The sequence below is a fragment of the Aquarana catesbeiana genome, linkage group LG03 (assembly GCF_042186555.1).
Source record: "Aquarana catesbeiana isolate 2022-GZ linkage group LG03, ASM4218655v1, whole genome shotgun sequence".
NCBI classification, from domain to species: domain Eukaryota; kingdom Metazoa; phylum Chordata; class Amphibia; order Anura; family Ranidae; genus Aquarana; species Aquarana catesbeiana.
The window spans coordinates 618650887-618772782 of NC_133326.1; the positions used below are offsets into that span (position 1 = coordinate 618650887).

The 121896-nt window shown below is 42.3% G+C and overlaps 2 protein-coding genes across 4 annotated transcripts; one reads left to right on the forward strand and one right to left on the reverse strand.

The window, feature by feature from the left end:
* The first annotated feature begins 13549 nt into the window (after positions 1 to 13549).
* On the forward strand, positions 13550 to 98307 carry LOC141133142 (inositol polyphosphate-5-phosphatase A-like). Of its 3 annotated transcripts, XM_073622313.1 has the most exons (17): positions 13550 to 14144; positions 14862 to 14933; positions 26850 to 26891; positions 27876 to 27976; positions 32547 to 32634; positions 67652 to 67715; positions 70600 to 70703; positions 77271 to 77323; positions 77890 to 78009; positions 81064 to 81142; positions 81232 to 81303; positions 84095 to 84169; positions 84276 to 84349; positions 84466 to 84577; positions 84658 to 84726; positions 84819 to 84875; positions 98129 to 98307. In XM_073622313.1, exons 2-16 carry the CDS (start codon positions 14877 to 14879, stop codon positions 84870 to 84872), a joined length of 1164 nt encoding a protein of 387 aa, XP_073478414.1. In that variant the 5' UTR covers positions 13550 to 14144; positions 14862 to 14876; the 3' UTR covers positions 84873 to 84875; positions 98129 to 98307. The 3 variants fall into 3 exon arrangements, with proteins under 3 accessions (XP_073478414.1, XP_073478413.1, XP_073478415.1); XM_073622312.1 differs by having other exon boundaries at positions 13551 to 14933; XM_073622314.1 differs by lacking the exon at positions 14862 to 14933 and having other exon boundaries at positions 13552 to 14144.
* A 14457-nt stretch (positions 98308 to 112764) lies between these two features.
* Positions 112765 to 119008, reverse strand: NKX6-3 (NK6 homeobox 3). Its single transcript, XM_073622315.1, has 3 exons — positions 117338 to 119008; positions 116172 to 116341; positions 112765 to 115349 (listed from the first exon to the last, which is right to left on the reverse strand). The coding sequence occupies exons 1-3, from the start codon at positions 117705 to 117707 to the stop codon at positions 115119 to 115121; spliced, it is 771 nt and encodes a 256-aa protein (XP_073478416.1). The 5' UTR covers positions 117708 to 119008; the 3' UTR covers positions 112765 to 115118.
* Between the last annotated feature and the right edge of the window lie 2888 nt (positions 119009 to 121896).

Genomic DNA, 121896 nt, shown 5'->3' on the forward strand with positions numbered 1-121896 from the left:
AAACTGCAAATAAAGAGCATAATGTGCTAATATGCATCACATACAGTGGGGAAAATAGTTATTTGATCCCATGCAGATTTTGGAAGTTTGACCACTTACAAAGAAATGAAGGGTCTATATCATGGGTGTATTTTAAATGATAGACATCAGTAGATAAAGTGCTGCGCAATTCATAAGAGTCCATACATTGATAAAACACACAAATAGTGTTGGTGTAGATAAACGAACAAATTGAAGTTCAGGTGACACACACAGGAAACTGATCTCAAAACGGGTGTCATTGATCCCTCCACTACACACAAATGGCCTCTCACCTCCCAAATTCGACCTGAAACAGGTCACATAGCGAGAGTCAGTGTAACTCATCCAGGCAAACACTCCAAACTTAGCCGCTCCAGGATGCGTCTTAGTCCGCATAATATGGCATGTGGAAAGAGATAACAAAGCGATCTAATGCTCTCTGTATGTTCAATCTTTTATTTAGGTAAAGAAAAAGATAAGTTGCACTTACATATAACGGCACTCAGATCCGAGTGCCGGCAGACAAACGAAAGTGATAGTAGACGAGATGGCCGCGGGTGACGTCATGCGAACACCTGACCCCTGTACGCGTTACGTCCGTAGGCGGGACTTCATCAGCGTGGGGCAGAGTGCACACAGACAGCCCGCTTGTTATTTATTACCATTGTAACCAACGGTGAGCCAATCAAGGAGCTGGGCACAATGATCCAATGGCTAACTCTATTCAAAATGTTAGATCGGGCTACAACCGAAGGTAAAAACCCAGTACAAAGTGCTGCTGTGCTTATAAGTACAAATACTAATTTATTTAAAATTCATATAGGGATAACTCATACCTCATATATATGATATAAATATCAAAAAAAAAGGAAAAAGGAAAAAAACGAAGAAAACGCCTTCATTTGCATAAATATAAGACAGGAAAAAAATCCTGTGCAGCCCATTAAAAAATAAATGTGATTAAAAATCTATATAAAGATCTTATATAGAGACATGAACGTCATCCACAGCCATCTTGTTAAAAAACCATATACATAGAAATTAAATATTGAATCAAAATTCATAAACAGAATTATATAAAAAATATATAAAAAATGTGAGATAAAAATTATATAAATAAAATATGCAAATAATATGAACAGGAGCAGGGTACAAAACTAAAATACAAACTATCGATTTGAGATAAAGCAGTTTAGATCAAAATCCACATTCATTCCTGCAGGTGACATAACCTTGGTTTCGTAGATCCAGAATGATTCTCTATGACTTAGTTTTCTTAAATAATGACCACCTCTCCAGTGACGGGGGAACTTTTTCTATACCCCAAAATTTGAGACATTTGGGATCCCTTTGGTGACAAGATCTAAAATGTCTTGAAACACTATGCGTCTTCACACCCTTTTTGATATTGCTGATATGTTCGCCCACCCGTACATGTAGTGCTCTTGAGGTGTGACCCACATATTGTAGGCCGCAATCACACTCAAGCATATAGACAGCACCTACAGATGTACATGTGATAAGGCTTTCAATCTGATAACTTTTTTGGGTAACGCTTGAGACAAACTCTTTACGCTTCTTAATGTTTCTACTGGCATGCTTACAAGTAGCACATCTGCCACACGCGTAGAAACCAGACAACAATTTGAAAAGCCTATTATCCGCCATTTTTGGTGGGTCCACTACCGGTGCTAAACGGTCACAGAGTGAGGGTGCCTTACGATAGATAAACTTAGGGTATGGAGGGAGAGTAGGTCCCAAAGTCCGATCACATTTAAGTATAGGCCAGTGTTTAGCAATGATTCTCTCTAATCTTTTATATTGAATATTGTAATCCAATAGAATTCTGTAGTCAGCCGTATTATCTTGAACATCATTGGTCTTGATCTTATCTGTCACGATGGTACTCCTATCTGTCAGTCTGACTTTCTCAATTTCTGAGTCAATCATAGGCTGTGTATATCCTTTTTCTTTAAACCTAGCTGCCAAAATCTGCAATTGGGATAAAAACTCCTCCTCCGAAGTGCAGTTACGTCTTAGCCGGATGAATTGGCCTCTGGGGATATTACACAGCCAAGACCTATGGTGGCAACTGGTAAGTGGGATATAGGCATTCCGGTCAGTGGCCTTAAAGTGGTTTCTGGTCTGGAAATTATTCCCATTCTTGAAAATTTCAAGATCTAAAAAAGTGATCTGTTGATGTTCTATGGTCCAAGTAAGCTGGATGTTTTTATTATTGCTGTTAAGTTTGTCAATAAATACCTGGACACTCATCATATCACCCTCTCAAACCATAATTATAATAATTATCGTCAATGTAACTTTTTCAAATTGCGGATAGGGGCAAATTTGGGACCCTTATCAAAGACCCTTGTCTCATCATCTGTCAATGGAATACCACTCAGATTAAATATCCCAGTGCCTAATGGGGTCTTTGCCTTTTGGGCTCGTCTCCCCCCTGCATCCTCTCTGCTTTTTCTTTTTAGACTGGCTGGTCCATTTCTTTGCTCTTAAGGGATCCTATGTTCTTTGGTTTCTCTCATCCATGATGGGGTTTGAGGAGGAGGTCCTCTCCTGACCTAAAAAATGGTCATAGCTAGAATTTTGATTTTCTCTTTGATTTTGTAGAGGGGCATAGCTATTATGTGTAGATACTGGGGTACCTCTAGAGGGATAATTACCTCTACCTTGCGGATGTCCTCTTCCTCTATAGGGCACAGTTTTCCACGCATAATTCCCAGGATATGATGGGTGATGGTAGAGGTAATTATCCCTCTAGAGAAATAGGTAGTGTTTGTATTTTAGTTTTGTACCCTGCTCCTGTTCATTTTATCTTATATTTGCATATTTTATTTAATTTTTATCCCACATTTTTTATATATTTTTTATATAATTCTGTTTATGAATTTTGATTCAATATTTAATTTTATGTATATGGTTTTTTAACAAGATGGCTGTGGATGACGTTCATGTCTCTATATAAGATCTTTATATATATTTTTAATCACATTTATTTTTTAATGGGCTGCACAGGATTTTTTTCCTGTCTTATATTTATGCAAATGAAAGCGTTTTCTTCGTTTTTTTTCTTTTTCCTTTTTTTTTTTTTTTCTTTTTGATATTTATAGCATATATATGAGATATGAGTTATCCCTATATGAATTTTAAATAAATTAGCGCCAGTATTTGTACTTATAAGCACAGCAGCACTTTGTATGGGTTTTTACCTTCGGTTGTAGCCCGATCTAACATTTTAAATAGAGTTAGCCATTGGATCATTGTGCCCAGCTCCTTGATTGGCTCACCGTTGGTTACCATGGTAATAAATAACAAGTGGGCCGTCTGTGTGCACTCTGCCCCACGCTGATGAAGTCCCGCCTACGGACGTAACGCGTACGGGGGGTCAGGTGTTCGCATGATGTCACCCGCGGCCATCTCGTCTACTATCACTTTCGTTTGTCTGCCGGTGTCTTGCCGAATAAGTTCCTTCGGCGGATAAGTTCCCCCCCCTGTACTGCGCAGGCGCAGCGCCTGCGCAGTACCAACTAGTAACAGCCGCCGGAGATAGCCGAAGCTCAAACTCGACAATCAGCTGTACACGGCGCCTGCGCTCTGGGTCCAGGTTCCTTCCCTACCATCCAAGTGGACCTAGAGGGGGAACCTAAAAGAGCCGAGTGCAGCGAGGCCGTGCCCGAAGCGAGGGGCCCTCTTACAGGCGCCGTCTACAGCTGATTTGGACCTATTCCCCTTCGGCTATTTCCGCCGGATCCTACTGCGCAGGGGTCCTTATCCGCTGAGTGGAACTTTCTCGGCAGAACACCGGCACTCGGATCTGAGTGCCGTTATATGTAAGTGCAACTTATCTTTTTCTTTACCTAAATAAAAGATTGAACATACAGAGAGCATTAGATCGCTTTGTTATCTCTTTCCACATGCCATATTATGCGGACTGAGACGCATCCTGGAGCGGCTATGTTTGGAGTGTTTGCCTGGATTGCTGTGTCAGTTACACTGACTCTCGCTATGTGACCTGTTTCAGGTCGAATTTGGGAGGTGAGAGGCCATCTGTGTGCGGTGGAGGGATCACTGACACCCGTTTTGAGATCCGTTTCCTGTATGTGTCACCTGCACTTCAATTTGTTCGTTTATCTACACCAACACTATTTGTGTGTTTTATCAATGTATGGACTCTTATGAATTGCGCAGCACTTTATCTACTGATGTTTACTTGAGGTTTTTATTGAATTAGCCTTTAGCGTCTGCTAGCAGTTTATTATTGTCTGGGTCCTCCTGGATCAGCGCTGGATACCCTTTTTTGTGTTTTCTTTTTAAATGATAGAGACAGAATATCAACAAAAAATTCTGAAAAAACATGATACAAATGTTATAAATTGAGTTGCAGTTCAGCGAGTAAAATAAGTATTTGATCCCCAAGCAAAAAAACATGACTTAATACTTGGTGGAGAAACTCTTGTTGGCAGAGGTGAGATGTTTCTTGTAGTTGGTTACCAGGTTTGCACACATCTCAGGAGGGATTTTGGTCCACTCTTCTTTACAGATCTTCTCTAAATCCTTAAGGTTTCTAGGTCACAGGCTAGAAGTTTCAGCACCCTCCATAATTTTTTTTATAGGATTAAGGTTTGGAGACTGGTTTGAATGAAAGAAAGAGATTCTGTGGACAGGTGTCTTTTATACACAAAACCAGTTGTCGTTAAATTAAATTGACGGGACTAATCTGTGTACCACATGAGCACATACTGTAGTCTGTGGGAGCCAGAATTATTGTTGGTTGGTAGGGGATCAAATACTTATTTTACTCACTGAACTGCAACTCAATTTATAACATTTGTATCATGTTTTTTTCTGGATTTTTGGTTGATTTTCTGTGTGCCCTCCAGCGGCACGTTGTCACTGCTGACAGTGCTTCTATCTTCATCCGGTGTTCCTTCAGTGATAATGTCACTCCCGCACATGTGCGCAGGAGTCACGGTCACGGCACAGCTCTCTCAATGTCCATTGAGGGCAGAGTGCGCATGTGAAGGTGACGCCAGCGTCTGCTACTAAAGTAAATATTTCCTAAACGGTGCAAGTTTAGGAAATATTTACTGTACCTACAGGTAAGCCCAAGGACAGTAGAGCTTGAATCGGTCATGCATACCTTAGGGCAGGGGTCGGCAACCTATGGCCCATGGGCTGCACCTGGCCCGCCGCCACTATATGTCTGGCCCGTCGGTGCATGTGATGAATTCACGTGCACCCAGCCCATGGACATTTTAACCCCGGTCGGCTATCTTGGGATAACAACCGATGCGGCTAAGAAGCCGCTCGGCTGTTATCCCCCCCCCCTTCTGCGGCTCGCCCCCGACCTGAATGAAACCGGAATTGGCTTTGATCGGGTCTTGGATCTAGTAACCCGGAAGCGATGTCATGACGTCACGTCTGGTTTATAGAAGACTTAAAGGCGCCAGACTTTAAAAAAATGTCAGTATTCAAAACTGCCAAACTTGGGGTTTTTGATGCTTTTAGGTGCAAAGAAGGGATCTGGGGTCTTATAGAGACCCTAGATCCATCCATAAAAAGTACCTGTCACTGCCTATTACTGTCACAATTTCATTCCTTCTGACAGCAATAAATATGATTTAGGGACAGTGTAAAAATATAAAAAATGAAATAAGGAAAAAAAAAATTTAAAGCACCCCATCCCCTCATGCTCGCATGCAGAAGCGAACGCATGCGTAAGTCGCAAATGTAAACCGTGTGCAAACCTCACACGTGAGGTATCACCGCGATAATTAGAGCAAGAGCAGTCATTGTAGCAAAAGACCTCCTCTAAAAAGCTAAACAGGTAGCCTGCAGACATTTTTAAAACACGACGGACTTTCGAACGAACGGACTTGCCTACACACGATCACACCAAAGTCAGATGGATTCGTACGTGATGACGTACGACCCGACAAAAATGAGGAAGTTCATAGCCAGTAGCCAATAGCTGCCCTAGCGTCGGTTTTCGTCCGTCGGACTAGCATACAGACGAGCGGATTTCTCGATAGGAACTGGTTCCGGCGGAAAGGTTTGAAGCCCACACACGGTGGGATTGTCCGACGGAATCGTTCCGTCGGACCAGTCTGGTCGAAAAGTCCGCCCGTGTGTACACGGCATTAGGGTATCTAGTGTTAGTAAACCAAACACACACAGACATTAAAGTGTATTTAAACCTAAAACACCTTTTGTTTTGGATACATTAGGGAATGTTTAAATGCCCTGTTCAGGCTTTGTTTTTGCTGTCTGTGTCATCTTCTGTCCCAGATACACAGCGGGAAGTGAAGGGAAATTTCCCCAAAGTGAAAGGGAAGATTTTCCCTCTATTTCTGTTCTGGTAACAAATGTAAACTTTTTTTTTTTTTTTTTATTCAATTTCTGTCCCAGTGATTAAAAAAAGAGAGTAAATCTCCCCAGCAGGGAGACAATCATTAAAAGAGATATTCCACATTCTTTCCAAAAAATAAAAAAAAGTTTTAGCTTTAGTTTTACTTTAACTAGCAAGTCCAGATGTGTTTACCGATCATTTATAAATGTAAACTTGCCAGAAATTGCTGTTTTTTTTAGGTATTTCTATCACTGCATTCCTTAGATCTTTAAACGGCAGCTGGCACTCTCGGGTTAACTCCTTCCTGCTATTAAATGGACAGGAAATGCAGTCATGCTCTTACAAATAACACTTCCCAGACCCCATACCTTTGTACATAGAAAATTTCAGCAGATGGAAAAAAATCATTTAAAAGGCGGGAAGTTGTAGACCATGGTGTCCTACAGAAGATGAAGGTATGTTTGGTCTCTTTAAATGTTAGCCTTACCTTCTCAATCATGTTGGAGTTGTGTGTAAGACTTAGGAAGCAGGACATACAGTAGTTCTAGCACAATACACATGTAGAATAGAGCTCTCTTAAGCTAGCCATCGACAGATCAGTATTCAACTGCTTCAGTAGGTACTGGCCAAATTTTGTTCCATGTGTGATCATCCCCGCTTAACAGAAGACAATCATTTCACCGATTTCTCTTGAAAGGACTTGTTGCAAAAATTTGTTGATCAGCAGCTGCAGTCTCAGATCAGTGTAATCTGAGAGCAGCGAGTCTCGCTGTCAGAATACATCTTCCTGGGTGGGGAGGGATGGATGGAGGAATACAGTTCTTTTTTTTTTTGGTCAGCCAGTGGGCTGAGATTTAAAAAAAAAAACTACTAGTGTATGGCCAGCTTTAGACGGAGAGCCAAGCCCTTACCTAACTGGCTTTTTCATGTCATGGGACTTTAGTCCGAAAATTAAGTTCCACAAGATCACTTCAGGCCCCTTTTGGCGGTATAGCTATGTAAAACATTAAAAATAAGTGCTGATGCTGTTACAAATCCACTATTACACTGTCTCACCCCTCTCTGCACATGCAGCATTGTGCTGAAAATCAGAGCCACTAGAGGCCGATCTGCTGAAAGCCTTTTAAAGATTTACTGCTGCTCAGGGGCTCTGGGCTTCAGCAAAATGGCAGCCTCCGGAAAGAAAAAACAGGAGCGGTTCTAGAGGCAATTTACAGCACCCACTAATTTTGGTAGCATAACTATTCAAGTGGAATGTATGTTCCTAATGTTGCTGAAGAACAATATTTTTTTTCCAGTTGTTATGGGTAAAGTTCCCCTTTAATTTTCAAATGATTTTGTTACTTCTTTTTGCTAAAAATGCAAAGTTATATGTATTTAACGTTCTGTCATTTTATTATATATTTGTATAAAATTAAAGCTGGCCATACACTATACAATCTGTACAATTTTTATGTAATCTCCTTTAAAATGTAATATATATTATATGGGGACAAACCTAAACAATGTTCCATTTTTAGGACCATGTTACATGTTCCACCTGTATTTAGGGTAAAACATGTAACATGTTCCAGCTCCTGCACCCTCTCAATGTGAAAGCTGCGGGTAATCTTCTCCCTGCACCTGCTGTCACAATTTAAAAACCGTGTGGCTGTGTGAGACTCCGCCCACATGGCCATGTCATTCATTCACAGTTTCCTGTGATTGAATACACTACAACTACTATCAACCACCGCAGCTGATGGCTTGTAGTTCTGATTGGACTGCGAGGGCACTGATGAGTGCTTTCATAATTCATTCACAAGCCTTGCAGCTTGTAAACAGTCAGCCTGTATCAGAGATGGGGGCTGCAAGCTGCAGGGCTTGTCTGCAGAAGCCTGTCATTGCACTCCTGATCCACTGATAAGGGGTGCAATGCTTTCCAGGCTCCTGCAGGAAAAAAATAATGAATGCACATTTTCTTTCTGCAAACATATGTGCATTTATTATTTTTTCTTAAAAGGTGTGAACTTATCCTTTAGTTTGCATCCAATCAGGCAGACTCCTATATCACATAGTTTAGGGTAGATTTAAAGATAAATGTGCAGGGGTTAATACAACTAACAGGCTCTCACTAAAAGAGCCTGACTATGCCCACCCAGCATTGCCATTCATAGAAGACATGCTATAGCTTCTATGAATAGAGGGGGCGGAACTATCATCGGCCTGTCGTCCATAATTACATTTTCAAAAACTCTGGATAAATGCCACATTTTGATGCAAGTGTAAAAAGGTTCTTGCTATGCAGGCAAACTGGGACTGGAAGTTCAGTCTCCTCTACTTAACAGAGGAGCGTGTGAGACAACAATGGAAACTCATGCAGTACCAGCACCACCCTGTGGCTGACTGTGATAATCAGGGACTGCTACAATATTTTGTGGGATGTTATATTTTTTAAGTAACTTATTTTACTTTGCCAGGAGAAGTCAAATTGCAGATATATATATATATATATATATATATATATATACCATATACAGCTATGTCATAGAGTGAACCAACATCCACTTAAAAGTTATCCCTAACTCAGTGTCAGTTCTACCAGCCTTCTGTCATTTACCTGGGACATGTTGTCTCAGCTGAGAGAGTGACCAGTGACCCCATGAAACTGGAAACTTTCACCTCCTGGCCAAGACCTACCAATATGACCGAGCTTAGGTCATTCGTGGGGTTCTTCTCATACTGTCAAAGATTCTTCAAGGGATTCGTTAAGATAGCTTGGCCCCTCAATGAGCTGTTGAAGAAAGAGGGTGAGGACGATGACCCAAACAAGCTAGAGGGCTCAAAGTCTCGAGAGTCAATCCAAGACCTGTGGACTGATCAGTGTGAGCAAGCCTTCTGTCAGCTGAAGAGCTTAAGAAATGCCCCTGTTCTAACCAAACCTTACAAACAACATGTCGATGACAGTCGAGATGGGCTGGGCAGGGTGTTGTACCAATCAGATGATGGATCCCTGTTGCCTATGTCAGCAGAAGACTTGACCCTGCTGAGAAGAACTATTCCACTCACAAGCTGGAGTTCTTTCCCCTGAAGTGGGCAGTGGTGGATAAACTGCAAAATTACTTGTATGGTGTAGACTGTGATCAACATTTACAATAACCCGCTCACAAATATACTTACCACAGCCAAGCTGGATGCCACCAGGCATATGTGGTTGGCGGCCCTATTGGGGTTCCACTTTAATCTAAAGTACCTTCCAGGGGTCTGGAACAGAAATGCTGATGCCCTGTCAAGGAGACCCTATGACTCGGGGACTTCCACTGGAGAATGGACACGAAAGGGATACAAGCCTTGTGTCATCAGGCTAGAGAAGCGACATGGGCATAAGCCATTGGAATCTCAGTTGCAGGTGTCCCCAAATAGTACTGTGACCTTTCCTAAGTAAGGGATGAAGGCCTACCCAAGCTTTCAAAGAAAGACTCAAGAAAGTAATAGATCTGTGATATAACATTAAAAGGCCCTGGAGAGTAGATGTCCAGATCTGCTGCTGACACGCTCCAAAAGAAGCAGGCCTAGTTAACAAAGAATTGGATCAGCTGCAATTTACGAGACAGGTTGGTCTACCGAAAGGGCCTTTTAGATGATCCTGAAAATAGGTGGCAACTGTTCTTGCTAAGAAAGCATACAGAGCCTGTGTTGATTGCCCTGCGTGATAATCATGGTTACTTAAGGCCCAAATGATCTTTAAAAACAAATTAGAGAATGCTTCTATTGTCCCTGCATGCAGGCTGAAATTAAAGGAAACTATCACTCTTGCATGTGATGTATACAGAGGAAGATTTTATCCATCAGAGCCCAATGGGCAATGTTCAAAGTCAAGGATCAATAACATTGGTGTGCATTGGCTTTTTGTGTCTGGAATCTGATTTGATTGGACAGGGAAATTTCTGGTGGTGACTGACCACTTCACCCGGTATGCCCAGGTGCTTGCCTCAATGTAATCACTCTGACCAAGGGAGAGACTTTCAGAGTAGACTCATTAAGAGACTGTTAGACCTTTTAGTCATTCAGAAGTCCAGAACGACTCCTTACCACCTGGATGGAGACTCACAGCCTGAATGATTTAATCACACTGTGTTAGATAAACTCAGGATGCTCCCTGAGGAGAAGAAGCAGCAGCATTGGAGCTGGAATATTTCAGCAGTCGTACATTCCTGTAATAGTACAGAGAACAATGTCACAGAGTACTCCCCCTACAGTGAGGGGAAAAAAGTATTTGATCCCCTGCTGATTTTGTACATTTGTCCACTGACAAAGAAATGATCAGTCTATAATTTTAATGGTAGGTTTATTTTAACAGTGAGAGACAGAACAACAACAAAAATATCCAGAAAAAAAATGCTTTTCAAAAAAGTTATCAATTGATTTGCATTTTAATGAGTGAAATAAGTATTTGATCCCCTATAAATCAGCCACATTTCTGGCTCCCAGTTGTCTTCTATACAGGAGACAAGCTGAGATTAGGACACTCTCTTAAAGGGAGTGCTCCTAATCTCAGTTTATTACCTGTATAAAAGACACTTGTCCACAATAGCAGTCAATCAGATTCCAATCTCTCCACCAAGACCAAAGAGCTGTTCAAGGATGTCAGGGACAAGATTGTAGACCTAAACTAGGCTGGAATGGGCTACAAGACCATCACCAAGCAGCTTGGTGAGAGGGTGACAACAGTTGGTGTGATTATTCGCAAATGGAAGAAACACAAAATAACTGTCAATCTCCCTAGGTCTGGGACTCCATGTAAGATCTCACCTCGTGGAGTTCCAATGATCATTAGCACTAGGGGTGCAACGGATCAAAAATCTCACGGATCGGATCGATCCTCGGATCAGAGTCACGGATCGGATCGATCCTCGGATCAGCATAAAAAAACAAAACAAAAAAAAAAACAAAAAAAAAAAAAACACACAAATCTTGTTACACCCACCGGAGTTTTAGATTTAAAAGCCATTTTCAACACAAAACCGAGCTTATATGCATAAATACAGTATTTGTGCATATAAGCTCAGTTTTGTGTTGAAAATGGCTTTTAAATTTAAAACTCCGGTGGGTGTAACAAGATGTCCGCTTGCCCCCTTCTCACTCTATCATTATTGTACTGTGCAGGAGTGTGGGGTGTAGCAAGATGGCGGCGACGAAATGTCACTTCCTGTCCAGACAGCGGCCACTTCCGGGTGTACCAAGATGGCCGCCGCTCCGGAGCTAGGCCGAAGCCGGGGCCTTTCCTATGGCTGCCCCAAGAACACCATCCCCACCGTCAAACATGGAGGTGGAAACATTATGCTTTGGAGGTGTTTTTCTGCAAAAGGGACAGGACAACTTCACAGCATCAAAGGGGCGATGGACGGGGCCATGTATCATCAAATCTTGCCCCTCAGCCAGGGCATTTAAAATCGGTTGTGGATGGGTATTCCAGCATGACAATGACCCAAAACAAACAGCCAAGGCAACAAAGGAGTGTCTCAAGAAGAAGCACATTAGGTCATGGAGTGGTCTAGTCAGTCTCCAGACCTTAATCCCATAGAAAATACGTGGAGGGAGCTGAAGGCTCAAGTTACCAAACATCAGCCTCAAAACTTTAATGACTTGGAGAGGATCTGCAAAGAGGAGTGGGACAAAATCCCTTCTGAGATGTGTGCAAACCTGGTGGCCAACTGCAAGAAACATTTGACCTCTGTGATTGCCAACAAGGGTTTTGCCACCAAGTACTAAGTCATGTTTTGCTTATGGGTCAAATACTTATTTCACTCATTAAAATGCAAATCTCTCTATAACTTTCCTTTAAAATTATAGACTGATCATTTCTTTGTCAGCGGGCAAACGTACAAAATCAGCAGGGGATTAAATACTTTTTTCACCATTTGACCATTCTTCCAGAAGCACATTTGTGAGGTCAGGCACTGATGTTGGACAAGAAGTTTTGGCTCGCAGTCTCCACTCTAATTCATCCCAAAGGTGTTCTATTGGGTTGAGGTCAGGACTCTGTGCAGGCCAATCAAGTTCCTCCACCCCAAACTCGCTTATCCATGTCTTTATGAACCTTGCTGGTTGGGCTTGGCCCCTTAGTTCCAGTCAAGGGAACTCTTAAGGTGTCAGTATACCAAGACATTTTGGACAATTTCATGCTCCCAACTTTGTGGGAACAGTTTGGGGATAGCCCCTTCCTGTTCCAACATGACTGCGTACCAGTGCTTAAAGCATGGTCCATAAAGACATGGATAAGCGAGTTTGTGGTGGAGGAACTGGCCTGCACAGAGTCCTGACCTCAACCCGATAGAACACCTATGGGATGAATTAGAGCGGAGACTGCGAGCCAGGCCTTTTTGTCCGCATCAGTGCCTGATACTATATTACCAAAGTATTGGGACGCCTGCATTTACACGCACATAAACTTTAATGGCATCCTAGTCTTGGTCCCTAGGGTTCAGTATTGAGTTGGCCCACCCTTTGCAGCTATAACAGCTTCAAACTCGCTCATCCATGTCTTTATGGACCTTGTTTGTGCACTGGTGCGCAATCATGTTGGAACAGAAAGGGGCCATCCCCAAACTGTTCCCACAAAGTTATCCAATGATTTGTACCAGTGCACAAAGCAAGCATCTCCCCTGAAGAACACCTTTGGGAGGAATCAGAGTGGAGACTGCGAGTCAGGCCTTCTCGTCCACATCAGTGCCTAACCTCACAAATGCGCTTCTGGAAGAATGGTCAAACATTCCCATAGAAACACTACTAAACCTTGTGGACAACCTTCCCAGGAAGAGTTGAAGCCGTTATAGCTGCAAAGGATGTGTGTGTAAAAGCAGGTGTCCCAATACATTTGGTAATCTTGTGTATATTCCAAAATCGGCTCCACCGCAACCATTCTCTTCTGTATCCAAAACCAAAAAAAAGGTTTCGACTTGAGATATACTGGAAACCAAAATTTATATTTATTTTGTTTTTTATAGTACTTTAAAGTTTTTGGGGTTTTTTTTGTTTTTTTTTGCTGCTGTCTGTAAGTGCATCAGAATGTGTCTTTTGTGCATGAACACTTCACTGGTTTGAATGATGGAAACTATGAACAGGGTTATGGAAAATGTATTTTACATAAATAGCTTTGCCACTTTAACGTGTCCCGTGCTATTTGAGAATGCTAGGCGGTATGGCGGTATGTAGGAGAGTTTCCTGATGTTTTTCTATTTGCTCGGTTTTTGATCTTCTGAAGATTGTAGTGTGGAGTTGATGCACACTGGTTGTCTGTTTCCTACTCAGTACAGATAAGGACAGTAAGAAGTGTCAGCTGTACCTGTAATACCAGAAAGGAAGTACATGACAGTGCGAGGTGCAGGGGCTGCTGGGTGATGTGGCAGAGCCGAAATGTCTGCTCAAGGAGAAATCGCAATGTAATTTACTAGTGTTGGTTAGGTAAAGGCAACAGAAGAGTATTGATAAGGTGACTGGAAGAAAGAAGAACTGGAGGGATCAGTCTGGCAGATTTTTTTATTGGCTGAGCCCCGAACATTTGTCTTTTTTTCAACCTAACTATGCAAGTGTCAAACCTGCCGAGTAGGAATTCACTCTCCTCCATGTTGTAACTTGACACTGAGTAACAGAAGAACTGTACAAGGTAACAAGGAGACACAGAACAGAGGAGCGAGAAGAGCGGAGAGGTTGAGGAGGACACAAAGGAGGGGACAACACCTGAGCTGCATGAAATGTGTGTGACTGGGAGGGACAGGTATGTGACAGGAGAGGTATGCACCTGGATGGGCTGAGGGCAGAGCCTGCAAGACACTCCTTGGCCAGGAAGGTGGAAGATTAAAGGAATGGCAGGAGGCGGAAAGAGATAATGAAAAAGAGTTCAATCCTGGGATTTCTACCCGTCTGTCAATTAAGTTGTTACCTAAATCGGAATTACTGGGACATCCTGCCTTGGATACAAAAAACCTAATGCCTCCTGAAGCCTGTGATGTGCATCATGTGTGACACTTTGCATACTATTTACCTGTGTCCTATGGTTATAAATCTTCCAGTCTCTCACATGTCTCTGCACTTCTGTCCTTAGTTTTCTCAGTCCCTGCTGCTTCAGTTGGGTCATTTTTAATCTTGGTCTACATAGTTCTGGGGGCCCTGGCAATCTTAGCTGCAAAATTTGGTGTCACTATTTCTTATTATCTTGGTGACGTTATATCTGTGTGCACCGAGCCTCTAAGTCCTTGTGTCATATTGTATAGTCTGTATTTCGCACTCTTTGTCATTCATTCTGTGTTTTAAATCTCTCCTATTATTTATTCTTTGCTTTTCTCTATAACTCATTCTTTGTCACCTGTGCCTTGTGGTCCTTGTGCCATTCAGTGTAGCCTGAGCCATTCATTCCGTGTCACCTCTTCCTTGTGGTCTTCCTGCCATTCTGTGTAGTCCGACTCATTCATTCCGTGTCACCTGCACCTCACAGTGACTGATCTGAATTATGGAGAGCCTGGGAATCCTGCTCATCACTGCCAACATTGGTTCTATGTCTGATGAGGTGAGTTTTGATCCATCTTATTGTCCTTGCTAGCTGTTGCTTGTTTTTGTCTCATTATTCAATCCTATGGCTTTTACACTCCATTCACACTTGTGTGACTTGTCATACGATTTTGGATATCAAAGTTGCATGACAAGTCGTACCCCAAAGTTTTCCAATTATATCTATTCATATAAAAACTTCAAAGTAGTTCATGCACTGCTTTGATCCGACTTTCATGCAACTTGAGGGCCATAGACTTCAAAGGTAGTCCTCAAAAGTTGCAGAAAAGTCGTACCCAAATGGTTTCCATGCAACAGTGGGTCCGACCTTGCAGAAAGACAACAAGTCACATCCAAGTCGCACACATTCAAAGTTACATCAGAGTTGCGTCAATGTTGTACCAAAGACTTTGGAGTCCTACAAGTGTGAATGGAGCCTTAAAGGGTCAGTCCATTCAGCACTGATATTTTATTTCTGTGAGGCTGCTCATTGCTCAAATCACCTATACACTCACCTATTTTTTTTTTTTTTAATTTGTGAATATTGGCTGGGAAATCTCTGAACCAGCCTTCCCAAGCCTGAAACAAAATGTTTAGAGTCAGATTTCACTGTGTTTTTTGACAGTGAAAATACAAGCCTGATAGCATATTGGGATGATAACAGAATAGGCTTATGCCCCGTACACACGATCGGACTTTCCGACAACAAAACCGTGGATTTTTGTTCGAAGTTGGCTCCAACTTGTCTTGCATACACATGGTCACACAAATGTTGGCCAACAATTACGAACGTGGGAACGTGGTGATGTACAAGACATACGACGAGCCGAGAAAAAGGAAGTTCAATAGCCAGTGTGGCTCCTTCTGCTTGATTCCGAGCATGCGTGAACTTTTGTGCATCGGACTTGTGTATACACGATCGGAAATTCCAACAACAAATTTTGTTGGCGGAAAATTTGAGAACCGGGTATCAAACATTTGTTGGCGGAAAGTCTGACACCATACACACAGTTGGACTTTCAGCCAACAAGCTCACATCCAACATTTGTTGTCGGAAAATCCGATTGTGTGTACGGGGCTTTAGTTTATGGTTATGGGGTTAGGTCCAGAGTACATGTTAGGTGGAGCTCACACTCTTTCTCTGTGTGACAGCACTGTATGCCTATCAATAGGTACCAACACTGTCATGTGGGAGGAAGAGGACCGGGTTTCTCACATTTGAAAATACAGGGTAGGGTAGGTTTATTTTTTGTGAATTTATTTTTTGGGGGTGTGATAAGTTTTATGCCATCAAAATATTTTTGCCAAAAATCTACTATGACTATTTCATTAGGACAACAACTAATGTACTGACGAGGTCTACCTGCCACCAGTCACAAGAATTGTGAAGTCTGTCTATCCTTGATGGATTTATATTTTTGTTACTTTATGGAGAATGCAGCAGGATGAGTGAAACATATGTGGACAGCATAAGTCCACCTTAATGGGAACCAGTCACGCTTGGGTTTATGCAAAAATCTGAAAATTATTACAATTGTCCCGAGAGATGTGTATTTGCCCTCTGATTTAAGAAGTCTCTAGACTTCTTAAACTTTCATTGAACCATTTAGGGGACCAACTGCATGTAGCACTTGGTCCCATTAGAATCCATCTCTCCATTTCTAAGCATTGTTGTTCAGTCCCCTATTCAACAATACTGCTTGATAAGTGACATATTTATGGGTAAAAACTCCAGTATCTGACATCGGGAGACACTTGGAAGACCAGTGCTGGCATTTACAAAAAATACACAGTCTGTGGCTCTGTGTGATTATCTGCAGTTGCATCCAAACCTACATACCCCCATTCAATGGACTATGCAGGCCTGCAGTCAGTGTTGAGTGCTCTTTCACTTTTATGAATGATCAGTGCTCATACATGGCATTGGTCCTGACAGCACTGATTGTTCACTCATAAAATTGAAAGATCACACTGTGCTGCAGGGCTATGTGATCCATGGGTTGGGCTCTGTATGTGTATAAGAAGTTACAGATAGGCACACAGAGCTGCAGAACTGAGTGATCTTTTACTATTATGAATGAACGATGGCTACTGCCCTTAGATAATAGTAAAGAACAGTCATCTTAGAGAGGGGGCATGGCTCAGTGTTGGCTGTACCTCCTCTGACAGAAACACCCATAATTTGGGCTTAGCATGGGGTGAAGCTACAGCTAGAAAAGGAGGCGCTTTTAATCCTCAGCAGGACCACAGTTCTGAATGGGACCACATACTATATGCATATGGTTCCCTTTCAGATCAAAAAATTATTTAACATTACTTACTTTGTCCAGCCTGAGTTGTGGCTTTGATGCTGTTGCCTCTAAGAGTAAGACCTGGCAACTACCACTCTGCCAACTGCTTGAATCCATGCTAAAAACGGTGTGTTATCAGATCAGATGACCTCTGACCCTTGATTCTTAAACCAAATAAATTTAAAAAGGTTCTAAACATCTTTCATAGGTAATTCTGCACATTCCTAGTCATTTAAAGAAGAACTCCAGGATAAAAAATAAATTAGTCAGCAGCTACAAATAATGTAGCTGAAGACTTTATAAAAGGACAGACCCCTGTCCAAGGATCCTGTGCCATCGTCACCTAGGCTGGTCGTCACGCAGCCTGCTGGTACCTGTGACGTGTTCCAGAAAGCTGTGGGCAGGAATGGGGGTGCCGCATTTCCAGTGGAATAGGCTAGGTGATCTGACTAGAAGTGGGAGCAGGTACCTACCAAAACTAGGTCCCCCCCCATAAAAGTTCCAAGAGAAAAAGAGGATTGGGTGAGGAGGACATAAAGCAGAACTTCCAGTTAAGACCTCTTTCACACAGAGGCAGTTTTCAGGCGCTTTAACGCTAAAAATAGCGCCTGAAAAGCTCCTTTAAAGCTGCCTCCCATTCATTTGAATGGGTGCTTTTACACTGGGGCGGTGCGCTTGCGGGACGGTTGAAAAAGTCCTGCAAGCAGCCTCTTTGGGGCATGTTTGGAGCGCTATAAATAGTCCATTGAAATTAATGGGCCTCGCTTCCAAAGCGCCTTAATAGCACTTTAAATGCACCGCAAAACGGGTCTTTTTTTTTAAAGTCATGTTGTCACGTGACCTTAAGAAAATCGCAGCTAAAACGCAGCAAAAGCGACCGGCACTTTACAGGCTGTTTTAGAAGTGTATCAGTGTGAAAGGGGTCTTAGGGTGAAGTTCCACTTTAAGTGCAAGTAGGCGTATGCCACCTCCTGTATCACTTTCTTTTGTTTATAATTTACTGTTTCACTGAGCTCTGATGGTATAGCTTTCGCTATACTCCGGTGCTCTTAGGGGAGATATACGATTCTGCTACACAGCAGCGGCTCTGCCCACCTCTCCCCTGTCCATTCACAGAATGCATTGGATTTTTTTAATGGGTTTACATAATGCAAAGTGTTTTGTGATTGGTAAAGGAGAGAGAAAGCACAGGCAGGACAACTACAAACGACTCTATGGATGCTGTGTAGGACACTGGTAGTTGGGGTCCTGGAGCACGGGAAGTATAGCAATAGCTATAGCAACAGTATACTATTGCCACTCAGTGAAACAGTAAACTGGAAGGAGTTAGCATATACCTTGTTGTGTGCACAGCAGATTTATAACATTTATTTTTTTCCCTGAAGTTCTTCTTTAACCGCTTGCCGCCTGTTCATTTACGTCGGCAGAATGGCACGGCTGCGCAAATGGGCGTACCTGTACGTCCCTTTGAATTTGCCGGCGTGCCATCGCGTGCCCGCCGTGAGCTCCGTGTGTAGGATCACAGGTCCCGCAGACAGGAGAGGAAGAACGGGGAGATGCTGATGTAAACAAGCATCTCTCCGTTCTGCCTAGTGACAGGACACTGATCACAGCTCCCTATGATCGGGTGCGGTGATCAATGATGTGTCACTCGTAGCCACGCCCCCTAACAGTTAGAATCACTCCCTAGGACACACCTAACCCTTCCCTAGCCAGCTAGTGGTTAACCCCTTCACTGCCAGTGTCATTTTTACAGTAATCAGTGCAATTTTATAGCACTGATCGCTGTAAAAATGACAATGGTCCCAAAAATGTGTCAAAATTGTCCGATGTGTCCGCCATAATGTCGCAGTCACGATAAAAATCGCAGATCGCCGCCATCACTAGTAAAAAAAAAAAAAAGATATTAATAAAAATGACATAAAACTATCTCCTATTTTGTAGACTCTATAACTTTTGCGCAAACCATTCAATAAACATTATTGCGATTTTTTTTACCAAAAATATGTAGAAGAATACGTATCGGCCTAAACTGAGGAAAACATTTTTTTTAAATTTTTTGGGGGGATATTTATTATAGCAAAAAGTAAAAAATAATGTGTTTTTTTTTAAATTGTCACTCTATTTTTGTTTATAGCGCAAAAAGGTGATCAAATACCACCAAAAGAAAGCTCTATTTATGGGAAAAAAAGGATGTCAATTTTGTTTGGGAGCCACGTCGCACGACCGCGCAATTGTCAGTTAAAGCGACGCAGTGCTGAATCGCAAAAAGTGCTCTGGTCTTTGGCCAGCCAAATGGTCCGGGGCTGAAGTGGTTAAGAGTATTCAGATTCATGCAACACAAAACCTGTCGATCTAGGGTTGCATGGCAGGCAGTTACACTAAGGCCTTGTTCACATGGGGCATAATACAGCGTTGTTTTCTGTGTGTCATTGCGGTGATGACGTTTTACAATGCAGTTTGCACATAGTGTGAATACAGCCTTAAAGTGGTTCTAAAGCCTTAAGGTTTTTCACCTTCATGCATTTTATTTCATCCCCTATTATTTATTTAATTACAGGTTACCTTAAGGGCACTTTCACACTGCTAGCGCCCAGGCATCGGCGGTAAAGTGCTGCTATTTTTAGCAGCGCTTTACCGTAGTTTTTGCAGCGTTTTTCGTCCACTAACGGGGCGCTTTTAACCCTCGCTAGCGGCCGAAAAAGAGGTAGCCTCCCTGACAGTATTCCCTAGTGTAGCTCGGGGTTAAATTACAGTCCCATTAGCGGTAACCCCGAGCCACACTCGGGATTACATCTCAGGATCCTGGTGCGGTATACTTACCTTGTCCCCAGGATCCTGCGATGTCCCCCGGCTGTGTCTGCGGGCTCTGTCTCCTCCGAAGCCTCTCCGTGCCAGGCTCCGTTCCATGCGAGCGTCACGACGCACGGGGGCGGAGCCTGGTGGCAAATTTAAAAAAAATGTACAAACCATAACACTTTACTGTATGAAATTATTTCACATCCCTTTTGTCCCCAGTGCTTTGGCCCATGCCCTGCATGCAGTTTTATATTATATATACACTCTTCTTTCTGCCTGGAAACTGGAGATTGTCCATAGCAACCAAAAAGTGTCCCTTTACGTCAAAAATGGCTTTAGACCAGCTAGAAAACAGCGATAGTAAATTAGAACATTTGCAGAATTGAGCGATAGTTAATCGTGGGGAAATTTATTTTATTATTATTATATTATTATTATTTTTAATTATTTATATTTATTTATTATATTATATTATAATTTATGTTTTTGTGTTTCAAATTTCATCATACCCGGGATATCTACTAGACTCTTGTTTGGACAGATTTAAGTGCGTTATTGTTAAGAATTACAGGCCTACAATATAAAACGCCAAATTTCCATGCAAAATAATTGTACCGCTTTCAGCACCTAAAATCCGAAATAATCATACCGCCAGGGAGGTTAAAACCGCCCGCGTTATAGCCGTGCGTTATAGCTGCGCTGCCCCATTGATTTCAGTAGGCAGGAGCGGTGTATACACCGCTCCAAAGATGCTGCTTGCAGGAGTTTTTTTAACGTCCTGCAAGTGCACCACTCCAGTGTGAAAGCCCAAGTGCTCAGGAGAGGCGATATGCAGACACTATTTTTAGCGCTGTAGCACCTGCAAAATGCCCCAGTGTGAAAGGGGTCTAAACTAACTTTCCCTCCTCCTCCCACTCTCACAATTGGATACACTATATAAACATTTTTTAAATGTAATAAATTTTTTCTGCATTTCAGGTCTAGGCATGAATGACATTTGTGTTGCCCCATCTCCTCTCCTGGATTCTGCGAGTTATGCAGATGTGTCGCAGAGCTTCAAGTCTCGCAGAGCCCTGTGGCACATGCACACGTACAAGTTTCCACGCACATGTATGCGTGCAAATGTGCCAAAGAGCTCTGCCTGAACCCAAAGGCCAGGCAGAGTCCTTCGGCCCTGCAAGGCCATATGCATACTGGACATTTTTCCAACTCTCCTAGACTTCTTTCCTCCTGGAAGCAAAGTTTGGGCAGAAAAAAATGCTTGACAACTCATGTGACACGTTTAGGCGCGTCAACCGCTTGGGCGTTAATTAATTTCATTGGCCAGAATAATAATTTATTCTGGACATTGAAATGAATTAACACACCTAGCACTTAGGTGCGGTTTTCAATCTTTAACCACTTCAGCCCCGGAAGAATTTACCCCCTTCCTGACCAGAGCGATTCGGCACTGCATCGCTTTAACTGACAATTGCGCAGTCGTGCGACGTTGTAACCAAACAAAATTGACGTCCTTTTTTTCCCACAAATAGAGCTTTCTTTTGGTGGTATTTGATCGCCTCTGCGGTTTTTATTTTTTGCGCTATAAACAAAATTTTGAACAAAAACGCATTATTTTTTACTTTTTGCTATAATAAATATCCCCCAAAAATATATATTTTTTCCTCAGTTTAGGCCGATATGTAATCTTCTACATATTTTTGGTAAAAAAAATCGCAATAAGCATATATTGATTGGTTTGCGCAAAAGTTATAGCATCTACAAAATAAGGGATAGATTTATAGCATTATTATTATTATTATTTTTTTTTTCTTTTTACTAGTAATGGCGGCGATGTGCGATTTTTATCATGACTGCGACATTATGGTGGACACATCGAACAATTTTGACACATTTTTGGACCATTGGCATTAATACAGTGGTCAGTGCGATTAAAAATGCATTGATTACTGTAAAAATGTCACTGGCAGTGAAGGGGTTAACTGTGTTCCCTGGGAGGTGATTCTAACTGAAGGGGGAGGGACTAACTTCCTATTAGCTAGGAACCACGATCTGTCACTCCTGTCAGAACAGAACAGGGAAGGGCGTGTTTACACACACTCGTCCCTGTTCTGTGTCTCCAGCTCACGATCGCTCAAGGTCATCGCTTCCGTCCATCTCGAGCATCGGCACCCCCGCGCGCCTGCTATCCGGACCCCGCGAGCCCATGTACAGTTACGTGGTTTGCGCAGGGGAGCCAACCTGCCGCAGTAAAACTGCGGCGGCTGGTCCGGACGCGGTTAAACCATTGAAGTCTATGGAACTAAAAACCAGGAAAAAAAAAACCCTGGCTCTTTCCATAAAATGCACAGATGTGAACTACATCCATAGGAAACCAAGTTATATGGACTGTAGTGTGTTTTTGCAAAACTAAAAATGCACTAAAAAATGCATAGGTGTGAACCAGGCCTAAAAGAGAACCTGAATTATAATAACTAGTTAACTACACTACTGACCCCTCCTGTAAGTGCTGTCTGCCTGGCTGTCATAGTGATTCAATGGATGTAATTATTTTCAAGTCTCTGTCCAGAAATCAGTATATTGATCAGTAGTTCTAGCTGCATACTTCCATGGTTCCTGGGTCGAAATTACTGAAGCCAAGGCCAAAGTCAGGCTATTTGCCATTTTTGAGAGAGAGGTTAGCATTGGCATTTGCCATATTTTTTCAGTACAGATTTCCTAAAATAAATCTAAAGGCTCCACGTTTTCTTGTAAATTAGCTGGAAGGAGAGCTCTAGCTATAAAAAAAAAAAAAGTCAAGTAAAGTATGCTTGCTGGGATTTGTAGATCCTCTGCAGGTGTTTGGACCTAGCTTGGCTATGCATGTGCTTGCTCCCACCTGCCATCGCTCCTGCTCACCCTCCCTCCACTTCCCATGTATATCCCTGCGCTATTGCACTCATTTGCATCCCCCCAGCTGCCTTGGAAATAGTCAAATGTTGATCCTGATTTGCAGTTTTTTAACCACAAAACATAAACACCTTGTTAACCTTTCCTGTCCGACATTTGCATGGTGCTTCTCTAACATACAAACTAAGCTTCATGTTTATCTTAAGGCACAACTCCACCCAACCTAGATTATTGTATTGCAAACCAGTGAATTTGTGTTTACCAATTTAAAGCTTAACTCCAACCAGTTAGATTATAATCTTAATATCGAAGTACAGGTGCATCTAAAAAAAATTTGAATATCATCAAAAAGTTAATTTATTTCAGTAATTCAATTCAGTGAAACTAATATATTATATAGATTCATTACACACAGAGTGATATATTTCAAGCATTTCTTTCTTTTAATTTTGATTATGGCTTACAGCTAGTGAAAACCCAAAATTCGGTATCTCAGAAAATTTGAATATTGTGTAAATGTTCAATATTGTAGACTCATTGTGTCACACTCTAATTAGCTAATTAACTCAAAACACCTGTAAAGGTTTCCTGAGCCTTTAACTGTCTCTCAGTCTGGTTCAGTAGGTTACACAATCATGGGGAAGACTGCTGACTGGACAGTTGTTCAGAAGACAGTCATTGACACCATCCACAAGGAGGGTAAGTCACAAAAGGTCCTTGCTGAAGAAGGGGGCTGTTCACAGAGTGCTGTATACAAGCATATTATTGGAAAGTTGAGTAGAAGGAAAAAGTGTGGTAGAAAAAAGGTGCACAAGCAACAGGGATAACCGCAGCCTTGAGAGCATTGTGATGCAATGGCCATTCAAGAATTTGGGGGAGATCACAAGAAGTGGACTACGGCTGGTGTCAGTGCTTCAAGAGCCACCACACACAGATGTATCCAGGACATGGGCTACAACTGTCACATTCCTTGTGTCAAGCCACTCCTGAACTAGAGACAATGTCAGAAGCGTCTTACCTGGGCTAAGGAGAAAAGGACTAGACTGTTGTCATTTTATTCAGAAATCAAGGTCCTAGAGTCTGGAGGAAAATAGGAGAGGCACAGAATACAAGTTCTATGAGGTCCAGTGTGAAGTTTCCACAGTCAGTGATGATTTGGGGAGTCATGTCATCTGCTGGTGTTGGTCCATTGTGTTTTATCAAGTCCAAAGTCAGCACAGCCCTCTACCAGGAAAGTCTAGAGCACTTCATGCTTCCCTCTGCTGACCAGCTTTAGGGAGATGCTGATTTCATTTTCCAGCAGGACTTGGTACCTGCCCACACTGCAAAAAGTACCAATAGCTGGTTTAATGATCATGGTATCACTGTGCTTGATATGCCAGCAAACTCGCCTGACCTAAACCCCATAGAGAATATGTGGGGTATTTTCAAAAGGAAGATGAGTGACACCTGACCCAATGATGCAGATGAGCTGAAGGCTGCTATCAAAGCAACCTGGGCTTCCATAACACCTCAACGGTGCCACAGGCTGATCGCCTCCATGCCACACCGCATTGATGTATTAATTCATGGAAAAGGAGCCCTGACCAAGTATTGAGTGCATACTATGTACATGGACATACTTTTCAGTAAGTATTAAAAATCCTTTTTTTACTGGTCTTACTGTATGTAATATTTAAATTTTCTAAGATACTGAATTTTGTAAGCCATAATATTTTTGTAAGCCATAATCATTAAAATTAAAAAGTAAGGACTGCTTGAAATATATCTCTCTGCGTGTAATGAATCTATATAATATACAGGTTTCGCTTTTTTAATTAAATTACTAAAATAAATTAACTTTTTGATAATATTTACATTTTTTAGATGCACCTCATACTTCATGCCAAATTGCTCTTCCTTTCTTCCTCTCTGCAGTCTATACCCCTTGTTTCTTCTTCCTTATGGTTTTTGTGACTGAACACCTCGGTTTTCTCAATAAGCTTCCAGTTGCGTCCCACCTGTAACCAGTAAACTGACCTAAGCCAGGTCCACATGCATGCACAGCATGTAAGTGAATTCCCATAAAATCATGGGAATTGTAGTTCAGAATTCATCCTCGGGAACATGGTGGCTGTGATGTGGGCTGCTGGCTTAGACCTCCCCATGGAACCAGGACACAGGAAATGAATGCAGAGGAAGGTGATGATGTCACATGTGAGAAAAAACATTCATTAATCTTTAAGTAAGGCATTGTTTGTTGTCACTCAAAAGCATTTTTATTGTCCAGGGACATAGGGAGCTAAGGGTAAAAAGTGGACATAATCCTGAAGTTCAGCTTTAAGCAATCATCATTTTTTTCACCCATCTGCAAACTTCTCTTCCTTCTAAAAAAAAAAAAAAGGAACCAAACAGACCATTGGAAGTTGTTTCCATGGTGCATTAAACAGAACATTGGTATGTGATTGTCTTGGTTACCTATCAGGTATCCAACTTTAAATACAGTATATCAATTGATTGTGGCGTTGTGAAATCATTTGTTAGGGTTTAGACCTATTTCAAGAGGCAAATTATTTGGAAACTAACAACCAACCCTAAAACAAAAAAATAATATGTTGCTGTTTTGCTGTTTACCAGGGGGGTTTACAGTGGGGTTCTGAAGTCCAAAGAGAGAACTGGGAAAATGTTAACTGATGATAGTCAAAAGAACAGTGCAAATTTAATCAGCGCAGTCAGTCCACTGTGATAATAAACATGGTTACAAGCTCAAACCCTGATGAAGTGATTTCACTACAATCCCAAATGTAACATAAAACCGAAATTCTATTGTGGTGCAACCTATATAAAATTCAAACAAATAATGTCCATAGCACATATATAGTCCATTAGAAGTATACACAGTGGTGATTGAAGATACTTCTAATGGACTTCTAATGGACTATATATGTGCTATGGACATTTATTTAATTTTTTTTATAGGTTGCATTACACTAGAACTTTGGTTTTATGATACAACTGATGATCAGCATAGAGAAAATATCAACTCACAGGTTTTCTGGGAGGATCAATGGTTATTTTTTGCAATTATTGAAAAAACACTTTTAATGGTATATTTAAAAGAGAAGTTCGGGAAATAAAAAAATAAAAAAACATTTATACTTGCCTCGGTGGATGCAGCATCAGTCTGATGCTACATCTGTTCCCTGCTGCCTCTAAGAGAACCGAGCAATCAGAGACTGCTGATCATTTAGTTCTTGGTCTTCAGTGAACAGGGAGATTATGACTGTTAGTCTCCGGCTCTCTGCTCTGCCCCTCCAGCGCTTACTGGAGCGCTGGGCTGTGTAGGGGGTGGGAGCAGTTGGCTGAGAGGCTGAACCAGATGCTAGTCCAAGCATCTGGGTGGATCCCACGGCATTAAAGTTGAGGTCTCTCCAGAGCCTAGACCACCTGAGTGACCTCAGCCGACAGCAGACTTTAGCCCACTGTCGGCTGAATACGGAGAAGTAGGGCCAAAAGAGCTTTGGCCCTTCTTCTCCATTCACAGAGCAAAAGGGAGAAAACGAGAGAAGTTCATTGTTAGGGTTTTTATATATTTTAATCACTCTGGTAAGGAACCCCTTCCTATGATGTTTGAGATTCCATACGGACCACTAAGATCCAGATTTGTTCTGAAAAATCAGAGCTTGGGAAGGAATGCTTGAATCTGGTTGGGTGCTTTTGGCCTATACAGACAGCTTTCACTATTAATGCCCTTTGTTGTCAGCTGAACCTTTCTCCTTCTCAAAATGTAAAAACATACACAAGTATTCAAATGTGAATATATAGGCAAATAAAATTCTTCACTTTCCAATAGGAATCAGTAACAGATTGTGACATGATGTATCTTGTTGACTCTTGTGATAGCGTTGTTTGCCAATGCAGAACATTGCTTATATATTTCATACTATTAATCAAAATCATAAATTATATTTCAACAGCCAGGGGAGATTGAAAAAAATTGGCTTCAGGAATTCTATAAGGTAATATTCAAACTGTACTGTGGACACCAACTGTATTCTTCATTAATGTAATAAAATGTACAACCATTTGAATTTTGGTAATCTTTTAGAAATATGTGTAAACAAATAAATTGTTAATGTAAATTACTGTATATCATTGTGTGTAAATGCTTTAAAACATTGATCTGAAAATATTAATGCAAATCAAAAGTAAAGAATCAACGATGCTTCTGGTGACTATTATTATTGGGGACTAGTGTTAAAGCCATTGCACCAGTATGAGGGTCAGGCAACCAGCAGGTGAAGTTAACAGCGATAGTCAAGGTTAAAGCTGGTCCTACACTGATTGAAAGACCCTGCTTTACCGGCCAAATTTCGATCAACAGAAGTCAAGCAATTTACAGAAGTCGACTTCTGAAGAAGGGACATGCTAAAAGATTTCCATTGCTGCAGCCATTGATTAGTGTATTCTGACAGTGTATTACTCCATCCACCAAAGAAAAAAACTATGTACGGCCAGCTTTAATGTTACCCTAAAAAGAGGTCATTGCTGCACAAGGAATGCCGAGGTTAGGGGACAAAAACAAGCCTGTTCATCTAACCCACCCCAGAAGAGAAGAGTAAACTGTCCCATCTAGCAGTTGTGGATGTATAGAAGTGCACATGGTGACCAGTAAGTACTCCAATGAGAATGTACATGCTTTATAGGGGCAGCAACATCGAGAACCCAGTTGGGGGGGTACTGGTAAGCGAGAAGGCGGTCTGGAATCTGGATTGATTTAATAAACATGAGGATATGATAATGACTCCTGGTAGCCCAATATGTCCTGGTTGTCCTGCCACGCTATTCCAGGGCATATGTAGCTTACACACAATTCTTGTTCTGTTTGTTGCCCCTTTGCTTCATTTTTAATCCTGTAGAAATATATGTAATTCTGATCTGTATTTGCAGTTTTACTTATAGGTAACTTTTTTTCTCCTTGAACATCTGTGTTCCCCTTTTAGACAGTACAGGAGCACCAGCCGGCTTTCATAGCTCTTCATCTGCAGGAGTTTGGGGGAAAGAATTACCAAGGGAATATGGGGTCTGCTGAAACCTTCATCAGGTAAAATCCTCCTCCGTCTCTGTCAATAGATCAGGGGTAGGCAATCTTAAAGAGGTGGAGATCTACCTAAACAACATGAGAGAAGTCAAAGATCACCAGGCACAGTGTCGTCCAGTGTTGCCTGCTCACATCTGCTGAGGCAGCAGGAATTAAGCCCCCTGTTGCTTTTGGTGGGTGCTACCGCCTTTCAAACGTAACCCATTCAAGTAAATGGGTCCACTTTAGAAGTGCCCCGCAACTGCATGCTTCTGCAGGGTCCAAGGGGTTAAAGCAGGTGGTCAGAAAGCAACACAACACTGAGTGCTTTAACATTTGTTTGCACTACTGCACAAGGTTGCTGGGCATTTGCAGAGTAGCCTCATTCACTTGAATGGGTCTTGCTTGGCAGGTGCTACACCCACCAACCATGGCAGGGCGTATAACTCTTGCTGTGAAATGTGTACACCCCCTGGGCACTGCAGCTAAAGGGGGTGCAGTTGGGGCAGGAGTGGTAAAAACACGTCTTAAATATGGAGTTTTACCACCCCTCAAATTACACATGCAAATAAACCATTACTGTTCTGAACCCCCTATAAGGCTGCTTTCACACTGATGTGCTGTGGTTTACCTGTACTAGCGCAGTGCATCTGAGACCTTCCTGGGTTAGCTGCGCTTTGCCATAGACTTCTATTATATCTGGCAGATGTAGCGGACTTTCAGAAAGTTTACCAAGACTCCTGCATTTAGAGAGTGCACCAAACCCACAGGATATAATTGAGGTCTATGGCTAATCGCAGCAAACCAACAGATAAGCTGCAGGTACACTGCATTGCACCTGGGGTGTGGGCAAACCACAGCACATCAGTGTGAAAGCAGCCCTATATTATTATTGCTTCACACTGACCTGAAGGTCTCTTCTTTCCTTCTGCTGGCACCACTCTGGAGATCACTAGCCGGGATAAGAGGTGGAGTGCAGTTGGTATCACTCTGCATGGTACATGAGCCAGCACTACAGAGGAGGCATCAGCTTATGCACCTCTTGCTCCCTACTACAGCTCCAACTACAAGTAGTCCCGTTGCATTGCACTCTGTTTGATAACACGAACAGTAAAAGTACCTAAATTTGATCTGGTATCAGCATCTTGCAGTCTATTGTACTGCAGAGCTTAAAGAGGAAGAAGGAGTAGGAGCAAAAGGAGACAGGTCTATTGAAGTGCAAGGTGCATCTAATAGAAGGAGACAACAGAGAGATGAGCTCATCAGCATCGTACTTCTCCTTTCATTGACCAAAAAACAGGATAGGGATGGGGAAGAGAACTGTAAATGAAAGTGAACCTGCAACAGAGAAAGATCAGATCTCCTTCCTTTCCAGAAAGGGCTGTGCTATGTAGTACTGGATTGGGTGGACAGAAGTAAAAATCTTTTGGACGATACTTCAGCCATCTCATAAGTGTTTCAGTAGCCCTAATAAATGTAGTTCATCTGTGTATTTAGCTGTTTTCCTGCAGTTTAGCTTTAGTCTACTAAATTTTCAAGTTTTAAGAATAAAGTATATACATTGTGTGAGGGGGCTGCATAGGAAAAAAAGTAAGAGGCCCTCTACCTCTCTAACCTCTATCTTAAGTGATTATGGAATATTAACTGCTTTAGTAGAAATCATATCCAGGTTCCTGACTTATTTACGTTCGCTTTATCCAGATGTATTTGCCAAATGTTAAAGCTACAGATACAGTGGGGCAAAAAAGTATTTAGTCAGCCACCAATTGTGCAAGTTCTCCCACTTAAAAAGATGAGAGAGGCCTGTAATTGTCATCATAGGTATACCTCAACTATGAGAGACAAAATGTGGAAACAAATCCAGACAATCACATTGTCTGATTTTTGAAAGAATTTATTTGCAAACTGTGGTGGAAAATAAGTTCATCTCAATACTTTGTTATATATCCTTTGTTGGCAATGACAGAGATCAAACGTTTTCTGTAATGCCCCGTACACACGGTCGGACTTTGTTCGGACATTCCGACAACAAAATCCTAGGATTTTTTCTGACGGATGTTGGCTCAAACTTGTCTTGCATACACACGGTCACACAAAGTTATCGGAAAATCCGATCGTTCTGAACGCGGTGACGTAAAACACGTACGTCGGAACTATAAACAGGGCAGTGGCAATAGCTTTCATCTCTTTATTTATTCTGAGCATGCGTGGCACTTTGTCCGTCGGATTTGTGTACAGACGGTCGGAATTTCCGACAACGGATTTTGTTGTCGGAAAATTTTATCTCCTGCTCTCCAACTTTGTGTGTCGGAAAATCCGATGGAAAATGTCCGATGGAGCCCACACACGGTCGGAATTTTCGACAACACGCTCCGATCGGACATTTTCCATCGGAAAATCCGACCGTGTGTACAGGGCATAAGTCTTCACAAGGTTGTCACACACTGTTGCTGGTATGTTGGCCCATTCCTCCATGCAGATCTCCTCTAGAGCAGTGATGTTTTGGAGCTGTCGCTGGGCAACACAGACTTTCAACTCCCTCCAAAGGTTTTCTATGGGGTTGAGATCTGGAGACTGGCTAGGCCACTCCAGGACCTCGAAATGCTTCTTATGAAGCCACTCCTTCGTTGCCCGGGCGGTGTGTTTGGGATCATTGTCATACTGAAAGACCAAGCCACGTTTCATCTTCAATGCCCTTGCTGATGGGAGGAGGTTTGCACTCAAAATCTCACGATACATGGCCCCATTCATTCGTTCATATACACGGATCAATCGTCCTGTTCCCTTTGCAGAGAAACAGCCCCAAAGCATTATGTTGCCACCCCCATGCTTCACAGTAGGTATGGTGTTCTTTGGTTGCAACTCAGCATTCTCTCTCCTCCAAACACGACAAGTTGTGTTTCTACCAAACAGTTCTACTTTGGTTTCATCTGACCATATGACATTCTTCCAATCCTCTCCTGGATCATTCAAATACTCTCTAGCAAACCTCAGACAGGCCCGGACATGTGCTGGCTTAAGCAGGTGGACACGTCTGGCACTGCAGGATCTGAGTCCCTGGTGGCGTAGTGTGTTACTGACGGTAGCCTTTGTTACGTTGGTCCCAGCTCTCTGTAGGTCATTCACTAGGTCCCCCCTGTGTGGTTCTGGGATTTTTGCTCACCGTTCTTGTGATCATTTTGACCCCACGGGGTGAGATCTTGCATGGAGCCCCAGATCAAGGGAGATTATCAGTGGTCTTGTATGTCTTCCATTTTCTAATTATTGCTCCCACAGTTGATTTCTTCACACCAAGCTGCTTGCCTATTGCAGATTCAGTCTTCCCAGCCTGGTGCAGGTCTACAATTTTGTTTCTGGTGTCCTTCGACAGCTCTTTGGTCTTCACCATAGTGGAGTTTGGAGTGTGACTGTTTGAGGTTGTGGACAGGTGTCTTTTATACTGATAACAAGTTCAAACATGTGCCATTATCACAGGTAAAGGACAGAGGAGCCTCTTAAAGAAGAAGATACAGGTCTGTGAGAGCCAGAAATCTTGCTTGTTTGTAGGTGACCAAATACTTATTTTCCACCATAATTTGCAAATAAATTCTGTCAAAAATCAGACAATGTGATTGTCTGGATCTATTTCCACATTTTGTCTCTCATAGTTGAGGTATACCTATGATGACAATTACAGGCCTCTCTCATCTTTTTAAGTGGGAGAACTTTCAAATTGGTGGCTGACTAAATACTTTTTTGCCCCACTGTATAAAAAAAAATGTATACTGTAGCCAGACAACCCTGGACCCTGTTGTGCTTTTGGGCCCCATAGCAGTGGCATGGCTTGCTATAGCTATAGTTACTCCCTTTGACAGTGCCATATTGGCCCTAAGGCATTTAGGAACCTGTGCCCAAGGCAGCTTAAACTACAATTCATGAGTGACTCATTGACATGGGTGCCGTGGCCCACACACTGGTAACATTTTGGGGCCATGCACTGCCCCTTCATGCCTTTCAAATTAGAATGGGTGGCTGTGTCCATACAGCTGCTTTGTACACAGACTGCCTGCACGCAGCTCCAGCTACATGAACAAATAGCCCATTCATGCTGTACAGGCCACAGCAGCCATGTGGATAGACCTTTGTGTTTCCTGTTTGGCTTAATTTGTACATTGTCTGGCCACCTCTTAAATATGAGAACAAAACTGAAGAGTGAGAAGCGTATTAATTTCTGTCTCATGACTCTCTACAGTCTCGTGATTGGACTGTAGAGCCAAGTTGTAGCTCTTTTATCAAGCAGACCATGTGGGGCCTACAGTAGTAATCCTGGTTTTATTTTTATGATAATCATTTTATTGCTCCTGTTATGGTGGGACAGACAAAGACAGATGGGGCGTATCCTAAGAGGTGAACTTAGGCCAACCCTAACTCCTAAAAAACCCTGGATATCATTCAGAATATGTTACAGTGACTCATTCAGTATTTACTGCAGACATTATCCAGATGATATTACAGAGTAATAGTATCCAGCATTTGCTCCATTGACTGATACAATTTAGTATATGTTACAATGAGTTGGAACAGTCTGAACTGATAACCATGTGTGATTTTATAGGACTCTAATACAGAGTGAAGAGATGTCACCGTATGACTGGGTTCGAGCTTTCATAGACAATGACTTTATGCAACCAGACAGCTTTACAGTGAGTAAAACATGTTCATTCAAGACTATATTAACCTTATCAGCAATCTGTAATAATGCCTAAATTGGACAGCTTTCTTTGTGGTATTAGTTATACTACAGCAGAGAGCGAGATCTTTTACCTTTATTCTGAATGCTCTCCACTAGCACACCATGACAGCACCAGCAGATGATCCAGGACCAGACAGCGCATCCTGTGGTCATCATAGATTTATCAGCACTCCACTGGGGCCTCTCCAGTTGCAGACAGCAAACAACCACCCTACTTTAGAGGAAGTCACCAGATCTGGTCGACTTCTGTAAATTCTCTTTCCCTTGCTCCATTTTCCTAGACTTCATCTGGCTGCACCATCAATCTCTGTTTAGCCACTGCTTTACCTTTCCGCTGATGTTCCCTGCATTTATTCGTTATATCTGTAATTGCCAAGGATAAGAAAATCGTATGAAAAATATCGCTTTTAAAGCGATCGTACGATAATCTGATCAGTAGTAGACAGCTTTCGAGAGCTGTTCTTCCAATATTATCTGATGGGTCAATCACACAAAAAATTCTCGTACGATACCAGATCATACGATTTTCATTTAATCAGTACAGTTGTCGTTCGAAAATGCAATACAGCACATTACATCACTATTCTGTCGTACGAGAATTTTCGTAATTTTAGTTAACACTTCATTTTCGATATGAGACTAGCATGCAAAAAAAAAAAATGGACGATCATTCATCCGATAATCTCATTATGTGTACCAGGCATTAGGATTATTTGAAGTCCACACAAATGCCATTCATTGAACAAAATTAACTCTTTTTTTTTTTAACTGGAATGTTCACAGTACCGCAAACATTGGGTACATTTAATAACTTCATCATTTAGATGCATTTAGATGACAGTCTTATATAATCAGCAGTAACAACAACAGGAACACTTTGTTTAGGCTGCACGCTCTACACAGAGTGCCAGATACGCTCCTTCCTCACCTCAACTCAACTCTATACAGGATGAACAGCCAAAGAAAACCCTGGGAGGTAGTACTGCTAACAGTGCCATACTCCCCTTGAATGGGCAACCCCAAACACATGGCAACTTTCTTTACTGCAGTATCATCCAAGAGGTCAAAGAGACATCCTGTTATTCTTCTGGTTACCACTAACAAACTTCAGGGACAACACTTCCTGTATACAGTCTCTATATACAGCTCCTCTTTTTCCTAGAGCACTCACTTGCTTACGGAACCCAGCTGGAACACTGCGAATTATCCAACAGTCATTCAGATGAAGAAATAGTTCATTACAGGCAGGAACCTGAGGCCCCTTGGTTGTGTAGCAAAATTTCAGTATCCAACTTGCATCTCTCCAGTTCCACCTGGCTGCAGCCACCCCTTTCACTAGCCTTCCTGGCTAACTTCTCCCGACAGTCCTCCAGACTAACACTCACCAGCCAACCTTGCTGACTTCTTGGAGATCTCCTAGACGTGCTGACCTGCTCCCGCTGTCCTCTCTCCTTGCTCCCATGCCTCCAGGAAGGGTTTCCTCTGTGTTTTTTAGGGGGGAATATTCCAGCACCCGAGCCCCAGGTCCAAGATCATCTCCCCCAGTTTAGGAGGCACCCTTAAGGGCCACTGACAGCCTTCTCCTCACTCCCATCACCATCTTTCACTCTGCTGGCATGGCTCATGTCAATTTTATGAGGTAGGCTCTGCCCCCTGCTGGCCCATTGCTGGGGATTGGCCGAGGCCTCATCAGCATGCATGGCAGCCCCTCCTGACTTCCACCCTCCAGCTCTGTTAGCTTCTACCAACTTCCAGACCAGGGCGAAGTGTCAGAGAGAGCTGCCAGATAAGTCATCCAGCCCCTGAGTCTCTAAACCCTGACCCAGATTCACAGCCCAGGCCTGGCCCTCAGCCAAGCCAAAATTGTCCTACACTAACAACTACTTCTAGCACACACTAGAGGGTGCAACATTATTATAAAATAAATTCAGTTCCAATATGTTAGCATTCAAAACAGAACTAGTATGTTTCATCAGCTAAAATATATCTTCTAAAAAAATTGTGACAGGGTCCACCAGAATGATGTCTTATCTGCACAATTAATAATACACTACATTATAACTGACCAAAAACTCTGACTCTAAATCTGGTTATGGTGGTCATGTAATCTGCACTGGGGTGACCTAATACACATAATACTTGTAACACCTCAGCAGGGTCTTAATAGAGTAACTTCAAATAGACAGAAGAAAGCTTACATCAGAGGCCTCATGCCCAATTCTCTACTTGAGTACTTAATTGGTCTTTTTCCAGATACATAAAAACATATTTAATGCAAACATTTCAGCATATAATCTTTATTTAATATATAACTGTACAGCATATTTTTCCAATTGGTTTTTATTTCATGACAGCCTTTGTGAAGCCCCAGCTGTAAATATAAAAAAAGCCACAAGAGGGCGGCATCTGCTTATCTTTTAGCGCATACATACAAGTACATTGATATCAGGTCTGTACCAGCACTGGATTTATCAGCTCAGTCACCTTGTTGTTATTATAATAGAAATATATTTAAACAGTATTTAGTTGCTGTAAACATCACATTACAATGAACTATAGCATACGTTGCCAGTGTAGTATTTATAGTCTTCAGCGAAGATAAAAAAAACCTTGCAAATGCCAAGCCTTGGGCTACATTTCCACCTTTGTTTTTTACGCAGTGCACTTTCATTGCAGTTCATTTCGGAGACACATTTTTTCATGCTTTACCATTCATATCCACGGAAGGTATCATTTGTTATAAACCACACTAAAATGCATCCAGTAGGTGGCAAATGCCCCACTCCCCCTGGCCCAGTCCTTCCTGCTGTAAATTCAGACATTGGGCTTGTGTTAACCAGCTTTTGTTAGTTTTAAATGGGTTTTGCATACCCTTATGCATGTATGAAAAAAATGAAGCTCCCTTAAAGCTGAACTCCAGGAAAAACAGAAATGTCCTCTTGCAGTAGGGCTACTCCTGCAATGCATGGATGTAATGCTTGTTTAAGTCTAAGGAGCTGCAAAAAGCACAGAAGCTTACCTGATCCTCCTGTCCCACAGGCGCCTCCAGATTGTAAGACCAGTCCCTACAGCCATTTTCCCTATGGATGCAGAATGGAAAGGCCATAGCCTTGTGCTGGAAACAGGCATGTAGTGGACAGTCCACTGCCAGAGCATAGAGGAGAATAGGAGAGTGCTGGCTACTTTTTGCGGCTGCATTTGGGGTAGGACAAATCCAAAGATCAGGTAGCGTTTCGAGCAGCAGTGGGAGCGGGTACCTATCAAAACTAGGTACCCACTCCCCAAAAAAAAAAAAACTTCACCTAAAAAGACAGGATCTAGGATCCTCAATATTTTTAGGAAGTGTCACAGATTGATGTGGACACAAGATGTATGGGCAGACTTTCCAGAGACACAATACAATTTGCTTCACTAGGGCCCCCAAAAGGCAGTTCATCTACGATCTAACTGTGAGACATTTCCAAGTTATAGGCTTTGGGTTTGCCCCACTGTCACTAGCTGATGAGCCAGTAAAAATTCAGTACCAGGGAAGTTCATAAATCGGCAGGCACCATTCACACAGAATTATATCTCAAGCAGCAGGTCGAGGTATACAGCTACAGAAACCTGAGAACAAGCAGGAACCTACTGCTACGGCAATGTCCCAGTGCACTGAGCTGACTTTCAAACTTGCTGGTAATATCAAAGCATGTCTGATTCACAGTGCCTATTTAAAGTGTTTGTAAAGTCTTATTTTTTATTTTTGTAAATAACAAACATGCTATACAGTACTTATGTGTTGTGTGCAATGGTCTTGCACAGAGCAGCCCAGAACCTCCACTTCTCAGGTCCCCAGGCGGGGCTCCTTTTTCTACCTCCCTTCCCTTCTAATTGCTATGGAGGTACCCATGCGGGCTTGCTCCTGAGCCGTGCTACCTGCATCCACAGACAGGGCAGCTTGGCCCCGCCCTCCCTTCCCTTGTCACAGGATTTAACTGACAGCAGCAGGAGCCAATGGGAAAATGGGAAGCCTGTGGGAATGAGGAGAGAGGACAGAGATGCAGCAGACGGGCACAGTGCTGGATCAAGTGAGGACTCAAGTAAGTATAAGTGGGGTTAAGGGGGCGATACCGCTACCTAAACATTTTTTACCTTAATGCAGGGAATGTATTAAAGTAAAAAATGTTTAGAATCACTTTAAGCCAGTAGTTAGCAAAGGGATATGTCAAGTAACAGTGGGATTTTGTTGAGGTAGAGGACTCTGATATAAGTGCTGGACATAAAAACAGAGGGCAGTTGGGTTTCCACCGAAGGAGAGTGGGTGCCAGCAGTTTTTAAGAGGAAATCAGCAGCAGGCTGAATCCTGATAATTGAGATTACCTATCAAATATGGCAGAAAGTGAGGAGTTTAACCACTTACAGACAGGAAGATTTTCCCCCTTAACGACCAGGCCATTTTTTGAGATACGGCACTGGGTCGCTTTAACTGACAATTGTGTGGTCGTGCGACATTGTACCCAAACAAAATTGACATTCTTTTTTTCCCCACAAATAGAGCTTTCTTCTGGTGGTATTTGATCACCTCTGCGGTTTTTATTTATTGCGCTATAAACAAAAAAAAAATTATAATTTTGAAAAAAAATATATTTAAATATTTTTTACTTTTTGCTATATTAAATATCCCAAAACAAAAAATAGAAAAAAACTAATTTCTTCATCAGTTTAGGCCAATATGTATTCTTGGACATATTTTTGGTAAATAAAAAATCACAATAAGTGTATATTGATTGGTTTGCGCAAAGGTTATAGCGTCTACAAAATAGGGGATAGATTTATGACATTTTTATTGTTTTTTTTTTTACTAGTAATGGTGGTGATCTGCGATTTTTTTGCGGGACTGCGACATTGCGGCGGACAGATCGGACACTTTTGATACTTTTTTGGGATCGTTGACATTTATACAGCGATCAGAGCTAAAAATAGCCACTGATTACTGTCAATAAATTTAATAAAAAACCTGGACAGGCGTACTCAAAAAAAAAATGTGTTGCCTTTTATTGAGTAAAAAATAAAAAAAACATGCCACAGCAGAACGGACAGAAATACTGACGCGTTTCACACTACAAACAGTGCTTAATCATAGCTATGATTAAGCACTGTTTGTAGTGTGAAATGCGTCAGATTTTCTGTCCGTTCTGCTGTGGCATGTATTTTTGATTTTTTACTCAATAAAGGCAACACATTTTTTTGGGTGCGGCTGTCCAGGATTTTTCTCAAATTTATTGCTATATGCATTGCCAGCACCTGTGTCTTCCAGTCTAGAGGAGAGGTTCATTTCTAACTGACCTGCCTGGAGCGATGATATTTCTTTCACTGATTAATGTCACTGGCATGGAAGGGGTTAACACTAGGGGGCGAAATGTGTTCCCTGGGAGTGTTTCTAACTGTATGGAGGCTGGGCTGACTGGAGGAGGAGAAAGATCGCTGTTCCTAGTCATTAGGAACAGCAGATCTCTCTCTAACTCCCCTGTCAGAATGGGAATCTGTCTGTTTACATTGACAGATCCCTGTTCTGGCTCTCATTCCCGCGATCACGGGTGGCTGGTGGACATTGCGGCCGCCAGACACGCGAATCGAGTCCCCTGCCTTACAGTGGGCACATACCTGCTACGGCTCCTTACAGGAGCCAACGTACACCTACGCCGATTTGGGGGAACATGCCAACCTGCCGCCATATAACGATGGCGGCTGGTCGGCAAGTGGTTAAAGTGGAACTAAACCCATCGATGTTTTCTCAAAACAGTTACATTCAAGGCATGTTTGAATCATGACTGTCACATTTGTGCTCCCAACCAAACTTTAAGGGCTCATGCACACTGCAGCTCAAAGGAGCTCAAAGAAGCTGTTCCTACAGGCTTTTGAGCTCTTATTTTTTCTGCCTGGAAACTCCCCTCCATGTTATTAGCCAATGTGTCCATGCACACTATTGCTTTTTCAGGCATATGCTCCTACAGGCAGAAAAAAAACCCAACAAACTCGTGTTTTTTGAGAAGAACTAGTGCCCCAGAGAGCTCAAAAAAGCTCAAAAAGGCTTGAAGAAGCTTGAAAACGTGTGAAAACTTTTTTTCCAGCTTTTTGTTTTGTTTATACAGTGGTTAAGAAAAGACTATCTAGGAGGGTTTGTGGAAAAAAAAACGCGTATGCTCAAAGAGGCTCAAAGGAGCTTGAAAAAGCTTGAAGTAGCTCAATAAAAACGTGCACAAGAGCACAAAAAAGCTTCTTCCAGCTGAAATAAAAGCTCAAATGCCTGCAGTGTGCATAAGCCCTAAAACCATCAAATGGCTGGTGTCGTACCTGATCACATGTGCAACACCATGTCAAACTGAGGCTAGGTTGGCAGCTTCCTTGGCTGTATAGGGAAGGAGGGATTGGTTCCACTTTAGGCGATACCCTTTATTGGCTAACTTACTGCAGTAATAAGCCCACCAATTTAAAGTGGAACTAAACCCTCCTAGTAGGAGGGTTTAGTTCCACTTTAGATAGCTGTCTAGTAAATGTGACAGTTATCACTAATGGCATGCCTCAAATGTAACTGTTTCAGGAAACCATTAAATTATTTTCCTTTAGTACTAATTAAAGTACTTAAAGTGGAACTTTAGTCAGAAAATTAAGTCCTGCTAGATCACTTCAGGCTGGCCCCTTTGCAGGTATACAGTTGTGCTCATAAGTTTACATACCCTGGCAGAATTTATGATTTCTTGGCCATTTTTCAGAGACTATGAATGATAACACCCCAGCTACATCTCTAACCTAGTCACAAAATACCATCCTAATCGTTCTCTTCGCTCCTCCCAAGACCTCCTGCTCTCAAACTCCCTTGTCACCTCATCCCATGCTCGCCTTCAGAACTCCTCCAGAGCCTCCCCCATCCTCTGGAATGCTCTACCCCAATCCATCCGATTTTCTCCTACTTTATCCACTTTCAGACAATCTCTGAAAACTCATCTCTTCAGAGAAGCCTATCTGGCCCCCACCTAACAACTGTACATTTATCTTCTCAATCAGCACATCACCCACAGTTATTACCTTTTGTATCTCTTACCTTCCCTCTTAGATTGTAAGCTCTAAGGAGCAGGGCCCTCTGATTCCTACTGTATCAAATTGTATTGTATTTGTACTGTTTACCCTCAAGTTGTAAAGCGCTACGTAAACTGTTGGCGCTATATAAATACTGTATAATAATAAATAATAATAATAATAACACAAAAACTTTTCTTTCACTCATGGTTAGTGTTTTGCTGAAGCCATTTATTATCAATCAACTGTATTTACTCTTTTTAAATCATAATGACAACAAAAAACTACCCAAATCCCCGTTCCTAATACCGTGTATTGCCCCTTATAACGTCAATGACAGCTTGAAGTGTTTTGTGGTATTTGTGGATGAGGCTCTTTATCGTCTCAGATGGTAAAGCTGCCCATTCCTCTTGGCAAAAAGCCTCCAGTTCCTGTAAATTCTTGAGCTGTCTTGCATGAACTGCACGTTTGAGATCTCCCCAAAGTGGTTCAATGATACTGAGGTCAGGAGACTGAGATGGCCACTCCAGAATCTTCACTTTATTCTGCTGTAGATAATGACAGGTCGGATTGGCCTTTTTTGGATCATTGTCATGTTGGAATGTCCACGTACGTCCCACGCGCAGCTTCCTGGTTGATGAATGCAAATGTTCCTCCAGTATTTTTTGATAACCTACTGCATTCATCTTGCCATCAATTTTGACCACATTTCCTGTGCCTTTGTAGCTCACACATCCCCAAAACATCAGTGATCCACCTCAGTGTTTCACAGTAGGAATGGTGTATCTTTCATCATAGGCCTTAATGACTCTTCTCCAAATGTAGCGTTTATGATTGTGGCCAAAAAGCTCAATTTTGGTCTCATCACTCCAAATGACTTTGTGCCAGAAGGTTTGAGGCTTGTCTCTGTGCTGTTTGATGTATTGTAAATGGGATACTTTGTGGCAGTAATGGCTTTCTTCTGACAACTCGACCATGCAGCCCATCTTTCTTCAAGTGCCTCCTTATTGTGCATCTTGAAACAGCCACACCACATGTTTTCAGAGAATCCTGTATTTCACCTGAAGTTATTTTTGGGTTTTTCTCGAAAATTTTTCCTGGCAGTTGTGGCTGAAATTTTAGTCGGTCTACCTGACTGTGGTTTGGTTTCAACAGAACCCCTCATTTTCAACTTCTTGATTAGAACTGGAACACTGCTGATTGTCATTCTCAATTCCTTGGACATCTTTGTATATCCCTTTCCTGTGTAATACAGTTCAAATACCTTTTCTTGCAGATCCTTTGACAATTCTTTTGCTTTCCCCATGACTCAGAATCCAGAAACATCAGTGCAGCACTGGATGAAAGATGCAAGGGTGTGTCAGGAGTCCAGAAACTCATTGACCTTTTATACACACACACTAATTACAAGCAAACAGCTCACAGGTGAGGATGGTTACCTTTTAATAGCCATTCAAACCCCTTTGTGTCAACTTGTGTGCATGTTATCGGGCCAAAATCACCTGGGTATGTAAACTTTTGATCAGGGTCATTTGGGTAGTTTCTGTTGTCATTATGATTTAAAAAGAGTAAACACAGTTGATTGATAATAAATGGCTTCAGCTAAACACTAACCATGAGTGAAAGAAAAGCTTTTGTGTTATCATTCATATTCTCTGAAAAATGGCCAAGAAATCATAAATTCTGCCAGGGTATGTAAACTTATGAGCACAACTGCAGCTATGTAAAACATTAAAAATAAGCTGTTTGAAATCCACATGCTCAATTGCTCTCTATTCCCGGCACCACTGTGCCTAATATCAGAGCCACTAGAGGCTTATCAGCTGACAGCTTTAAGATTTACTTTTACTGAAAGGGGAAGAAAACAACAGGAATGGCACAGACTGCGTAGAAGGGAACACAGATTAGTGAGAGAGAAAAGAAAAGCAGGAGAGGTGACTGGACAAACTCTGCTAGAAATATACACATTTCAATTGAAGAAAGTGCCATATAGTCTTTGAGCCCAATAAGAGGGATATAGTTTCCAATAAGGAAGTGACTGCTCTGGGCTTCAACAAAATGGCAGCCTCCAGCAAGAAGAAACAGGAGCAATGCTGGAGGCAATTTACAGCACACACTCATTTTGGTAGAATAATTATTAATGTGGAATGTAAGTTATTTCTTTTAAAAAACAATTGTTATCAAACTGTTATGGGTAAAGTTCCACTTTAAAGTGGAAAACAACTTCCAGAAATACTCACATCCTCATTTCCGTGATGCGACAGTTAATCCCTTACTGACCGCTGTTAACTTCTTCCTGACTACTTCCGGGTGGCAGGTTTTCTGCCTTTGCTAAAAAAAAATAAAACAATTTTTGCTGATGAAATTAGCATCTCTTAAAAATTATTTTCCAACAATCATTCAACCGATGGCTTTTATTTTATTGGTTTTCAATGGTCGTCCTTTATTTTCATGAAATAATCCAAGGAATAGTCATTGAATCTTCCCCAAAGTGCCCCAATATATGGTCACCCTATGAAAGTGAATTGGTGTCATGACAATTGTGGTCCAGAATTCTTATGACTTCTAGTGGCCATAATGTGGTATTTTACAATTGCTTATAATAAAAAGCATTCATTCAACTAACGCACATGTAGATTCACTGGACAAATGGCTATGCAAATATTTTATAACTGGACCGTAAAGTGTACGTAAATTCAAATTGTATTTAGTATGCTTGGCATCATGCATCATTTTATACAGTTTTCTTAAGCAAATAATGTTTTGTTAAATCTATTCCAAGTACATTTTTTGTAAGTTTCTTACACAAATATCCTGCCAGTTACAGCATTTCCTGTTACTGGCAGAAAACACTAAGCTGCTGCCTTGCAATTAGCAGTAGTTTTGTCAGCTTGCTGGGCTGTCTTTCAGGTCTATTAGATAGACAGTTTAGTGACTAAAGTTGGCCATATGTGGCTTGAGTTTTGAAATCCAAGCCGTGGGTGACTCTGTTGGCACCACTCGGCTCAACAAAAGTTGATTTAAAAATCAAAGAAGCCAGGAAGAAAATTATTGGCTGAGCAGAAACTATATCCAATCAGGTGCAGTCACCCTTTGGGTATTCAAACAGGTGCTGGGCAATATCCAGAAGTCTAGATTCCTCTATGTCTGCTGTTTAGCGTGGATTGATTAGTGATTTCCTCTCGTTCAGCTTACGGCAGGGCTCAAAATGTCAAGTCCTGAGCTACTAGCCAGGCCTTAAGAGTTACTTACCACCAGTTGCCCCACCCAACCCCTGCACTGCCCACCCCTAAACACGCCCTTGTAAATTATCTCATGAAATTACACTGTTAAATGTTTTATGCAGAATTAAGTTACAAAAATAATTATTAACAACAACTTTATCAGTGCCCATCACTGCAGCATATTAGTGCAGCCCGATCAGTGCCCATCAGTGCAGCCTCATCAGTGCCCATCAATGCAGCCTATCAGTGCCCATCAGCGCAGCCTCATCAGTGCCCATCAGCGCAGCCACATCAGTGCCCATCAGCGCAGCCACATCAGTGCCCATCAGCGCAGCCTCATCGGTGCCCATCAGCGCAGCCTCATCGGTGCCCATCAGCGCATCCTATCAGTGCCCATCAGCGCATCCTATCAGTGCCCATCAGCGCAGCCTCATCAGTGCCCATCAATGCAGCCTATCAGTGCCCATCAGTGCAGCCTCATCAATGCCCATCAGCGCAGCCACATCAGTGCCCATCAACGCAGCCTCATCAGTGCCCATCAGCGCAGCCTATCATTGCGCATCAATGCAGCCTATCAGTGCCCATCAGCACATCCTCATCAGTGCCCATCAGTGCAGCCTCATCAGTGCCCATCAGTGCAGCCTCATCAGTGCCCATCAGTGCAGCCTCATCAGTGCCCATCAGTGCAGCCTATCAGTGCCCATCAATGCAGCCTATCAGTGCCCATCAATGCAGCCTATCAGTGCCCATCAATGCAGCCTATCAGTGCCCATCAATGCAGCCTATCAGTGCCCATCAATGCAGCCTATCAGTGCCCATCAATGCAGCCTATCATTGCCTATCAGTGCCCATCAACGCAGCCTATCAGTGCCCATCAACGCAGCCTCTTCAGTGCCCATCAGCGCAGCCTCATCAGTGCCCATCAGTGGAGTCTCATCAGTCTCCATTAGTGCAGCCTCATCAGTGCCCATTAGTGCAGCCTCATCTGTGCCCATCAATGCAGCCTCATCTGTGCCCATCAATGCAGCCTCATCTGTGCCCATCAATGCAGCCTCATCAGTGCACATCAATGCAACCTTATCAGTGCCCATCAGCACAGACTATCAGTGCCCATCAGCACAGCCTCATCAGTTGCCATCATTGCAGCCTATCAGTGACCATTAGCCTTATTAGTGCCCTTCAATGCAGCCTCATCAATGCCCATCAATGAAGCACAGGGATCACAGGGAGGAGAGCTGGCCGGATCACACAGAGACACAGCTTGGATCTGAAATGCCGGCCGCTGTCAATGTCCCGCCTCCTGGACCAGCTCCTATAATAGACATCACACTACTTCAATTTCCTGGCATTGGACCAGTGTGCTGTCTATCATATCCTCCGATGCAGCTCCACGCTCGCCCTCACCAAATTTCCACTCGCCAAATGCAAGCAGGCGAGTGGAAATTTTGAGGGCTAATCTACGGTGTTGCCGAGTATTTTTGCCACAAACCTCCCTTTGTATTACAATATCTTCAGTACATTAACATTCAGTGCTACTGCTATTTTTTGTAAAATAATGCTTACATTTCCCGCTGCTCATTCCTCTCTCTGTCCTGCAGATGTGGAGGACAATAAAATGGGTAGCTGAAAAAGTAAACATTAATTTACAAAAAGTTGCACTGCCTGTTAATGTATTGAGAACACTGTAATGCATAGGAGGTTTGTAGCAAAAGATGAACTAACCCTAGAGCACTACTAGATGAACACTACTGATGATTAGGAGGCTGTATTTTAAAGCGGAACTACACTGCATCTGAGCACCAAAAACACTATTCATTTTTAATATTCAAAGCTAACTCCCCCATCCATCCATGTCTCCATGCTTTTATTCTGTTGCAAAATCACTTTCAAAAACAACCCCTAGCATTTCGGGCCATGGCCATCTTGAGTGAGGGCAAATAATTCATGTAGCATTTACTTCTTGGAATCCATCTTCCCTTAGCTCAAGCATGCATTCAAGAGAGTGTGCTTAGCTGAGAAAACCCCTCCTCCTCTCCGTCCCTCCTTCTGAAGACTCCTGGGGTGTATGACATTATTTGCCTAGACAAGAAACCAGGAAGTAACTGCAGAAATGTAAAAATAAAAAAAGGTTAAAACGAGTAAACATGATATATTTTCCTATTTACTAATGCTAGCAGCATGAGGATTAAAAATAATCAATGTTGGTTGGGAGAGTGAAGTTCCACTGACAGGGCCGGTGGGAGGCCCTGTCAGTACCACCTGGCTTAACAAAAGACGACTGAGCCGAGTATAAAACTATCGGCAGAACAGTATGTGCGTCCTACTAGAGGCAGTCACTGTTCAGGTATTGACAGCCACGGGTGCAGCAGCTGTCTCAATACACTGCAGATGGAGAAATCTAATAATGTTTGGACTGAACAAGAGAATTCTAAGTGTTTATGTCTATCCTTAAGCTAGACATACATGGTTAAGTTTTTCTTGTTCAGTGGGCTGAACTAAATATAACTGAACTGATTCCCCCATCCACACATTCGGGAATGCTCCCTGCTGTATCATTGTATTCTGACAGTGGGGCTCCCTCTCAGAATACACTGATCAGTGCTGCGGTTGGCTGCAGGCGCTGATTGGAGCAACATTTTCCAACAAGCTGGTTCATGGTTCAAAATCTCTATGCATGTATGGCCAGCTTTCATGTTCTCAGCCTGTAATAGGAAGTGCTGTTCTCGGCAGGATCTTTGGATAAGAAAAGAATTATACAGAAACACGTACAGGGAGGCATGATGCTAAAGATACTGTAAAATAGATTTAAGTCGGCCATAGACAGTTCAAATCTAGGCTGGTTTAGCAGGAGCCAGCCGAGATTCGAACCATGTATGGGCAGCAGTGGCGGCTGGTGAAGTTTTAGGAATGGGGGCGCCAGACCCCGCCCTTCCTTTTTGCCCCCCCCACATCTCATAAGCCACACCCCTTATATAGGTCAGCATTACAGATGGGGTATATAGGTCAGCATTAAAGATAGGGTATATAGATCAGCATTACAGATAGGGTGTATAGGTCAGCATTGGGTATAAAGATCAGCATTACAGATCAGGGTATATAGGTCAGCATTGGGTATAAAGATCAGGGTATATAGGTCAGCATTGGGTATATAGATCAGCATTACAGATCAGGGTATATAGGTCAGCATTGGGTATATAGATCAGCATTACAGATCAGGGTATATAGGTCAGCATTGGGTATATATATCAGCATTACAGATCGGGGTATATAGGTCAGCATTGGGTATATAGATCAGCATTACAGATCGGGGTATATAGGTCAGCATTGGGTATATAGATCAGCATTACAGATCAGGGTATATAGGTCAGCATTGGGTATATAGATCAGAATTACAGATCGGGGTATATAGGTCAGCATTGGGTATATAGATCAGCATTACAGATCGGGGTATATAGGTCAGCATTGGGTATATAGATCAGCATTACAGATCGGGGTATATAGGTCAGCATTGGGTATATAGATCAGCGTTACAGATCGGGGTATATAGGTCAGCATTGGGTATATAGATCAGCATTACAGATCGGGGTATATAGGTCAGCATTGGGTATATAGATCAGCATTACAGATCGGGGTATATAGATCAGCATTGGGTATATATATCAGCATTACAGATCGGGGTATATAGGTCAGCATTGGGTATATAGATCAGCATTACAGATCGGGGTATATAGGTCAGCATTGGGTATATAGATCAGCATTACAGATCGGGGTATATAGGTCAGCATTGGGTATATAGATCAGCATTACAGATCGGGGTATATAGGTCAACATTGGGTATATAGCACTGATAGCGCCCCCCGCACTCGTGGCTCGCAGGACTGACAGCACTGCTCTGAGCATCCCCCCCACCCGCTTGCAGGACTGACAGGGGGAACTCGTGGCTTGTGGGACTGACAGCACCAGCCCCCCGAACCGCGGGAGGATGGCACTTACCGGGCTGTGTCCTCTCCTGCTGCTGTGTCTCCTCCAGTGCGGGCAGCAGTGGCGGTGGAGGAGACTTCACCTCATGCTTCCTCCACTCTGTGTCTTCTCAACCCACCAAAGCGCTGGGCATCTAATAGGATTGCCCGGCGCATTGGCCAATTGGGAAACAGGTCTCACTGACCTGCCTCCTGATTGACGGGGAGGCACTGTAGTGTTAAAATAGCGAAAATTCATTCACTATGGTCACACAATTGGTTGGGATCGGGGCCCACGAGACCACCCTTTTTTGAAGCCTATTAGAGCCTCAGGCTCTAATCATGTGCTCCAAAAAAAACACCCCCTCCCACCCCCACCAAAGGAGTTTATGCGTCCGGCGTCCTGACAGGGGCCGGGCGCATGGATAGGTAGGAGGCGGCGGCAGGGATGGGGGGGCAGCGCCCGTGCACCCACAATGCACGGGTCGCCACTGATGGGCAGGCTGAATGTACCCAAGCTGATTGATTGATCAACTTGGGTACAAACAGCCTGCCTGATTTTACATGTGATTATTGCAAGCGGTTGTTATAGCTATGGAGGCTATTGAATCCAGAGCTAAACAGTCTGTGGTTATAGAAATGCCTTGCAGAAAGGATCTTGGTCAGATCCAAACCTATGGTCTGCATGGTGTATAACTGCAGTCCCAAAGGTTGACTAGCTTGCTCTTTATTTGCAATAGATAGGAACAGAACAATTGTCACCTAACTGTACGAACATTGGAATGGCAGCTCATTAATAAAGCAAGGTTTTTTTCCCCCTATCTCTATAGGAATCCTCCCCATTCCATTTGCTTCTTAAAAAAAAAAAATCTCTGATATTCTGAAATGGAATGTGTCCATGAATTACAATATACAATGCGATTTGGACCGGAGCTGTTCTCTTAGTGTGGTTATCTGCTCCATGTTTTATCATTTCATGTCTGATAAGAGACTGTGGTCCTATGACTACTTATCTACACCGTAATGAGAAAATTGTACATAATACAGATTACACGATTTACAAGCCATAAAATTAGAACTGTTACAAATGTCAGGTGGAAAAGCATGGTGTATCAGTTATGAAGGATGAACGTATGTGGCGATATTCACCTAAATGTTTGTAACCATGGCCACACAATGTGGGATGTAATCTAGCTATAGTAGTCACTTATATTAAGCCTGTCATAAAAATAAAAACCCAAACCCAATCCCCCCCCCACCACACTGTGCTGTACATTCTGCCAGGTGATGTAACTTCAGATCACGGGGTCATAAAGCAGAATTTTACGAATGCCCCCCAGAACCTGGCAGTGATAAAGCTCTCATTGATCTCAAAGTTTTACTAAATCCAGGACCCTGCATTCACTATATCTGGTCTCCCACAGTATGCAGAACATGGAAATGCAATTATTTTAATAAATATAAATGGCTAAATACCTTTTCTCATCAGCGATATATAGCAGTCTTGTGACTTCTATGAGTGTCTGGTTAAAGCTTGTAGGAGGAGTTTTCATTCTCCTCTGACTGTCCTATGAAGCTGCGCGACCCCTCTGTCTGGACAGTGCTGATTGGCTCTGTGCTGATTACATGCACCCGCCCAAGAAAAAAAAAACTCCAGCAATACCTACCAAACTGAGCATGTGCATAGTGCCCCCCAAGGCTCTGTACTATCAGGAGATGGATTGGGGACAGTGGAAGAAGGGGAGGATCAGAGAAGACAGGATGAAATGGCCTTTTTACACAATGCACAGGATTAACCCTTTAGGTTCCACAGTGAGTATAACAAACGTGCTTTACTGCATATACGCACTGATTTTAGTGTTGTGGGTTTAGTAACAATTTAAGGCCTTGTTCGTATGGGCTTAATACAGAATACATTCTGAGTTTACGTGCTCAGGGATGCACAGGTGTCCCTGCATCCCCATGCAGGCAGTCCCATTCATGTCAAGTGGAACGCAGCGCCTGCACACACACACACAGCAGCTGTTTCCAATCTGCCATCCGTGCGGGTGCACACAGTACAGACAATGTGCAGTTTGAAGAATTCTGTGCTAGGCTCCATAGGCCTACACAGCACAAACTTTACACAAATCCTCCCCAAGCCGCAGCCTGGGGGAGAGAGAGCTCACCAGTCCACTCCCCAAGCTTGTATATCCTCCCCCCAGCATGCACCACTGGCAGGAAACTGGTAGCCAGAGAGACCATAAAGACCCAATAGCACAAGATTTACTACAATCTCATAATTATTGCCCTAAATGCCAGTGACACCTAGTGGCAGCAGTGGGGTACTGCAGCAATCTCAAACATAGGGGAGAAACCAAAAGAGAAAAACTACAAATGATCCCAGACAAACTACTACCAAGGAAAGGTAAATTAAATAGACACCCCTGAAATACAGGGTGGCTAAAGACACAATTTAAATTCACTCCATATTCATTTATGCATTATGAAATGTATTTAAAAAAAACAATAAAAATATATCTGAATTTGACTTGGTATCAGCCTCTTGAAGATCAGAGCTCAGTTCGAGATAAAAAGAAGCAGAACAAGGAGCCGGTCAGTTGTGCTGCAATGCTTATATGTGCTAAGGGTTGTGTTGGTAGGAGGGGAAATCAGAGTGACAGAGAGGCGTGCTCATCAGCCTGCTGCTTCTCCTTTCACTGTCCAGTCAAAGTCAGGCGGAGGGACTAGACCTGTAAGTATTACTTAGCGACCATAGAACAATCAGTTTCCCTGTCCTACCAGATTGAGATATTCTGTGTGGCAGAGCTGTTTAAACTTCAAAACTGGATGGACAGAAAATAGAATTCTTTTGGCAAGGTAAAACAGTTCTCATATACAGTATGTATTTCATCTGTGTGTTTAGTGGTTTGCCTGGAGTTCAACTTTAAGAAAGCTATGCAGTGCTTTTGTTTTTTTTTAATGGGTGGATATTAGTTTATGGTCAACCTCACTTAAAAATGGCTCATCCTGTAATCAAAAAGCAATGCCGTTTTTAAATGAAACTGTATAGTATGGCATTGGTGTAAGCTAGGGGGATTTGCCCGCTATTTCCCGCACCAGCGTATACTGATATCATATGACGTGATAATTGAGATATTGAAAAATGCATTGACCCATTTGATTATAAATGCAAATCAATAGATTTTTTTTGTTGTTCAGGCTCAGTGTAATGGATCATGAATAAACAAAAAATCATTCTAATGAGTAAGCTGGGTATTGTGGAGAAGAGGAAATAATCAGAGAAATAAATGGGTTCATTGTTTAAGTTATAAGAAAAATCAATGTATTGCAGCGGAAAGACACAGAGCAGCTCATAAATAAACGAAACTGGTGGTGCGAGAACTGACTCCTGTCCGCAGCATTCCTTCTCCTTTCTTATCTTATATGTATATGTGTGTGTGCATGTGTCTATTCAAAGAGGTTTACTGTGATTTGGCCGCAGCATGTTGATCAGCAGAATTCAATTGCATCATCTGTCACTTTGTTTTAATCCGGTTATTTGCCACCCCTCATTATAACACCCGTGGCTCTGGCACTCCTATTATTCACCCCTACATTCTTGTGTTCTATGCAGAATCCTTGCTCCTTCTCTTCCCTGAGTGCCCCCATAGCAAGCCGCTAGCTATGGGCGCACTCATGCAGGTGGACTCCCGAACTGGGCTGTCTGTGTCCATAGACACAGACAGCCCAGTTTGGCCCTACCCTCCCACACTCTCCTCACTGGTTTTCACTGACAGCAGTGGGAGCCAATGGCCATCAGAGCCTTCAGTAAGACCAGGAAGAGGAGACAAGAGCTGCAGCAGACAGGCACAGCACTGGATGGAGAAAGTGTTTAATAGGGGGCCTGTACTTTACTGTAATGCAGAGAATGTATTAGGTAAAAAATAAGACTTTTGGTGTTAGAACCACTTTAAGTATGACCTTTTAAATGACCATTGTACAATGATTGCCATTGTAGCACACACCTCTGCAGAGTTAGGGTTCCCCACTGCTGCACGGCCAGTTAGTTAGTTTCCTTCATTCACTCCATCACAGAAAATCAGTCCTTGGCTTGTTTTGATGTTTTTATTAGGGGATGATAACTTGGATGGGGTAGGGGAATTATAGGATCCCCAACTTGAAAAGGTTCAAACACAGAACAAAGGGACAACTTCCTCCCTATTTACACAGATCTTCTTCTTCCTACCTCCTGCACAAACTTGGTTTCCAATGTACAGCACCTGCTGCTCACTGCTGGTGGAACTAGCAGTATGTTGCTGGTTCAGCAAAGGCCCATAACAGGGAGGAAGTCAGTCCCTTGAAAGTAACACAAATGGAGTGAACAGCATAACATCTCTCCTTCTGCTTCCATGTGGCCACTGATCCCAGTTGCATTTGCTTGTAGAATACTAACCCACCTGGCTGCCACCAGCCATGTCTGGCTGCTTTTCCTCCCAGTCCTCCTGACTGGCATTCACTGCACCAGTCCTGCCCGGCCGGCAAACACACGAGGAGACTTCCCAGGGCATGGTTAGATGAAGACTTAGCACATCACGCTCTTCAAGAGAGCACTCTTACAGCCGAGGCCCAAGTTCTGCGGGAACGCATGGGAACGGTGTTCCTGTACTTTTTGCACAGCAGGAACGCCGTTCCCGTTAGCAGCAGGGTCCGATAGGCTGCCTGCCCTGGGGCCTCTTTGTGCTGTGGCTGCAGCGGTGCCCAGGGCCAATCCTGGGAGGCTCAGGTGCAGAGTCCTCCCCTCCCTCCTTCCTCCTCCTCCTGAGTATCTCACTGAAATGTTTGGCGGCCAGCCACTGTAACAAAGTCCCGCCTCCTAGACCGATTTCTGTGATAGGTGGAACACTGATTTAGTTTCCCGGCATTGAATCAGTGTTCTGCCTATCACAGTAGCCGCCTCCGATCTAGGAGGCGGGACTTTGTTACAGTGGCCGGCTGCCGAACGTTGCAGACCCAAGCCCTGTGATACAGTGGGAGATGCCAGCTGTGTATAATCCAGGCATAGGTGAGTCTGCGTTTATGGGCACAGCAAGGCTGCGTTTATGGGCACAGTGAGGCTGCATTGATGGGCACAGTGAGACTGCGTTTATGGGCACAGTGAGGGTGCACTGATGGGCACAGTGAGGCTGCACTGATGGGCACAGTGAGGCTTCATTGATGGGCACAGTGAGGCTGTAATGATGGGCACAGTGAGGCTGTAATGATGGGCACAGTGAAGCTGCATTGTTGGGCACAGTGAAGCTGCATTGTTGGGCACAGTGAAGCTGCGTTTTTGGGCACAGTTAGGCTGCGTTGTTGGGCACAGTGAGACTGCGTTGTTGGGCACAGTGAGGCTGTGTTGTTGGGCACAATGAGGCTGCAATGATGGGCACAGTGAGGCTGCGTTGATGGGCACAATAACTCTACGTTGATGGGCACAGTCAGTCAGCAAAGATGGGTACATTGAGTCTGCAAAGATTGACACAGTGAGGCTGCATTGATGGGCACAGTAACTCTGCGTTGATAGGCACAGTGAGGCTGCGTTGATGGGCACAGTGAGGCTGCGTTGATGGGCACAGTGAGGCTGCGTTGATGGGCACAGTGAGGCTGCGTTGATGGGCACAGTGAGGCTGCATTGATGGGCACGGCTAGTTTGCAATGATGGGCACAGTAAGGCTGCATTGATGGACACAGTAAGGCTGCGTTGATGGGCACAGTGAGGCTGCGTTGATGAGCACAGTGAGGCTGCGTTGATGGGCACAGTGTGTCTGCAATGATGGGCACAGTGTGTCTGCAATGATGGGCACAGTGAGTCTGCATTGAACCATTATCACACATTGTGGTGTTTTTTTTGTTAGCATAGCATACAGGTTAAATTATTTTGTTGTTACATCTGTTCTATACTTATTTGTTTACTGCATGTGAATTTTGGAGGTGTCCTCGTAAACTGACACTTTACAATAAATGTTGCACTTTATTTGTTAAAAAAGGAGTACGTATCATATATATATACATACACACACTTTCTTATTTCTGGGGGGGGGGGGATCTTGGGTGACTTCCCACACTTTTTGTTCCCAGGACTTGACCTCTGGTTACAGCTGGCAGTCTCTTGTCTCGTCTTGTCTCTGCATCATGCTGACTTACTTAAATTCCGGCTGTCTCTCCGGCATGGATCCCTCCAACTGCTTTCTGTGGTGTGGTGGGATCCTTCCAGGCCAGCTTTCATGTGCTCCCAGTCCAAGGTCGCCCCCCCCCCCGGTAAAGGGTTCCTTAAGGGCCACCGACAGCCTCCCTCAGTACTGCTCCTCCATCTTCCACCCGACTTCCCTGCCGGCATGGCCCATGTCTATTTATGGGTTTTCCCAGTCCCCTGCCAGGCCCACTCCCGAGGATTGGCTGAGGGCCCATAAATATTCATGGCAGCCCCTCCTAGCCTCCACCCACTAATTCTAGAACATTCTCCAATGTCCCAGAAATGGGAAGGCACCAGAGAGCTGCCAGGATGAGTCTTCCATCCCTAGCCTCTAATAACCCTGACCCAGATTCAGTGACTCAGGTTTATCCCTGGGCCAGAAAAATGTTTTTTTCCTACACTCACTTCTAGTAGCACACACTAGAGGGTGCTACACCATATTAACGATTATATAAGCTTTACAGCAGTAGAAAACCCAAAAGCAAACATTTATTATATTGCAACTTACCAATTCTTAGATATGATGGCTGCATTGGTTTTCTTTTCTTTATTTTCACCTGGTGATAAGGCCAGTAAGTCAATTTTTTCAACAGAATAAGCTGTCCTGCAGATGTAGCAGTTAAAAGGGTTGAGACAAACCATTTGCCAGTGACATAGGTGCTCAACCTCTTCCCGCCGGTCTGTACGCAAATATGCAGCCTCTCGGCGGGTGGGCTTTAACGTATATATGCGGCCTAAATTGAAACATTTCTGTGCTGAGAGCCTGTGCCCTGCGTGCTCCCATCACAGTTGTCAGAGCGGATTGGAGAGCTCTTGATACATACTTGCAATCGGGAGCTTTCCAATCATGTGACCGCTGTGACAGCCAATCACAACCGCAGACTCGATGTCCGCCAGCACCTGATCATCGAGCAGAGAGGCAAAACAGCGGTCTGCCTATGTAAACGCTGTTCTGACAGGAGGGAAGAGATGAGAATTGTGTCCCTGCAAAGCAGGGAATAAATTCCATCTCTTCCCCTAGTAAAAGCAACCCCCCCACAATAGTAAAACACTGGTTAGGTACACAGGTAACCTTTTGATCGCCCCTGATGTTAACCCCTTCCCAGCCAGTGTCATTAGTACAGTGACAGTACATATTTTTAGCACCGATCACTGTATTGGTGTCACTGGTCTACAAAAAGGGTCAGAATGTCCGTTCAATATCGCAGTCCCACTATAAGTCCCTGATAACCGCCATTACTAGTAAAAAAAAAAAAGAAAAAATATACCATAGTTTGTAGACACTATAACTTTTGCGCAAACCGGTCAATATACGCTTATTGGGATTTTTTTTACCAAAAATATGTGGCAGAATACATGTTTGCCTAAATTTATGAAGAAATTCAATTTTTTACATTTTTTATTGGATGTGGTTTATAGCAGAAAGTAAAATATATTGTGCTTTTTTTTTTTTTCAACATTGTCGGCCATTTTTTGTTTATAGTGCAAAAAATAAAAACAACCCCCAACAAACCGCAGAGGTGATCAAATACCACCAAAAGAAAGCTCTATTTGTAGGGAAAAAAGGACATACATTTATTTTGGGTACAGCATTGCATGACCACGCAATTCTCAGTTAACCGCTTGCCGACCAGCCGCCGTCATTATACTGCAGCAGGTCGGCTAGTTCCCGCAAATCGCCGCAGGTGTACGTTGGCTCTTATAAGAGCTCTAGCAGGCACGCCCGCTGCGCGTGGGGGAGCCAATGCGCGTGGCTGGCGGCCTCAATGTCCATCTGCCACCTGCGATTGCTCCACAGAGAGCCAGAAGTGTAACCAAACAGATCCCCGTTCTCACAGGGGGAGTAGAGCGAGAGATCGTCTGTTCCTAGTGATCAGGAACAGCGATCTCTCTCTACTCATAATCAGTCCCATCCCCCCACAGTTAGAAACACCTCCCTAGGGAACCCCTTTAACCGCTTGATCACCCCTTAATGTTAACTCCTTCCCTGCCAGTCCCAAAAAAAGTGTCAAAAGTGTCTGATCTGTCCGCCGCAATGTCGCAGTCCCGCTAAAAATCGATGATCACCGCCATTACTAGTAAAGAAAAAATAATAAAAATGGCGTAAATATATCCCCTATTTTGCGCAAACCAATCAATATACACTTATTGCAATTTTTTTTTTACTAAAAATATGTAGAAGAATACATATTGGCCTAAACTGATGAAGACATTTTTCTTTTTAATTATTTTTTGGATTGGATTTTTACATAATTTGTTTTTGGTTTATAGCGCAAAAAAAAAGAAAAAACGCAGAGGTGATCAAATACCACCAAAAGAAAGCTCTATTTGTGGGGAAAAAAAAGGACGTCAATTTTGTTTGGGTGTAACGTCGCACGACCGCGCAATTGTCAGTTAAAGCGGCGCAGTGCCGTATCGCAAAAAATGGCCTTCATTAAGGGGGAAAATCTTCCGGGGCTGAAGTGGTTAAAGTAAGGCAGTGCGGTATCGCAAAAAAAAGGCCTGGTCATGAAGGGGGGTAAATCTTGCGGATTTTCCGACGGAAAAAGTGCGATCAGATTGTGTTGTCGGAAATTCCGACCGTGTGTAGGCTCCATCGGACCTTTTCCGTCGGAATTTCCGACACACAAAGTTTGAGAGCAGGATATAAAATTTTCTGACAAAATCCGATCGTTTAAATTCCGATCGTGTGTACACAAATCTGACACACAAAGTGCCACGCATGAGCAGAATAAATTAAGAGACGAAAGCTATTGGCTATTGCCCCGTTTATAGGCCTGACGTACGTGTTTTACGTCACTGCGCTCAGAACGATTGGATTTTCCGACAAGTTTGTGCGACCGTGTGTATGCAAGACAAGTTTGAGCCAACGTCCGTCGGAAAAAATCCATGGATTTTGTTGTCGGAATGTCTGATCAATGTCCGACCGTGTGTACAGGGCATTAGCGGGAGTTCAGCTTTGATTTGTCGGTGTATCTAAATCTACTAGTGCATTTAACCCTTCCCTCCCCCCAGATTAACAATACTGCTGTCCACAGGAGTCTCTGTTGCTCCTTCACCCGGAGTGGAGACATCATAAGGCAGGAAGTGTGTTACTGGACAGATCACTGGGTGAAAACAGAGGGGAAAAAATGCCTAAAAAGAAAACTAATGCAGCCACTACATTTAAGAATAGGTAAGCTGCAGTTTTAGATTTTCGGCTTTGGGTTAAATACCACTTTAGGTGAGTGAGTTTAGATCTACTTTAAGGATCTGGGGAAACAGTATACATGTGACAGTACTCTCTCTATTAGAAGGGTTCTTCTTTATAAATCCTCCATGAGCCTACTGTCTTCTCACTCTGTACAGAAACTTGTGAACCCCTGAAGTTAGTAAAGTCATGTAGTGTGCTGTGTGCGAGGCGGGGGTCACATTTATCTCCCCTCCTGTCTACCATAGTTAATAAATTTAGCTCTAGATTAAAAGTATTGATTGTGTCAGCGGCGTGATAAATACGCAGAGGGAGGGAAAGCGAGCGAGGTGTGCGGAGTATGAGGTGTGTGTGTGTAAATACTGTATGCACGATATAGATGAACTCATATACTGAACTGAATGATTTTGTAGCGCTGGTGCAAAAGTCTACTTACAAATCCAGACATTTTATGGTGGGGATGTAATGGGTTTACATGTTCATAAACAACAACATAAATCTGCACGCTATCATCCAGGGGAGCTTTGTATGAATATCATACTGAGGACCCAAACAGGGGAAATATGGAGGCTGCTATTGCTTAGCTCCCTTTTTAAAGATGCTAGTAGCCTGACTGTCATATTGATCCAATGGCTTCAGCATTTTCTAAGTCGGTGGCTCTTACAGCAACTCTGTCAGCACAGGGTCACTTTATATGTAAAAACATACCTATAAAAGAAAGGAAAATATACTTAACTTTGCAGCAGCCTGTTTGTTTAAACTCTGCCTCTTGTTTGTTCCCCAGCTCCTTCCTTCTAAGCTGAAGTCACATACTGCCAGGCAACTAGCATTTTCAGTAGTTCAGCAATGGTAGCTTCAATATTTCGTTCAGTATAGCTTTTACTTTAATAAACTGCTACTCAGGGCTTTTTTTTCTCAGAGAGTGGGTTCAGGAACTTTTCAAGTCACCCCTTGTCTTCGCCCCCTATCCACCTCTGAGCACCGCCCCTTGGTTCCATCCTCTACCCACCTTCCAGTATGGACCTTTTTAGAGAATACAGAACCAAGTATCATTTTGTGGTGCTAAGTAATTTGTATAGATTATATTAATAAGCATAAGATATACTCCCTTCTGTCAACAATAGACCCCCCGCAACAAAATGACCCTCCAGTAACAATAGACCCCTGTCAGCAACAACAGATCTCCCAGAAACCAGCATCAATAGACCCTCCAGCAGTCAGCAACAATAAACCCTCTCATCTGTAGATCCCTCCCAGCAACAATTGGCCCCCAGCAACGATAGATCCCCCATCAGCCAGCATCAATGGACCCTCCAGTAGCCAACAACAATAGACCCTTCCCATCAACAATAGATCTCCCAGCCTCCAGCATACCCCAGCACACCCCAGCACCCTGTGCCATGACATAAATTCAGTGCAGGAGGTGCCAGAACTGCGTTCCCCCACGTTCCCGCTGAAAAAAAGCCCTGCTGCTACTCCATACAGTCATTTTAACCAAAAATAAGAATTTTTTTATATCAGATTAACATCAAAATGAAGGCTTAGTCAATAAGGCAAATAGCAAAGTACAGCAATTTATAATGTGTAGTCAGAATTCCTGTTTTAGTTTTATCAGTAGACAGAAATGTAATTGTTTACTATAGGTAAGCAGGTGTTAAATGTGAATGGTTTCTTTGCGTGAGCACTTTGCGGTCTTGCTGTGCTCCCTCTGCCTTAGGGAATAAATTCATATAGTGTGTGTGTATCTATGTATATAAATATGTAAGCAGGTACAGTCTGCTTCCTCCATTGTAGGTGGCACCCAACTGGAGCAGCATCACAGCTTGGAAAGGAAGTCAGGGGAAACTTGGTTTCTCTATGGTTTCCTAGTTCCTGGAGTCAGTGTTCCGGTTGGCCACATTTGGTGGCCATTTTGGGTCAGCAGAGTCTTTTAAGTCCCTGCTCCCCAAGTTTTGGCACGCATTCATGTGGGAGTAGTGTAGGGGCAGGTCTCCCATCTGTCAGGGATAGTATTAGTGGCAGAGAAATATTCCAGACAAGAAGGGAAAGCTTATGGCTTGCACGTTCCTTGGACATCTTCCTGTTTGGGTGTGCGAGACAGCCAGGCCGCATTCTGCCACTGCAGACAGATGTTTTCAGTCCAGCTGATACCTGCTCCACTACACGCTGTTGGCATTTGTGAGTGCCCCAGGTTGGGTCCTCTCCCAGCGGGTTTGTTGTGAATGTTTTGCTGTTACTACAATACAAGTTCTACTGATAGCACCCAGACTGTGAGTGAGTTATTGTCGCTGCACCTTTACCACAAATACATACTGTATATATAGAGTGACATTTTTGTGCACAAAAGTGGCTTTCCTTGGGCTGGTGAGGCCTTTACTTATTCCACTGTTCACCTGCTCTGAGTAGCTGAGGGTTGCCAACCATTCAAAAAGTCAATATTTTTATGCTCACATCACTGTAGCAGTGCCAAACTGGCCACAATCGATGTCTGAATGGAGTGGGAGGTAGCGGTGCAAATTTATTTGGGTTGTTCCGAAGAAATCTTTGATTGCTTCCAGGATACTGTAAGTTGACTTGGAGGATTCTCTTGTAGCTTCTCAACTCTTGAGATTGGCTGTCAACAGAACTGATCCATTACAGGTAGTTCTGGGGCGTCAGGCATGAGGATTGTTGCAAAAATAGATGCTTACAAGTTGCTTACAAGTTGAAATGATTAATTTACTTATTTGAAAGACTGAACAAAGGTGCAGCCAATAGGATTCGGGGTGGGGTTTGGGCACACCAACTGTCCACAGCAATATTAGGACCTTATTGTTTCTTTCCTTTAATATGTGCTAAGGCCTCATTGAGTGGTTTTCTTTGGGCAGGAGGGGTGGGGATGGGATTGCAATTTTTAGCTTTTCAGCTTTCAGTAGCGTACCTGGACTTTGTCTTGGGCCTGGGGTGACTTGATGTCATCATGGGGTGTTGTGTGATGATGTCGTGTTCATGCATCATGAAGGACTTCCGTATTCACAGGAAAAATGTATTGAGGCCCCAATTCTCCTCAAACACAGGAGATACAGCTACATGGACCCCATCCATAATCACTAACTTGGAGGTGTTTGCACTTGAAAAAATTCCCTTTTAGCCATAATATTAATTATTGCATGGAGCATAAAGGTGCTATATATGAAAAAAAACAACTGTTCTTTGCTTGTGGTAACTTTTGAGGATGCATTTTTCTCATTGCCTTTGTTATCTGTCCTTTTATTAACAGCCTTAAGGTAATGAGTGAGATTGTGTAATGTACAAGAGCATGCATGCAACATTACTCTGGCCTGTTGACAGGTCACTGAGGCCCCAAGTCATGTATTTTAGGCTATGGAGGAGGTGTACTTACTTACTTAGCCTGTAAGCCTGGTTGTTTTAGGTTTTTTGAGGAGTGCTGTGAAGTTTTTTTGTGCAACTATGCCCTTGAATACAGTATTTACATAGTATTAGTATATAATAGTTAATATAATATACTCATTTTTAGTTTAACCCTTTTATCACAGCAATAAGCATAAATGCATCAGCATGGCGAGTAGGCCTAAACTCCCAGCCACCATGTATATGTGCTGCTGAGGTCTGTCCCATTGGCTCCCCTCAGAACTGTGACCGAGCTGTCGTGGACAGCTCACAGGCAACTATCAACTATTGGAAGTCAGTAGGACAGGCTCCTGACGATGTCAGCACTTTGACAATCACAATGCTGCATGATCAGCAGCCCCTCTTACTGGTCTTGAGAGTCACGGTCCATTGAAAGCAGCAGCTCCCAGTAGAAAGGAGTTACTTTTTTTTTTTTGTGTATAGGTTTGTTTTTTGTTTACTGTAGACATTAGAGGTAGGTAGCAGTTAGATGTGCAGGCATAATCTGACCACCCAAATTTATTTCCCACAAATCCCTTTATAAGTGCTGGGATTGCTGAAACATGCATATTTATGTCTATGTAGGCGAGAACACAGCCAGACACCTTTTTCATCAGTTTATTAAAATAATAGCAAATTATCCAACATGGACAATCAGTCTTCTGGGATGTCTGATGGGTTTGCTGGTTATCACATATGTCTTACAAAATTGTTTTTTTATTTGTTTTGATAGAAAGTAGTTTACAGGTTCAGATAGTACAAATGCATCCATAAACAAATCTCTTTTACAAAATATAAAAGAAAGTACAATAGCCCAACGGGGGCCAACTGGTATAGTTATACATCATATTTACCAAATTCCTCAACGGAGGAATGAAGTATACCACTGGTCACATAAGGGTAATGAGTGTGGACCTCGTAGGGCACCACAACCTAAAATCACAATGCTATATACAGCAGGGATATTTCCATGAACACAACATCCACACCATACATGCACCCATCTATACTCATTCACACAAAAAGGCAAACCTTGTCCCACCCCGCCTCCACCACACCGTCCCTCCAGGTACACAAACGACCCACCATCCAAAGGTTACAGCCTCCCCTAGATGTCAAAAAAAAAAAAAAAAAAAAAGAAAACCCATCAAGGGGAGGCCGGATATAGTTATTGTTGTGAGAGCGGAGTGTCCTTCCAAAAGGAGTCTGCTATATCAAGCCAGGGCTGCCAGATCTTAGCAATTTTTTTTGGGCAGGCCCTACCCTTATAAACCAGTTTAAAAATTGGTATAACTTTATTCATCATACGATACAAAACTTGAATATCTGGGGCAGTTGCATTCTTCCATTGCATCAAAATTAATTTTCTGGCATAAAACAGTATTATACGGACAAGAGTTCGAGTATGAGTCCTGTGTATGAAATCATTCAGCACACCCAATAGTCCAACCTCCGGGGTGCAGGGCACCTTTATTTGTAGTGTGTTTTCAAAAAAGGAAAATAAGTCCCTCCAAAAGGTGGACATAACAGGGCAGGACCAAAACATATGCATGTATCCAGCTTCTGAGAAGCCACACCTAACACAGGAGGCTGCAGAGTAATATCCCATACGGGCCAGCCTAGCAGGAGTGTAATGCATCTGATGTATAAATTTATATTGTACATATTGGTCATTTGATCCAATAAGGTCCAGAAAGCACACCTCTGAGGCCTCCTCCCACCCCTCCTCTGACAACCCAGGAATTTCCTTTTCCCATTTCCGCTGGGCAATCTGAAAGGGTTTAACGCCCGCCACCTGAAGGCGAGAATATATAGTAGTAACAATTTTCCCAATATCGGGATATGACAATAGCACCTCTAGAGGTGATTCAGTGAGCTCCAGGGACAAACCAGAAAATTGTGCCCTGATGGCATGGCGCAGTGAAAGATACCTAAAATAAAACCTGTTTGTTACACCACACTTAGCCTTCAGATCCGCAAATGAGAAAAAAGAGTCGTTTGAGTAGATCTGAGAGACGTGGGTAATACCAAGTCTTATCCACCACTGAGAATCTGGATGACCCAGGAGCTCTGGAAAGTTAGGATTATGCCATAGAGGAGCATTGGGGGACACCCCTATCTGGTTAATGATTACTTTATTACCCTCATGCCAGGCCAGCCAGCCCACCTCAATCGGCGAGCCCCTAGAACAACGTTGAGGCATGGACCTGTGTAATGTGTCCACTAGTGAGGCCCTGGGGCCGTTAAGAGCGTTCAATAGAGCGGTGGAGCAGGAAGAGGAGGCCTCCAGAAACCAGTCATAGACATAAGCCAGCTGTGATGCTATAAAATAGTGCCTTAAATTAGGGCAGGCCAAACCTCCATCCAGTTTAGCAGCCTGGAGTGAGGCCCTAGCGATTCTCGGGTTCAAGCCCTGCCAAAGGAAGGAGGATACGAGTGAGTTAATTTTGATAAAAAGTTTCTTAAATAAAAATATTGGGGAAGCCCGAAAAACATAGAGAAATTTAGGTAAAAATATCATTTTGAAAATATTCACGCGTCCAATCAAATTTAGTGGCAATGAGGCCCAGGAGCGTAACCTGGTCTCCATTTGAGTTATGATCAGGGTGATGTTAAGGGTCTGGAAACTAGATAGATTATTATGAATATGTATTCCTAGATATTTAAATGTATGATGTATAGTCAGCTTGGACTGGGCTAGGTAAGCATAATCCCTGTCAGGGCCTATGGGGAATGCCACAGACTTTTACCAGCCAACTCTCAGTCCGGAAGCCCTCCCAAACTCTTCCACAACCTCCATCAAAGAGACAAAGGCCTGTTATGAGCCGTCTAAGTATATCACATATGTCTAAATCAGACTGGTTATTGATCATCTTACATCACTGGCTTCTTTATTTTTAAAATCGGTTATCTCATCTCAGAAAAGGTTCTGTTATACCTTTCTACTTTCTAATCAGTGGTCCCTTTTCTCTTCCTCACTAGTTTGCCCTTGTACAATCAGTTTTCTCTGTATTACTAGTTTGTCTTTCTATTCCCTCCAGTCATTGCTCTCTTACTCACTAATTAGTCCTTTTATTCCCTCCAAACATTGCTGTCCTTCTCACTAGTTAGTCCTCCTATTCCCTCCAGTCTTTGCTCTCTTCTTCACTAATTAATCCTTCTATTCCCTTCAATCTTTGTTCTCTTCCTCACTAGTTAGTACTCCTATTTCCTCCAGTCTTTGCTCTCTTCCTCACTAGTTGGTCCTCCTATTCCCTCCAGTCTTTGTTCTCTTCTTCACTAATTAATCCTTCTATTCCCTCCAGTCTTTGCTCTCTTCCTCACTAGTTGGTCCTCCTATTTCCTCCAGGCTTTGCTCTCTTCCTCACTAGTTGGTCCTTCTATTCCCTTCAGTCTTTGTTATCTTTCTCTCTAGTTAGTACTACTATTCCCTCCAGTCTTTGCTCTCTTCCTCACTAGTTAGTCCTCCTATTTCCTCCAGTCTTTGCTCTCTTCCTCACTAGTTAGTCCTCCTATTTCCTCCAGTCTTTGCTCTCTTCCTCACTAGTTGGTCCTCCTATTCCCTCCAGTCTTTGCTCTGTTTCTCACTAGTTAATCCTCCTATTCCTTTCAGTCTTTGCTCTCTGCCTCACGAGTTAATCCTCCTATTCTCTACAGTCTTTGCTCTCTTCCTCACTAGTTAATCCTACTATTCCCTCCAGTCTTTGCTCTCAGAGGCGGCTCTCTAATTAGGCGAAATAGGCGGTGGCCTCAGGCCTCGCAGTCATAGGGGCCTCGCACAGCTGGCTAGTTTACCTAATTAGAGAGCCACCCCTTCCAGCAGCAGAGATCTCTGCCATCACACAGTCCCGTAGCCCCTCGCTCTGCTACAGGGAGAGATACAGGCTGCGAGTGAGATGTGTGATCGGAGCTCCGGATCACAGACAGGGAGAGAGAGCCGCTCAGTAGAGCTCTGACAGATCTCCCCCCTCCCCCTGCTGCCCGCACAGCCAGACAGAAGAGGAGAGAGAGCTTCTGCTCCTCCTCCTCCCGCCCTCTCCTCCTGTGTCTGCCCCGCACACTCTCCTCGGCAGTGTTCTCTGCTCTGCCTCAGAGAAGGGGATGTGTGGGCGGGAAGATTCAAGCTGGAGCCCAGGAAAAGGGGAGTCTGATCCATCCATCCATCCATCCATCCAGTCCCTCCTGCCTCCCAGTGAGTACACTGATGTAGGGGATGTTCTTCCTTCCCTTCTGTCTCCACCCTCTTCTCTATCTTTCTTTCTTTCCTTCTATCTATCTATCTATCTATCTATCTATCTATCTATCTTTTTTCCTTCCATCTATCTTTTTTTCCTTCCATCTATCTTTCTTTCCTTCCATCTTTCTTTCTCTTTCTTCCGTTCTTTCTTTCTTTCTTTCTTTCTTTCTTTCTTTCTTTCTTTCTTTCTTTCTTTCTTTCTTTCTTTCTTTCTTTCTTTCTTTCTTTCTTTCTTTCTTTCTTTCTTTCTTTCTTTCTTTCTTTCTTTCTTTCTTTCTTTCTTTCTTCCTTCCTTCCTTTCTTCCTTCCTTCCTTCCTTCCTTCCTTCCTTCCTTCCTTCCTTCCTTCCTTCCTTCCTTCCTTCCTTCCTTCCTTCCTTCCTTCCTTCCTTCTCCACCCATCCCCCTTTGACAGCCTACCAGAATAGGTAGGATCTGTGAGAGCAGCTTCCCTGTGCAGCTCTGCTTGAGGAAAATATATCTTTATTATGCCCACTCACCTATACTGTACCCTCCTAATACAGTTCATTTTCATCCCTTGAATTTTTTTTCCCATTATGGGAGTGAGTGGGGCCTCATGTCTAAGTTTTGCCTAAGGCCTCACAAAGTCTAGAGCCGCCTCTGTTTGCTCTCTTCCTCACTAGTTAATCCTCCTATTTCCTCCAATTTTAGCGCTCTTCCTCTCTAGTTAGTCCTCCTATTCCTTCCAGTCTTTGCTCTCTTCCTCACTAGTTGGTCCTCCTATTCCCTCCAGTCTTTGCTCTGTTTCTCACTAGTTAATCCTCCTATTCCTTTCAGTCTTTGCTCTCTTCCTCACTAGTTAATTCTCCTATTTCCTCCAATCTTAGCGCTCTTCCTCTCTAGTTAGTTTTCCTATTCCCTCCAGTCTTTGCTCTCTTCTTTACTAGTTTGTCATTCTATTTCCTCCAGTCTTTGCTCTCTTCCTCACTAGTTAGTCCTCCTATTCCCTCCAGTGTTTGCTCTCTTCCTCACTAGTTAGTCCTCCTATTCCCTCCAGTGTTTGCTCTCTTCCTCACTAGTTAGTCCTCTTATTTCCTCCAGTCTTTGCTCTCTTCCTCACTAGTTTGTCATTCTATTCCCTCCAGTCTTTGCTCTCTTCCGCACTAGTTAGTCATTCTATTCCCTCCAGTCTTTGCTCTCTTCTTCACTAGTTAGTCATTCTATTCCCTACAGTCTTTGCTCTCTTCTTCACTAGTTTGTCATTCTATTCCCTCCAGTCTTTGCTCTCTTCTTCACTAGTTAGTCATTCTATTCCCTACAGTCTTTGCTCTCTTCTTCACTAGTTTGTCATTCTATTTCCTCCAGTCTTTGCTCTCTTCCTCACTAGTTAATCCTCCTATTCCCTCCAGTCTTTGCTCTCTTCCGCACTAGTTAGTCATTCTATTCCCTACAGTCTTTGCTCTCTTCTTCACTAGTTTGTCATTCTATTCCCTTCAGTCTTTGCTCTCTTCCTCACTAGTTAGGCCTCTTATTCCCTACAGTCTTTGCTCTCTTCCTCACTAGTTAGTCTTATCTATACCTTCCAGTCATTGCTATCTTTCTCAATAGTTAGTCCTTCTATTCCATCTGCTCATTGCTCTCTTCCTGACTAGTTAGTCCTTCTATTACCTCCAATCTTTGCTCTCTTCCTCACTAGTTAGTTCTTCTATTCCTTCTAGTCAGCTGTCTTTTCCTCACTAGTTAATCCTTCTTTTCTCTCCAGTCAGCTGTTTCTTCCTTTTTAGTTAGTCCTTTTATTCTCTCTGGTCAGTTTGTCTCTTCTTCACTAGTTATTTCTTTTATTCTGTCCAAGCATCTGTCTCTCCCTGTTTTATATATTTCATTCCCAGCACTCTGCTGTCTCTTTGTTACTGGTTAGTCCTTCTCCAGTCAGATGTCTCTTTCACTTCTATTCTCTCCAGAAGTCTCATCCTCAGAATTCCATTCATTTTTTTCTTTGGTCAGTATTCTCTCCTCTCTCCCCACCTGTCTGTCTATCTATGTGTCTCTCTCCAGACTCTCTCTCATGAGTTGTGGCTTTCTCTCCTCTGTCAGCGGTCTCTCCCTCTCTGGCGTGCACCGTTCCACTCCCCAGGCAGCGCTGTCTCTTTCTCTTCTCACTCCTGGTTATTAACGCTCTTTTGATAGGCAATTATTTGGTGCTCTATATTTTTGCGACTCTCTCGTGCGAGACTCTGATTTATGAACATGTCTGAGAGTCTCTGCACCCCCTTCCACTCGCACAGCATCACTCTGTTAACCCTTCCTCTGCCAGACGCTCCCATCAAGTCTCTCAGTGCCTGTCTGAGCCCTGGTAGGAAGCTTCATGGACATTTAGGGCAATGAGGTTTTATATGGACCCTGAAGTATCTAACTGCCCATGTTTGCCATTTTAGTAGGCTGATTATTAAAAGGCAGGATAGACAAAACAGAGTCATATGGCAATTGTCCTTATTTAGGTTTTCTTTCTGTATACTAATTAATAAATCAGCAATAACTCCATACATTTCTTTTTTTTTTTTTTTCCTTTTTTATTTCCTCTCAGTATCTCTGACCCCTGTTATTATTGATGCAAAGACCACTAATCTGTAGTAACCACAAACAGCCAATCGGACAACCACTTTCTTTATCCTGACTGCACAGAGTTTCTAAAGCTGATTTCTGATTGGATGCGATGGGTTGCAACACGTCACCGGTCATTTTGTAGCATGCTAAAAATAAAGCAGAATGACCTTCGTATAAAAACAATCAGTCAGCAAAGTGAGTAATCTAATACCAACCAATTAGAAGTCACCTTTCCTTGTTTAGATTATCTTGAGCGTTTCAAAGTTGATTGGCTGCCAATTTTAACTGCAGATTACTGCTGTTTGCTCTATTCTAAACATCCTTTAGACTTTATGTATTAGGGCAAATAACCAATAATGCAATGCAATAAGCTTCAGTGAAAAAAAAAAACAGTAGTCATCTATCCATGGTTCATGAGCTCTGAACTGGTAAAAGATGTAATGTTACTGGTTGCCAACGTTTATTGTACTTCATTGTCACTGCCCCCTTTATTTTTTATAGAAGTTTTGTTCAATATCTATAAGGAATGCAAGAAGCCTCTACATTGTGTGATGCATTATGCCTCTTTTTTATGAATGAATATATATAGTGAACGGTTCCCAGCAAAAAAGGTACAAAACATACCATACCATAGCATAGACACAATGCCTGGTGCAGGATTTGATAGGGTTATAAGAAACGGATTGGTTGGGTTGTAGTCCCATATACACCTTCCTTACACCTTCTCTAAATTCACAATCTGTATACTTCTCCCTCCCCCCCTCTCCCTCCTCCTCCGCTTTCTTTCCTCCCCTCCCTGTCTCTGTGGTATCCCTCTCTGACATAGCTCCAGACAGCTGTTAAACGACTTAATCTCTTAAAAATAGTTTTAATTTTCTGCCTCCTATTGATCGCCGGCTCCCAATTAATCAACCAAGTGGAGCAGTGAAGATGGGAGGTCCCAGTGTGCCCCCTAGGGCTTGTTGGGGGGCTGACGGGTTCACCTATACACTTGTCTAAAGTATAGACTATGAGTAACCTATGGAAGGTTACTTCATTAACCCCTGCCCTGCCAGAGACCCCAGTATCACATTAACCCTTTGCTGCTCATTGTAGATAGTGTTCTAACATATCTTACAATGTTTGTTTTTCAGGCTCTCGGCTCTGTCTATTTTATACACAGCTCTCTACGTACAGTTCAGATCTATGACTTTAAAGGTAAGGGATAGAGGCCGGCATTGCAAGTGTGCTGCACCATATGTTTCCATTATTGTATGTAATGGGCACACAGATTATAAATGAGGAAACTGGTATAACTACTGTGTAGTAGGTAGATAGGCATAGTCACTGTGTATACGTATAGTTTATGAAAGTTTGTAATGAACTGGAAAACAGACTACAAGCAAGAACTTATCATCCAGTATAGTACCTGACCTTTCAAATCCCCACAGACACACTTCAAAATCTTGTGACTGAAGACTAGAGGCTATTAGTCATAAAGGGAGGACAACGCCATATCAATAACCATGGCTTTGGAATGGGATGTCCAACAAGCTCTTATAGGTCAGGTGTCCACAAACGTTTGCCCATATATTTTACTAACTGCTCCTTGTATATACAGTGGGGAAAATAATTATTTGATCCCCTGCAGATTTTGTAAGTTTGCTCACTTACAAATAAATAAAGGGTCTATATTTTTTATCATGGGTGTATTTTAAATGATAGAGACAGAATATCAACCAAAAATCCAGAAAAAACACATAAAACAAATGCTATAGATTAAGTTTCAGTTCAGTGAGTAAAATAAATATTTGATCCCCACATAAAACATGACTTAGTGGTGACCAGGTTTGCAGACATCTTAGGAGGGATTTTGGTCCACTCTTCTTTACAGATCTTCTCTAAATCCTTAAGGTTTCTTGGCTATCTCTTGGCAACTCAAAGTTTCCGCTCCCTCCATACATTTTCTATAGGATTAATGTCACTCCATGACCTTAATGTGCTTCTTCTAAAGTCACTCCTTTGTTGCCTTGGTGGTATGTTTTGGGTCATTGTCATGCTGGAAGACCCATACACGACTCATCTTCAGTGTTCTGACTGAGGGAAGAAGGTTCCCTTTCAAGATTTTACAATACATGGCCCCGTCCATTGGCCCCTCAATGCGGCAAAGTCGGCCTGTACCCTTAGCAGAGAAACCCCTGTGCTTGACTGTAGAGATTGTGTTCTTAGGGTCATAGGCAGCATTTTTCTTCCTCCAAACACGTTGAGTTAATGCCAAAGAGCTCCATTTTGGTCTCATCTGACCACAGCACTTTCTCTCAATCCTTCTCTAAATCATTTAGATGTTCTTTGGCATGACTGTACATGTGCCTTATTGAGGAGGGGGACTTGCCGCATTTGGAGGAAGAAAAATGTTGACTATGACCCTAAGAACACCATCCCTACAGTCAAGCATGGAGGTGGAAACATTATGGTTTGGGGCTGTTTCTCTGCTAAAGGTACAGACCGATTTTGTCACATTGAGGGGCCAATGGACAGGGCCATGTATTGCATCTCTATGTAAAATCTTGGATAAGAACCTTCTTCCCTTAGCCAGAACACTGAAGATGGGTCATGGATGGGTCTTTCAGCATGACAATGACCCAAAACATACCGCCAAGGCAACAAAGGAGTGTCTCAAGAAGCACATTAAGGTAATGGAATGGCCTAGCCAGTCTCCAGGCCTTAATCCTATAGCATATATATTTATGGAGAGAGCTGAAACCTCGAGTTGCCAAGCGACAGCCAAGAAACCTTAAGGATTTAGAGAAGATCTGTAAAGAAGAGTGGACCAAAATCCCTCCTGAGATGTGTGCAAAACCTGGTTACTAACTACAAGAAATTTCTTACCTTTGTGCTTGGCAACAAGGCTTTCTCCACCAAGTACTAAGTAATGTTTTGCTTGGGGATCAAACAATCATTTCCCTCGCTGAACTGCAACTCAATTTATAACATTTGTATCATGTGTTTTTTCTGTATTTTTGGTTGATATTCTGTCTCCATCATTTAAAATACACCTATGATAAAAATTATAGACCCTTCATTTCTTTGTAAGTGGGCAAACTTACAAAATATGCAGGGGTTCAAATAATAATTTTCTCCACTGTATGTGAAAAGTGGCATTATGGTCTCTATGTATCGATGGGGCCGACTCCCCTATCCTAATTAATATAGCAAGACTGGCTTTGCTACTGTTTACTTTGGAATGCTTTCAAAACGAATATCTCCTATGTGCAAGTCTTAAAGAAAGGGAGCAGAGCTTTATCTTTTACCTGCTGCGCAAACTTTTAGTGTGGCATCTCATCATCCATAGAAAAAGATTTTTGCTTGCTCCGCTTTTTTTGACATAGGCTTACATCTATGCTTTGTAAAAGGTCTCTCACCACCTTCAGAGCTTGCCATCATTGGGGAGACTGAGCACATATCTTTGTGAAACCTTCCTCCCCACCTGCAGGGAAAAGCAATTTTTTTCAGAGCTCTGCAGTACGGTGTCTTTGTTGAACCCCAGCAAAGAAAAAAAAGTGAAAAGTGGATGAATACGCTCAAATATATAGAAGATCGCAAGAGTTTATTAGGAACAATCCATCAAAACAGACACATACACAACACTTTCAGGAAAGGAATAGCGCTAGCATTGACATGTTTTGCTCTAAAAACGCTTAGCTGTAGATACGACTAAGGCGAATGTAGCATGAAACGCGTCAACGTCAAAGCTGTTCCTTTCCTAAAGGTGCTGTGTATGTGTCTATTTTGATGGATTGCTAAAACCAAGTAATAATTCTCACATCTGATAGTTTCTTTAGCATCATATCTGCTGTAACTCCATAACCTAACATACTAGCCCCTGCATATAGGAATACAACACTTTCAAAGTACACAAAAAAAAAACTTCATGTTGGAACAATGTTCAGCATTTTCCTCCCCTATCCTTTCCATTTATAACATCTGATTTACTACTGAGGAAGTCAGAAATAAAAGTTTTCTGAAAAAAAAGCAACTAATTGGCTGTCACTGTGGGCTACTACATAAAATGTCTTCACCTTTCTCCTTCTTTCCCTTCCAGACAGGAACTTCATCTCTCTGTCTGGACAGACCATTTGTATGGGTTCTCTTGAAGACTGCCACATTGTACATAAGGAGAGATTCCCACAGGACTTCTGGCCCGAGGTAATGAACTGCCTACAAATGTCAAGACAAATATGTTGAGGCTCAAAGGGAATGTGTGCTTTATCCATGGCAAAGTAACTGGTTCACTATAATTGAAACCTCCCCTACTTTCCTTTCACTTCCTCTCCCTGAACTTGTGGCTCACACAAGGTTGTCATATGGGTTAGTCCTATGCTCCCCCATACTCAGAAGTAATGGGTATGTCCTTTGCCTCCTGGTGCTGAACAGAGCAGATGGGGAATGAAAGAAAAATACTAAAGTCTATTTTTTTAAAAGATATAAAGTTAAAAAGAGGTAATACTTACCTGCTTTGTGCATAAATATTTCACAGAACACACCCTGCTTTGCTTTTCTGGCAGTCCCCCACCAGCGCTATTAGTTTCTCACTGCTCCAGGTGCTTCCTTAGAAAGCCATGTGCTGAGAAGACACCTGTGTGTGCATGTTCCCGAGCCAGGCTGTGTGCGTCCATAGACAAAGACAGCGCCAGTAAAGCACGCCCATGCTTCATCCTCAAAGGAGTTTGATTGACAGCAGCATGAGCTGGAGCCAGTGACTATGATGGAGCATGAAACAGGAGTAGGGTAATTGTTAAGGGACAGGGGGGCTAGGACAGATAGTGGGGTGTTTTTTACCTTAATGCAGAGAATGCAGTTTTAGATGTATGCATCCAGGGCAGATCATTTGCAGGTAATCGCCAAATAGCAATTTCATGCTAGTGGCTGCAATTAGCTGCGGGAGCCTCCCATTGTTTTCAATAAGGGTACCTCCTGCAGTTAATCACCGGGACACACCACTGGGTTTCTCACAGGTACACACTGTCACGTCAAAAACAAAATGCAGGTGTGAATGTAGCCTCAAACATCATGCAATGCACCACAACCAAAGGTGTGCGCACAGGGTGTGCCCGGTGTGCCTGGGCACACCCTAATCACCTAGTGCACATTAGCATTATCATTCTGTGTGGTGGCGGGGAGATGAGAAAGATCTTCTTCTTACCTGCTCTTCCATAAGAGAAGTGGTCACGCACTTCTCTTTCACTGTGCCAGCAGCGAGATTAATCTACCAGGGCCATATACATGTAGACTCAAATGCATGCATGTGTGTTTGAGCTTTGGGGTGCACACACTAATGCTATAGGCTGCGCACACCTATGACCACAACACCTAATGTCAATGCACATCAAAGTATGTGCATTGATCTGTGCTCAACACACTCATAATTTCATGCAAATAGCTGCAATTAGCTGTGGGAGCCTCCCATTGTTTTCAATAAGGGTACCTTCTGCAGCTAATCGGCGGGACACACCACTGATTTTCTCACAGGTACACACTGTTACGCCAAAACGCAGGTGTAAATGTACCCTAAAACATCATGCAGTGCACCACAACACTTCATGCCAATGCACATCAACGCATGTGCGTTGATCTGTGCTCAACACACACTTTGCGGTGTGAATGGACCCTTAAATTATTTTGATATCAAATAAAAGTTATGTTTCTTTATTGTACATCACGGGACACAGAGCAGGCTATAAATCATGACTACCTGGGTTATGCACCACCTATAAGTGAATGGGCACTGGCAGAAAGAACACATAGAATATCCCCCTATATAACCCTTCCTACTCAAGAAGTTCCTCAGTTTTATCGCCAGTGTCTGTAAGGTGATGGTCACTGAAGTGCAGTGCCAGCTTCTTACCTGATTTCAGCAGAGTTAAAGAGATTGGTAAGCCGGATCGATTCCTACAGCTGGGATCCTAAGATGGATAATACCCAGGCCCTGCTACAATAGACTGTACATTTAAGTGGCTATTGCATGTAATGCAGCTGGTTGGTGCTGAACCCTGCGGACTCAGGACCCTGTGCACATGGAACCCCGTGCAGTTTTGTACTGACTAAGGTACATTGGCATTTACCTGTGCATGCGCGTCCGACATATTTCTAGAGCATGGAATTTTCTAATTCATTAAACCAAATGCATTTTTATTGCTGGGTTATTAAAGATCTTCAGTGAACCTTAATTTATTTTATGTAATAGAAATCTTGGCGACAGCTTTATATTATATACAGACTGTTACCACAATGTACACTGTAACTCACACACAGGTATATTGTCTCTGTCATTTTCCCACCATTACACAGTAACTGGTGAACTTAAAGCGAAACTCCAGGTAGATACTAAAAAGGCCACGATTTATTCCAATGATGTACCTAAAAATGTCACGTGTAAAACTATAAGTAGCATAAATACTTGAATCTTTCTTTATATTTGCTCCCTATGATATTCTATAAAACAAGACTCAGACTGGAATAGTCAAACTCTACTATCTAACACAGTGCTGTCAGTTTAACTCTGGGAGCCCGCTGCCAGGAAGCAAGGTCAGAATGATGGCCTCATCAGTGTGGTTTTGCCACTACACTTTACAGACTAAGTTGCTATGCTTAACTGCAGCAGAGAAATTGGAGGTCACTGACCTGGCTGTGCCTTCTGGCATTGGGTTCTTGCATAGTGGGACTGACTAAGCAGAATTGCAAATGTTTTTTCAGGTAAAATAGTTTATATATACGCATTGTAACTGTTAAAGTGGAACTTTACCCATAGCAACTTGATAAAAAAATAATGTTCTTTAGCCAGGAACATATATTCCACATTAATAATTATGCTACCAAAATTAGTATATTCTGTAAATTGCCTCCAGCATTGCTCCTGTTTCTGCTTGCTGGAAGCTGCCATTTTGCTGAAGCCCAGAGCCCCTGAACAGCAGTGAATCTTTAGGTTGTCAACAGGTCGGCCTTTACAAATTAGGCAGTGCTTAAAAATGGAGAGTAACTGAGTATGTGCAGAGCAGGGTGAGATAGCGTATTACCGGATATTAAACAGTATAGACACTTATTTTTAATGTTTTACATAGTTACAGTGCCTTGAAAGGGTATTCATACCCCTTGAAAGTTTCCACATTGTCATGTTACAACCAAAAACATAAATGTATTTGATTGGGATTTTATGTGATAGACCAACACAAAGTGGAACATAATTGTGAAGTGGAAGGAAAATGATAAATGGTTTTCAAAACTTTTGACAAACATGTGAAAAGTGTGGCGTGCATTTGTATTCAGCCCCCCTGAGTCAATACTTTGTAGAACCACCTTTCACTGCAATTACAGCTGCAAGTCTTTTTGGGGATGTCTCTACCAGCTTTGTACATCTAGAGAGTGAAATGTTTGTCCATTCTTCTTTGCAAAATAGCTCAAGCTCTGTCAGATTGGATGGAGAGTGTCTGTGAACCGCAATTTTCAAGTCTTGCCACAGATTTTCAATTGGATTTAGGTCTGGACTTTGACTGGGCCATTCTAACACAGAAAATATGCTTTGATGTAAACCATTCCATTGTAACAGGTTTTCTTTTAAGATTGCCCTGTATTTGGCTTCATCCATCTTCCCATCACTCTGACCAGCTTTCCTGTCCCTGCTGAAGAAAAGCATCCCCACAACATGATGCCGCCACCACCATGTTTCACGGTGGGAATGGTGTGTTCAGGGTAATGTGCAGTGTTTGTTTTTCACCACACACTTCACTGCACTTCAGTACCTAGCAGGACTGAATTTTCTGACTAAAGTTCCACTTTAACCACTTGCCGACCTTGCTATAGCCGAATGACGGCTACAGCATGGCCAGCTAGTTCTGGGGGGCTGCCATATAACGGCCTCCCGTGATCTCACCCGCTGTGGGCGCGGGCGACGTGCTCTGTGATCACAGTGTCTGGAGGACACTGCTGATCACAGATAGAGGTAAAGAGCTAATCAGCAGCTCTTTACCACGTGATCAGCTGTGTCTTATCACAGCTGATCACGAATGTAAAACAGAAGCCGGTTATCGGTACTCCTTTTCTCATGCTTACAGCACGAGGAAAGGAGAAGAGAGCCAATAACCGGCTTGTGTAAAAGGGATATGTACACTCGTATCAGGGCAGTCCCACCATTGCTACCAATAAGTGCCCATCAGTGCTGCCAATCAGTGCCCATCAGTGCCTCTTCATTAGTGTCACCTATCAGTGCCCATCAGTTCTGACTATCAGTGCTGCCTATAAGTACCCATCAGTTCCGCCTATCAGTGCAGCCTATCAGTGCCCATCAATGCCCATCAGTGCAGCATATCAGTGTATCCTCACCAGTGCACATCAGTAAAGGAGAAAAACTAACTGTTTGCAAAAGTTTATAACAAACTATGAAAAAGTAATTTTTTTTTTCAAAATTTTCGGTCTTAATTTGTGTATTTATCAAAAAATAAACAACCCAGTGTCGATTAAATACCACCAAAAAAAATCTCTATTTGTGGGAAGAAAATGATAAAAATTTAGTTTGGGTACAGTGTTGCATGTGCGCGCAATTGTTATTCAAATGTGACAATGCTAAAAGCTGAAAATTGGCCTGGGCAGGAAGGGGTTAAAAGTGCCCAGTAGGCAAGTGGTTAATTAAGTAGTGCTCAGCTTTGGAAAACTTTTACCTAAAGTCCATCTAAGGCTAGGTTCTCACATGTGCATCTGAGATTTGCAGTCCGGAGTCCGGTGTGGTTTTGTTCACTGGTTTAGGTGCGGTTTTAGGTGGGAATTTTTACTTGAATTTGCACCCAAACTGGACCCAAAATCGCACAGGACCCTTTTTTAGATATGGACCACGGCTGCCCTGGACATGTGTGAACTGGCTCAATTGAAAGCCAGTCCAATTCACATGTTATGTGAATCGGATGCGGTTAAAAACGCATCTGATTTGCATATATGTGAACCGAGCCTAATACTATTTTTGGATGATGCAATAATTTACTCTTATTTACATCTTGTGCAAGATCAGAGCATCATGTAGCTTGACTAAGACATACCAGAAGTAGTGCATAATTGCCACCATAGACCACTACGGCCCACATCAACCCCACCTGCCACTTACCACTAAAATGATAAGACCGACACGCTTTTTGGAGTAAAAATTGGCCATAGCGGCCTTTTATTAACAATAAACAACATATCAACATTCCTTTGAACAGAAATATAATAACAGTAATGTTAATGACCAGGGTTGCCGATCCTTGGAGGCACTAACAAACCAACAACAAATTTGTGTCAGCGGAACCCCTTAAAGGTCCTCTGCTGCATAACACTGGCTCGAGGACAATACCAAATTTCCGCTGACACCTCCATTTTTGCCAATTCCCATTAACCCACCATTAACTGGGATTACACAGAGGACGCCATACCATAGATGGGTCCTTACTCTGATGTTACACAGTAAAATGTGGACGCCTCCAAGGACCCCAACCTCCATGCCAGGACAATCCCCAACAAGTCCACCATCCACAGGGTAGGGGTATGGGAAGTTTGCCTCAGAGTGCTCACAGACCCCCGCCTCAACATATTTGCTGCCCCTCCCTATCCATTCTACCACCAATCCAGGTATGTGCCCCTTCTCCTGAACTCTTCACCATGCTTTTTATTTTAACCCTCTGACTCCGGTACTCCCCTGCTAGCCCAGTCATGCCAGCGCTTCACCTATTTTTGTTTTATTTTTTTTCTTTGGGCCTATCTCTCTCATGGTTCTGAGCCCCCAGCCTTGACATACCTCAGAAGGGAATGGCCACATACAAGGACATATTTATGCACATACACCTGATAGGAGCGTTGATACTATGGAAATAACAATGATAAAATATAGGGCTGTGGAAATTAAAGATTAATTCCTCGATTAATTGTTCATTTTTTTGAAAGATCCAAATTTTTTTGATCAGTAGGCTGCCTGCCCTGGGACCGCTTTGGGCCAAGCTGTGGCCGCAGCGCTCCGCTCCCTCCTCCTAGATCAGCTCGTGTGATAGACGTAGTGTTTTGTCTATCACACGAGCTGATCTAGGAGGAGGACGGGACTTTTCTCACAGCGCGGCCAAAGTTTTCACACTCAGCTCCGAGACACGCAGCGGGAGATGCCCGCAGACTGTGTAATCCAGGCACAGGCACTGACTACAGTGAGGCTGCGATTATAGGCACGGCGAGGCTGCGATTATGGGCATGGTGAGACAGCATTATGGGCACGGCGAGGCTGTGATTATAGGCATGGCGAGGCTGCGATTAAGGGCACAGTGAGGTTGCGATTATGGGCACGGTGAGACTGCATTATGGGACTGGTGAGGCTGCGATTATGGGCACGGTAAGTCTGAGATTATAGGCACGGTAAGGCTGAGATTATGGGCACGGTAAGTCTGAGATTATAGGCACGGTAAGGCTGCGATTATGGGCACGGTGAGGCTGAGTTTATGACATGTGACATCCTAGCCATGCCCCGCTATGTCCGGCTTCGGCCATTGCCATAACAACGGTGCTAAATCAGCTAAAAGTAGTTGGATCTGTATGTGCGTTATAATTAATCGAAATTAGTCGATTCATTGATTTAAAAAAAAATCGATTAATCAAACACAAAAATTTTAATCAGTAACAGCCATAATAAAATAGTAGGTTATATTGTATGGCCATCTTAGATACATGGTGCTTGGGGGATTTATATAATTGTCCTTATTTTTCCTGCAGTTTCCCTGGACTCGCAAGGGATTCATGAGGACACGTTGGCTAGTCCACAACCGGTATGTATGGCACAGTCCCCTGGTAATGGCTTTGTCACATGCTTTTCTAACACATGCAGCTAATAACAGCCAAGTGTTCCATATCACAAGGCAATGTGATTCTGTTGTGTGATGGCAATTGCTGTGATAAATGTGTTTGTATTTGACTCATATCTCCAGTAATGAGCAACCCTTGATCCCAGCACTTCCCTGAGGCTTGATCCACTACAGACATGTCGCCCTGCTGCTAAATATGAGTCAATGTTTTCCCTGTAAGTGATACCATGCAGTCTTATATAAGGTCTGGGTTACAGTGGTGGGCAAAATGCTAGATTTCACTTGCCTCCCACTAGGACCCAGCACATTAAACAGAACACATTTATTTAAAAAATTCCAATGTAATCTAATTTGGTCTTTAAAATTCTATGGTCTTCCTCAGCAGTATCGTGAAAGACAAATTTAGTTACATTTGCTCAGAATCAGTCTCTGGAAATAATCTGACCATGTTGACAATTGCCCCATTATTGTTAGGATATATCCCTATCTATTCAGGTTCAGCTGCATTATTGTCTTTTCTTATGTTTTAGGATGTTTGATCTTGTGAACCTCCACCTGTTCCATGATGCTTCAAATCTTGTCTCATCTGACTGCTCTCCCTCTGTATATAGCTCCAACCGTAGGAGAGCCTTGACCTATGTACTTACTAGGTAACACACAGCTTAAAAAAATAAAATGTCTGAAAACAGAACTGGCCTTGTTGCTCATCGATGATGATTAGATGATTATGTTCCTGCTTTAAGCACACTGTGATCAGGCCTACAGATGAATGATGGCCTATGTCCAAAGATCCTCCTATATAAGCTATTTCACCAATGTCACCGAGAAAGAAATCACGTGTACTTGAGATGTTAAAGTGTTACTAAACCCACAAAATCAGTCTGTATATGCAGTAAAGCATGCTTGGTATACTCTCTGTAGAACCTAAGGGGTTAATCCTGAGCATTGTGTAAAAAGGCTGTTTGATCCTGTCTTCTCTGATTCTCCCCTTCTTCCTCAGTTCCCAATCCATCTCCTGATAGTACGGGGCCTTGGAGTCACTCTGCACATGCTCAGTTTGGTGTGCATTGCTAGAGAGTTTTTTTTGGGTGGAGGATGTTTGTGATCAGTACAGGGCCAATCAGCATTGGCCACACAGAGGGTCAGGGGTCCTGCAGCCTCATAAGACAGTCAGAGGAGAATGTAAACTCCTCCTACAAGCTTTAACCAGACACTGATAGAAGTCACAAGACTGTTATATACTGCTGATGAGAAAGGGTATTTGGCTTATAGTTTATTTAGTTTATATTTATTAAAATAATTGCATTTCCATGTTCTGTCTACTGTGGAAGATATAGTGAATGCAGGGTCCTGGGTTTAGTAACACTTTAAGGAGTTTGAATTGTAATAATTTTCTTTAATTTAAAGCATGCCACGTGCTTATGATTGTTGGGAGCCTAAATCAATCGAAGAATGTCAGGTCTTAGTGATGCCTCAGTCACTGAGAGGGCAGGACAGTTTTTGGTGTGGAGCTGTTGGCTCCAAGGACTTATGTAAATTTTGCAGCTCACCTAAAGCTACATTTGCTCGGGCATTTAGCCACTGGGTGAATCTCAGCTGTGGGTGATCGCTGGCTGTGCAAACAGACACAAATAGCTGCGGCCCCCCAACAGCCTGTCGTTACAGTGTAGGGGCTTATCAGCCGTTGCTATCTGCATATTAACTGTCAAACCCAAGTTGCACCTTGGCTATACACCCATGTGAATGTAGCCTAAATGTCCCTGTTGTTACACAGGATTTGATTTACCAAAATTTGAGAGTGCAAAATCTGGTGCAGCTGTGCATGGTAGCCGATCAGCTTCTAACTTCAGCTTGTTCAATTAAAGCGGACCTCCGCCGTTTTTTTTGCTTTTAATTTGTAATACAGTACAAATACTGCAGTTGCTGACTTTTAAAATATGGACACTTACCTGACCAGGGCGCCCGCAATGTCGGCACCCGAAGCCAATCTATACCTCAGCTGTCGGATGCTGCCACCGCCGCCATCCTCAGTAAGGGAATCAGGAAGTGAAGCCTTGCGGCTTCACTTCCTATTTCCTTACTGCGCATGCGCGACTCGCGCTGCTCTATCTCACTGGTCCTTGCTGGTTTCTGGGACTCGTGTGTCTCCCAGAATACAGCGGGGGGGGGAGTGGCGTAGATACCCGCGGGTGGCACCAGTATCTATGCCCGGAAGTGGGAGCAAAATACCTGTATTAGACTGGTATCTGCTCCCCCCTGAAAGGTGCCAAATGTGACACTGGTGACACTGGAGGGGGGGAGGAACCGGAAAAGCGGAAGTTCCATTTTTGGGTGGAACTCTGCTTTAAGCTTTGACATAAAAAAAAAACTGGAAGCTAATTGTTTTCTATGCAGAGCTGCACCAGATTTTGCACTCTCCAGTTTTGGTAAATCAACCGCACAGTGTCCTTACAACCAGGTCACCAGCTAAAAAAGTAACACTCCCTCTGCTTGAACCCTTAGCACTATAACACATTCTTATTGAAGATTTCCTTTCTTCTCATCTTGATAATGGCAGAATTTTCCATTTCTTGTTTGATCCTGATACAAATTGTTCATCAGGACAAATAGAAAGGGGGAATCTTCCCAAAAGGGACATGGACAACCATTTATAACCTGCCAGAAGTTCTAACCCTTCCCTATTACATCATATCCAAAATTTAAAAAAAATTTAATATAGATATACTTTACCACGTAATCCCTAACCCCTAAACTTTCCCCTGTTACTTACCTATTAAATCATCTCCAAAACTTTATCTTCTTCCTAAAACCTAAACCTAACTTATACCCCTTAATCCTTGATGTTAACATCAGCCTAACCCCCAAGTCCTGGCTTTAAACAAAGCCTTAAACAAAGCTGGTGTGTATTCATAAATCTTACCAGCTGTCACAAAGTATTTTTTAATTTAAGGAAAGGGCTACCCAAACATGTATGAGTACGCAAGCATGGGTGGTGATCTGCCATTTCGGTCACCCATTACGCGTTTCAACCATGCACATGCGCAGCCTCTCTTTTGAGATTTTCTGTTATGTACCATCCATCATGATTGTGGCAGACCTTGATCTACATTCTTGCAGAGCAGTAGTGTTGCTCATGTCATCTTTTGCATTTTCCATATGTGGAGAAAACAGACCAGATGAATGACATTACTGGCTGGATGACTCAATGCACAACTAAGTGGAGGCACTTGAGGGTGGGACCTCAAAACTAATTAAAATGGGAGGACACCGAATGGAGCAGAATGATTGGATTTCAATGGCCAATAATCTTGAGCTACAAACCCATTCATTGTAAATCATTTATAGATCTTACAAAGCGGCAAGGCTTGACAACTCCTGTGTTGATCGTGCCCGACTGCTGCAAAATGGCTAAAGCCTTACTGGTTTAGTGGTGGGAACTCAAGTCTAAACAAAACCATTTTTACAGTTTTGGACTAATCTGTTCCTGTTTTTAAAGTTGTAAATGCTGGTTGCATGAAATTTATATGATTTCCTAAACATAACATCCTGAAAAATTTATCTGCGACAATGCTGGTCAGTTTAGATACAAATATTGCTTTAATTGATGTTTTATTGTGGAGGAAACCAGCAAGACGCATGTGACAACTTTTCTTCTACGTCTCTCCTCTGTTCATGGCTTCAATTTTATTTAATTTCCTCCTCAGGTTACAGGATGGCTGCAATGTACCATTTTTCCTGTTTGGAGATTTTAATTTCCGTTTGAATTTAAAAAGCCTAATCCAGGTGTGTTGATCACATTGTATATTGTATTTTTGTATACTGTGTTCTGTGTGGGAAAATCAACTGTTGGCGTTTTGTGTTGGTTTCCGCAGGCTCAGGGCTGGTCCCCAAGTTTCACGGGAGAAACAAGCAAACAAACTGTACTATATGAACAAGATGGAGAGGTAATTCCCACTGACTGACTGACACTGTTTTATGCAATTGCCATTTTACTAACGAAGTCCTACTTCTGACCCACGTTCTGCTACAAACCACGCTGATCTCATCAACCTGAATCTGTACTTTACTGGACTATGTATACAAGCTAACATCTTTGTTGTTGCACTCTACTTCCTTTTCTTTCCCTAGTCCACTCTGTTCATAAGTTGTTCTCTTTACAAATGAAAGATTAAGGCTTGGTTCACACTGTAACCCGCTGCGGATCGCACAGGAGCGCTGTGCGTCCCTGTTCCCCGTTTCAGGGACGAATCAGGGACGATTCTATGCCTGAATTTGGCCCTGTAATGGAGCCAAAGACGCACAGCGTTTCTGTGCAGTGCACTCCGCAGCCGCAACGGAGAAATGTGACTGGATCCAGAGGGAGCCAGTCACATTCTCCTGCTATGCAAATTGGATGTGGGGAAACCCGCATCTAATTTGCATAGGTGTGAACCCGGCCTTAAAGGGTAAGTGAATGAAAGTAGCCAAATCCACATTTTAAATGGATATATGTTTGCTGTTTTACCTACTAAATGTTTTATATTTCTGTTCAGCCAGTCTTCTGATGTCCACACCTCTTGCTAAACTCTTGTCAGCAATTGCCGATATACATTGTCAACACTTGCTGTAGAGTGCACTAATATATTCCAAAAGATCGGTTGTATGGACTTCTTTTATACAAATAGGAGTTAGTTGTTTCAGAGTTTCTGTGGCTTTACCCAAACTAGGGCTATACCTCCCCATATGATTAAAGCCCAACTGAACTTTCAGATGCATCATAACATATGGTGCCGAGTAGACAGGTCTGATCCCTGCCAACAGCTACAGAGTTTGACCCTTGCTCTCTGTGTGAAAGCATCAGTCTCTTTGCAGATGTCTGATATGCCCTCTATATTGCAGACCAGAAGCTCTGGAATGAGCAAAGCTAATGCTCCCTACTGATTGGAGAGTCCAGTGAAAAAAAAAAAGGGGCATCAAAGAGGCGCTGGGACTTTGATATGAGTTTAAACAAGGTAGTGAGAGGGCAAGAAACATTTGAAGAGCCCACTGGCTTAGGTTAGGTTGCTCACAACAGGCAAGGCTACCCTACTGTGGGTACTCCAGCAGGTTACCAGGAAAAGACGTGCATATATGAAAAGAACGCCAGACCAAAAAATAAGAGTCCAAATTGATTTATTGATGTTGTTCTCCTTCAATATATGCACGTCTTTTACTGATTGGAGAGCTCTGACTCATCAGGGGGCATTATGGACCTCTGCAAAGAGACCATGGCTTCCACAGAGAGTAAGGGTTCTTCTCTACAGCATGCTGGCTAAACCTCGAGCAGCCCTGCTGGCCCCAATTTATTCGACCACAGTCAATCATTCAATAGATATTTGTCAAAGGTGCCTGCTGGAAAATGTTCAATCAAAAAGAGGCTGCACCGTGTCAGATAAACCAACTGTAAGACTTTGAACATATTTTGTTTTGATACATTATCCTTATCCTTCAGTAACAGATTGGCAGTCTCCTATTCCTTACATCTCTGACTTATGTAGCTTTACTTATAGATTTTTATGATTACTCTTGAATAATAGTTTTACCTGCTTCTCCCTTATAGATTTCCTTACCTGCCTCTTCTTGACCTTACTTGCCTTTTCTTCATTGGTAACCTGACCAGCCTTCCTTCTACACCACTGGTACTATTCTCTTCCCTTCTTTACTGATACAGATGTCTACCTTTTTACTGAGATACATACTTGTCCTCATCCCAATACTAAAAATCATTATATATTTTTAACTTCAATTTTCACTTCCCAGCATGGCCACAGGAGGAATCACTCACGTCTCTATAGGATACTGACCTTCCACAGAGAGTATCTGACATGCAGTTAAATTTCTATGAGCAATAATAAGCTGTACATTAGTGAGAGTTTCTAATAGCTGAATAATCACAGCTGAGCATATCACAAATGGTACTGGAATGTATTGTATTGCTTCCAAATAGCAGCTGAATGTAAACGAAACAATTGCCAGCAATCAAAAATTGAGAAAAAAACAGCGTGTGCCCCTCCCCCCCAATCCATACCGGGCCCTTCAGGTCTGGTATGGATCTTTAGGGGAACCCTATGCCAAAATTTAAACAAAATCTGAGCATGCAGCCTGGCATGCCATGAAAGGGTGGACGAGCAGGTGCCCCCCGAAACCATACCAAGCCATATGCCATCCACATGAAGGGGGGTGCTTTAGGGTATTGGGGCATGTTGATGAGGACAAAGGCCTCTTTCACACAACCCTGGCCAGTGGTTGTGGGGGTCTGCGGTGGGGGAATTATTGGAATCTAGAACCCCCCTTTAACAAGGGGGCTCCCAGATCCCGCCCCCCCCCCCATGTGAATGAGTATTCACCAAAAAAAAGTGTTGTGTAAATAACTATTTGGCGTGGGGTTTCCCTTAAAGCGGAATTCCACCCAAAAATGGAACTTCCGCTTATGCGGTTCCTCCTCATTTGCTTGTGTTCCTCGGTATCCACGGGATTTTCCTCAACGCCAAAGTTCAAAGGCACCTGTACTTTTTCTGACTTGCTTCTTCATTGTCCAGCTTTCCCATCCACAGAGAATAACAGAAAATACCGTAACATGGACAGTTCTGGCCTTCGTACTTATTGACTCATGAACTCTTCACTAATTGATCACTAAGTCCTTCAATCTTCACAGACTTTCCCTTTCCATCTCCCATTATTGACCTGTCTTGTCGCTGTCGCTTCCTCTCCCTTCAGGTTCAGCTTGTCATGAAGTGTAAAAGGTTTGAATATCAGGATGTGAAGATATTTCAGGATGACAGTGAACATATGGTAAGGCTTGTGTTATAGAAGCAGAATTTGGAGAACTGTGTTCAGTAACATGTACTATATACGTTTTATATAGATTTGCATTTTACCCAGCTGACTTTGTCCCTAGCTGCTGCGCTTTGACCATGAGCCAATCCCATTTCTGAATGAGCTGAATGAGGTCCAGATCACTTTCCCGCCCACGTAAGAAATCTTTCTCTGCAGTTGCCAGATGTCTTTTATTATGTGAAATAATACACAGTAAATGTTTGTGTTATTGGTTCTTGGAACACTGATATTGTGCTGTATTTTTATCCCAGTTACCCGTTCAGTGAAAATGTTACAGAACCTGCAGAGTTCATGGGTACACGATGTCCAGCATGGTGTGACCGCGTCTTGATGTCTCACAATGGCCGGGCTCTAATTCAGAAGGTTAGTGATGTGTCTAGTTTCTTCTCTGTTGCCCTCAGAGCTCTTCCCCCTGCTCCTACTCACTCTTCTCTTCTCTGCAGGTTAAGGAGGGGGAAGACTGTGTTAAGTATCAGCGGATTGGAGGAGACGTCTGTATGGGCGATCACAAGGTGAGAGATAAATGAAATGAAACTGTAATTGATATGTCATGGCATGTATAGTGCCTCAAATACACTAATGGGCTCTTCATCCATCTCTCTAGCCTGTGTATCTCTACTTTGAGATGGAGTCACCATTGGAACTGCCTGACAACTGACAGGTAATACCTAAAGTAATACTAAAGTCTCCATTTTTTTTTTGTTTAAAAATAACAAACATGTCATACTTACCTGCTCTATGTAGTGGTTTTGCACAGAGCAGCCCAGATCCTCCTTTTCTGCCTGCTATGGGGGCACCCGAGCCACTACGCTGTGTGTCCATTCAGACACAGAGCCACATCTCGGCTCCGCCCTGCCCCCTATCTCTCTTCATTGTGGCCAATGGCGCCATCTGCTCTCTCAGCCAATGAGCAGGGAGAGTGCCCGGACAGACAAGGCTCTTGTGCAGCATCGCTGGATTGGGACAGGGCTCAGGTAATTATGGGGGGGGGGGCGCTTCTGCACACAGAAGGTTTTTTATCCTAATGCAGAGAATGCATAAGATAAAAAAACCTCCTGCCTTTAGAACCACTTTAACACTTTTCACGATAAACCTAACATACAAATGCTCCTATGAAACGATAATCTCAGGTTACATAGTACATAGTTACATAGTAGATGAGGTTGAAAAAAGACACAAGTCCATCAACTCCAACCTATGTGTGTGATTATATGTCAGTATTACATTGTATATCCCTGTATGTTGCGGTCGTTCAGGTGCTTATCTAATAGTTTCTTGAAACTATCGATGCTCCCTGCTGAGACCACAGCCTGTGGAAGGGAATTCCACATCTTTGCCGCTTTTGCAGTAAAGACCCCTCTACGTAGTTTAAGGTTAAACCTCTTTTCTTCTAATTTTAATGAGTGGCCACGAGTCTTGTTAACCTCCCTTTTGCAAAAAAGTTTTATACCTATTGTCGGGTCACCAGTATGGTATTTGTATATTGAAATCATATCCCCTCTCAAGTGTCTCTTCTCCAGAGAGAATAAGTTCAGTGCTCGCAACCTTTCCTCATAACTAATATCCTCCAGACCCTTTATTAGCTTTGTTGCCCTTCTCTGTACTCGCTCCATTTCCAGTAAATCCTTCCTGAGGACTGGTGCCCAGAACTGGACACCATACTGCGGCTGGACCAGAGTCTTGTAGAGTGGGAGAATTATCGTTTTATCTCTGGAATTAATCCCCTTTTTAATGCATGCCAATATTCTGTTTGCTTTGTTAGCAGCAGCTTGGCATTGCATGCCATTGCTGAGCCTATCATCTACTAGGACCCCCAGGTCCTTTTCCATCCTTGATTCCCCCAGAGGTTCTCCCCCCAGTGTATAGATTGCATTTATATTTTTGCCACCCAAATGCATTATTTTACATTTTTCTACATTGAACCTCATTTGCCATGTAGTTGCCCACTCCATTAATTTGTTCAGATCTTTTTGCAAGGTTTCCACATCCTGTGGAGAAGTTAGTGCCCTGCTTAGCTTAGTATTATCCGCAAATACAGAGATTGAACGGTTTACCCCATCCTCCACGACGTTTATGAACAAATTAAACAGGATTGGTCCCAGCATAGTAACTTGGGGGACCCCACTACCCACCCCTGACCATTCCGAGTACTCCCCATTTATCACCACCCTCTGAACTCGCCCTTGTAGCCAGTTTTCAATCCATGTACTCACCCTATGGTCCATGCCAACGGACCTTACTTTGTACAGTAAACGTTTATGGGGAACCGTGTCAAATGCTTTTGCAAAATCCAGATACACCACATCTACGGGACTTCCTTTATCTAGATGGCAGCTCACCTCCTCATAGAAGGTTAATATATTGGTTTGGTAAGAACGATTCTTCATGAATCCATGCTGATTACTGCTAATGATAACGTTCTCATTAATAAAATCTTGTATATAGTCCCTTATCACCCCCTCCAAGAGTTTACATACTATTGATGTTAAGCTTACTGGTCTGTAATTCCCAGGGATATATTTTGGGCCCTTTTTAAATATTGGTGCTACATTGGCTTTACTCCAATCTGCTGGTACCATTCCAGTCAGTAGACTGTCAGTAAAAATTAGGAGCAATGGTCTGGCAATTACTTGACTGAGTTCCCTAAGTACCCTTGGGTGCAAGCCATCTGGTCCAGGTGATTTATTAATGTTAAGTTTCCCAAGTCTAATTTTAATTCTGTCCTCTGTTAACCATGGAGGTGCTTCCTGTGATGTATCACGAGGATAAACACTGCAGTTTTGGTTACTGAAGCCCCCCGATTCCCCCGTGAAGACTGAGTAGAAGAATAGATTCAATACCTTTGCCATCTCCCCATCCTTTGTAACCAGATGTCCTTCCTCATTCTTTATGGAGCCAGTATGGTCTGTCCTCCCTTTTTTACTGTTTATATACTTAAAGAATTTCTTGGGATTTTTGCTCTCCTCCGCTATGTGTCTTTCGTGTTCTATCTTACCCGTCTTTATTACACCCTTACATTTCTTGTTGCATTTTTTATAAAGTCTGAATGCTGATGATGATCCCTCAACCTTGTATTTTTTGCTTTTATATGCATATTTACATTGGAGTTAAGCCATCCAGGACTTTTGTTCACTCTTTTAAATGTATTACCCACTGGGATGCACTGGCTAATGCCCTTATTTAATATGCTCTTAAAGCAAACCCATCTCTACTCTGTTTTTTTTGTTCCTAAGATTTTATCCCAATTTATGCCTTCTAGCAAGGATTGTAGTTTGGGGAAGTGGCTCTTTTAAAATTCGGTGTCTTTGTATTCCCCTTATGTTTCCTATTTGTGTGATTTATACTGAAGCCAATTGACCTTTGATCGCTTTTACCTACATTGCCCCATATTTCCACATCCGTGATCAGGTCTGTATTGTTGATAATCAGTAGATCCAGTAATGTTTTATTTCTAGTTAGTGCGTCTACCATCTGACCCATAAAATTATCCTGCAAGACATTTAGGAACAGGCAGGCCTTAGATGAATGCGCGGTTCCCTCCGCCCAGTCTATGTCTGGATAATTAAAATCCCCCATTATGATAACACTTCCCATCCTTGCTGCTAATCCAAATTGTGATAGGAGATCTGTCTCCCCTCCTTCCCTCAGGTTGGGGGGCCTATAGCATACTCCCAGTATTATTTCCCCTTAGCTTCATCCCTTTGGAGCTCTACCCATAAGGATTCCACCTCCCCCCCAGCTCCCTTAGTGATGTCATCACTCACATTCACTTGTACATTATTCTTGAAATATAGGCATACCCCTCCCCCTTTTTTACCCTCTCTATCTCTTTGATAAAGGGTATACCCTTGAATTTTGCCAGCCAATCATGAGAGCTGTTGAACCTTGTCTCTGAAATTCCCACAAAATCCAAATCCTCCTCGTACAACAGTATCTCTAGTTCACCCATCTTGTCCGCCAGGCTCCTGGCATTGGTGAACATGCCACATAGTTTAGACCGGTCGCATATTATCCTCTTATTGGGTGTTGCGAGATTGCAACTAGGACTTGCTACTATACTTACCTTGGGTTTATGTGCTTTGTTCAACCTACCACTAATGCCCCCAATACTACTCTCTGGAATATGTTCCACGCTGACTATCTCTACCTCTGGACCCTCCCCCCCATCGCTTAGTTTAAAAACCCCTCTAACTTTTTGGCTATCTTCATTCCCAGCTGGTCGGCACCCTCCTCATTTAGGTGCAGTCCACCCCTTCTATAGTACTGGTTATCGACTGAGAAGTCGGCCCAGTCCTCCAGGAACCCAAACCCCTCCTTACTACACCAGCTCTTCAACCACTTGTTTACTTCCATAATCTCCCTCTGCCTTTCTGGTGTGGCTCAATGTACCAATAGTATTCCTGAGAATACTACCTTGGAGGTCCTTTTCCTCAATTTAACTCCCAAGTCCCTAAAATCGTTCTTTAGGACACTCCATCTGCCTCTGACTTTGTCATTGGTGCCAACGTGCACCATGACAGCTGGGTCTTCCACAGCCCCTCCCAGTAATCTGTCTACCAAATCCATGATGTGCCGAACCCGAGCGCCCGGTAGACAACATACAGTTAGGCGCTTCAGGTCTTTGTTACAGATTGGCCTCTCTGTCCTTCTAATACCCTGTACACACAGTCGGACATTGATCGGACATTCCGACAACAAAATCCATGGATTTTTTCCGACGGATGTTAGCTCAAACTTGTCTTGCGTACACAAGGTCACACAAAGTTGTCAGAAAATCCGATCGTTCTGAACGCAGTGACGTAAAACACGTACGTCAGGACTATAAACGGGGCAGTAGCCAATAGCTTTCATTTCTTAATTTATACTGAGCATGTGCGTCGGATTTGTGTACACGCGATCGGAATTTCCGACAACGGATTTTTTTGCCGGAAAATTATATAGCTAGCTCTCAAACTTTGTGTGTTGGAAATTCCTATGTAAAATGTGTGATGGAGCCTACACGTGGTCAGAATTTCCGACAACAAGGTCCTATCACACATTCTCCATCGGAAAATCCTATCGTGTGTACAGGGCATACGAATTGAGTCCCCTACCACCAATCTGTCTTTCCTTTCCCTTCGCTTCCCCCCCCCCACTCTCACTGGAGGAGTTCTTCCCCTGGCAGCTAGGAGAGTCCCTCAGCTCCAGTAGTGCTGGTCCCTGACTGGTTTGACCAATGTCACTCAATGGAGCATACTTATTGGGATGCTCCAGCCCTGGATTGGCCTCCCCCTCTACTCTTCCTGACTGTCACCCATCTACTCTTTCCTAGTGCCTGCACCTCTTTGTCTCCACCCGCCTCTGTGCTGGCCCCTGCCAGCACCTGCCGTGTACGTTCCTGGCTCTCCTTTAGTATAGAGGGACTTCTCAGTGCTGACAGTTGCTTCCCCAGATTCAGAACCTGGGCTTCCAGGGAAACAATGCGCTTACATTTTCCACAGCAGTATTCACCCTTGATCGGATGATCAAGGAACGCATACATGCCGCAAAATGTACAACGAGTTGCCTCTCTACACCCGCCGGGCATCGTACCTATTAAATGTAATGAGGATTGGGGATTATACCCTGTCCAAATTACCTAACAACTAGCTTCCTGACACTAATACTCAAGACAATACCTAGGTACTCAACAAGACAATACCCAGGTACTCAACAAGACATTACCCATGCCCTCAACAAGACATTACCCATGCCCTCAACAAGACAATACCTGTGCACTCCCAGAACTACGTGCACTCACAATACACAAGTACACAATACACAAGTACTAATGATCCACACACTACTCAAACACTCACACTACACAGGTACTTTGACCCCTGTTATAACCTATAAGGTTATATAGGCCCCAAGCACCTGTGACCAATTAACCACTCTCCTTAATTAGTAGGCTGAAGGAAAAAAAAAAAGCTGTTTTAAAAGTGTCAGAAAAATATGTAAAAAGCTACAAGGAAAAGTCCCAAAAAAAACCTAAAAATGCAACCCAGCAATCACCAGCAGTCAAAAAGCAAGACTTGTTCACACTCCACTCAAGGTCCCCACTGTTTAGCTTCCAACCAGCAGTCCGGTCTGTGACAGCCAACAGATTTTCCTTTTTTTTCTCCCGAATTGCAAAGAAAGGAAGAATGTGATTGGTTGCTATGAGCAACACAAATTAATGTACTTATTTTCTTGCAGCTGGAGATAATTAAGGCCCAGTGTCATCTACTACATATATAGGTTTCTGCTTAAAGAGTAAGTAAACCCTGATGGGTTTTACTTCCTCTTTTGTTTCCAGCAAACCCTGCAAAGTAAAAGTATAATGGACTAGTATGCAGCTTACGGCACGGAGGTCCGTTTCTTCACAGCGCATGTGCCAATGACATCATCGGTGCACTACAAGGTAAATATCTCCTAAACGGCGCACGTTTAAGAGATATTTCCAATACCTATAGGTAAGCTTTGTTCTAGGTTTACCCATAGGTAAAATTCACAATCGGGGGTGTACAACCACTTTAAAACATATATAAACCAAAACACAATAACTTAATATATAGCAGCTTACCAGACCTTAGCTAGTGGTGGCTTCTTTAGTCTTTTTTTATTTTTTTTAATTTGAGGCTGGTTTTCCTTTCATTTCATCTGTTGATCCTGCCAAAAAGTATGTTATTTTTTTTTAGCTTACATTAACAGACCAAGCTGTCCAGCAAAAGTGGCAGTTAGAAGGTTTGGACAAACCATTTAACACTGACAGGACAGGTTACAATGTTCACAATGTATTAATTTAGCTAACCCCAAGAGAAAAAAATACTTTTGTAACTTTTTAGAAAGAGTAAGGCCTCTTTCACATGAACGATCCGTTCAGGTCCGCCTGTCAGTTTTTTAGGCGGACCTGAGCGGACCCTCCATAGACCTAGTCCGCTGACATCCGAAAAAGTGTAACGGAGGACAAACCTACTTTTTCATCAGTTTTTGGATCGGATCGGGTGACGACGGACTCTACAGTCATCATCCGATCCCCCATAGGGGAGAGCGGCACTGTGACAGGTCCGTCTCTGCACAGTGTGCAGCGATGGACCTTTTATCTGCCTGCTCAGCGGGGAACCATTGAGCGATCCTCCGCTGAGCAATCGGTTGTTCACGGGGCGGATCATCTCGGATCCATCCCGTGTGAAAAGACCCTAAGGCTTCAATTTTTTAGTCACTTATGTAAAGGCCATCTACATTCTCTAGTTCATGTAACACAACCTCTGCATGGGGTGACAATGATGCTGCCAAGGGTGGCTACACTGCTCCTCCGTAGATAAGTGGAAGAGTGAATGTAAGCACCCTAAAATAGGAAGTGTCTTACTGGTCAGATAACCAAATTAAAATAAAGGAAAAGGGACACAAAAAAAAACTAATGCAGCCACCAAATCTAAGGACTGGTAAGCTGCAATATTTAAACTTTTTTGTTTTTTTGGGGGTTTAGATATGCTTTTATTTACTTTGTGCCTATCACAATACTAATTTCACTATGTTGAGATGCCATCATGTCAATATGGACCCAAATCTCAGAGGAATGTTTCCAACACCTTTTTGAATCTATGCCACAAAGAATTAAGGCAGTTATGAAGGCAAAAGGGGGTCCAACCCAGTACTAGCAAGGTGTACCTAATAAAGTAGCCGGTGAGTGTATATTCTCGGCATAGTGCCAGTGGAGCAGGATGAAGAACTCCCTTGTGCATGTGCAGGAGTAATGTTGTCTCTGCTGGCCAATCAAAAGGCAGAAAAACTGGTACCCAGAAGAATCCTGGTTGGCTGGCAAGAGATCCAATGATTGCCGGGACACAGGTGTGAGCATTCTGGGGACTTTGGTTCCCTTTTTTAAAACATTTTTTATTATAGAGACCTGCTCTGAGCTATAAAGAATTCAGAGTGCTACCACTGTCAAAATACCTTGCCCCCCCTTCCCCATAGAGTTCTTTTGCACAATTTAGCCACAAATGTCCTCTGGGGGAACCTCTGGGGGAATCTTGGATGGAAAAGGACCTAGGGGTTCATAAACGTCGTGGAGGATGGGGTAAACCGTTCAATCTCTGTATTTGCGGATAATACTAAGCTAAGCAGGGCAATAACTTCTCCGCAGGATGTGGAAACCTTGCAAAAAGATCTGAACAAATTAATGGAGTGGGCAACTACATGGCAAATGAGGTTCAATGTAGAAAAATGTAAAATAATGCATTTGGGTGGCAAAAACATAAATGCAATCTATACACTGGGGGGAGAACCTCTGAGGGAATCAATGATGGAAAAGGACCTGGGGGTCCTAGTAGATGATAGGCTCAGCAATGGCATGCAATGCCAAGCTGCTGCTAACAAAGCAAACAGAATATTGGCATGCATTAAAAAGGGGATTAACTCCAGAGATAAAATGATAATTCTCCCGCTCTACAAGACTCTGGTCCGGCCGCACCTGGAGTATGCCATCCAGTTCTGGGCACCGGTCCTCAGGAAGGATGTGCTGGAACTGGAGAGAGTCCAGAAAAGGGCAACAAAGCTAATAAAGGGACTGGAGGACCTTAGTTATAAAGAAAGGCTGCGAGTACTGAACTTATTCTCTCTGGAGAAGAGACGCTTGAGAGGGGATATGATTTCAATTTACAAATACTGTACTGGTGACCCCACAATAGGGATAAAACTTTTCCATTAAAAGGAATTTAAAAAGACACTTGGCCATTCACTAAAATTAGAAGAGAAGCAGTTTAACATTAAACTATAGAGGGTACTTTACTGTAATGCCCTGTACAAATGGTCGGACTTTCCGACGGAATATGTGCGATCAGAGCTTGTTGTCGGAAATTGCGACCGTGTGTAGGCTCCATCGGAATTTCCGACACACAAAGTTTGAGAGCAGGCTATAAAATTTTCCGACAACAAAATCCGTTCGCGTAAATTCCGACCATGTGTGGACAATTCCGACGCACAAAGTGCCACGCATGCTCAGAATAAATTAAGAGACGAAAGCTATTGGCTACTGCCCCGTTTATAGTCCCGACGTACGTGTTTTACGTCACCGCGTTCAGAACGATCGGATTTTCCGACAACTTTGTGTGACCGTGTCTATGCAAGACAAGTTTGAGCCAACATCCGTCGGAAAAAATCCATGGATTTTGTTGTCGGAATGTTCAATCAATGTCCGATCGTGTGTACAGGGCATTAGAGCGGCAAGGACGTGGAATTCTCTTCCACAGGCAGTGGTTTCAGTGGGGGGCATTGATAATTTCAAAAAACTAATAGATAGGTACCTGAATGACCACAACATACAGGGATATACAATGTAATACTGACATATAATCACACACATAGGTTGGACTTGATGGACTTGTGTCTTTTTTCAACCTCAACTACTATGTAACTATGTCCAGAGGTGGCCAGTAGAAGAAAAAAAAATCACAATAATGATCTTATCTACTTGGGGGGCCTGCTGTGTCTAAATGTATCCCCATTATCTTTTATTTGCAATCCCTCATTTGCTCCAAAATATGAATCACCTAGTACCTTTAGTCGCTGGATTAAAGGGGTTGTAAACCCTCATGTTTTTTCACCTTAATGCTTCCTATGCATTAAGGTTTTACCTTGTTAATAAGTCTAGAAAAAAATTAACAGACAGCAGCTTATCTTTTTAATGAACCACTGTTACTATGAATTTACTGTTCATGTGCATACGTTGAATACATGCTTATACAATTTTGGTATTGTCTTTTATATGAAAATCCTAATAAAAAAAATAGTTGACCAAGAAAAAATATTGACATATGTACATTCTGAAGCTTGGTGCTGCCCCCTAACCTGGCTGCCCCACACGTGCTAGTATGGTCCTTTGCTTATAGCATATCCAGCATAAGGGTGGAGGTGTACCTAGGCCTTCTTGCCCACAGGAGACGTCTTTAATCTAAGTAATTTATGTGTATCGATCTTGTGATGGGAGCAATCAGAAAGTTGTAATTCACCAGTTTCGAACCAGCACTGTGTGAATCACACTGTCCATATCTCCTACTCGTCAATTTATTGAGGTATGGATCTGGGCTGGACTTCAGCCCTTGGGCAGTCAACCCTGGGGGGGTGTTCCCTTCATTGCCCACAGGATGGTTCTGTGTTTCAAAGTGAATAGGGTTAAATGGGCCATGAATGGTTCTGATGGTTGAGCCAAAGATAGGATTTTCCTTGTCAAAAGAAGTTTATTGAGTATACAATGTTATAAAGATACATAAAGTAAGTTTACAAGGATCTATAAAGTAAGCTCATTGTTTTACAGTAGGGTTTATATAGGTAAATATCATGAAATTTCAAATATTAAACATTGGGTTCACGTAAACCTAAATTAAAGATATATATCATTTCCTTAGTTACTTTTGTAGGTATTTAAATGATTTATACCTACTATACATATTGTTTACAAGTAGAGTGTATATAGGTCAAATAAATTCTGATAATGAGCTTTAATCGTAAGGTGGAGAAAAGGAAAGAGAAAGAAGAAAAAGGGTAGAAAGGTAGAGGTATGGTCCACAAGGTTGTCCCGCTCGTCAGTTTATTATTCTTTTTAGTTCTCTTTGAAGCCTTAGAATGGGTGTCTCTGTAAGTCATTTAATCTGTTACCATGGCAACAGGACAGAGTCATTGAAGTTTGACAGGAACTGTTGTTTTATCCAAGGATGCCAAAGTTTTTCAAATTTTGGAATTTGATTTTGATCGATGGCTACCATCTTAGCATGGGACATTGTATTATTCATTCTGTGAATTGTTTCTGCTAGTACCAATGTAGGAGATTTCCATGCCTTGGCCACTGTTTGTTTTGCAGCCGTTATTAGTTGGATCATTAGTTTGAATTGAGAGAGTGTTAACCATTCCGGTTTTAGATTAAGTAAAGTTAAATATGGATCTGGTTGTATTATTTTTTTAAATATTTTAGATGCAATCATGAAGACTTCCTTCCAGAAGGTTTGTATTACTGGGCACGTCCACCATATGTGTAAATATGTGCCTATTTCTGGGCATCCTCGAAAACAAAGAGCTGAGGTATTAGATGAATATTTTGCCACTCTAGCGGGTACAAGGTACCAGCGAGTTAGGACTTTATAATTTGTCTCCAGTGCTAAGATGTTGGGTGAAGATGACTTAGATGTGAGCCATATGTTAGACCAGTCCGTGTCTTCTAAAGTTCGTCCCAGGTCCTCCTCCCACCTCTGAACGTAAGAGGGTCTATTAAGATTTGCTACTCCATATAATTGATTATAAAGTGATGAAATTGTACCTTTAGCAAATGGATCTTTTGTACAGATTGATTCAAAAATGGATAATTGGGATAATGGTGTATCCCCCTTTAGGAATGGTGTATAGAAATTTTTGATTTGGAGATATCTAAATATCTCAGAGTTTGGTAGATCATATTTTTCTCTAAGCGATGGGAATGAAAGGAATGATTTAGATGCTATGAAGTCATTTAGTGTCTGAATGCCTGATGTTGTCCAAGCTTTAAAAGAATTTGGGTAGATCCATGCCGGATCAAAGATAGGATTTTCAACACAAGTGCTTCAGTCCAATCGCAACAAGACCAATTACCGCTTGGCTCCCATGATCAGGCTCCATATAACGGTTTTGTGGATTTCTCTTGGATTCTATATACACTACACAAACCATTTTTTTGCAACTGCTAGATCTTTCCTTGAAGTCTTCTGGCAGGGGACAGTTTTATTGGCACTTAGGTGTCACTTCTGGTCTAGAGCTTGCTCTGTCCTTTTCAAATTCTAATTGAGGAACATCTGTCTATGATTGAGTACTGATTAAGGCAGGGGTCCCAAACTGGTGGCCCTCCAGCTGTTGTGAAACTACAAGTCCCATGAGGCATTGCAAGACTGACAGTTACAAGCATGACTCCCACAGGCAGAGGCATGATGGAACTTGTAGTTTTGCAACAGCTGGAGGGCTGCCAGTTTGAGACCACTGGATTAAGGGAATACAGTATCTTTAGTTCCACTGAATTAAACTACAGTGGGGCAAAAAAGTATTTAGTCAGCCATCAATTGTGCAAGTTCTCCCACTTAAAAAGATGAGAGAGGCCTGTAATTGTCATCATAGGTATACCTCAACTATGAGAGACAAAATGTGGAAACAAATCCAGACAATCACATTGTCTGATTTTTGAAAGAATTTATTTGCAAATTATGGTGGAAAATAAGTATTTTTTCAATATCAAAAGTTCATCTCAATACTTTGTTATATATCCTTTGTTGGCAATGACAGAGGTCAAACGTTTTCTGTAAGTCTTCACAAGGTTGTCACACACTGTTGCTGGTATGTTGGCCCATTCCTCCATGCAGATCTCCTCTAGAGTAGTGATGTTTTGGGGCTGTCGCTGGGCAACACGGACTTTCAACTCCCTCCAAAGGTTTTCTATGGGGTAGAGATCTGGAGACTGGCTAGGCCACTGCAGGACCTTGAAATGCTTCTTACGAAGCCACTCCTTCGTTGCCCGGGTGGTGTGTTTGGGATCATTGTCATACCGAAAGACCCAGCCACGTTTCATCTTCAATGCCCTTGCTGATGGTAGGAGGTTTGCACTCAAAATCTCACGATACATGGCCCCATTCATTCTTTCATGTACACAGATCAGTCATCCTGTTCCCTTTGAAGAGAAACAGCCCCAAAGCATGATGTTGCCACCCCCATGCTTCACAGTAGGTATGGTGTTCTTTGGTTGCAATTCTGCATTCTCTCTCCTCCAAACACGACGAGTTGTGTTTCTACCAAACAGTTCTACTTTGGTTTCATCTGACCATATAACATTCTCCCAATCCTTACCTGGATCATCCAAATGCTCTCTAGCAAACCTCAGATGGGCCTGGACATGTACTGGCTTAAGCAGGGGGACACGTCTGGCACTGCAGGATCTGAGTCCCTGGCGGCGTAGTGTGTTACTGATGGTAGCCTTTGTTATGTTGGTCCCAGCTCTCTGCAGGTCATTCACTAGGTCCCCCTGTGAGGTTCCGGGATTTTTGCTCACCGTTCTCGTGATCATTTTGACCACACGAGGTGAGATCTTGTATGGAGCCCCAGATCGAGGGAGATTATCAGTGGTCTTATATGTCTTCCATTTTCTAAATATTGCTCCCACAGTTGATTTCTTCACACCAAGCTGCTTGCCTATTGCAGATTCAGTCTTCCCAGCCTGGTGCAGGTCTACAATTTTGTTTCTGGTGTCCTTCGACAGCTCTTTGGTCTTCACCATAGTGGAGTTTGGAGTGTGACTGTTTGAGGTTGTGGACAGGTGTCTTTTATACTGATAACAAGTTCAAACAGGTTCCATTAATACAGGTAATGAGTGGAGGACAGAGGAGCCTCTTAAAGAAGAAGATACAGGTCTGTGAGAGCCAGAAATGTTGCTTGTTTGTAGGTGACCAAAAACTTATTTTCCACCATAATTTGCAAATAAATTCTTTCAAAAATCAGCCAATGTGATTGTCTGGATTTGTTTCCACATTTTGTCCCTGATATTTGAGGTATACCTATGATGACAATTACAGGCCTCTCTCATCTTTTTAAGTGGGAGAACTTGCACAAATGGTGGCTGACTAAATACTTTTTTGCCCCACTGTACATCTACAATCATACTTCTTCTACAGATCACGTCATATCTCAGCTATTGGCAAAACTAAAGTACTTTTACATTTATGTTACAGATCTCTGTCTGTATTACCCATAGCAACCAATCAGATCCTACTTCTCATAATTCTAGTGCAGTATTCCTGCCATACATATTCCTGAGAACAAGTGTCCAACTGATTGTGAAAAATCTGTTTTGGGTGGACAGTGAATTCACCAACAGGAAAATGACCACCTTTTATTTTCTCTTTACAGACAGACAACTGGATCACACTACAGATAAATGACATCGCAGTTCGCTGCATCAGATAACTTTTTATATATGTTACCGCCAGGGGTAACTTTGTTTAGGGATATCTTTTACGATCATTGATATTTATAATATTGTTTTGTTTTATTTAAAATACAATTTGTATAAAGTGCTCTTACTGTAAGCATTTCTCTTTGTGGGTTTTATTTAAAGTGGAACTCCAGGCAGACATACATATAATGGGACCATTTTACCTGCCAAATGTCAATCCAGTTCTGAGAGGTTCAAAGCTCTGCCATATAGTACAGCCCTGTCTGGCCAGGGAAGAGACCTGATTTATATCTGCCGCAGTTCAGTAACGCTTATAGGTCTTGTACAACCAAGGGCTGTAACCGGACAGTCAAAGGTGAAGCAGCAGGTTGATGAGCTCATCTGTCACTTGGCTCTCTTCTCCTATCAGCATGCTTCATTGCACTGCTTCCCCTCCCTTAAGGGCCGTACACACGGGCAGAATATCAGGCGGCATTGGCCGGTTCAATAGAAACTGTCTGACATTCGGCCGTTCGGCTGTGGAAGGGGCATGGCCCAAAAAGGTCTGCTGATCCAATGGCTGAGAGCGCTGACCAGTGTGTTCTGACAGGGGGGTCCCCCTGTCAGAACACAATAGCACAACAGGGGAGATCGCTGTACTAACATCGGATAGTTAGTACAGCGGCTTCTCCTGAGCTGGGTTGAACGTAAAAAAAAAAAAAAAAGATTAGTGTGTATCAGGCTTTAGTCTGAGCCCTGCTTCACAGGAACTGCAAAAAACTGATAGCAAGTTAATTTCAGATAATACATACACTGCATAAAAAATCCATTGAATTATGTATTTGTGATTTCAGAGCTTTGCTAAATAGTGCCTTTTATTTCTCCCTGAAGTTCAGCTTTTAGATTCTATACTATACATCCATTGTATATGCACAAGATAACACGATGGGTTTTCAGACACCGTAATGGAGCGGATTGTCTGGGTTTGTGCCGTAGTGGCCAGCAGTGGGACAAGGATCAGGTGTGGTGACAGCTTTTATAACCGGTGACAGATGGGCTGCTCAGGATGAATGAATGCTTATTAATCTGCTGCTGTCAAAGCCGTTGTTTGCTTCTTTGCTCAAAGCAACGATAAGAAAAACATAAGAACATGTCGTACATATGTCAACACTGGCACTATATGCTTCAAAATCTGAAAAACACAAGCTTTGTGTACTTTATAGACACCTCACAAAACCTCACTGTGAAGTGCTCATCTGTAGTGTTACAGAATAAGAAACTGTAGAACACTGGTAGGCAGCCAAGTGCAATTTGGGGCTCCATTCTACCCCCCCCCCCCCTCTTTTTTACCTCTTAAGATCCCAACATGTCCTTGTTTCTACTTCTTGTATTATTAAAGGAAAAAGGGAAGAGTACCGTCACACCCTTTAAATGATCCTATTATGGACGAAACAGAAAATGTTAGTTGCCTGGCTGCCATACTGATCCTCTTGCGTCAAAACTTTCCATTACTGTTTTACCTATAGTATGTGTATAAGGAATAATAAAAAAAAAGATATAATACTTGTAATAAGCAGTGCCACACAAACAAACATCTCACATAGTATAGAAAATGGATGAGAATTAAATGCTCTTTAGGGTTTAGCAGAGATTTAGCTGTGGATAATTCTTCCTTTGCAGCAAGATGATCATGTTCACCTTTGCCAAAAGTTTGTAAAAGTTAAAGTAGTATTAAAGTGTTACGAAACCCAGTAACCTGCATTCACTATATCTGATCTCCCGCAGTACACAGAACATGGCAATGCAATTATTTTGGTAACTATAAACTGCTAAATACCTTTTCTCATCAGCAGTATATAGCAGACTTGTGACTTCTATCAGTGTCTGATTAAAGCTTGTAGGGGGAGTGTTCATTCTACTCTGACTGTCCTGTGAGACCCCTGTCCCTCTGTCTGGGCAGTGCTGATTGGCCCTGTGCTGATCACATGCACTCTCCCAATAAAAAAAAAAAGACTCTCTAGCAATACACACCAAACTGAGCATGTGCAGAGTACCTCAAGGCTCTGCACTATCAGGAGATGGATTGGGAACAGTAAAAGAAGGGGAAGATCAGAGCAGACAGGATCAAACAGTCTTTTTTACACAGTACAGAGGATGAACCCCTTAGGTTCCACAGTGAGTATAACAAGCATGCTTTACTGCCTATACAGACTGATTTTACTGTTGTGGGTTTAGTAACACTTTGAACCTTCAGGAATCTTTTTAATGTGCCCCAGTAAACTATTTGCTAAAATTCTTACTCCAGCACTTGCAGTTTACAACTTTCAGTGCTGCTGGCTCCTGATCTCTTAGTGCTGCTTCTCTGAACTTCCGGTCTTCACAGTAAAGATTAGTGTTACAGTTAGCATTAGTGTTAAGCCTGCTACACACCGGTTGAATATTGGCCGGTATTGGCTGGTCCAACAGAAACTGGCCAACATTCAGCCCATGTGTATAGGCCCCCCCCCCCCCCCCGTCAAAACACAAGAGCTTAGTGAGAAGATCACTGTACTAACATTGCCAGAAATGACCCCCAGTGATCGCTGCTGGATGTGCATATACAGTACATACCTGTTTTAGGCTTCTTCCACGCAGTCACATGATTGCAAAACTTCAGTCTCTCACATCTCCTGGTGTGGTAGGTGGGAGCGAACTCTCTTCTCCTTCAACATTGACTAGAGCAGTAGAAACCGGTGGGAGACGTCACTTCTCTATTGAAGTCATCTCCATTTTCAGAGGTTTGTGGTAAGTGACTGCATAGAAAGTAATGCTAAAAAGTTTACATTGTGACTTCGTTTTTAAATGTATGCAGGGCCACGGGGGGAAAATGGGAAGGAACATTTAAATGTTAGTTTATTACTCAGCCTTTCGTTCTACTTTAATTTTGCCATCTTATAGCTTATAAGATCAGAGGGATCGTCCATCAATGGTGCAGGGAAGGGGATATCACCGCTCCAGGTAGGTCAGACAAAGATGGAAAACCTCTCCTCCAGTTTAGAAGCCCAGGTGCTGGCAATGCATATAGCAATCAACATCGGAAGAAGTTCTGGACAGCCGCACTCCAAAAAGGTTTTTGCCTTTTATTTAAAAAATATCATCAAAAATACATGCCACCGCAGAGCGGACAAAAGAGCTTACGCGTTTCACACTACAAACAGTGCTTAATCATAGCTCATCAATGGTGCACTCTGGAGAAAAAAAATATTTTTGAACTACATCCTGCATTGGTCCACCAAGGCCCATAGGCCCATTTCTGTTTATATTCTCTGTTACCCCTTTGTAGTACATGTAAACCACAGGTTGCACATCACCCTGAATATAAGAACAAAACACCTCTTCATTGTCTCTGTACTGAGGGTCCAGAATAAAAGGAAGGGGGTGTATCTGTACTCCAGGAACAGCAGCACTTATTAAAATCTGCTGACTTATAAGGGATTAAGTCCAAAGAGGTGTATTTCACCCTGTGAACTTCCATCTTTCTTTAAACTATTTTTTTTACACCCAGCACTAGGTTGCTTGCAGCTGCTCTGCTTGCCCCTCTTCTCTTGCCCAATCATGAAAGCTTTTTATTGTGTGAAGCCATTCACAAAATACAACATATACTGTGAATGGACAGCAGAGGGGAGGGATGGGTAAAGCAGCTGCTGTGTAGCAGAGTGTATCTCTCCTGTCAGAGCATCGGGAGTACAACTGTATTCCTCCCGGTGCTCAGTAAAAATTTAAAAGTTCTATATTGCTCACACAAATAATGTGCCTGATATGAAGTATCTACTAACTGTCACTCTATTGAGAATTTAGAAAAAGTTTTGGCTTTAGATAGACCTCATGGGCTTATTCACACATTGGTACATCGCAGTAATGTGTGTTACAATGCATGCATTAGCGCATTATGCAGTAGCGTACCATGCATACGTTTGGGCCTTGTAGTGCCATTCATTTTAAATGGCACCCCAATGCACATCAACAATGTACCCCGTGGTGTGCTGCAAGAAATGCAGCATGACCCAAATTTTAGTGAGTTTTTAGTAGATTCATTCCACATTCTTTATAGACAAACCGCTTACATGAAAACTCCGCTTTCAACCAAAATGTATACACAGCATCCTATATAATTGCTTTACAGTTTTGTAGATAACTGTTATTACCATTACCTTTTAATTTAAATTTGCAACTGCTATAGTTTTGCCAAATTGCCAAATATTAGAATGTCACTTCATTGCAATTTGGTGAACTGAGGACATTCTGTTCTTGTACAGAACCGCACGGCTAATGCAGTGTGCCTCGATGCATTCAAATAAATGGATGATGATCACAGAACGCAAACTAATGCCGCGTACACACGATCGGAATTTCCAACAACAAATGTTCGATGGGAGCTTGTTGTCAGAAATTACGACTGTATGTAGGCTTCATCGGACATTTTCTATCCATCGGAAATTTCCGACACACAAAATTTGAGATCTGGATCTCAAATTTTCCGACGACAAAATTCGTTGTCGGAAATTCCGATCGTGTGTACACAATTCCGATGCACAAAATTCCACGCATGCTCAGAATCAAGCAGAAGAGCCGCACTGGCTATTGAACTTCATTCTTCTCAGCTCGTCGTATGTGTTGTACGTCACCGCGTTCTTGACGTTCGGAATTTCCGACAAGATTTGTGTGACCGTGTGTATGCAAGACAAGTTTGAGCCAACATCCGTCAGAAAAAAAACATAGATTTAGTTGTCAGAATGTCCGATCGTGTGTACGCGGCATTACAGTGGAACATTCACAGAACGTACATAGAGGTAGGAACGACTGTAACAAAAAGGGTAGAGAACTGCAAGAGAAGAACAGGGGTTGGGTTTATGGAGGAAATTGAGCAATCAGAATAGTTGTATTCTTAATCGGTACACCTGAACTCTAGTGAGGGATCGACAATCTGTATATAAAATGGTAACACTCGCTAGGAGAAAAGTCTAAATCTTACTGGGAAAAGTGTGCCTACTCATGGAATGAGAGGAAATACCATAGACCTGACAAAAAATCATTATAATATTGACGTCCAATTCAGTGTACAGAGTTTAGCGGTCTAGATAATGTAAGATGTGTACTTATCTGCTGGTCCTGCGACCATGGCCATGGGGGTGACGTCAGCTCCGATGTCAGAACTATACAGGCAGTGTCGGGCAGGTCAGTCCCCTTTTACTATGCCTTTTTGGATTTGCACTGGCAATATTTTTCTGTCATCAGCACACTCTGTCTACATGATGCTTCCTTGCCAATATGGCAGCAGGCAGTGCTTCAGGTTAAAATATGTCACCAGCACATGACTGCAATGCATAATCTTGTCATTCTCAGCTGCTTGGTGGCCTAGAGCCATAGGTGTGCGCAAGAGGTGTGCCAAGTGTGCCTGGGCACACCCCAATCCTGGGGTTGGCAACCGTTCAATCGCAATCTCCCCAGTGATTGTGGGCAGGTGACAGGTAAACTGCAATCCTTCCTTGCTGACCCCCAGAACCTGGACAGGAGGAGCGGTAGGGGTGGAATTTAGTGGAACCGATCTGTATTTTCCTCCTGCAGCAGCTGAAAGTAGGCTTCTCCTCCACTCCTTCTACCCGACATTCAGCTGCCACAGGAGGAAAATACAGGGGATCGGTAAAAATATACCCCACCCCTCCTGTCCCTTCTGCTGCCTGGGTCCCCCTGTGAGCTCCCTTGTGCCCCCCCCATTGTTTCAGGATCGAAAGCTGGGAAGAGGCTGGTAAATATGTCACATGCATGTGTGTTGGAGCTTTGAGGTGCACACCTTAATGCAATAGGCTGCGCACACCTATGCCTGGAGCCACAACATCTACTGGAACTCTGCACAGACCCAAGAAGAGAGAGGGAGACCAGTGAAATATTTGCTTCACCTTCAAATTTTTACTCATACTACAACAGGTCAACCGTGTGCTCTCTTGCCTGTGTGTAACTACAGGTCCCAGCATGCCCAGATAGTATGACCAAGGTATGTTTGGCCTTGCAGATCCTAGGAAGCTGGAATCCTTACTACAATATTACTCCTCTTAGATTACTTGTACAACATGTAACATAAATGTAAATTAGATCCTTTTACTGCCAGGTGTTCACACCCTCTATTAAATACAACGTGTTTCTTCTCTTATTACATATATTATTGTGTGAGCATTGCACAGTCAGCACCCCTTTAAATATGGCAAATGAGGGATAGGTTGGCTGTTTTTGGGGTAAAAATTAGGAGAAAAATGCATGAGAAATGTATCCCTTTAAATCCTATGGAACCAGCCAGTGTGCTGCAGGTGCAGTGTGTTTTCAAAAGTCTTGCATCTTTGTTGTACTTTTTAAAAGCGCACCAAAAAATGCCTCTCCCATTGATTGCTAAAAAGAAAACGCACCAAAAAAATGCCCCCGAAGTGTGTTTTTGATGCGTTTTGTTTGTCAAAATTTCACAGGTGCAAAATTGAAGTCAGGAGTCCAGAAAATGCGGCCAAAACACATATGCGTTTTAAATCATTTCTTTCAATGGAACAGTGCGAAAGGGCTCTTAAGGGCAGATAATAACAGCTGCTGTCATTCCTGATGAGGAAGTACAGAAGATTATTTGACGTATTTATTTCAGCATATGTGTAAACCTTTCATTACTAGCTTCTAATTGCAGTTTAGGATATATGAACTAAGCCTGCAGTTTGTCAGTTGGTTGTTTCTCTTTTGTAAACCTGCTACTTAAATCTTTATTTTTAAGGGGATGTTTGCACAAGGACTTCATAAATATTAGAGCTTGCCAATCATCAAGAAAATCCATATTATCAAATTGTAAAAACACCCAACTGGTTTTACGGGTGAATGGGATGGAATAAATTAGCCAAACTTAAAGAGGAACTGTAGTCTGCTCATTTAATTTGTAATAAAAACATATTTGCCATTCTGAAGCTTCCCTCCAACCACTTTGCATATTATTTTATATATACTGTGATTCTGTACTCGCCAAATATGCTGCAGAAATCTCCCTCCACTGAGTCTGGCTGCAGCCATTTTAACTGTGGGCAACTGACGCTGCTGCCTGTTCACTTCCTGGATTTACACAGACACACAGAGACACACCTCCAGCTCTGCAGCCCTGCAGCTTTCATTGGCCCTCTTATTACTCACCCCCCCTCCCTTCCTGGCAAACTCTCTCTCTCTCTCTCTCTCTCTCTCTCGAGAGAGAGAGAGAGAGAGAGAGAGAGAGAGAGAGAGAGAGAGAGAGAGAGAGAGAGAGAGAGACGTGTGGAGAGAGAGAGAGAGAGAGAGAGAGAGAGAGCTGTGCATGATATCATAAGCCTAGGTTAATGACCAGACAAGAAACAGGAAGTGGGCTGTATAAGGTATTTACTGGCAGAAAAAAAAACGTTTTACTATCCAAAGTTAAAACAACAAGGGCAGAGGATTTAATAGATGGAAAGTTAAAAAAAATAACTGAAGGTCCGCTTTAACAAATTACTATAAATAATATATAAATAAAAACACAGACATCAATACACATTTAATGGTTTAACCCCATATGCCTCATGTACACTGGCTGCTCCTAAATGTGAGTTTAGGAGCTTTTGGTGTTTTTTTGCCAAAGCCCCTAAACTCAAATCAATAAAAGTATATGAGTTTTAGTTCCCTGCAAAGCAAAAGCATATTGTGCCACTTACCTACAAGTGAAGCCCGCGATGTCCCCGCTGGAGGCCGCATCCATCTTCGCCCCTCTTCCTTCCGGGGCCGCCACGGCACTCGCTAGTGAAGAAACAGCACGGAGGGCCATTTCTTCACAGCACATGACATCATCGGCGTACTACAAGGTACAAGAATTTTTTAAATAGACCAATATTTGTCAGTCTTATTGCACTGGAATTAGAATCTGGCTGACTGTTCCTATCGTTCTTAACTTTATTCTCCATATGCAGAGGATTTAAGTTATCTAAAGCTTCCTTAGTGCCTGAGCCAGCCTGACACTCTTGTGGTCACGTTGTCATTTCAATTTGTACTCTTTTAATCTTTGGAGTAAATCGCCAGCAACTTTTTTATACATGTGTTTCATTGCAGGCATTACCCATCGATTTCAGCTTAGTTTTAGTTTTCAGCCTGAGTGCTGTCATCCCTTTTTGTCTTCATCATTGCAGCATCTGATCCTTTGCCTTTAGACAGCAGCACGGTTCAGCTGAACATATATTGCATTATGTGTTTTTTCCTGTGATTAGGGGCTGGGACTCAACCCTTCTAAGCCTTATTATAGGCTTACCTATAGGTACAACTTCCGCATTGGGGGTTTACAACCACTTTAATATTATTTGTGGCTACTAAAATATATTTGAATGAAAGATTTTGCCCAGATTTCAACTTTAAAGAGCAAAAGACAAAGTAACTTGGAGTATCTTATGCCCCGTACACACGATCGGAAATTCCGCCAGCAAAAGTCCGATGTGAGCTTTTGGTGGGAAATTCCGATGTGTATGCTCCCTTGGACTTTTGCTGGCGGAATTTCCGCCAGCAAAAGATTAAAAGCAGGTTCTCTATTTTTCCATCAGAAAATATCGGATGCTCAGAATCAAGTATGAGACGGAAGCGCTCGGTCTGGATTAGCAGAAGGAGCCCAAAGGGTGGCGTGCTTCGTATGGAACTTCCCTTTTCTAGTGCCGTTGTACGTGTTGTACATCACTGCATTCTTGGCGGTCGAAAGTTCAGAGAACTTTTGTGTGACCGTGTGTATGCAAGCCAAGCTTGAGCGGAATTTCGTCGGAAAAACCATCCAAGGTTTTTCCGATGAAAATTCCGATCATGTGTACGGGGCATTAGATTCATCTAAACCAGTGATTCTCAAAGTGTATGCCGTGTGAGATTTGCAGGTGTGCCGTGGGAGTTTTGAAAAATATTTAAAATTGCTAGCGTTTTGAAACCTTGAACATATTGAAAAATTAAATGGTAAATCAATGTTGCAAAAGTTAAAAAAGTAACATATATAAAAACGCAATCTCTGTCAGTCTGTCAATTATTGGTTCCTTTCGTAACGCGAGACTTGTACAACTTGTACGAGATCTCGGGAGAACTCGATCGCTCTAATTATATTATAATAATAGTTCCATTTGTTCCGTTTGTCGACTTTGGAGCCTCGCTGCAATCTGATTTGCTCTCGAAAGCAGGCACATCCTGCACATTAAATTTAAAATAAAATATATATGTAAAAATAAATAAGTTCTTCACCACAAAAATTGTTAAATCTTTTTAGGTGTGCCGTGAAAATTCTAGATCTTTTTGGTGCGCCGCAAGAGAAAAAAAGTTTGAGAAACACTGATCTAACCGATGAAAAGTAATTTGTTACTTTTGGGTTACTCATCATGACACCTCTATCCCTACATTTATATAATATATGGAATATGTATTTGTGTGAGTATGTATGTGTGCATCTGTGTGTACATTCAGTTTTTAGTTAGACGCAGAAGTTAGGCAAAATAATCTTCGCTGCTGTCCCTTCAATGAATGGAAGATGAAGGAAGAAAGAATGCTTTTCTATGTTGTTTTCCTAGGACCATATTGGTATTCCCACACATTGAGTAAAAGTATACAGTTCAGTTGTGAATGTAGGGGATCCAGAGTATTTTTTAACTCACCTTAATTGGCCAGAAATATTATCTGGAATTTTCTCCACCTTCCTCTGGATCCAAAGAGCAGTAATTCCTAAAGAAGTTTTTGAGGGAGTCTTACATATTGGGGACCTAGTCTACATGGCTGCACATTATTTGGGACTTCCCAAGGGCTAAATTAGGAGTCATCATTATTTATTAAAGATATTTTATATCATTTTTTTTAACTGCAGTTCTGCAAAATAAAGATATTCAATTTTAAAATAATATTTTAAAATTCTGTTTGTCAATACATTGTATATTAAATGTACAATAAAAGGCTTCTAAAGTAGTACATGTCCATCACAGCTGCTTTGGGTCCAGATGAGAGAGGGTGAGTCTGTATTCTATCTTACACTTCTAAAATGTGAAGTCTGGTCTCAGAACAGATGCCCCATGATGTTATTATTGCCTCTGTTGGCCATAAATATCTTATTTGCACCCCTCTCTGTATTAAGCCGGCCATAGACGGATTCAAATTCACATTTACTTTATTACTGGAGCCTGACTTTCTCGGACAAGCCCTCCTGTGATTCAGGCTGCCTAGGCTTTAGAGTCACATGCCATAGGTTGGACTTCATGGACTTGTGTCTTTTTTAGACTTCACCTACTATGTAACTATGTAACATGCAGGAGCTATAAAGCACACTTTTTTTATTGAAGAGAAATTTAAAATTTTAAAACAGACAGTAATGTTGATGGGTACCCTACTGATTCATGTGGAGGTCTAATTCAGCCTGAACCTTTGTGCTGTGTCAATCTATGTTTGTAGTACCACAATCATTAGCTGCCCGATAACCTCTAGGCTATATAGATATGCTTTATTGTGTTAGCAGATTATGGCAGTGCTTGGCCAAGTGAAGGGCCATGACGGTCAGAGCAAATGGAAGGTGGAAAATATTAAACAGCCACTCCTCTGACATTTTATAGTAGTTTCTGTACATAATACATTCGTCAGTACTCCATAGTTCAAGCCAAGGGCCAGGGACCAAGGATAACTAGGATATCCATACCATTATTTACATAGTTATTTCTACTGTAAGTCTACGAGTTTTATTTTACTTGTTTTGCTTGGAGTTTTTTTTTTTTTTAATCTTACAATTTTCTTCTCAACTTTTAAAAGTCAGATTGCCACCCATCCAGAAGATCATTGCTTGGAAAAACAATAATTTATGTTGCAAAGTTGGCGAAGAAAGAAAGAAAAAAACCCCTACTATATTTACACCTTCTACTGCTTTATATCTGAATTTTTCAGATTTTTGCTTATTTGTTGCTATATATGTTGCTTTATTTAGTCCTATCCCCAATAAGGGTGAAAGGAAACCTGCTATGAGAAAACATGAAGGTTGCCATTGATGAGCACTCCTTCCAAACACATGCCATGCTTCAGTACTTTGAGTCAAGGCCTAGAACAGATGAGGACTTTTTCTTACTCGCAGACAGAAAACGAGCATTTTCAGAAGGTAATTATCTATAGATTACCCCATATAAAGACAATAATTTAGAGACCAAATCCAGTTGAAACTTTTTTTAGTTTTGCAAGTGGACAACAGTTAGAATTTCATTCAGGCTTTTATTGCTGCCTGTGATTCCATTGGGGAGATGTCCCCTTACTTCCTGTCCTAAGACAGGAAGGTAAATAATGAAAACCTAACTCTTTACTACTTTTTGAAAAAATGCTGCTGTTTGTGAATGAATAGAGTCAGTTATCTGTCCCATGTACTGTGTTTACTATGCTTTCGTTTGTGAATGAACGGGATGCTCTGTACAGAGCTATTCCTGTTCATTCATTCTGTGAAGCGGAGGCTGCAGAGAACAGGATTGTTGAATCTGTCCTCAGTCTCTTTCTCTCAAAAGTGAGACATCAGGGGTCTGTATAGACCCCTGATATTTCACCAAAGCCCCTCAACGGGGTCCTGAAAAATATGTAAAAAAATAAAATTGTAAAAAAAAAAAAAATACAATAAAATAAAATGGTAAAAAAATAAGAAAAAAATAAAACAACAAAAATAAAAAAACTATTGACAAAAGTGACGGAACTACGAGGGTCGCAAAGGTTGCACTTGCAACTGGTCTCTGGCATTCTGACACCGTGGTGGAACCCCGAGATGGCAGGATGATGGCCCGCTGTGGGACCATAATAAAGGGTCCCACAGTGGGAGTAAAGGGCCCTGGAATCAGCAGGAAGGGCCCCAGTCGGGGGTCAGGTGGGTCCTTTATGGTTTCTTGCACCAGGGCCCTGAAGGTTGTAGTTTCGCCTCTCAGTTACTCTCACACTTACCTTCCTTCAGAACATCATGTCCTTCCCCATTAACTTTTAAATCAAATGTCATGGCAAGAACCATTACACTAAATTACATGTGTTCATAAAGAATCATTCAATAGTCTATTGTGCATGCTGGGTAATTTTTGCTCCATCAAGGTCCTAAGAAGCACAATGAGTAAATATTTTAAAATAGGAAAACTCTATACACAAAACTATTGCTGGCTACCAGAATTATACAGCTTGTATCACACAAACCATATAAAATATAACTAGTTCTATAGTGTATGTATCGTATTTATCTTTTCTTACTTTGATTCTTCAGCTTTATATTCAGGGTGAATGGTTACCTGAATTCTGTCAACTAACCTCACATACAGGGGTTTACTAAAGACAAAGGGGCTGTTCACTTTCCTAGAGAAGCTTCATGAATGTGGTGAAGTTTCACTTTGCAAAAACTAACCAATAGTGCAAGGGAAAAAAACCAAAAACAATATCTTCTCTTACACGTGTTTGGATAATGGAAGTCAGCAGAGCTTCACCTCATTCACTAAACTCTGGGGGAAATTCCCTTGCAAAGTGAACACTCTATTTGCCTTTAGTAAATAAACCCTGCTGCCTATTAGCTCCTAAGTGTGTATAATTGTATCATATATGTTGTTATTGTTGTTACATATCTCTTTCATTGTTAGGGCTCATGCACACTGCAGCTCAAAGAAGCTCAACGAAGTGGCTCCTACAGGCTTTTGAGCTTTTTGAGCTCTCATTTTTTTCTGCCTGTTAACTCTCCCCATGTTAGCCAATGTGTCCATGCACACTATGGCTTTTTCAGGAGTTTACAGCCATATGCTCTTATAGGGCTCATGCACACTGCAGCTCAAAAAAAGCTGCTTTTACAGGCATTTCAGCTTTTATTTCTCAAGCTTGAAGGAGCTTGTGCTTTTTTGTGCTCTTTTGCGCATTTTTATTGAGCTTCTTCGAGCTTTTTTGAGCATAAGCATTGTTTTTCACAAGCCCTCCCCTCAGCTAGTTTTATCCTTATTTTGAGTGCATTTTAGAGCTTCTTTGAGCTTTTTGTGGGCACATAGGTGTCCGTTTTGCTCAAAAGCTCCTCTCAAGGACGCAAATTTGGTGGGTTGTTTTTCTGCCTGTAAGAGCATATGCCTGGTAACTCCTGAAAAAGCCATAGTGTGCATGGACACATTGGCTAACATGGAGGAGAGTTTCCAGGCAGAAAAAAAATGAGAGCTCAAAAAGCTCAAAAGCCTGTAGGAGAAGTTTCTTTGAGCTTCTTTGAGATGCAGTGTGCATGAGCCCATAAAGTAAATGTAAAGTCTCGTTTTTGTTTTCTATAAAAGTAAACATGTAATACTGCCCCGTGCAATGGTTTTGCACAGAGCAGCCCCAATCCTCCTCTTCTTGGGTTCCTCTTCTGTGCTCCTGGCCCCTCCCTCCTGTTGAGTGCCCCCAGAGCAAGCAGCTTTCTATGGGGGCACCCGAGTCGAGCTGCAGCTCCCTGTGTCCATTCAGACACGGAGCTGCGCTTCGGCCCAGCCCCTATATCTCCTGATTGGCTAACTGACTTTGACAGCAGCGGGAGGCAGTGGTGCCGCTGCTGTGTCTTAGCCAATCAGGAGGGAGAGTCCTGGATGGCCAAGATATACGTGGACATCGCTGGACAGACATGGGACTCCGGTAAGTATTGGGGGGCCAAGGGGGTCTGCTGCACACAGAAGACTTTTTATCTTAATGCATAGAATGCATTAAGATAAAAAACCTTCTGAGTTTACAACCACTTTAATGCAAAGCGATATGTAACAACAACAACATATTTGATACAATTATACACACTTGAGATGCAATGTGCATGAGCCCATAGATAGTAAAAACCCAGCACCAAACTTGCGTTTTTGAGAGGAGCTTTCGAGTAGAAAAGACACCTAAGTGCTCAAAAATGCACGAAAAAGCACAAAAAGCTCAAAAAAGCTTGAAAACACAAAAAAAAGGGTTGTGAAAAAATATGCTTATGCTCAAAGAAGCTCAATAAAAATGCTCAAAAGAGCACAAAAAAGTGCACGCTTCTTCAGGCTTTTAGGCAATGAAATAAAAGCTCAAGTGCCTGTAAAAGCTGCAGTGTGCATGAGCCCTTACTGTTCAGTTATGCATACTCAGAACTTGGGAAACAGGGTTTGAGATTAGGTAAATAACCAGGAGGCAATGTTTCATCTGCAGGGGAACTCTCACCCTACTGTACTAAAAAGCTGAAAAGTCTGACTTAGATAAGCAAGTAAAGCTAAAAAAAGACCAAATGTAAATCTTTTATAAGGAAGTATACACAACTATTACACAATACACAATATTTTTGACTGAATGTTGTATTTATGAATGCCTAGCGTGGCTGCTTTTCTTTCTTTTTTTTTTTTTATACTGCTATTTGCATAGATGACAGGTTCTCTTGGAGTAATTGCACAAGCTTGTAAACCTCTGACGATAATGTTACTCATTATCTGTAATTGGAGAAAATGACAAATACTTTACACCTTCGCTTATCAAACCTCATTAAGATAAATGACCTGACCCTCTTATTCCATGTCCTGGCACGCCCTAATGAGGAGTGCCATACCCCATCATTTAACTCCTTCTGTCTACAAATACTTCAAAATTGGATCTGGTTTAGTTTTAATGCATTTGTTAAATACACATTTTGCTGTAACATATACTTCACGGGAAAACCTCTTATACGTACATTATTAATAACTGAGAGCAGTTTCTTTTTAGGTTGCCAATAAGAATATAGTATTTGAAGTCCATTATTAGAGGCTTCATAGATATGGGGTGCAGAGTTTGTACATTTGTAGCATGAGATCTTTGGAACAATGACAGCAGAGACAATGTGGATGCTTATTTCATTGGCGGTCACTGTCTTTTATTTGTGTCGGTTTAGGTTCAAGTGCAGCAACTGAGAATTCCATTGTACACAATGTTCAGATCAAGTAGTCTCCCATCAAAGTGTAGAGTATAAAGGGTATGTATTCCTCTTAGCTGGATTATATGTTAAATATAGAATTTGTTTTTGATTGAACGCATTAGCTGCAATGCAGTAAAACTGAGTTATGCAGATTCTGGAACTCTGCGGTGAAAATTCGGCTGCTGAATCTTGCGGTGCTGCTTCCATCAATAATTAATGCTGATTTTTAATGGATTGTCAGTCATAGCTCTTAGCTGAATTTCTTTTCCAGGGACATCCCCAGGTTATTAAGACTTGTCACAGGAAATGTTCCAGATGTTTAAGTTCGGTTTGAGTCACCTTTAAAGCACCATGTGCATTTTTTAAGCTTTGAATTTATTAGAAAACCACATGTATGTGACAGCTCTTTCTATTCGTATTTAGCAAACCTTCCTGATCAAATACATAGTACCTTTCTAAACAGTTTATATTGTATATATCTATGTGATGATGAAGGTACCCAGAGACATAAGACAAAGATCTTTTGTGTACTGGTGATCCATTCTAGACAATATTTGGTGCAGCTGATTCCTCCATAAACATACCAGAAAATATATGCCATTTATGCTAGCCTATAAATCTTTACTGTAAGGCCTTATAAAATATATATATCTCTCCTCACCGGCCTACCCTTACGCAGGCTATCCCCCCTTCAGTCTATTATGAATGCTGCTGCTAGACAAATACACCTTACTAACCTATCCATGACTGCTGCTCCTCTCTGCCAATCCCTTCACTGACTTCCCCTACCCCACCACTTCAAATTCTAAATACTAACCACAACATGCAAGGCCATCCACAACATAGCCCCCAGCTACATCACCAACTTAATCTGCAGATATCGCCCAAATCGTCCTCTCCGTGCCTCCCAAGACCTCCTGCTCTCTAGCTCCCTTGTTACCTCCTCCCATGCTCACCTCCTGGACTCCTCCAGAGCCTCTCCTATCTTCTGGAACTCCCTGCCCCAGTATGTCCGGTCAGCCCTTACCCTGTCCACTTTTAGGCGATCGCTGATAACTCATTTATTCAGGGAAGCCTACCCCACCTCCACCTAACATCTGTACTCGAGCCACCTCCATTAGATCATCCCCCGCAGCTATTACCCCTCCCTTTAGATTGTAAGCTCTACGAGCAAGGCCCTTCTGTCCCTTCTGTATTATAATTGTACTGTCCCCCCTCTACATTTTAAAGTGCTGCGCTAACTGTTGGCGCTATATAAATCCTGTATAATAATAAAATAATCTTGTGCTGTTTCAATTTTTAAGACCTTTTTGAAAAGTTAGTGGTCATGCAGTTGCCAAAAAAGATCATTTGTCATTGGGTGACCTCCCCACGGAATACTGCTAGATGATGTCTCAAATAATCCAACCCTGCTTTCAACATTTGGGCAGATATGTCAAGTTTTGGCATTTGAGTTGGTTATTTGTGTCCCACAAATTTGCAGATAATTAAATGAAAGTGCCAGAATCATTTGTTTACATCAGCTTTTATCCAATGTCTTTCTAAGGGGCATCTTTAGATATACAGTTGGTCGCCAATTGTCTCTGCGCTGCAAACTTTTAAAAATTTCAATAAAACGTATTACATTAATGTCCCTTCGTTTTTGATGACTCATCAAGTATAACCCTTGTTTCTTTAACTGTTGTAAAACTCAATAGACATCTCAAAATATTGGCAGCAGTATTACTTCACTTATCTAACTTCAGTTTCACTTGGCCTAGTTTCAAAGAGACAGGATTGCGGTGCCCTGCTTAGATGAATTCATAACAGAATAAATGAGACTATAAGACTGACACATACAGGGGGGAAAGGTATTTCGAGGTTGTAGTTATTGTCACATTGTATTTTCTCCTCTGGACCTTTCCATTCCAGTCACATGATGCCCATCACAGATGATGTAGTCTTTGATTGTGTCTAGTAATGGTGGGATCTCCTTATCAGTAATAATTGGTCATGATATTTCTGAGGTTTCCCTCTGATGACATATGATTCTGCATGGTTAGTCTTTATTACAAGTTGTGAGGGGTCAAGCTAAGCACAGAGAAGGCTGCTCGATGTTTCCTCAGTAACAAGCGGATTTTCTCATCATCTGAATCAGGATCTAATGGTTTGCTGTATTCATCATCTTCATTCTCTGAAGGTGTCAGTTCTCCAGGAGCTCGGGAGCCAAGGCATGGTTGGCTAGTGGGGTCTATGCTAGTCTTCTTACGCCACTTAGTGCGCCGATTCTGGAACCAGACCTGATCAGACAACAATAAACACCACAAGATCTGTTTATCCATCTGCCTCTATATCTAAAGAATATATTTCCAACAATGTATTAATAATTAGAATTTATTCTCTTTTGAAAATAAGAGGGAAATCATCAACTTGTATATAACTTTATATCATCAACTTTAAATATAAAGGGTCCATATAGTAAACTTGAAGCAAAGTTTTTTAACAATAGGGGCACTCTTTGCATCTGGAGGGAGAGGTTTAACCTCTGCAAGTGTTCTTTAAGGTAAGAGATGTTAAAAATGTGGAGTCCTCCACAGCAGCTTGTTCTAGCCAGCTCTGTAGACTGCTAGATGGGTTTCAAAATGCACAAAATACGAATGACTTATAATATTAATAATAAAATAACTCTATAGAATGCTTCCGGGAGTATCCTACTGCCTTAAGAAATCTGCAAGGATTATTTTTCTCTGTTTGAGTTTTTAGCCTTCTTCTGCATCAGCTGCAAAGTTTGTATTTCTGATAGTATGATATTTCTGCAAGTTGTTATTTATTTTTGGTTAAATTAGATGGATTTTCTTTTTTTCATCTATCTATCTATCTATCTATCTATCTATCTATCTATCTATCTATCTATCTATCTATCTATCTATCTATCTATCTATCTATCTATCTATCTATCTATCTATCTATCTATCTATCTATCTATCTATCTATCTTTCTTCAGTTTGTCTGATCTCTCACTTTACAATATGACAAAAGTGAGACTTGCATGTCTGCTATATCTCTCATACTCCGTATAATATTGCACTAGCAACATTGTGTATAAGCACAGATATACCCACCTTGACTTGAGATTCGCTCATGCCCAGGCTGAAGGCCAGTCGTGCTCTTTCTGGGCCTGCAAGATACTTTGTCTGTTCAAAGGTTTTCTCTAGGGCAAAGATTTGATGACCCGTGAAAGTGGGGCGAGTGTGTTTCTTCCTTGAGGACATATCAGTATTTCCTGTTGGGGCTGACAAAACCCAAAAAAACAAAATTAAATTATGTGGCTATACTTTTAGCAAGATCACTAAAATTGGATTGGCATCTGTAGTGTTTAGGCACCTTAAAGATAACTCAACTCTAGAGTATTACATTTTTTTTTTTTTTATTAGAAAGCATATTAACCAATGTATTTTTAATTTAAGACATTTTAGAAAATAATTTTTGAATATTTATAATGTTTATGTTGTATTAACTTTTGCACAGTGAATGTTTTTACATGCCACTGTAACATAGTATGCCAGTAGGTGTACCTCAATAGGCTTTGAAACTCTCACAATTTGTTTAGACAATAATTGTTTTCTTGCATGCAAAAATGATATTTATGCTATTTAAAACATGTTTTTATTTGAGAAAGTGGTTATGTTTTATCATTAATACAGCTAGTCTTTACTCGTTCAATGCTTTTCATGAATGACATATTATATACCGTATATATGACCATTTACATTTGGTTGAAATCTGCAGCATTCTTTTGTTGAAACTGTTACAACATCACTTGTCCACTGTTAATTATATTTATTAAAAAACAGAACGCATATGTTTTCCTATATGTCACTCAACCATGTTATGTTCCCTGCCTTTTATAAAAGGAAATGTTACTAAAAGTCCCTCCAGAATATATGTAGGTGTAGAGCAATGCCTCCTACATGTGCAGCCACAATCTTCTATAGGAGGTGAACCACCTTTACAAGTCATAAATATTTCAGGGTACAAGTTCTATAGGCTACGTCTTCTAATCATTTCTGTTTCTATTAGTAAGAATAGTTTGTCTTATAACACTCCAATATATAAGTATTTCTTCCCTCCTGCTTTTTCCCCTTTGTATTACAGACATTTTCATTAGATTGTTAGCTTTTACAGGAAGTGTCCTTTATATTTTTATCTCTTTTAACTGTCATTTTGTACAGCACAGCAAAAGCATTTGAAATATATAAATCAATAACAATATCAGCATATTACTCACCATTACTGAGTGTCCTGTTTCCTGCTCTCCAATCCTGACCGATATCTGTCCAACCGGTCTGGCCTTGTGTGCTGTATGGGTTTCCGCCTTTAGCTATGATACTCGCTTGCTCCCCAAAACAGCTCCCTGTAGTTGAAGCTCGTCCATAAGCTGGGACAGCCTGGTACGCTGGAAGAACCCCACCATGTGGACCAGGCAGGGGTCTGCTGAGTATGTCTGAGATGCCATGCGGTGTACCTGAAGGGAAATGGCACCCCAGTACAGAACTGCTGAACTTGTGGAAGGTGGTGTGGGCAGGGAACTGGCAGCCGGGGGTTTTAATGTCAGTGTAGGCAGGCAGCATAAAGGTTCCAGGATGGTGTGTCTCCATAGTTGCAGAATTTTAGATTACCTGTTCTTGTGAGATTGTACCAGCAGTAAAGCTGGGAAACTCTTCAGGTTGGGTAAAACCCATGAAAAGGCTCTGAAACCTATATTTAGTCTGTGACTCTCTCCCAGGTTCTGGTCGAGGCTAGTAAAGTAGGTTTAATAGAATTCCAGAGAGACTGATGGGACTTTCAGGAAATAAGTACTAGTTTCCAGGCTTGCCTATCAACCTGTTCTCTCTTGTATGTCCTTAGCTCTCTTTGTCTGCCTTCTCTGGTCTACCTTTATTACTGCATATCCCCACTTTCCCTGGGTGTTTCTAGCTCTTCTCGCCACCCTCTTCTTCCCTTTATTCTCCTTTGGCTTTCTCTCACCTTGTCTTCTCTCCCTGCCCCACTCTCAATTCCTCACTATCTCTCACTCCGTCACTGTCTCTCTCAAAGTCTAATTTCTCACTTGCCTTGCTCCTTCTGTGTCTCTCTCTCCAGCTCCCTCTTTTTCTACTTCCCTCTGTCTTAGTCTCTCATTCTATTTTCTTTCACTCCATCTCACTTGTTTTGCAATCATCATTTCCTTTGTTCACTTTGCCTTCTTCGATTTCTCTTTCTATATTCCCCTATGCTTTCTCTCCTTCGCCGCCAGCTCTTGGATCTTTCTCTAAAACTTCTCTCTTGGTGTGTTTCGCCTTCTAAGTTCACCTTCCTGTTCTTTTATTCTTGTTGTTCTTCTACCTTTGATCCGGTAGCACTATTAACTGTCCCTTAATGGCTACCTATAGATTATATTCCCCCTCCTCTCCAATCTCAGTAAGTTTTCTTCTTCTTATAGTCCTCCTCATCGAATGCAGGTGAACCTACACTTCACATTGGCTCACCTCCTCCCTCACCCTTGCAGCTTAGTTATTGGCCAAGGTAAGGGGGGGGTGATGGCCAATCATTGGCCGCTCCCCACAGCTTTCGCACCCTGCTGGACGTCCCTAGATAAATGGAACTTTAAGATAGGGAATTAATGAGTTTGATTTTTTTCCACAGAGATGTTTGTCCACAAACTAAAGCTGCCTATCCCCTCTGCTACAGCAGGATTTATGGCAAGCTAACAGATTGCAGTACACAGCCCAAGAACAATACATTTGAAGCCGTTTATTATTTTTACAATTTTCTTTTTTTTGTTTTAACTATCTGATTTATAATTTTATATGTATACCAAGCACCATTTTCACTTCACATTATGTATCTCAACTTTAATCAGAAATTATCTATATGACTAGCTGCCATATCTATGCCAATAAAGATACAACGACTGTTGATAAGATGCTGTAGATTTGTTGAAATAAAAAAAGAAATAGGTGTCACTTGAATGAGGCAGATTTGTTTTAGGGAACCGGTGAGAATTTGGAGCTTTTAATGTCTCCTCTTAATTAATATTGACTTGCTGGCTTATGTTGGGGTTAACAAAACGGCCAAGATTTGGCAGAAAGAAATGCATTGATTTTATTTGTAATAAATGGACAAGAAATAGCGGATTAGTAAACGGAGGTCAGAGATAAAGAAAAGGCCCCTACCATCAACCCCTGCTGACATTCATTCATACTTTGTCCTGCTTGTGTGTTACCTCCAGTCCTCCTAGTTATTCATTTCATTCTCACAATCCTTCAGTAAAATCTGCCTTCCTAGGCTTTTCTGGGCATTTTAAAAAGAAATTCTAGTTTTCTAAAGAATCAAAAGATCAATTTAATATGAATTGTCTTAGCGGTCTATACTATTGTTTCCATGTATAATTTGTAATTATCCACTTGACCTCCGGAAGATTTACTCCCCTTCATGACCAGGCCATTTTTTGCGATACAGCACTGCATTACTTTAACTGACGATTGTGCGGACAAATGTAGCGATGTACATAAATGAAATTTGTCATTTTTCCCCCAAATAGAGCTTTCTTTTGGTGGTATTTGATCACCAATGTTTTTTTTATTTGTTGTGTTATAAACAAAAAAAGACAGAAAATTTTGAAAAAAAACAATATTTTTTACTTTCTGATTTAAAACACATCCAATAAAATGTAAAAAATCTAATTTCAGCATAAATTTAGGCCAATATGTATTCTGATATATATTTTTGGTAAAAAAAATCTCAATACGTGTATATTGATTGGTTTGTGCAAAAGTTATAGTGTCTACAAACTATGGTATATATATATACTGGATTTATTTTTTTTTTTTAAACTAGTAATGGTGACGATCAGCGACTTATAGCAGGACTGCGATATTGCGGAACACAATCTGACACTAACTGACACTTTGTGGGAACCAGTGACACTAATACAGTGATCAGTGCTAAAACTTTGCAATGTCTCTAGGACGATCAAAGGGTTAAATGTGTGCCTAAGCAGTGTTTTGTTTACACTGTGTGCTGCTTTCACTGAGGGATGTGATGGATTTTTTTCCCCTGCTTTGGAGAGAAAGAAAATCCATCACATTACCGCTGTCAGGACGGAGCTCTGCAGTGTTTATATATGCAGAGCTCCATCCAGCCTCTCTCCTCAACGATCCGTGGGTTCCCGCGGACATCCATTGGATGGTGTTCTATCAGATAGCCGCTGCCCATCACAAAGTCGTTACCTGGTCTACTGCGCATGCGTGATGCGTTCCACAGTGTGTTTCACGGCCGCTATGTGTTCCACACATTATGTGTGATGGGTAGCGGCTTTCTGATAGAACATAGTCAGCCAGTTTTGAGCACACTGCACATGCATTGTCGCGGCGGGAGCGATAACGAACACAGTTACAGAACAGCAGATCACAATAAAGAGAGATTATTTAAAGAAAGATAGCATGCACCAGATGGAAATTAAAGAGTTATATGAACAGCAGATGACATATATGAACGATTGCAATAGAGAACATGACAATTAAAGAATCTGATGTTTCCACCCTGCCTGCCTAACGTGTGTCCATGTCCAGGATACATGGCAGGCAGGGCGGTGAGGTTGGCACACAGAACACGTGAGGCAGGGCAGTGAGGTTGGCACACAGGAGACATGACAGGCAGGGCAGTGAGGTTGGCACACAGGACATGGCAGGCAGGGCGGTGAGGTTGGCACACAGGACATGGCAGGCAGGGCGGTGAGGTTGGCACACAGGAGACATGACAGGCAGGGTGGTGAGGTTGGCACACAGGACACCTCAGGCAGGGCGGTGAGGTTGGCACACAGGACACCTCAGGCAGGGCGGTGAGGTTGGCACACAGGAGACATGGACTCACGTCAGGCAGGCAGGGTGGAAACATCATATTCTTTAATTGTCATGTTCTCTACTGCCATCTTCATATATGCCATCTGCTGTTCATATAACTCTTTAATTTCCATCTGGTGCATGCTATCTTTCTTTAAATAATCTCTCTTGTATTGTGATCTGCTGTTCTGTAACTGTATTGGTGCTCGCTCCCACCACAACTGCGCATGCGCAGTGTGCTCAAAATTGGCTGACTATGTTCTATCAGAAAGCCGCTACCCATCACACATAATGTGTGGAACGTATAGCGGCCGCGGAACGCACTGTGGAACGCATCGTGCATGCGCAGTAGGCCGGGTAGTGGCTTCGTGATGGTTAGCGGCTATCTGATAGAACACCGGCACCAGCTGATTGGATTCTGCTGTGACTAATCACAGCAGAAACAGCGTTGCAGTGGTGCGTGCGCACGTCCCCTACCCAGAAGTGCAGAATCACGTATATATACATCATTCTTCACAGAATGGTTGCCATGTAGCAGTAGATCTCCTATGGGGTGGTCGGCAAGTGTTTAAATGTGTACAGTACAAATTTACTCATTATATTTGTATGGTAGTGCTAAATAATCGTTCTGTCCTAATTCCCCTCCTATTTTACAGCAGGGCAGGGGTACCAGACAGGGTCTGTTTGATCAAAAGAAACAGTCTATCTACAGATTTTGTGGAGGTAAAATACCCAATGATCATAGTAGCCAAAGATTGTATGATATTTTCCTGGGCTTTAGGTTAGGACGGTGCTTGGGAGAAGTGAGATAGTGTTTGCTCAAAATGTTAATGTAATATGGTAATTCTGATACATGGCCTTAGGAGCGATGGGAAGACCCACTTTACTTTTGCATATAAGCCAGCTGTACAGCAGATCTCTTTGCATACATGGAAAGTTCTGCTCTGCATCAGTATATAAAAGG

Excerpts from the sequence above, each read along its gene's own strand:
- LOC141133142 (XM_073622313.1), top strand. The coding sequence starts at position 14,877 with ATGGAGAGCCTGGGAATCCTGCTCATCACTGCCAACATTGGTTCTATG. Across the intron at positions 32,635-67,651 it reads TGCAACCAGACAGCTTTACA|GCTCTCGGCTCTGTCTATTT; the intron begins GTGAGTAAAACA and ends TTTGTTTTTCAG. Across the intron at positions 70,704-77,270 it reads CACAGGACTTCTGGCCCGAG|TTTCCCTGGACTCGCAAGGG; the intron begins GTAATGAACTGC and ends TTTTTCCTGCAG.
- NKX6-3 (XM_073622315.1), bottom strand. The coding sequence starts at position 117,707 with ATGGAGACACACCATCCTGGAACCTTTATGCTGCCTGCCTACACTGAC. Across the intron at positions 116,342-117,337 it reads AAACAGGACACTCAGTAATG|CCCCAACAGGAAATACTGAT; the intron begins GTGAGTAATATG and ends GGGTTTTGTCAG. Across the intron at positions 115,350-116,171 it reads TGAGCGAATCTCAAGTCAAG|GTCTGGTTCCAGAATCGGCG; the intron begins GTGGGTATATCT and ends TTGTCTGATCAG.